The sequence below is a fragment of the Pelophylax lessonae genome (genome assembly GCF_965119305.1).
Source record: "Pelophylax lessonae genome assembly, chromosome: 12".
NCBI lineage: Eukaryota > Metazoa > Chordata > Amphibia > Anura > Ranidae > Pelophylax > Pelophylax lessonae.
The window spans coordinates 92,156,897-92,286,963 of record NC_138779.1 but is presented as its reverse complement, the minus strand read 5'-3'; the positions used below and the strand labels follow the sequence as shown (position 1 = coordinate 92,286,963).

Genomic DNA, 130,067 nt, shown 5'->3' with positions numbered 1-130,067 from the left:
GTTCGGCCGCAGCCCCTCCAACTTGTGACACATATACGTCATGTATTCGATCACATTTTCAAAAAGATTACTTACATGAATACAAAAATAAATTCATATACATTGGCATACAGGCCGAGGCATATGTGGGCGCTCCCAGTTGTGAGACTGATGGATCAAAGCATCCGGAGTACAGGTGCTGGATGCCAACTAACGTCCCCCTGGCGGGCATGGACGACCACAAGGCAGAGAGGGTATGGCCTAGATGGTAGAGGTTCATGTTGTATAATTTGCACCACGTCCCTTTGTCTACACGGATGGATCCTCCCTCATTACTGCTGTCTTCATCTACAGCCTTGCTGCTGTCTTCCGGCGTCATGTAGGTTGCCTAGCAACCGCAAGAAGGGTGGTCCCCTGTGTCATCGACAGCTGCGCATCGCGTCTACCGACGCGCATGTGCAGTTGTACATCGGACTCCGTGACGTCACCGTGGCGTGCGTCGATGACAACGGAGTTGATGACACATAAAGGCAGGTACAGCACGCCACTGTTGTGCAGACGATGGAGGCTTGACACATGAACCGGTGAAGGTAATAGCACTATAAACGCTGAGCATTTGTTTTTCCTTGACCCTTTGCACCAGGATATATTCTACGGATTCCCCCTATGCTTATGAGCCTATGGGTAGCAATGCGATACTTGCACTGCTGCCAAGGGGATGAAGCTGAGTCCAATATACATATATATATATGTTTGCATATCAACATAGTGGTCCATATCCAACAGGGGCTTATTGGGCCCCTCCCTCTTGCTCATATTGTCCTTTTTCATATACATACCTTACAGAGACTTACAAGTCGACCCGGAGATCTGAATCTGGATTCTCACTCCTCCGGTGGTATCATTTTTTACCCCCATGTTCTACTCGTCTTTTTCCATTGTCTGACCAATATGCAAGCTCTGGCATACACTTTGGTAGGTAACTATTCCTATATAACCCTTAATAATTACACTACAGCTAGGAATAGCGGTTTGAAAACACAGATAAATATCTATAGATAGAACCAAACAATGTCTGATATAAGTATAAGTGTTTAACAATATAGATAACGATGTGCCACACATGGTCTGTGGAACATTCCACAGCATTTGGAAAAGTTGAGTACATTTTTTACCAGTACCATATATATCCTCTACCATCTAGGCCATACCCTCTCTGCCTTGTGGTCGTCCATGCCCGCCAGGGGGACGTTAGTTGGCATCCAGCACCTGTACTCTGGATGCTTTGATCCATCAGTCTCACAACTGGGAGCGCCCACATATGCCTCGGCCTGTATGCCAATGTAAATGAATTTATTTTTGTATTCATGATAAGTTCACCATGTAACATGTTCCTGCAGCAGCTCGGGGATTCGCTGCCTCTGTGTGACAGCAGTATGGGGGGGAGTTCCCTGTACTAGCTGTCACTTTTTTTAAAAACAGTGCAGCCATGCAGGACAGCTCTGTGTGTGAATGAACTACAAGCCAATAGCCGCATGGCACTGTGGAGCTCCGTGGTGGTTCATTGATTCTTCTTGTCAGTCAGTATCTGCTTACCCGTACGGGATGTACAGACACATAGATACACTGACAGATCTGCAGGAGAGTTGCATAGCACCAGCGTAATGCTTTACAGACTCCAAAACATGATAATAATAATAATAATAATAATAAATGCACATTTTGCTACCTGCAAAAAAATAATAAATGCACATTTTGCTACCTTCAAAAAAAATGTGCATTTATTTTTATTTTTTAAAAGTAAACTTATCCTTGAAGGTATGTAAAAAAAAAAATACCATATTATGACCACAATACCAGTTTGCAAAGGTGGAGGAATAAATCACCTTTAATGCTTGGTGGCCCGTGTGTGGATTCTGCTGCAATACAGAATGAAAAAATATTAATTTTGTTTTTTAAATTTTAGAATCAGGTGCTTCAAGATTGTGCATGATTTTAAAGGGTGCCTTGTTTTGCATTCATTATACTTTAATAGTTAATCATGCCAATATATTTGCACTGAAAACCCCTGTCCTGGTTAACACATGGGTTATACAGTGAGGGAAAAAAGTATTTGTTCCCCTGCTGATTTTGTACGTTTGCCCACTGACAAAGAAATGATCATTCTATAATTTTAATGTTAGTTTTGTTTTAACAGTGAGAAACAGAAAAACAACAAAAAAATCCAGAAAAACGCATTTTAAAAAAGTTATAAATTGATTTGCATATTAAGTATTTAACCCCTTTGCAAAACATGACTTAGTACTTGGTGGCAAAACCCTTGTTGGTAATTACAGAGGTCAGATGTTTCTTGTAATTGGCCATCAGGTTTGCACACATCTCAGGAGGGATTTTGTCTCACTCCTCTTTGCATATACTCTCCAAGTCATTAAGGTTTCTAGGCTGACGTTTGGAAACTCAAACCTTCAGCTTCCACATATTTTCTATGGGATTAAGGTCTGGAGACTTGCTATGCCAGTCCAGGACCTTAATGTGCTTCTTCTTGAGTCACTCCTTTGTTGCCTTGTGCTATGTGTTTTGGGCCATTGTCATGCTGGAATACCCATCCACGAACCAATTTCCAATGCCCTGGCTGAGGAAAGGAGGTTCTCACCCAAGATTTTACGGTACATGGCTCAGTCCATCGTCCCTTCGATGTGGTGAAGTTGTCTTGTCCCCTTAGCATAAAAATAACCCCAATGCATAATATTTCCACCTCAATGTTTGACAGTTGGGGTGGTGTTCTTGGGGTCATAGGCAACATTCCTCCTCCTCCAAACAAGGCGAGTTGAGTTTGGGTTTTTTACATTTTAGAAAGGGGTGCTTCAATATTGTGCATTATTTTAGAGGGTGCCTTGTTTAGCAATCATTATACTTTAATTGTTATTCATGCCAAGATGTTTGCACTGAAAACCCCTGTCCTGGTTAACACATTTTAAGCCTAGTGCTGGTAACTCTTTCTTACATGCACGTAGCCATCGCCACCCCAGATGGATCAAGAATGTCCCCTTCAGCCAGTTTTGCAGACTGAGGCTGACATGTACACGGTGAACGGATTATGAAGAGCAAGGTGCAATATTGAGGAAAAAGTTCGAGGAGAAGGGATATGAGAATAATCCTATAAAAGAGGCAAATGATAAATACTGGTCCCTTTATGACACGTCCCCTTCTGACATAAACCTAGGGAAGGAAAGGAAAGATCCCGGAGCAGAGAGAGAAGTGCAGATTAGATTTTGCACTAGGTTTAACAACAAAGCTCCTATGATACAGAAGGTCCTTAAAAGGAATTGGAAAATCCTAAAACAGGACCCAGTCCTGAAGGACCATCTACCCTCGAACCCGAACCTAATCTTCAGAAAACCTAGGGACCTCAGAAGTATGGTGGCTCCTAGTAGAGTGAGAAAGAATAAGAAAAATTGACTTAATGGCACCTGGGGCTCTCTTTTTGACCAGAAGGGGAGCTACAGATGCGGTGTCAACAATTGTGGAACGTGTGCTTTCTTGTGTCACAGGAAAAAAGAAGTCTCGGCCGTTGATGGCAAGGTACATAAAATCAATCAATTTATCAACTGTGGCACCACCTATGTGGTATATGGGATCCTGTGCCCTTGTGGCCTCTTATATGTAGGCCGTACCACTAGACCCTTGAGGGTTAGGATAAGTGAACATAAGAGTGGCATAACCCTCCGCAAGGACAAATATTCTGTCCCCCGACATTTCCTGGATGCACACACCAGCAGCATTGAGGGCCTAAGGATCTTTGGCATTGAGGCCATCAATAAGGACTTTAATAGCGGCCTCAAATACCAAAGGCTCTGTACCAGGGAGGCATATTGGATCTTCACCTTGGGTTCTCTTGCCCCGAAGGGCCTCAATGAGGAAATTGAACTTCACACAGTTATGTGAATTTTTAGCATCCCATTGTGGAGCGTTTCCTCTGTGCTTGTCACCCTTCTTTATGTCCTCTCTGTTGTTGATCCTTTGGTATTTTTTGCCCCTTGGGATGCCGTACGGTTATGTGCCTTACATCATCGTACACGGACATCACCCATTATGGTCAGCTTAGGGTGGGGCTTCCTTAGGGTCCAAGGACGATCATGGACCAGTTGATACATGTCTGCGGTCATATATGTCTACACCAGAGTCCCTGATGTACAGTATGTTCCTCCTATAGCCCTTGGTCTTCAGCTTCAGTTTTTGTGTATGTGTATACTTTTTTTTCCCTTGTTGTGGGTTCTGCAAGGGGTCAGCCCGTGCTCATTTTGTTGCATGTGACTCTCCGGTATAGCACATCTTCCTAGTGTCTATGTGCTATGCACAAATATGTAAAGACACATAGGATGTGATCACGCGTATTCCCTCTGAATGGTCCCTTCGAGGTCTTCAATTACGCCTGGCCATCTACAATTAACGGCTATATAATGGCCATTGACATTCTCATTTTAATTGTACACCTTTTATTATTATTTTATTATCAGCATTTTGCTATAATTGCCAGCAGTCATTTGTGCTCCTCAAGAGTCCCCCACCCCTTTTTTGGATCGCATTGGGGGGTGTGTGTTTTTTGGCCCTCCATTGTACTTCTCTCCTTCCCTCCCCCCTTCCCCTCCCTTTTCCTTTCTGTGGGTCTCTGGGGTCCCAGTGCAGCGGAATGGATGCCTGCCTGCTGGGCGGCCGGATGCTCTTCTGGTTTGCACATGCATGGGTGTGCAGTCCGGGGAGGTGGGTGGACTCGAGCAGCTGCCTGCGCCGGTGTCCGCACAAACGGTGTTCCGTGAAAAAACCATACCCGTGAGAAAACCATACCCTCATCACTTCCGGTGCACCTACGGAGGGTATGGATTTCTCACAGTACTGTATGTAATGTTATACTTGCCGCCGTTACATTAAAACACCTCCTCTGCAACATCAGTCTTCTCCTCTCCTTTCCCTGTCACTTCCCTCATCTCGGCTAATAAATATAAAAGCGGATCACGGAGCCGAGATCGCCGTCACTTACATTTCATACACCTGCCGCCGCTTTTATATTTACTATTCGAGATGAGGGAAGTGTCAGGGATAGGAGAGGAGATGCCCCATGTTGCCGCCGAACTGTTTTAATGTCACCGCCGCAAGTATAACATTACACACACTCCGTAATAATTTAATTCCCTCGGAGCATGCGTACTTGTGAACTTCTCTGCTGTGCAATGACGTATCCGGGGCTCTGAGAATGCGCACTGCTGCGCCGCTCAGCTGTTTCAGACCGGAAGCGACGAGGGTATGAAATTCTAAGGAGGTATGGTTTTTTAACGTTACACCGTTTCACAGTGTCAACTGCCCGAGAGGTTTTTGGGCTGTGTGGAGACCTGTAGTGGCTGTGGGCGGAAGTGACGTCGGATGCGGTGGAACGCATCCACTTGCACTTCCGGCCTGCGGCTTCCGGGTACGGATCGGCGTGCGTCCCAAGGGACAGCACAGCCATTTTTAGCAATCACTATCTGCATCCCCTCCAGCATCCATACCACCCCCACTCTCCGGAGCTTATTTTAGATTTTATACAAATAGTGTCATGAGATCTAATGGGTCCCACACGTTGTTCTTGTTACATGAGACACCTGCCTGAACCAATAAGACTCAAAGTATGGATGCCAAGCATTCTTTAATCGCGGACAAGGTGCACAGTCCAGTGATCAAGGTCAGCGTTTACTTTACATTGGCATGCTTACACCAGTAAATGCCTATGGTCTATAAGAATGTCTATGTATTTGTATTTGTGTTACCATTCTCTGGTTTCAAATTAAGTGTTTCAAAAGCTGCTTTTACTATGTGACTGCTAACACTGTCTGGTCTGGCCTTGGGAAATGGGTGTCTGACTCTGGTTCAGGTGGACATATTATCCATCTTTTTGCCATCTGAACCTTCCTCCCCTTCCTCTCCTCCCCCCTCCCCCTGGGTGGAACAGGAATAGGTGTGGTCAGCCCCCATTCAATCTCTGGCCTCTCCAGAGTTTGGTTCAGCAGCAACTCTTTTTTGGCTCTGAGGAAGGGTTTTCGCCCCGGAAACACGTCAGCCTAGACACAGCAGCCCCATGCGGCACACTGCATACCATTCAGCACAGTGTGGTTCCTTGGCTACCTTGGAGACTATATGTGTATTATGTTGTTGTGTGGTTGTACACACCTGCTTTGTGAGTATAATATATACTTTTTAACATTTTTAATACATTTTTAGTGGTAATGCACTAGGTCGGTGCGCCCTTTCTCTTTTTTGTTGTCTCCTAATGGGTTATATGTCTAGAGGGGGAGGAAGTTGTCTTTCTGGTTCAACCCTGTAATGCCTATGGGCTGTTTGCCTGCTATGCTTGTGCAGGACATTATTGTAAGGAATACCCGTTGGTAACTGTCACCAGTCATCCCAGGCCAACTAACTAGCTTCCAACAGGCATCAACTGAAGCGTGTGATATAAGGGGGTGTAGCAGGCCAAGAGGCTTCTGCATAGAAGGGGCAGTACTCATTTCTGTCTAAAAGGGGCACTCCTGTTCATAGTTTTGTAGCAGCCAGAAAAAAAATTGGGCAACTTTGTTAATCCTCTACAAGAAGGTTGCTAAATGCCAATTGCACACATATATAAGAACCAACTAGTTGGGTTCCAGATATAAACTGGTACTGTAGGTAATTTTCCAAGCAGAATTAGTCAAGGCAAGAATTGGATGTAGCGAAGAGGCCTGAGGGCTACACAACAAGATGCTTTCTTTTTGGGCAGTGACCCTGGTGGAGTTGAAGTCAAGTCAATATGAATGCCCACACAAAGTTTATTTTGTAAAATTGTGAAACTGCTTATTACTATAAAGCTGTACACAGTAATTGCCCAAGTGGCTGGATGAATCCTCTTGCAGCAAACACAGTTTTGACACAGAGAATCTTATGAAGGCAATTTATTGAAATACATATGGTCTATATAGATATATATATATATATATACTACTGTGTGTGTATATATATATATATATATACACACACACACATACAGTATACCATAGTCTATAGTTTGAAAAAATACTATAATCATAAAGTTGAAACATTTTGTTTATAAACGTAGTTTACAGTATCTCTTCATCCCATAAAAAATAAAATAAAAAGTCCTTGTTGGATTTATGCTAAAAATCAGAAACTTTTGCCTTAAATTAGTATAACTGCACAGGCTTAGATATGAAGAATTATATTTGCCCCTTATTTAGCTTAATTTACTTTTGCATGTACCCAACTCTTCGGCTTGTCTTAGAAGTCAGAGTATATAGTGTGTGAGGTGACACTTGATAAAGCAGTCATGGTCAGAATTTGGGTGACCTCTGTCCTGAATCAAGCTGCTAGACACAAACAAGTAAGTGACATTTAATAAGGGGGGAGCATATATAAATGAATGATGGATATACCTGCACAAGTATTAAAATTTAAGACCAAGGGGTCTATTTATAAAAAACAATTACTAAACAAATTTCACAAGCATTCGCCTAGCCGTCACCAATTCTCACCATATTTTTCCTAACACATTTATTATCTGTGGTTGGCAGCTCCCTCTAGTGGCCTTAATTATTTTCCTGATTAAAGGATAAGTTCACCTTTGGTAACATGTTACATGTTCCACCCGTTTTTAGGATGGAACGTTTAACATATTTCCATTCCTGCAGCCGCTCAGGGATCCCCTGCCTCTGTGTGACAGCATTATGGGGTAGAGTTCCATTTACTAGCTGTTACTTTTTGAAAACAGCGCAGCCCACACGGCCGCTCCATTCACTCACACAGCTCTGTGTGCGAATGAACCTACCATCCTTTGAAGCTGTCAGCTTGTAGTTCTCAATGAACTAACACGGCACTGTGGAGCAGTGTAGTTCATTGATTCTTCCTGTCAGTGTATCTTCTTGCCCGAGATGTACAAGCACACCGATACATTGAGAGATCTGCATGAGACCTGCATGGCAACAGCGATCTGCTGATCGCTGGGGCAATGCTTTACAGGCTCCAAAAAATAAATAAATAATACATGCATCCTATTATACCTGCAAAAAAAATTGTGCATTTATTTTTATTTTTTTAAAGTGAACTTACCCTTTAAGGTATGGCAGGAAAATACTGCATTATGACCACTAGATGGAACTAACGATGGTAGTAAATAAATATATTAGGCAAAATACTTTGAGAGCATGTGATGGCTGGCCAAATGCTTTTCATATTTATTCAGCAAATTATTTTAATAATAGACTTCTAAAGGTTGTGATTCTAACATAAGTAGAGTCATGACTAGTTCTCTTGAAGATAGCTTTTTTGAAAACGCCCTAGTGCATTTGGCCTAAATGAATATACATATGTCTAGGCATATAGAATGGTAAAACTATTAAACTGTCACCAAAATCATTTTTTATTTTTCATTTTTAAATGCTTGACATAGAATGTATATTTCCAGAACCAAGAAATATTGATATTCATACACGTATGCAATTAAAATTATTTGTGGAAAAATGAATTGGCATCTCTGTGAACAGCTCTTGCTGCCTTCAGGCCACTTTTAATAGCTGTGTCAATCCAGCCATGGGGAGCTGAAGTGTGTTCTCCAGCAAAATATATTCTGCCTTCAGGTTGAGACAGGGACTCAAACAAGTTACTATACTGATACGGTATGAAATGGGCAAATGCACCCATGGAATATGGATCCAGGGTCCACCTCTTCACCACAGTCTTAGGACAAAGGCGTCGGAGCTCATTCTCTGGTCTCAAGTGGATGGCAGCCAAGTCTTCAAAAACAATGTCAATGCACTCTTCATTACTGAGGGATAGGAAAAATGATGACTCATCCGACAAAGTGTATGATGCAAGGAGGACCCCTCTTCCTCCGGTGAAGTTGTGACTTGGGTAATAGATATAACGCGATGGGCGATCGGTGATACTTCTTCCACCAACTATACCATCCTTTTCCCAGAAACTCTCAGTGCAGCCCAGTAAGATTTTTGTAGCACTTGCATAGTGGATGTTACCTAATGCGAAATCCTTCTCATTGGTCAAAGGAGGACTGAACTTAATACGTTTGGTTGCCTTTGCGGTGGATGTTATGATAACATAGTCTGCAATTATGCTGGTGGGAGGGGTGGTTCTATCTTTCCGGTAGTAGACGATTACTGATTTTTCATTCCTTATGACTTTAACTACAGTGGATTTCAATTTGATCACATTTCCCAACTGTTTGGCCAAGGCCAAGGGCAATTGATCGAAACCTCCAGTGATTTCATCTAACCTGGTGAAATAGAATATTTTTTGAATTAGGTCATACTTATATCTATTAATTTCTATAAGTCTATAATATATTAATTTAGCCATCTAACCTTTCACCACCCACATATCGTGAATGCTGGCACCAAAAAGAGTGGTCTTTAACGCCCACAAGCTGCACATTTGCATCAATTGGCGTCCAAGGTTTCTGTACTAAAATTCCACTCTCTGAGCACACCGAGTATGATGACTGAGCTGACAAAGACAGGTCCTGGTCTTTAGTAATAATGGAACTAGAGGGACAGGCTCCCCTTCATGTGACCACTGTTATTTTTCTTCTTTTTTTTTCTTATGAAATAACTTGTCAAAAAATTGTGTCTTTGTTTTTATTCACACTTTTTTTTGTAATAGCGATTATGTACCCTTTACTCATTCATGGGGGGGGGGGGGGGCTGATATAGATGATAATTGACCCCAACACAAAATACAATTGGGTAAGGTTTAGCTGTGTCCAAAACCTTTTTGAAAAATGTAAGGAAGGGTTAGAACTTCTGTCATTTTTTATTGTAAGAAAGTAATGGAAATCTCCTCTCACTTTCTGTAGCATTCCAATGTTATAAAATTAAGGGAAATCTCCCTAATGAAAAACAGACAGCAATGAATTAAATTGCGCGATCGTACTTGTTGAGGACCGGTGGCACTAATACAGTGATCAATGCTAAAAATGCACTGTCACTGTATAAATGACACTGGCAGGGAAGAGGTTAACATTAGGGGCAATCAAAGGGTTAACTGTGTGCTTTCTTGCCGTAGGGAATGGACTGACTGGAAAAAGAGAGACATCTGTGTTCCTGATTAGTAGGAACACAAGATCTCGTTCTCCCTCTGTGACAGAACGGCTGTCTGCCTTGTTTACATAGTCAGACTGCCGTTCTGTCTCTCCTACGAATGCCAAAGCGACTGCCAGACCCACTGATTGTTTTCCACTGTGTCCAATCACAGCGGGAGTGCGGTTCCAGCAGCATGCACGCACCCCAGAGCCGACGACGGAAATCCCGTACAGGTACATGATTTTGCGCTTAAGGACTGCCCTGCCGCAGTAAATGTACACGGAGCGGTCCTTAAGTGGTTAAGTATATTAAAATTCCCATTCTAATCCTCTGGAAAAATATGTATGTTGCCAGATGGAAATAGACTCTGTTGCTTTTTAGATTTTTACATGTATATGCACAGTAAATCATATCCCTGTGTTCATCCCTAGGACCCCGGGATCCCATGATATCATTGACCAATATGGTCGAATATGTCCATATATAGTCAATGACATAATTGGGAAGTCATTTGGTGGTAGGCAAACAAACAGTCTCTAGATGTATCCTGGCAGGCGCCTTTTTTTTTTGTTCCTTGTTGATTTGGCAAGCACCTAATTGACATGGATATATATATATATATAGATATATATATCTATATAGATATATATATATATATATATATATATATATATATATAGATATATATATATATCTCACTGGACAATGTGACTGACGGGTGGATGTACATTGTGAGACATTTTTTGTTAAATAAACAACTTGTCAAGTTCTGTTCGTTTTTCTTTTTTACTGTTTAAATTTTTTTGTAAATTGAAATTCTTCATTATTCCAAAATTCGGATGTATCTGAATTTCCGAATTACAATAGTAACCAATTGAAACAAATCCAAAATAAGGCAACAACATTTTCGAACAAATTTGAATAGTTTTCAATTCGAATTCTAACAGTTTTCGAATTTGAATGGTTTCAAATTCTAATCGTTTTAATAAATAATTTTAATTTGAAATAGTTAGTTTTAAATAGTTAATTTAAATCATTTTTGAATTTTAATAGTTTTTGAATTCAAAACGTTTTTAAATCGAAATCGACATTCCGAAGAGAATAAAATAGAATAGAAAAGAATATAATAAAATATAAGAAACGAATAGAATAGAAAATCAGAGAATAGGGAATAATAGAGTAAAACAAAACAGAATGCAAAATAAAAGAACTGAAAAATTGAATAAAAAATAAAGAGATATAATAGAAAATAAAATAATGAATATTATAGAGTAAAACAGAACTACATATAATAAAAAATATAAAATAAAAGAACAAAATAAAGAAGAATAGAAAATAAAGGAATAGAATCGAATAAAAAATAGAATTAAATAGAATATAACCATCTTCTGAAATTAGAATTTCAAATAGAATACATTTAAAAAAATTTATTTGAATACAATAGAAAAGAATAGAATAGGAAAAAAATAAAAAAGAATAGACTAGAATAAAATAGAAAGAATATAACCTTCTTCCAAAATTCGAATTTCAAATAGAATAAATTTAAATTCGAATGGAATTAAAAAGAATAGAAAATAAAATAAAATAATAAAATGGAAAGAATTATATAAATATTACTGATTCCTGAAATTGAAAAGAAAAGAACAGAACAGAAACGGAAAAGAACAGAACAGAAAATAAAATAATGGAATATAACAGAAAAAAAAAAAAACAATAGCATAGAATGGAATAAAAGCAATATAACCATCTTCCAAAATTCGAATTTTGAAAAATTTGAGTTTGAATGAAATTGAATTCAAATGCATGCAATGAATTGAAAGAATTTAACTAAACTAATTAATGTAAATACGGAATCTAAAGTATACTCAATGAATTTTTTCATTCTGCACATGTCTACTATGAAGTTTGCTGAACCCTGTTCGAACCAAACCCAGGGCAGTTCAACTGACCACTCTTTAAGCTTTTGGTTTATATACATTTGTATAAAGGGAAATACAGGGAATATGACAAATGTATGCATTTACTTTTTTACTGTACCTTGGGGTTTGAAAAATATACGTATCCAGAGCTGCTTCCATATATGAGACGTAGGGCTGACTGTTAGTGTTCATGAAGTTTCCAAGCATCTTAATAGCACCAGCACTTAAACGTCCTTCATCCGCCAGGACAGACTATTTCAGAAAAAAATAAAACACGGTATCAGGGTTTAGCAAGGGTGGGAACTTACTAAACTTTAAAGTTCATGTACAGGGGTACATGTGGTGAGTTGCAGCTATTTCACAATTTTTACATTGTAACACACTGCATTGTTACTGATTGCAGGTTGTTAAATGGCCATTAATTGGCAGTGCACTGCAGTTTAGTTGACTCAGGAACTAGTATGGTAATGCTCAGAATGTCAGAACTTATATGCTGCAAGCAGGACTTCTTTATTCAGTTAAGCTGGAATAGAACTACAGATCCTAATGAGTGAGCAAAGGGACGGGAGCTTATAAAAAGAAAAGCCTGGAAACCTTCGAGGAGAGAGGAGAAAAGCAAGAGAGAGTCAGGACCAGTGAGAGAAGGGAGCGCTGATTGAGAAGACCACAGGCCGGATTGGATTGGGCCAGAGAGCAGAGAAGGGGATTTCCAGATCGCGGAGCATGCTGAGAGAATAGTCGACCCTGCAGGCATACAGTTCGGGTCATTACCATCAGCACCACAACAGCCGCAGCAGGACAGCGAGAAATAGCCCCCCACAGCAGCAAGGTAATCACTTTGCACTGCTACATTAAAGCAGTGGTCCTCAACTCCGGTCCTTGGAGCCCACTAACAGGCCAGGCTTGCAAGATAACTAAATTACATCATAGGTGATCTCATTTGCTGCTCAGTGATTGCAGTATTCTAGCCTGCATCTCCCCATTGTAATACTTAAAATCTGGCCTGTTAGTGGGCCCTGCAGACTGGAGTTGAGGACCACTGCATTAAAGGACTGAGTGAGAGGGTTCCTAACCTATACTACACTACCACATGCTACAAGTTACATTTTTGCCAGGTACTTAAGTCCAGGATTTCTTACAACACAGACTGCCACATAGAGACTCTGTGACCCAATCCGTGCTGCGCCTTTCTACACTTGCTGCCGATTAGTGTACAGAAAGGTCTAAAGCAAGGAAAAAAAAATAGGCAAAGGGCAGGCCTGATTGGACTAGCAGGGTAGTCCAGCAGTCAGAGGTTTAAATAAATAACATGCTCAGGAGTTATTCAAAAGGGCATATGCATTGATTGGTGGAAGTAAGGCTAGGTAGGGACAACAACTATGTGAAGGTGAAGTCTGAGGGGCACTTTGAGGCAACAGATGACAAAAACGCTTCCCACCCTCCTGTCCTGTGGATATTAACTTGTTGGTGATTGTAGTGGTATGGTAGTTGGGGTCCTTGGAGGTGTACAAATGTTTCTGTGTAATATCAGAGTAAGGACCCGTCTATGGTATGGCATCCTCTAGTTAATCCCAGTCAATGGTGGGTTAATGGGAATTTGTTGAAATAGAAGTGTCAATGGGAAATTTTGTATTGTCCTCAAGCTGGTGTTCTGCAGCTGAGGACCTTTAAGTGGTTCCGCAGATGCAAATTTTGTGTCGGTTCGGTAGTGCCTCCAAGGATTGGCAACCTGGGTCATTATTGTTATGGTTATTATATTTCTGTTCTAAGGAATGTTGATATGTTGTTTATTGTTAATAAATGGCCGCTAAGGCCATTTTTCCCTCCAAAAGTGTGGCAGTCATATTATTTTAGGTATAAGTAGCAAGTTAGGTTCTCGGGGTTGTAGCAGTCTACTACAGTAGCAGTTTTGGCACTACCTCTGGTATTCCTTAGTCATGCACACAGGATACTTCCTGCTTGCCTGCTAGGCAGGAACTGTAAATGCATATTACCTCAGGCCTACTCTATCCAAAGAAGCAACTAATTCCACAAGCCATGTTTTGTACTTAAAGGAACACACTTCTGTTAAATTCAGCTCCAGTCCCTCCTCAGCCTAATTAACCTTTAAAACCCTCTGACATATTTAAAGTGACTTACCAGCTTGTGAAATTTATTAAAGGGGAACACCAACGTAGAGAGCTCCATCAAGCCGGCAGAACAGTTTTTTCCACATTTTGCGATAGGTTCTATATGGGGCATTTTTTTACCAAAACCTCAGAGAGCTAAACTTTGCCTTTGGTGCTGGGAGCCCACAAGCGAGTTAGCCTAACATTACTTGCTCTCCCTCTCCCTTTTTGATCGTATAGGGAAAAATCCTCTCAGTAGGAGGGCTACAACTCTGAGTCCTGCAAAATTGGGTCTATTTAAAGGGCCACTGTTCAGTGTTTTGTTGCTTGTTTAGGTATATGCGATTCTCCTTTATGTACATCAGATGTTGATTTTGTGCCTAAATTACTGCTCATCTGAATCTTATATAAACTTAATATTATTGATTTCCTAAGCAAAAGTTGTGTGTTTGTCCTTTGTGTGATTACCAAGGTGACATCAGTTACAGGTTTATGATGGTGCCAGCAGGGGTTGTGCCTCACTTAGAGCTCAGAAGTGAACAGGGGTCCCATTATACTCCTGAGGGGGAAGCGCTACAACTTTAATAAGCATTATTCAAACATTTAACAGGTCCACAAGTGCTGGTGTCCCACACATGTTCTAAAAATGGGAACTTACCTTGTTTAGAACTGGACATCACAAACAGCTAAACGCAGCCCTTGTGTAAGTGTAGCAGATACCTGCCCAATTGTTATCCCAGCTGATTTTGTGCATGCAAATGTGGAAAGCAAAATACACATCTAGTCAGGCTCCATGCACACTGGGCTTAAAAAACACCATTTACCCTGGCAGAAAAAAACGCTCATATTGAGCATTTTTTGTACAGAGTTCAGGCTAGTTTAGGAGAGTTTTGCATTTTTTCTGCCAGAAACACAAACCAGAAGAGGTTTTTTTTTTCCTGCCTCTAATCGTCCTAATACGCATGGACACATTGGATAACACTAAGCTACTTATACAGGCAGAACACAAAACTCCTGTAGCAAACCTCCCAACTGTCCCTGATTTCAAGGGACTGTTCCTGAATTGGAATAAAATCCCTCTGTCCGTCTTTCCTCCTCATTCGTCCCTCATTTTGGTCTGATCTATATAGTTGTATATAAAATGCACTTTTTATCTTTTAAAAAGTGTTTCCCAGTGCTAAACCTTTCATCCAATTTGTAAATTGCTGCATTTGTACATTTCAAAAGCCAATATAAAGGAATAGTAGTGGTAAAAAAAAGCAATGGGTAGAACTAATCTTTTTATTGTATAATTCCCCTTTAAGGGGATATGGCAAGGGGTGTGTCCTATGCCTACATATTTTTGCTAATAGGTGTCCCTCGTTCCCATCTCAAAAAGTTGGGAGGTGTGCTGGTTGGGAGGTAAGCCAGTGTGCATGGAGCCCCAATGGATATGTGTGCTCTCAGTGCTATTGTCTTGGCCAAATAATTTTACCTGAAGGGAAACTTTGTCAAACATGTCCAGGATTCCAGAGCAGTTTTCTCCCGCAACTTGTCTTACAAACTAAAGAAAGAAAACGTGAGAAGTTACAATGAAGACTAGATTTCTTTGAAGGCCAGGTTATATCATGCTTAGGGCTTCCGATCTTGTTTGCATTGGCTTTGTCTCCTGTTCCTATGCTGTTGCTCCTAGTCATGACTCCATCTGCTCTTCTCTGCCTGCTTTGCAATCTGTTTGTCCCTGTTTCTGTCTCTTCATTGGTCTTTCTAGGCATATACTTTTAGCTTTATACAGAAATACCCAGCACTATAGTACCACCACAATCCCCATACAATCCCCACATGCATATAACGATCAAACAGCAATGAAATATAATACATTTGCAAAAATCATATTCAAAACTCAAAAGTGCAAAATATGTATAACAAACTGCACAATAACAGAGTAAATCAATATATATGCATATAGCACTTCCTTATGCAGTCCACTTAAAGTGAAGAACAGTCCTTTAAAATTGATTTCCACCATAAAGAATCCACAACAGTGATCCGCTCAATGTACTGTAAGTGTATGGAGAGTCAAGAGGATCACCTTGGTGTATTCTTTATGGTGGAAAACAAATTTACAGTTTATGTGAACCCTCACGTTTAAAAACATCACTTTCAGTTTAAAAAAGGAAGGCAAAGGTTTGCTTTATATACACTATAAAAAAACATTATAAATACCGTTCTTTTTCTATTTTTATGTGATCACATAATCTCTGTTATCGGTTGCAAAAGGGCTTAGAGAGCTAGATAGACAGCTGTTCCCAGTGAATGGCTGTGCAGGTTGTAGGGGGGTTAGAATAAGTCTGCCCATCGGAGGAGGACAGGCAAACTGTGCTTCCAGCACAGCCAGAAAACTGACAACGCTGAGATGGATATGTTCTCATGTTTACTGTGGTCAGCTTGAAATAGGATTTCTGGCAGGAACACCAGGTATTTCACACAAAGGCCCCTTTCACACCTGTCCGCTCCGTCGGCAGACTCCGCTTTTCTCAGCGGGGATCGATCCGCCGATCGCCGCTGAGCAGGCGGATGACAGCTCCTTCTCCGCTCTGTGTGCGGAGATGGAGGTGTCAGATCCCGCTATCATCTTCGGGGGAATTGGATGAGAACAGACCGCCAGATGGATGGAAAATAGTTTCCATCCGTCTGGATTTGACAGACAGGATCGGATCGTATGTCAGCGAACATGTCTCCGCTGACATCTGCTGCCCCATAGAGATGCATAGGGCATCCGTTCAGATCCACCTGAAAAAATGACAGGCGGATCTGAACGGTCCGTATGTGTGAAAGGGGCCAAAGAAAGCAAAAAAGAGAATAGGATACTCTTTAACTCAAGTACATGGTATAACTATGACAGACACATATCAGAAATATGAAATGCTGGGATAATATATTCTTTAAAGAACCTTTCGTCGCTTTTTTTTAGGTGGACTGTATGAAAAAGTGTTATATACTGTACATTTACTATATATATATATATATACAGTGCCTTGCAAAAGTATTCGGCCCCCTTGAACTTTGCAACCTCTTGCCACATTTCAGGCTTCAAACATAAAGATATAAAACTGTAATTTTTGGTGAACAATCAACAACAAGTGGGACACAATCATGAAGTGGAACAAAATTTATTGGATATTTCAAACTTTGTTAACAAATAAAAAACTGAAAAATTGGGCGTGCAAAATTATTCAGCCCCTTTACTTTCAGTGCAGCAAACTCTCTCCAGAAGTTCAGTGAGGATCTCTGAATGATCCAATGTTGACCTAAATGACTAATGATGATAAATAGAATCCACCTGTGTGTAATCAAGTCTCCGTATAAATGCACCTGCACTGTGATAGTCTCAGAGGTCCGTTTAAAGCCCAGAGAGCATCATGAAGAACAAGGAACACACCAGGCAGGTCTGAGATACTGTTGTGGAGAAGTTTAAAGCCGGATTTGGATACAAAAAGATTTAACAAGCTTTAAACATCCAAAGGAGCACTGTGCAAGCGATAATATTGAAATGGAAGGAGTATCAGACCACTGCAAATCTACGAAGACCTGGCTGTCCCTCTAAACTTTCAGCTGATCAGAGATGCAGCCAAGAGGCCCATGATCACTCTGGATTAACATGGTGGTGGGAGTGTCATGGTCTGGGGCTGCATAGGTTGCTACAGTTCATTGAGGGAACCATGAATGCCAACATGTACTGTGACACACTGAAGCAGAGCATGATCCCCTCCCTTCGGAGACTGGGCCGCAGGGCAGTATTCCAACATAATGACCCCAAACACACCTCCAAGACCACCACTGCCTGACCTAAATGACTAATGATGATAAATAGAATCCACCTGTGTGTAATCAAGTCTCCGTATAAATGCACCTGCACTGTGATAGTCTCAGAGGTCCGTTTAAAGCCCAGAGAGCATCATGAAGAACAAGGAACACACCAGGCAGGTCTGAGATACTGTTGTGGAGAAGTTTAAAGCCGGATTTGGATACAAAAAGATTTAACAAGCTTTAAACATCCAAAGGAGCACTGTGCAAGCGATAATATTGAAATGGAAGGAGTATCAGACCACTGCAAATCTACGAAGACCTGGCTGTCCCTCTAAACTTTCAGCTGATCAGAGATGCAGCCAAGAGGCCCATGATCACTCTGGATGAACATGGTGGTGGGAGTGTCATGGTCTGGGGCTGCATAGGTTGCTACAGTTCATTGAGGGAACCATGAATGCCAACATGTACTGTGACACACTGAAGCAGAGCATGATCCCCTCCCTTCGGAGACTGGGCCGCAGGGCAGTATTCCAACATAATGACCCCAAACACACCTCCAAGACCACCACTGCCTTGCTAAAGAAGCTGAGGGTAAAGGTTATGGACTTCCAAGCATGTCCCCAGACCTAAACCCTATTGAGCATCTGTGGGGCATCCTTAACCGGAAGGTGGAGGAGTGGAAGGTCTCCAACATCCACTAGCTCTGTGATGTCATCATGGAGGAGTGGAAGAGGACACCAGCGCCAACCTGTGAAGCTCTGGTGAACTCCATGCCCAAGAAGGTTAAGGCAGTGTTGGAAAATAATGGTGGCCACACAAAATATTGACACTTTGAGCCCAATTTGGACATTTTCTCTTTTGTTGCCAGCGGTTTAGATATTAATGGCTGTGTTTTGAGTTATTTTGAGGGGAGAGCAAAATTACACTGTTATATAAGCTGAAATCTCACTACTTTACATTGTAGCAAAGTGTCATTTCTTCAGTGTTGTCACATGAAAGGGTATCTCACTTTTGTTAGATACTTTATATATATATATATTTTAAACATAAAAAATGAAAAAATAAATATATATATATATATATATATATATATATATATATATATATATACATATACACTGTCTGTTGCTCCCTGCTATCCATGACAAGTAACAATACTAAGACTTAGTATTATCTGAGACACAGTGTTTACCTTATATGCCACTTTTGAATATAGGTCATCAACTGATACTTCTTCTTCCTCAGGGGTCAATGCAAACCCAAACAGGTTTGGCATTTTATTGATATCCTTTTGCAGTTGTCTTATGTTATTGAACAAGTATACATTGTTGTCATTAGATATGATAAAAGGGTTCATCTGCAATTGAAACTGGCGAATGAATTCCCGTATAAGCCTGTAAAAATGAACAGATGCACGTCTTACAAATTTCACAACTAAGGTTAATTACACTTTCTGGGAAAGAGCTGGATTCTCTGCACTTAATGATAGAGTGGAACATTATATAGTGTGAGTGATAATGTGAAATGGGAATCCTCTAGGAATTGGCAGCCGTAGTTTTTAATTATCAGAACTTACAAAAATGAACTTTATATTTCAAATATTTTTTTTTTTTTCATCAATATAAAAGAGCTTTTTATGGATACCTGTGAGATGGAGGAATACGCATGGGTCCGAGTTCTCCATACCAGCCCTCTGGATCTCTATAGGTCAGTACACGACCTCCTACACGGTTACTGGCCTCCAGCACTGTCACCTGAAATATAAAAGATGGAGTGAATATTTTCCTGTAATGTTTCCACTAACACCAATCTTACCTACCATCAATTAAACTGGAATTCCAGGCCAAACATTTTTGATAAGAGTAAGAAAGGGTTAAATATCTATTGGATTTTTATTGCTACTGGTGTCTACTTTGAAGAGACTTACATCTGCCAACTCAACAAGAAGTGCCAAACAGAGACACCAACAGTAATAAAAATCTGCCAGATGTTCTTCAAAACTTTTCCTGCTCTATCTAAAACTAGGGGAGCGAAGGGAAATTTTTGAATGGAATTCTCTGTTAATGAATCCCTGTAATTCTGGATATGGTGCAGAAAGGTTAAAATGTGTCTTTTTTTATTGCTATGTTATGTTGCAGAGATCGTCCTTTAGTTCTTCTCCTAGAGACACGACAGGAAGTGATGGTAAATCTCCTCCTTAGATAGATGCCAATGGAACAGGTGTCCCCTTTGATAGATCATCTCCCGTAACAAGTACAAGTTTAGATTTCTTTTCTCTTTCTGGCCAATAGCGATTCCCCTCCAGAGTGGAACACAGACAGCAATAACACAGGGCAAGGGTGCTGACCTCCGCTACCTTATCCAAAACTAGAAGAAATGCTTTTAACTTTCCAAACAAGCATGTGCATTCCAAGCAAGCAGTAAATACACTTTAAAACAAGTCCCCATTCATCTAAGTATCTATAAGCATTGTGGAGAAATTCATTTTCAACATTCACAACAGATTTTTGGATGGAGTGGAGAAGTTTCTATTAGTCCCTGTTAGGTAGATTTACCCTGTCTATTTGTCCTGTTTACTGTTATCACCAAGAGAATAAAAAGAAATAAAATAATTTCCCAAATTTTGGTTGACACCAGAACAGGAATAGAGGGGAAATCTTTCAATGGGGAAATTAATGGGGAAATTAGTTCTGATGACCCTAGAACAAAATCAAGCATTTCGTTCATTTTGGAGGGATTTCTTCTCACATCCTGTTGTGGCTATAGGAAAGGAAGTGAAGGGAAGTCTCCCCAAACAAATGCCAATAAAAACTGACAGAATTTATACCTCTTTTTAACTCTATCCAAAATAAAACAAAAAATGAAATGGCTTAAAACTTTAAAGCTTGTTTACTGCTTGATGGAAAATTTAAATAGTTTAACATTTATAGTCTGGGCACTGGTGTACCTTAATCTCCCTTTAGTTGGCAAAGACCATTTATGACTGAAAATGTATCAGATGCGACACCGTACTTTCTTTAACTACTGTATGTCCTGGAGTTGAGATTTACACCTTGAAAAGTGTAGACGTGTTTGGCTCCTCTTGTCTCCCACTTATATTGTCCCAACGCAACCATATTTTGGCCAGCTGAGCGTAAGACCACATCCATTCAGAGTTCAAAATAGGGAAAGGTTTGCCAAAGCAGGGACATCTGCTAGCTAGTTCCTCTACCATAAGGCTTATGACTTGACATTTCTATAGATGTACCTTTAGCCACCTGTTCTAAAAAAAGTTGTTCCATTCTTGTTAAAGTTGCTTTCTTTTGAAAGTATATCTAAAGCAATAAAGACCGAAGTCCATCCCTCTCCAAAGAAGGAGGGGAAGGGGCTAAGAGAGACGTAATGTTTGTACTAAAGGTTTAAAATTTGTGCACACATTTGGGGCTTACAATTGCAAAGGAAATAAGTCCCTGTGTCTGTGGTTTCACTGAAAGTTAAAAATGTCTCTGAGTCAGTGGTGTCACTTGAATGAAAAATGCCCCTGTGTCACTGGTATTCGTCTGAGGAGGACTGACTACCATCTGTGTCAGAGGGTTGAAAGATGAGAAGGGACCTGGGCTCTGTGGGGTGCATGAAACTAAATGGATCTAAGAGGGCTTTAAGGGAGAAAGGGGGACTAAATGACTTTTTCAGACATGTGGCCAGTGTTTGGCAAGCAGTGAGGGAGTAACTAGAAAAGGGTTTGTAAAGGGCATTAACACCTTAACTATGCCCAGGAGCAAAAAAAAAGGGGGGCACTGGTGCAACTGACAACATAAAACAAACAAAAATGGGCAAGAAGTGATAAACGAATGAAGGGAGTCTTTTTAGTTCTTAAGAAAAGTCCAAAAAGTCACTGTAGCATGAAGTTCACATTATGGCCGTGTCAGCAGCTTCTCTTCCAAGCTGGAATGATGCTATTGGAATTAGAGGCTGTGTGCCCCTGTGATTGCTAGAATGTGGACAGAGGTATGTATGAGAACAGATGGGCTGCACTCAGAGGGTTGGGGGCATGAACAAAGGTATAATTGTCCTCTGATGTATTTTTTTTTAATGCAAGCATTGCAAGTATTTAAGCAGGTATCAGCCACTTAGATAATAGTTAGATAGCATACTTACCTTTCCCTGACTCCCTTCTGCAGCACCTTTGTAACATCCTCCTTCCAAGCAAATCAGGAGAATACCGAGTCACCGAAATCTCAGGAGTGGATAATCCTGCACTGTGCTGTAGCTTTGGACTACTCAGAATTTATGATGTCACCCCCTGCACTACAGCAATCAGGGAAAGGCAAGTATAATATCTAACTATTTTTCTCTTAATATTAATATTATTAGTAGTAGTATTATTATTATTAGTAGTAGTAGTATTATTATTATTATTAGTAGTATTATTATTTGACATACAAATGCTGTGGCAGGTAAAATAGCTCCCATGTAGTTCATCTGTGTATTTAGTTGTTTGTCTGGAATTCATTTTGATTACAGCATATTGGCATCTTATCTTACCTTTAAACACTGATACGGCTACCCTTTTTTATATGCTAATTACTCATCTAGTTAATGTCTAATTTGGCTACAGCTATTAAACCACACCTAGTTACTGTCTGTCATTTGACTGCATTTATTAATTTTACTGGTAAGGATTCCGAGCATTAGTTAGTCAACAATTAATCTTTTTAGAATATTTCCTCGAAGGCGGCTTTGGGCAAGCCTAAATATTGCATTGTTTAACCTGTCTTTATAATTGATTATGTTTCTTTCCTTATTGTTTGCATAATAAAAATAGATTGCAGCTACATGTCCTTTTGTTAGCTGAGATTTCAAGTAGTAATAATCCCAAAAGCAAACATTTATTATATTGCACCTTACCAATTCTTAGATGTGATTGCTGTATTAGTTTTCTTTTTTAGGCTTTTTTTCTTCTATTTTCATTGGTTAAACCAGCCAGTAAGTCTGTTGTTTTAACCACTTCCCGCCCGCCCTATTACAGAATGACGGCGGGAATGTGGTCGTGTTATCCTGACCGGACGTCATATGACGGCGGCAGGATAACACAGCTCTGGGCGCCCCCCGGGGGGCGCGCAGAGCGGCGATCGGTGATGCGAGGTGTCAGTCTGACACCCTGCATCTCCGATCTCGGTAAAGAGCCTCTGACAGAGGCTCTTTACCATGTGATCAGCCGTGTCCAATCACGGCTGGTCACATAGTAAATAGGAACAGCCGTTGATCGGCTTTCCTTAGTTCGTGCCTGACAGGCATGAGTAAAGGAGCGCCGATCGGCGGCTCCCCTGACAGGGGGGGTCGGCACTGGTAATCAGATCATTGATTACCAGTGCAGACCCTCGGGGGGGGGGGGGTGCCACTAGATCCACCAGGGATGCCCACTATGACCCCAGGGATGCCCACTATGACCCCAGGGATGCCCACTATGGCCACCAGGGATGGCAATCAGGGCTCAGGGAGCCCCCATTGCCCTCCCCATCAGTGCTGCCCACCAGTGCCCTCCCTATCAGTGCTGCCCACAAGTGCCCATCATTGCCATCCTTTAGTGTCGCCCACCAGTGCCCATTATTGCCCACCGGTGCCGCCTATCAGTGCCCATTAGTGCCCATCAGTGACGCCCGTCAGTGCCAATCAGTGCCGCCCATCAGTGCCCATCAGTGCCCACCAGTGCCGCCTATCAGTGCCCATTAGTGCCCGTCAGTGCCACCTATCAGTGCCCGTCAGTGCCACCTATCAGTGTCCATCAATGCCGCCTATCAGTGCCCAGCAGTGCCGCCTATCAGTGCCCACCAATGCTGCATATCAGTGCTACCTATCAGTGCCACATATCAGTGCCTATCAGTGCCGCATATCAGTGCCACCTATCAGTGCCGCCTATCAGTGCCACCCCATCAGTGCCTCCTCATCAGTGCCTGTCAGTGCAGTCTCATCAGTGCTCATCAGTGCAGGAAAAAACTTATTTATTTACAAAGTTGTATAACATAAACAAAAAAACTTTTTTTTTTTTCAAACTTTTCGGTCTTTTTTTATTTGTTTAGCAAAAAGGAAAAAACCCAGAGGTGATCAAATACTACCAAAAGAAAGCTCTATTTGTGGGGGGAAAATGACATAAATTTGGTGTAGGTACAGTGTTGCATGACCGCGCAATTGTCATTCAAAATGCAACAGCGCTAAAAGGGGAAAATTGGCCTGGGCGGGAAGGGAGGGAAGTGCCCTGTATTAAAGTGGTTAATTGTCTTGCAGATGTATCAGTTACAGGGATGATACAAACAATTTAACACTGACAGGGGTGCTTACAATGGTCAGCTTTCACTTATCTATGTAAAACCTTCATCCCAAAAAGAAAGAAATGTTTGCTATAACTGTTTATGAAGTATTAGCTAGAGTTTGGCTTCAATTTTTAGTGCATCTAGATCTGCTAGTAGATCTAAAGCAGCCCATAGGTTAGTCAGTTTTATTCATTTGAGCAGCGGGTTGAACAAAAAAAACAGACTCGATTCCCCCATCGACACGCTTAAAGTATATGGGGGAATCCTCCCCGCTGAGCTTATGAGACTTCCCGGCCCTTAGAATACTCTGATTAGTGCTGATCGAGCGACAAAAACCCACCAGGTTGGTTGTACAGTGTCAGAAGCCTTTCTTAATCTAATATCTAATATTTGCTTATTAACATACTAAAATATGTATGAATGTGTTAGATCTTTTTTTTTCCAGTAAAAATATTTATTGAAAAGTAAGAAGTTTAACAAATTAGGAAAAACCACATTTTCATGAACAATAAAGAGAAAGTATTCATGACAAATACATGTAAAAGCTCAGTCCAATACAAGCATTATGCATAATACAGCATATCACTAAGTCGAGAGCAATGCATGTTAATCATGTTCCCGATTCTAAAACATGGAAAGAAAGTAGAAAGTAGTTTTGAAATCAGAGAAATGGGAGGGTAAAGAATAAATTGTCATCTGGTCAAGCATAAAGCAAATAAAAAAAAGTGACATTAAATTACTGTATATTTTTTTTTTTGTTTGTTTAAAAATAACTATCATAGAGCAGTCCTGATCCTCCTCTTCACGGGTACCTCGCTGGCGCTCCCAGGGCCTCCCTCCTGCCGAATGTCCCCATAGCAAGCAGCTTGCTGTGTGTGTCTATTCAGACACGGAGCCACGGCTCATCTCCGTCTCATCTCTCTCCTCATTGGCTCGCTGACTTTGATTTACAGCAGCCAACGGCGCCCACTGCTGTGTCTCAGCCAATCAGGAGAGAGAGTTCTGGACAGCCGAGGCTCTCATGCAACATCATTGGATCAAGATGGGGCTCAGGTAAGGATTAGGGGGGCTGCTGCAGAAGGATTTTCAATCTTAATGCATAAAATGCATTAGGATAAAAAAAACCTTCTGACTTCAGATTTAAAATGAAACTACTATTAATATCCTACAGGGGAGATGGCATCCTGTATATACACATACCATTCTGCAAGTACGTAAATGATCATAAGAATTTAAATATTTTAATAGGAACCAAGGTCTCTATAGTTTATATTTTTCTGTGCGTTCCCTAGCAATAGCTACTGTTCCTTTCATCTCTCTAATATTGTCTACTGAATGCAGCCATTCTAAAACCGTAGTATGTGTGGAGATCTCCAATATCTAGGGATAATGGATTTGGCTGCATTCAGTAGATGTTGCACTAGTGATCTTTTGTATTTACTCAAGGAATAATTAGAAATATGCATTAAACTGCATTCCGGGGAGAGTTTCAATTTCCTCTCCGTGATGTGGTATATCAAATTGCAGACTGCTTTCCAAAAGTTTCCCAAAAGGGAACAATCCCACCAAATGTGTAACATAGTGTCCCTGTCCCAACCACACACCAACATGGATCTAAGGTAGCTGGATACTGTGTGTGCAATTTAGCTGGACACCTGTATTCTAGTGCCAATAGAACATTTATGGGCTAGGATACATGCATTAAGCCATTGTTCATCACTAAAAGTAACTTTAAGGGCCGATTCCCACTCCCTTTGATGTCTAGTGGGTGCATCTGCAACAAAAGATTGCAGTCAGTCATACATCAGGGAAGTCGTCTTCTCTATTTCTGTGCCCTTAAGGCACATGGCTTCAAAATGATTCAGTGCTCTAAAGAAATGTCTACCCCTAGTAAAAGAATGAACATAGCTATGAAGCTGTAAGTTTTGCCAGTAGGAAATATTTTAAGCAGGCATTTCTTCTTGCAACTGCTTATATAATTTGAGTCTGCCTCGTGCAATGCAATAAGAGATCACCAGAGAGACTAAATCCTCCATATGTGGTAGTGCTGCCCAGGAAGAAATCAGGATTGCATACTAGTAGAGTTAAGGGCAGAGATGTATAGTAACTAAGTAGAACTACTTCACTACTGTACTTAAGTACCGAAAGGCGGTATCTGTACTTTCCTAGAGTAGAATTTTTTTCTCCTACTTCCACTTTTACTTCACTACATTTTTTCGATGATTTCAATACTTCTACTACGATATTTTTTTTTTTTGTGCTGCATAGTTACTCGTTACTATTATAAAAATTACCACTGCCAGAACAGTAGATGGCAGGTTTCATGAAGCTCAAAACATGTGTATTATCAGTGCATACGAAAATAAAAGCTACTGTATGTATAAATAAAAGATGCATTTGAAATAATAAAAAACAATATGATGTTCAAACTTTTGACTTCTTTCTTTAATAACTACATAACACAGTACTTGTACTTTTACTTTCAGTACTTGAGTAGCAATTTTTTTTTCAAAACTACTGGTACTTTTACTTTCAGTACTTGAGTAGCAAAATTTAAAAAAAAACTACTTGCAATACTTAAGTACAAAAATGTTGAATACTTTAGTACTTCTACTCAAGTCACTTTTTGATCGAGCACTTCCACTTCTACTCAAGTCACTTTTTGATCAAGCACTTGTACTTTTACTCAAGTATGGGTTTCGAGTACTTTATACAACTCTGGTTAAGGGACCTGGAGAAGAAGAGAGATTGTGTTTTATATGGAATACAGCTAGCGTTGCCCCTATCAAATGGTGTGTTTTAAGAGTTAGAGAACCCATAGCAAGACCTGTTATGGGGTAATGGAATGGAGTCCCTCAAGATTGACCCAATCCTTATGACTTGCATGGCAATTCCAATCAATGATCCTTGCCAAATGTGTGGTATATTAATAGTTTAAGAAGTTAGGAAGACTAATGCCTCCAGCAGTCTTTGGTTTGGCAAATGTTTGCAAGCTAATGCGTGGTCTGTTATCCGATTAGAGTTCAACAAGACCTTAGGTTATTTGAGTATTCAAAAGACATTGGTTGATTTGCCGTTGAATGTATCCTGGAGTGGATCTAACAGAATATCAAAGTCATCTTCCAAGAGAAGGCTTCCAGAGACAAACCAAGCCAGTTCACTAATTATTTTGCAACAAAAACAGATATGGGCTGTTCTGGGAAAGTACACATTTGCCAAATTGATTGGGAGGTTCCCAAACTCCCTTTTAAGATAGAGATACTGGCCTTCTGCATCAACCAGTTGTTGCGTAAGTTCAAAGCCTGAATCTCTTCCTACTAGAATAGAAACGCCCTTTGTCTTAGCAGCAGGGTTGCTATCATGGTAAACTCAAGGGAAGTAATTGTTTGTCAATTTTGGAATAGAGTGTATCGCATAATGAGTTTCCTGGAGGAATACAAAGAAGAGTTTCTCTTTCTTAAGTGCACGTAAGATTTGTATCCTCTTTATAGGCATGTTTAGCACCTTAACATTATGAGATATTATTGTAGGGCATTTGTCTAAGGAAGAGTATGCCATGATTAAAAAACAAATGTATATCCAACTGGAGTAGACAAATCAGAAAGTAAATAGAAAACAGCCCACTGGCTGATATTAGAATACAAAATAAGAAACAGAAACCAAACCATCAGCTGAGGGAATAGTAGGTAAGTAGTAATCTATCACCTATGATGAGCAATCTGGGTCTGTATGTACTTAGACAGGAATATAGTGAGTCTAGAAGCAAAAAAAAAAACCACAACAGAAACAGTGATGGGAAAAAATGGAGGAATAAGCGAGGTTCTGCTGATACTTAAACTTAAAGGGGTACTTAACATCAGTACCGACAGAAGAGCTTCATAAATCGAAACAGTCTATTGTTGTTTAAAAGCGACAATCATTGAGGAAATGATGTCTCGAATGTAATACCTTACAATTCGAGGACCAACCAAATAGTTGTCCATGTGGAGTAAGTGGGGCGAGGCCTACAAGTGCCAAAACCAACTGCCCATATCTTCACATAACCAAAATGAAACAAATCACCGATCTGAAAGCAATCAGCTGAGCCGGATGGATCCCGAGCAGCTGTGGCAGTCCTGTAGGAATGGGTGCTCACCAAGGTCCGTGACCTGAGAAATCCATATGAATGAAGAAGAAAGTGGCACTTCCAGACCCAGGAACTTGGAAACTTGAGTTTTATTCTTCAAATCAAAGGTACAACATCAGACAAGACTACAAGACAAACTGGACAGCAGACGCATTTCACACCTTGTGCTTATTCATGAATAAGCACAAGGTGTGAAACGCGTCTGCTGTCCAGTTTGTCTTGTGGTCTTGTCTGATGTTGTACCTTTGATTTGAAGAATAAAACTCAAGTTTCCAAGTTCCTGGGTCTGGAAGTGCCACTTTCTTCTTCATTCATATGCATATCTTCACATAGTCCACCAATAAACCACCACGATAGGTGGCACCACAGACAAAAAGATTTAAATTGGAAGATGTATTACCTATAACCTGCAACCAATAAAAACAAAATATTTCTATAAATAAAAATAGCTACAGCAAAAGAATAAAGATACCACAAGAGAATTCTATGTACAACCTCAGACATGTCATGTCCTGGCTCTGTGAGAGAGTATGTCTATGTAGAGTATGAGCTCTAACTCTCTTATAAACAGTTCAAAGAGTTTAAACAGTTTAAATCCATTTTGGGTTTTTGCACAAGAACTTTCTAGTTTGAACTTTTCTCACCAATATAAGTCTACAGAAGATCATAACAATAATTCAAATTCTTCATACAAAGATTGATCAGTAGATTGACTTTTAAACACCTACCCTGCCCGTACATGGATCAAAATTTGGTCTGTCCCCGATGAAACAGACAAATTCTAATCCATGTATGACCAACTTAATACCCTCCTCCCCCCAGACTGACAATGTTGCTGTCTAAATGCGCTCCCTGTGCTCCTTCATCCAGAGTTGGATTACTATTGGAGAGTCGGTGTATTACTGGTCAGATCATTAGGTGAAAACAGGGAAAAAAAAAACGAAAACAGTCACTACCTCTAATGATTGGTATGCGGCAATATATAAAATTTTGGGTTTTGAGTTTAATATTGTTTCAAATCAAGTTTGTTATGTAATGCTTTTTAACAAAAACAATAAAATGTAATCTGTGCATGCCATGATTATATATGCATTGCTCAAGATTCAGACTGGAAGTTTGTCAATGGTGGTTGCGCAGATTGCGGGGCTAGAGCACAATAATCGGTACATACCGTATAATAAAGTTTATGAAGCTCATAATGCACAAATTTCACGCAGTAAGCTTAGCTATTCTAAGATACACTGACACATGTTCTTTAATGTGAAGGCTTGGTTCTTCTTTAACCTTTCCTCTGTCTATTAGAAAAAAAAAAAAAACGTTTTGACTATGCCTGCACTTTGACATGGAGGCCTTAACAGCACTTAGTACAATGACATGCCGGGGTCACCAAACCTTATTATACATTACCAAGGTGCAGTATATTGCAACTGGGTGGAAAGGAGTTACTACCAATGTCTACGAGTACCTTCTGACAAATTCATCAACTTACTCTGTGACCAGCATCCTGTAATGCTTTGGCCGCTGATAATCCGGACATCCCGGCGCCAACAATTACGATGTGTTTCCGATTCGATTTTGGGACAGAAGGCAATCCCTGTATGGCAATATCCATAATCTCTTCATACTCCGGATCCTTAAGACACTCTTCCAGCAAGTTTGAACCTTTGCTGCTTTGACCATATGCTCCAGCCCAGACCAGTAGGCTGAGAAATACTGAGGAAACAAAGCAATTACAAAATACTTTAGATAATATTTTTACTAACCAACCATAAAAATATGAATATATGTAATGGAGACCCCCACTGGGGACTTTTTTTGTTTCCCAGGCTAGGCTAATAAATGCCTATTGTGTGGGAAATAAACTCATAGCTAAGCGGCCACGCTCAACAATATGAAATTTCTCTGGCAACTGCCTCTAATACCTGTGTGCATCAAAACTGTAAGAGTTAGGGACCATTTACATGTGTGCATTGTGGCAACGAGTGCAAAAATGCTTGTGTCAATGTACGTTACCACAATGCATGGCAATGCAGCTGCTCTAAGTGTGATGTATTGAGGTGCCATTTATTGTGAACACATTGTACAGGAGAGCCCATTACGCGATGCATGACAGCACATAACCCATATATGCTATGCGTTGTGGTGTGCTATGTTTTTACAAAAGGGTCATTCTGTTGTGATTCATTGGAAGCCCATGAACAATTATAGACTGTTTAACCAACGCACATAATGCGTGTTAATGCACATGTATAATGCACCACAACAGAAGTTCATGGAGACATGTAAACTTACTGAAAGGTCATTTTTAGGGTTGAAAGAACTAAGGACAGCCAACCAACTGCCTGTCAAACATGTATGAATGTCACTCCCTTGACTGCTCACACTATTTTCTTGCGTGCCATGAATGAAGAGAGTATGACTTCCTACTGAATAATCTTTCCCACATTATTAAAACCTATATTATTGGTAGAAATATTGATGGATAATTCTGCTAGAAGTCTCTTTTATTAGGTTTCTAGTAATCTTCTGGTCAGTTCCCCCTGTATGACCCATCAGAAGAATGATTTACCTGAGAAAAGTGAAAACGTTTTCATTGGGGTAATCTTAGTGCTGTTATTTATTTATTTGATATTTTTTATTATTTTAACAAGGTCCATATCAATGTAGCGCTACCCCCGCAGGGGCCGCTGGATTTCTGGTCCCGCTATTTCTGCACAGCCAGGCAACACAAATTTTTGACTCTCATGCAAAGATAATGAAACATTCCAAGTTTTTTTTTTGTTGTTTTCTTAGGGAAAACAAATTAGATAGGGTATAGGGATTTATGGGATGCCCATTCTGAATTGAAGAACAACGATAGAGGCAACTTCCTTCTATGTAATCCAGAAAATGAGCATACACTTGACTGTATTTCCTCCGGAACAGCAACAGTCTTTATAACCTTGGCAAAGAAATCCCCCTTTATGGGAGCTCTGTTTCCCAGAGTAGAAATTTAGCAAATCTCAACTTGCAGGAGCCCTCTGTCCCCTTTCTTGAAAATACCTGCCCACCTGGCTGCCTAGTGAAATGTCCCAAGACAAGGGATTGGGTCACAGCTTGCTAGCACTGTCCGAGAAAAGCTTGCTTGATATTACATACGGCAGCTTTAACCCTTTTCGACCTTGGGAAATGTAGAAGTACTCACACTGTCCCTGGAACTCATGTTGCCCTAAAGAGATGACTGTTCAGGCCTCCTACTGTACAGGTCCTTCTCCACAAGCCATGGTGTCTACCAACTGAGACTATGGGATAGTGGAAATCCCTCAATACTTCTTCCTCACTTAGCTCCCAGTCTGGAGGCAGAGCCCCTCTTAGCCTGGGGTCCCCTTACAGGCAACACAACACAGTTTTCTCACTCTATCTTCCACCTGACTCCCCTGCTGCTGCTACTATCATTGAAAATGAAAGTAAAAGAAAATTCCAAATTTTGGGTTGTCCCCAGAAAATTAAATCTTCCAATGGGGACACTAGTTTTGGGGGCCTGGGGGTCCCCAAGGAATTCCATTCATTTGTAGGGATTTCCTCTCACTTCCTGTTTGGCTATGGGACAGGAAGTGAAGCAAAATCTCTGAAATGGCACACTTTTACTTTAAACCCATTGATCCCAAAAACTAAGATCAAATTTAGATGGTGTATTTTTTCAATATGCTCATCAAACTATCATTGACCATGATCCAGTAAAGTTTATTTTTGACAAGGTCTACATGAATTGAGGATTTATGATGTAAATAAACATGTGGTAATCTCAATTCTGGCAGTTACTGGACCCCTGGGGACATTGGTAAATTTACTTCAAAGCAATGCATCCTCTTTGGACTTTTGAGATTGACTACGGTCAGTGCGCAGTTGAGCACATACACTATAATCCAAAAGCCCTGAACATTTGAGCATTATTATTTATTTTTACTTCTGATCCAGTTTTTTAGATGCAAATGGCCAACACAAAACAACAATACAAACCTTGCAATTAAAAGTGATTAGAAAATAATTTTTACTAGGCAAAAACAGCAGAGGAACATCCATTTATGAGCTTTGACATACAAGTAAACAACATGCCATTATTTATAGTCTAGGTGTGTGCTAGCTTGTTCTTAAAATAGAACTTCAACAAAACGTCTCTTGAAGATTTGGATAGAGTTAGAAAGAGAACCCTTTTTGTCATTCAACCACTTGCCGACCGCCCCATGCAGATTTACTGCAGCAGGACGGCTTGGCTGCGCGTAATCTCATGTGCACGTGGTCTCAGCGGCGCACATGCACCACTGGAGGCGCGATCCTGCTGTGATTAGACACAGCGGGAGCCAGACCACGGGAGGAGCGGGCTCCATCGCCGACGGCCTCCCACGATCTTTGGGGAAACTGACAGGAGAGCCTCCTGACCATGTAAACGAAGCAGACGGCTCTCCTGTCAGACAGGCACAGTGAGATTGTGTGTCTCAGCTAAGCTGAAACACCATTCTCTGTGTCCCTTTCACAGAGCTCCCCCAGTTTGTAAGCACATTTAAGCTCAAACGTAACCCCTTGATCACCCCAAGTATTAACCCCTTCCCTGCAAGTGTCATTTATACAGTAACAGTGCATATTATTTAGCACTGATCACTGTATTGGTGTCACTGGTCCCCCAAAAGTGTCACTTAATGTCAGATTTGTCCGCGGCAATGTCGCAGTCCCGCTAAAAGTTGCTAATCGCCATTACTAAAAAAAAAAAAAGTCCAAAAATCGATCCCATAATTTGTAAACACTATAACTTTTGCGCAAACCAATTAAAAAAAGCTTTTGGGGATTTTTTTTTACCAAAAATATGTCGCAGAATACAAATTGGTCTAAACTGATAACAAAAATTTTATTTTTTACATTTTTTTATCGGGAATGGTTTATAGCAGAAAGTAAAAAATATTGTGTTTTTTTTCAAAATTGTCACTTATTTTTTATTGTTTATAGAGCAAAATTTAAAAACAACAGAGGTGATCAAATACCACCAAAAGAAAGCTCTATTTGTGGGAAAAAAAAGGGACATTAATTGTATTTGGGTATGGCGCTGCACGACTGCGCAATTGTTAGTTAAGGTAACGCAGTGCTGAATCGCAAAAAAAGGCAGGCCTTTAAGGGGGTAAAACCTTCTGGAGCTGAAGTGGTTAAGGTTGTCTGTATCCCTTAAAGATAAATCCACTTTACTTCCTAAGAATGTGTCCTAAGCCTAGTACACATGATCAGAAAATCAAAAGAAAAATTCAGCTTTCGAATCGATTATATTATAATCTGATTGTTAGTACACAGCTTTAGAGAGCCGATCATGGCAGTTCATCTGACAAACATTTTTTTCTTGTACGAAAGCAATACACAACATTACATCATTTTTGAATTTTTATTCTGTTGTATGAGAATTTTTGGAACTTTAGTAACCTCTTCATTTTCAATATGGAGACTAGCATGCAAAAAAAAAAAAAAAATCGGACGATCATTTATCCGATAATCTCATTGTGTGTACCAGGCTTTAGACAGCATTCAGTTCATTAGGAGACTGTGGATGGCTTCGGCCATCTGTCAGGATTGTATTAATGTCTGAATCCCTGTCAGTAAAGCTGGCCATAGATTAATCAATATTTGGTCGGTTAACCACTTAAGCCCCCCGGAAGATTTTACCCCCTTCCTGACCAGGCCCTATTTTGCGATTCGGCACTGCGTGACTGTAACGGACAATTGCGCGGTTGTGCAACGCTGTACTCAAATGAAATTGACGTCCTTTTTGTCCCACAAACAGAGCTTTCTTTTGGTGGTATTTGATCACCTGTGCCTTTTTTTACTTTTTGCGCTATAAACAAAAAAAGAGCGACAATTTTGAAAAAATAACAATATTTTTCACATTTGTTTATATTAAATTCCCCCAAAAAAAATGTAAAAATCAAAATTTTTTAACATTTTACGCCAATTTGTTTCTGCTACATATGTTTGGTAAAAAAAATTGCAATAAGCATATTTTGATTGGTTTGCGCAAAAGTTATTGGGAAAGATTTTTGTCATTTTTATTGTTTTTTTTTTTTTAACGAGTAATGGCGGCGATCTGTGATTTTCTTTTGCGGGACTGCGACATTGCGGCGGACAGATCGGACCCTTGACTGACATTTTTGACACTTTTGGGGGTACCGGTGACATTACTACAGTAATCAGTGCTATACATATGCACTGTTACTGTAAAAATGACACTGGCAGGGAAGGGGTTAACTTTATTGGAGAGGCAGGGGTTAAATGTGTCCCTAGGGGCGTGTTTCTAACTGTAAATGGGCGTGGCTTTTCATGTAACCACAGAGATATACGATCCTACATAGCAGGACTGTATGATCGCTGCAATTACACAAGGGAGAATGACAGGCGGCTTTGTTTACATCAGCCGCCTGCCTTTTTCCCTTTTGCAGCGGACGATCGCAGATGGCCGGCGGACGATCGCAGATGGCCGGCAGACATCCGAGCCGCCGGTCACTCGCGCGGGGAACACAGTGAACGAGCGGGGGCGGGAGCGCGCCTCCGGCGGCGCACGCTCGCCCCCTATTGGCTCGCGGGCGAGTGACGTACCCCTACGTCACTTTGCCCAGGAGGGGCTGACCGCCGCTGCAAATAGTCGTGCGGCGGTCGGCAAGTGGTTAAGAATAGTCAAATGTCAATCCATGTGTGGCCGTCCCTGTTTGACAGAAGTCAAATGTTAGATCGACTTTTGTCAAACGGTGATGTTGGAAAAGTTGCAGTGGCTGCAGTCGCTGATCAGTGTATTCTGACAGTGGAGAGTCCCTCTTTCAGAATACAATGTTTTGGCAGGAAGAATTCCTCCATCTCCCTCGATTGTGTGGCTGGAGGAAACATCTGTGGCCAGCTTAAAACCTAGTACACACCATATCCTACACAGCACAATCTGATGTTAGTACAGCGATCTCCCCCACTGAGCTGTTGTGTTCTGACATCCCCCCCCCCCCCCGAGCACTCCGGTCAGCACTCATCAGGAGCCCGTCGGCTGCTGGTTTTCCAGCATGCTCGTCTGACAGAAGCAGACTGGCTGGCATACACACGGGCCGAATGCCCGATTGTTTTTATTGAATTAGTGTGTACTAAGCTTTAGATTTCTTTAATGACTGGGATCTGGACAGGAAGTTGTAAAATATCTCTCCAAAGGGGACATCAACAAATACCTAATGCGGTTCTAACCCTTCCCCACTCTATACAAAACTAAAAAGAACATTATTTGCTGGTATTCAACTTTAGGAAGAAGTGACTAGGCTCACTTGGCTTACACTGACAAAATGTTTTAGGAATCATATTCTCCAGTGTAAGTTTAGCAATGTGACTGTTACAGCCCAACCCTGGGCTCTGCCCCCCAGTCGGCTCCCCTCCATCGCAGAGCCCCCCCCCCCCCCCCATTATGTTATGCTTGATTTTCAATAATACTTACCGTTTGCAGATGTCTTCAAGGTAGCCACATGATGAACAGGATCCTCTTTCTCCTCGTATCCTATCTAGCGATAGACAGTCCTTGATGATGCATCCTTACATTGTGAGTGCAGGGTACTGTGTTAGCGCCCCATCAGGGGATTGGTCCATGACACCCTGCACTCGCCATATGTCCTCAGTCTTCTGGGTTGAATGACAATTTGTGACAAAAAAATACAGTGGGGTACAATACAATTTGGATGTGCTTATTGCAGCCTGCACTGTTTTTTTTTTTCCAAACATATTGGACAGCTTTAAAAAATTTACCCAAACTGAGCTTTAGGGTAATCAAATGTGCCGTCTCTCCCTGTTGCAGCACCACATGGGGTCCAATTCTCTACCTCCTGTGACTGGCTCCAAACGCATTCTTATATGGATTGGCCTCTGCTGGCATGTGATTGTAGCATATTTACACAGGCTCTATAGAATGCTATAGAATGCTTACCCAGCCTGATGTTTAATGTTACTATGACCCATTATTTTCTCTTGATCCACTGTGAGCCTGGCATTGGTGCTTTCTTTTTTCAATGCATTTGACATGATAAAATGTGGTGTTCATTTTCTACTCAATAAATTGGTATGTTGTGTCTCTGTATGCTACACCTAAGGCCCCTTTCACACAGGGAGTCAGTCAGGCGGACTACGTGTTTCTCAGCGGGGAATAGATCCGCGGATCCCCTGCTGAGCAGGCGGATGGCAGCTCTGTCTCCGCTCTGTGTGCAGAGACAGAGCTGTCAGGTCCCCACTGTCCTCTATGGGGGAATCGGATGAGAACGGACCGTCCAGATTTGACGGATCGGATTGGATCGGATGCCCCCATAGAGATGCATATAGATGCATGGGGCATCCATTCAGATCCGCCTGAAAAACGGACAGGCGGATCTGAACGGTCTGCCTGTGTGAAAAGGGCCTAATAGAGAAAACTGTCTGTTCTCAAAGTTAATGCTTGTTGAACATTCTGCTACTTGATAAAGTCCTTAGATGAGCTCATTTCGCTCAATTTGCCTCATTGCTTCTTTCTGAACATTCTACATCACATGTGTCAAACACAAGGCCCGGGGGCCGAATGCAGCCCTCCAGGCCATTTCACCTCTCCTGAAGCTCCACCCCCAGCTTCTTCCCAGAAGCAGCACATGGTAAGAGGTTGCACTGTAATGTAAGGGAGGGTGGAGGATTCTTGACTTCTGATGGTGGAGGGCTCTTGACATTAGATGTAAAGGGGGGTGGGGTGCTCTGGACATCTGCTTAAAAACATTGTGAAAATACTATGATTCTATGAGTTGAAAAGTAGGGTCGCACAGAACACCATGGCAGAACCATGTTCTCTGAGCAGTCTCCAGTAAAGTTACTTGTGGATTATACCAGCAGGGGGCAACCCTCCTTTTCAGACTTGCTGTAGATACGTTTTATATAGTCAGATACAACCAGCCCTTTGAGGGCAACTATAATGCTGATGCAGCCCGCGATTAAATTGAGTTTGACATCCATGTTCTACATGATTGACCCATAAAATGGCACACAGCTAAAGATCTGTCTGTCACAACCAGGAGAGGAGGTATATACTTATTTCATAATTATCCTGCAAGTTCAACTATATGAGAAAAAAAAAAATTGGGTAAAAATAGAATAGAACATGTGTCAAACACAAGGCCTGCAGGGCGAATGCGGCCCCCTCGAAGCTGTGGCGAACCCCCTTATCTTGGCTAAGCATTTAGCAGCAAAGAGGAGGACAGAACTCCTCATACAAATTCTGTGGAGTTTTAGCACCCCCTCATCTCTGTCTCCCCTGGTATCAGCGTTCAGCACACTCCAGCCCTCCTCTGGTCCTCCTCCAGACCCTGCACTTTCAGCTTCCCAGCCTTATTCGCAGCTTCTTCCAGGCAGCGGCACAAGGTAAAGGGGGTGTACTTTGATGTAAGGGAGGGTGGGGGTCTTTTGACCTCTAATAGCAAGGGGGGCGGGCTCTTGACATCTGATGTAAGGGGGAGTAGGGTGCTCTGGACATCTAGTCTTACAGATAAAACTGGCCCTTTTGAGAGCAACCATAATGCTGATGCGGCCCATGATCAAATAGAATTTGACACCCCTAGAATAGAAGATATTGCAACATCAAGATCTTTAAAGTGACCCTGACAGCCCAGCATAGTTTAGAGCATACCTGTATAAGCAGAGGCAGTATACTTACCCTTCAGGCAGCCTTTTGGTTAAAACTCCACCTCCTCACTGCACCCCATACAAGCACTCCACATTGCAGATTGTGTGGAATATTTGCTCCCCTACTGCAAGCTGTGGTTTCTTCCACTAGCTCAAACTTTACTACAGATTGTACAAGGCAGTGAGAGGAACCACAGTGTACAGAGGGGAAACAGGTATTTGATCCTTCCAGTTAGCCAAACAGTGATGGGTTAGAACCCTGTCAGGTTTTAAATTCTTTCAGTTTTGGATGTAAATTAAGGTGTGAGGTAATAAGGCTGGATTCACACATTTGTATTTTACCTCTGATACATTTTCTTTTTCAATAATTTTATTGTTTTGAAAAAAAAGATTCACATACAAAATATGACAAATATACTTTTGCATGTTACATGTCGTAAATAAACATTGCACAAAGCTTCTCTGAACAGGAGCATACCACCCATTTCTGAGTTCATTTTAATATTGTGAGTAGACCTTTACGCGGTGGAAAATTCTGTTTTGTTTCGTTTCCATTCCTAAAATACATCATTTTGTTTTTTTAATTTCGTTATGTTACGTTAATTCATTTTCGGATGATTCGTTATCTCTTTAGAGTAGAGATATTCGTTATAACGAATCTACTTGCTTTATTGCTTAATTGTTTCGTTTTCGGATAATTTGTTATTTATGTATATATATTTGGGATAACTAATTGTAATTTTGAAAGTCGTTTGTTTATTGTATCCATTAACACACACAATGACAATGTCTCTTCTGCTGATTCTCAAAACTCGTCTCCTCTGCTCAAATGCAATACAACACCCGTCTCAGGAATGCACTTTGCCAGTCGTTGTGCTGTGCACTTCTGCTGGTACCAGGAGAAACCTGATGTTTAGAGCTTGAAATGCCACACACACACACACACACACACACACACACACAATATTTGTTATTTCTATAGAGTATAGATATTCGTTATAACAAATCAATTTTTTAATTGTTTTATTTTTGGATAATTTGTTATTTATGTATATATATTTGTGATAACGAATCGTAATTCTGAAAGTCGTTTGTTTATTGAATCCATTAACACACACACACACACACACAATGACAATGACAATGTCTCCTCTGCTGCTTCTCAAAGCTAGTCTCCTCTGCTCAAATACAACACCCTTCTCACTCAGTTCTCAGGAATGCACTTTGTCAGCATTAGTAATCCAACCTCCTGCATAAAATCAGTCAGTTGATTGGGCTGTTGGATTTACTCTGAGTCAACCTGCTGTTTCATTAGACCTTTAAAGAATAAAAGTGTTTGTAACCTTGGGGCTGCATTACACCGCCAACCCCTCCCTTGTATTCAGCTATAACATGCTATGTAAGTGTATGTGGAAAACGAAGCCTCTAAATACCATTTTTTCAGATATCTTCAGGCCGGGCATGTGACTCCCAGCCGTTCCTCTATTCCTATCCAGGGCTACAGCAGGAGGAGCCCAGATCTCCCACTGACATTGGCCGGGAGGTCACATGACCGCTGTGCTGGCCACTTGGCTCCTCCAGCTGTAGCCCTGTAGGCCTGAAGATATCTGTGAAAATGGTATTTAGAAGCTTTGTTTTTCCCATACACTTACACTGCGTGTTATAGCTTAATACAAGAGAGGGGCTGGCAGTAAATGTTTTTAATGTTTAAATTAATAATAATAGCGGCAGGAGGGGAGGGGCAGGTCACACACGCACACGCACACACACATGCACACACACACGCCCACACACACACACACTGAGCTGACCGGCAGGGAGGGGAGGGGGGAGGAGGACACAGGAGAGCAGAGAGGACGGGGGAGAGGTCAGAGGAGAGAGAGGATGATGGAGACACGTATCCTTACCACGATTTCATAGCTCAGCAGCCATGATAAACTTGGTCAGGACCAGGCAGGATCAAACAGGTATTGTAGGAGATACAAAGGGGTAATTAGAAAAACAAAAGCACTATGCTACAGCTTGCACATTACAAGGGACATGAGCATCTTTTTGGGGGGTAATAACCACTTTAACGAATCATGCCAAACTAATTCATGATTTTTGTTATAATTTGTTATCATTTCTTTCGCATTAGTCGTATTAGTTAGCTGAATTTCAAATAGTTATGAAACAAATTGCACATGTCTAATAGTGAGACCATTACTTATTTTCATGTAGAAATGTAATCTTTGCAATAGAGAAACCTTTGTTCAATTTGAACAAAATTTACCAAAACGTTGGTATGTATAAATTAATACAATGTATAAAATTGTTAAAAAAATAAGAGAAAACAAGAAAGGAAGGAAGTGCCGTGACTCCGCAGTTGAGGGTTGCCCAGTGCGGATTTTGCCAGGCTCCAGAGCGGAACACATTGTGACCTGACTTGTACTTGCAGAGTGGCAGTGGGGTGCCAAGTGCTGGAGTGCTCCTGCACCTGGCACTAAAAGTTATCATATCACACATCTCTGTCAGGTTGAGTGATCTCTGCCTGAAAGATGACTGATAGTCCCGGGCCTCTGAAGTGAAATTATTCAGAGGCCAGTACAGGAAGAAAAAGCAGTGCTGTGAGGGAGGAAACCTGGCACCAATGCATAGGATCAGATATAGGTAGGTGAGCAATTTGTAAAGTCAATTTTTTTAAATATGTTTTTGAAACATCAAACTTTTCATACTTACCTGCTCTGTGCAATGGTATGGCACAAAGCAGACCCGATCCTTCTTTTCTGCCACCCCCCCCCCCCCCCTCCCGTTCCTGTTTTCTTCTCTTCCTTCATAGGAATTTGCTTCTTATTGTGGCACACCTGCAGGCTCAATCCCATCTATAGACACAGACAGCAAGGCTCGGCATGCCCCCCTCTCTCTTGTCATTTGATTAACAGCACCGAAAAGAAGAGGAAAAAGCCACTACAGACAAGCATAGTGCTGATTCAAGATCTGGGGGTTGGGGGTAAGGGAGTGATACACATACTGAAACATTTTTTACCTTGATGCAGGGAATGCATTAGTGTAAAAACTTCTTGGGCTTTATAACCACTTTAGCAAAAGTTGATGGCAGAAGGGAGAGGGAGACAAAGATTGCTATCACACGTTACCTGTGAACTGGTAACTCATATGGGAAGGGGGAGTTGTGATTAATGGGTGGTGGTGGGGAGGGTGGAATTTAACATTTTCACCCTGAGCACCCAATGACCTTGTCCCAGCACTGGGTGCTCCCCACCTCTTCATTCATCCCGTAAGTCCAGCATACAGCGTTAAGACCCATACACACTTGACGGAAATTGGACGAAATATCCTCCGATTTTTCTCTCTCTTGCTCAGCATTCATAACCGTTTTTAGTAGACAGTGCATAAATGTTCACGAAATTTCTCGTCCGTTTTTTTTTTTTTTTTGGGACATTTGTTCCTAGACTTCCGGGTCTTCAGCAACCTCAGATCATGCGCGGTCTTTCGTATCCGATTTTTCACGGACGTACTGCATACACATTGAATGAAAATTGGTCGTCTGGGGATGGACGATAAAACTTTTGGTGTTTGTCCCTCCGTTTTTTTTAGTTGAAAATGTCGTCATCGGCTGCTGAAAGTTGTGTACACACTAGCCGAAAATCGTACGATTTTACCTCGGACGGGAATTTTCGGCAGATTTTCTACTAGTGTGTACCCCACTTTACATCAGATGTGAATAAGATAGATGAAAGCGATCTGCTGATTGCTCGCCTAGCAGTTGGGAATATAAAAGAGATTCTTTTTTTTTTGTTTGTCTCAGTACCTCCTCTTTTGGTCGACCTAATAAGGCCTGCCAGACAGATTTATTGAGGTTAGTTTCAATTAGAGACTATATAAAATGATATACTCTAATTCAAAATCACTCAACTTTCAGGCGTGTCCACCATATGTGATTTACCCTGCCATCCTATCCACATCTCCTGAAATACTTAGGGGAGGCACCTTGGACATAACAAGCTATTTTTGTAGGTACCATGTACCATCTCCACTGATACATTTTCAATGTAAATATATTGAATGCATCTCAATGCATGTGTCAACACTTATTGAAAATGCCCAAGTCTTAATGCATGTGTTGAGATGTGTTTTTCTACTAATTTATATAGAAAATGCATCAGTGGGAAAATACATGGGTGTGAATTTAGCCTCAATGTGTATGCAGAATTAATACATTTCTAAACAAGTACACATAAAAAAAAAAGAAATGTTTTAAAAAATAGTAAATACATGTGTTAAGATGTGTTTTAATATGTTTACATTTATTTAAATAGAAAACAGTTCGGGGAGAGAGGCACGTGTTTGAATCCAGACTCAATGTGTACCTGAAAATACATATTTTGTATAAAAGTACAACAACAAAAAAAGAAAACTAAAAAAAATAGTAAAGTACGTCATATAAAAAGGGGAGAAAATGTAAAATATGCTCATCAGGAGCAATTTAAAGACTATTGCACCTCTAAAAACAACCAAATAATACTTTCAACCACCTTAATTTCTTCTTCCGCATTGAAAAAGCACTTCACCAAAATGAAATAATGAAATAAAATGTCAAAAATCATTGCAGAAATATTTGAAAAGCTAAAACTGTAAATTTCTTTCCTAACAACAAAACAATATAACATTAACGGAAATAGCAAACAACACTTACCAAACTTCTCCATGTCCTACTTCTGTTTGTGCCGAACTAATGCTGTAGATTTGCACTGTGTTTTTATTACTAAATTAATAGGAGGAGCAACTCTTGCATTTTGTAGTGATAAATCACCAACATGCTAATTTGATCTCAGCATACTGATGTTACAACATAAGGTTTATGTGTAATCTCAGTTGACAGATGAAAATAATGATGGTATTGGAAGTGATTGACATTGTCTACTATTATCTGTCTAGGTATTCATTATTTACTATTGTTTATTAAGCGTGTAGGCCTCCTTTGGGGGGGGGGGGGGTATGAGATTATGAAGAATGGCCATCCTCAAACAAGATATTGCGCTAAATAATTGAACCAGAACCGTCACTAAGTGGAAGTGTGGCTTTGATAATAAAGTTGGCAGTGCCCCCACACAGGACAGGTCCTGTGTGAGCAGAGGATTCCCTTTCTGTGAAATGAACCAGTAATCTATTCAGAGTAATTGTGAGCAGAGGAACTGTTGCAACCAGAACATAACATTACCCGTAAGTACATAGAAGCACACTAGTATGAAAATTTTACAAACGTTATATAAGAAACGACTAATTATAGTACTTACATCCAATATACAAGTGCTATTATCAGCAAAGGGCCCAACAACAGACCTAGTGGGATTGTGCACACAGTATACTGTATACTTGAGTGTATATAGTTATGAATAAATGAATGAATAAAGATACCTCTAGATAAACATTGCAGCAAAGTTTAGTTCCAGAGGCCCCTGGGGATGATCGTGATGCAGTGTCTGTGTCCGAGTAGGGCACATTAAGACAAGATCAGCGGTGATGGGGAGATCCTCCAACCATTATCTAATAAGCCTGGAATGCAGCTTTCAACCAGCAGAAATGGAGGTGGGGTAATGGATTTCAGAATCAGACTATCTACTCTGCATCCTAGCCCCTAGTAGTTTCCTTTTTGCCATGCAACTGGACCTCTAAATACCAAGTAGCTATCGAAAGCCTAAGTTGGCTCTAGCTTATACTGGGTTTTGAACGCAGAGCTAAAACTAGCTATTGAATCCCAGACCAGAAGGGTCAGGATTAAGTAAAATAACAGAAGCTGCATATAAACTCTAATGCATAGGTCTACAGACTTTCTAAGCAAGGGGCCTGTTTAATGTCCTTCAGGCTTTAGGGGGTCTGGACTGTGGCCATTGGGAGAAGAAAATGCCCCACCATTGGTTTTATGGGAAGAATAATGCCCCATTGATGGCGTCCGTAGGGTGAATGAATACACGTGTTTAGGCGATTCCACCTTCTTACATCCCAGTAGGGGAATGGTGCCCCATCACTGGTGTCATTTCGTGGAATAGTGCCCCATGGGCCATCTGGCAATGCAAAGGCCATGCGAAGGGCCACATCTTGCCCCCGGGCCGCAGTTTGGAGACAACTGCTTTAATGTAATAAACAGGTTTACCTACTAACATACTGCAAGGTGACCACTACACAAATACAGTGGACAAGACCTAGCTACTCTGCTGCATGGGAAATAATAACAATTGGACAGAAATACACTATATTGTCAAATGTTTTGAGACACCCGCCTTTACACGCACATGAATTTTAATGGTATCCCAGTCTTAGTCCGTAGGGTTTAATATTGAGTTGGCCCACCCTATGCTGCTGTAACAGCTTCAACTCTTCTGGGAAGGCTGTCCACAAGTTTTAAAGTATAACTAAAGTCAAAGAATTTCTTTAGTTCTGGATAGAGTGGAGAGGGAATTGAAAACCAGTGCGTTTTTATTGCTGTTTGTTCCCCCGATAAGGAGATTCACCCTCTCTATCTGTCCTGTTTACCATTGTCATTGAAAGTGAAAGTAAAAGAAATTACAAAAATTTTGGGTTGTCCCCAGAAAAATAATAGAGGAGAAATCTTCCAATGAGGACACTTGTTCGGGTGGCCTGGGTGTCCCCAAGTGAAGGGAAATTTCTGCAATGAACACAGATGGCGAAAACAAATCTTACAGGGGTTATAACCCTCCCTTGCTCTATCCAAAATTAAAAAAAAAAAAGAAAAACCTTTTGCCTATAGTTCTACTTTAAAAGTGTATCTATGGGTAGAAATGGTTAAATACTTAGGTTTGTATCCTCACAGGGTGGTACTGTGGATACAAAGACAGGTAGTAAATTGCCACGTCCTAATGCTACTATGGACAAAATTGGAAACCAACTCTATGAACTTTATAGGCACCAGAGTACACTACTTTTAGTATGAAAACTATACATTTTAATACAAAAAAGTAAAAAAAAAAAATTTTACTCATTAAAAACATGCACTTGCTATCTGAGTTGCAGTTAATATCAACTATCACACTATGACTGTTCCCATTGAATTGATTGAGATGGGCGGAACAACCCCCTATTCGGTTCGTGCCAGAACTTTTGAACATTGCAAAAGTGACCATTTTTAAGGCTTATATGCAAGTTATTTGGCATACAAATGGTATAGGGGTCCGGGTCCTGCCCTGTGGGACATATAGCAATGCAAAATTTTGTTTTCAAAAAAGATCATTTTTAAATGAGCAGTGATTTAATGATGCTTAAAGAGACTATGAAAATTAAAAATTCCTTTAAATATATAGTGCCTGGGGTGTCCCCTTAGTCTTCCAGTATAGTGACACATCTGTACTGTGTATAAAACCTGCTGCAGCAATGATGACATTTATCAAGAAAAAAAATTACATTTTCTCTGCAAGCTTTCTTTATTTTGTAAACAATGGCTTGAGAGGCCAGTCTTCATGATGAGGCCACAATTTAGTGTACTCGGAACAAGATTGGAGATTTTTGGGATAACTTCTGGTGTCTGTTTCTCAGACTTTGGATAGAAGTAACAGGTGTGGAAAAATTGGGCTTTGGGTGTTGGTGGTGCCTTCACACTGTAACCCTATAGAAGTGCTCTTGATGAAAGCAAGAATTGGCCTTGCTGTAAAAAATTGAAATTATATGCACAAACAGGTGCAGAAAAAATTAGTCCTTGGGTGTTAATTGTGCCCACAGAAGCCTACACCAAAATTTTCTTCCAGATAAAATCAACACCCACAAAGCTAGGCAGCCAGTCTTGCAGAAATTCCACATCCTAAAAACACTTAATCGGCGACATCGGTATCAGGGGCTTGATAGCTGATGGTCAACGGAGTCTGTGGACAGATACGCTCTCTTATCTGTCACAAAACCTCCAGCTGCACTGAATGCCTGTTCGGAAAGCACGCTGGATGCAGGGCAACCCAATTGCATGCTGGGCAGGTTCTGGCCAGTGGTCTATTCTCGTGACCCAGTAACCCAGTGGATCATCATTTGGAAAGCTCTCCGTGTCTGTTTTTGCCCCTAGATAATCTCCCACCATATGATGCAGACACTACTGATGGGATGTAAAAGCTGACAGCCCAGGGTGCTGAGGACTAAAAAAAATTTGAAATGCATCACTGAGGTGGCCCCTTCTCTACCGCTCCTCCTTTGACAATTGTTTTTTCAGGAGCAGTGATTTTAATTATGCCTAAAGTACAGCAATAAAAATGAAAAATTCCTTTAAATTTAGTGCCTGGGGGGTCCTCTTAATGTGCCTGTAAAGTGGTGCATCTGTACCATGCATAAAACATGCTACATCAAAAATGAAATTTCTAAAGAAAAACGAATGAGTCAAAAAATTACTTGTGGTTACAATTCCCGGAACCTGGCTATTGAAAAAATAAAGAAGAAAACAGCGTTGGTCCCCCCCCCCCCAAAATTCATACCAGACCCTTATCCAAGCAGGCAGCCTGGCAGTTCAAGAAGGGGGGGGCAAGCAACATCCCCCTCCTTAACCATACCAAGGCCACATGCCCTCAACATGGCGGTGGGTGCTTTGGGACAGGATGGCCCTGCCCCCCCCCCCCTCCTCAAAGCACCTTGTCCCCATGTTGATGGGGAAAAGGGCCTCTTCCTGACACCCCTGGGCTGTGGTTGTCGGGTTCTGCGGGCTGGGGACTTATTGGAATCTGGAAGCCCCCCATATCTTGCCCCCGCATGTGAATGGGTATTGGGTACATCGTACCCCTACCCATTCACCAAGAAAGTGTACAAAAGTAATAACCACACGAGACAGTTTTTGACAAATCCTTTAATAAAATAATTGTGTTCCTCAATGTAAATCCATCGTCAATTACGCTGCTCGCTGCCCTGGAAAAATAAAAAATAAAAACTCTCTTGCCTCTTGGGAGGCCTTCTCTGAATGCCCGCTCCGCTCTTCAAAATTTCTTACATAGGCAAGGGGCATGGCCATCTGGCTACATCATCTGGTGGCGCTGCCCCCTTCTGAAAAATCACTTGACATCGGGTGTACCCAATACCCATTCACATGGGGGGGGGGCAGGATCAGGGGGCCACCACCCAAAGATCTTGACAATCACAGCCCAGGATTGTCAGGAAGAGGCCTTTGTCACCATAGGGACAAGGTGCTTAAGGGAATGGGGCAGAGCCCCTGCCCAAAGTACCCATCCCCTATGTTGAGGGCATGTGGCCTGGTGTGGTTAGGGGGGGGGTACTCGCTCCCCCCTCCCCCCTTTCCTGACCTGCCAGGCTGCATGCCTGGACAGGGGTCTGATATAGATTTTGGGAAAGATCCCAGGCAGTTTTTTTTAAAACATTTTGGTGTGGGGATCCCCTCCAAATCCATAACAGACTTGAAGGGTCCGGTATGGATTGGGGGAGGGACCACGCACTGTTTTTGTCTTTATTTTTTTTTTTACCGGCACTTTCTTTTTTTTTTTTTTTATTCAGCTGTCGGGGGGGGGGGGGGGGGGGGAAACCCATTGACAGCTGATGACTCCCAGCTTCCCGGCCCCGCTACTTAACGACCAGCTTACAAGTGCAGTATGCCGAGCTCAATGTATTGCAGGAAGTTCGTCGGGATGAACATCTGGTGAACACCCTGCAAGTTCGACCCGAACTCATGCCCGGGCGGATCCATTCGCTCATTCCTAGACAGAATCTAGATAAGTTCAGGGGCTGGTTAACTACTGCTGAGTCCCGTAATTCTCACATAGAGGACACCACTGTCACCACTAACCATAATGTAGAAGAATTGCAGCACACAGTAAAGCTTACGATGGCGCATTCTGAAGACGCAAAAAACAGGCTGTGCTGGAATAATGTGCGGGATGTGGGTCTCTCAGGGGGCTTGGAAGGGTCAAACCCCACTAGCTTTGAGGAAGCCTTCTCCAAAGATGTCCAAAGATGAAAATGCCACCCTCCACTTTTTCTCAGATTTTCTTTCCTGAGCTTGAGAGATGTTGGAGCACCTTTATGAAGTGAGAAAGCGGCTGCGTGAAAAAGGGCTCACCTACAGCATGCTATACCCCAGCAAGTTGCATTTGAAGTATCGGGGCTCGGTGAAGTTCTTTGAATCGCCACCAGATGTTTCAGAGTGGCTGAATACCCTGGCTTAATTTTCTCATTGACAAGTTAATGTTCCTGTTGTAGACTTTCTTTACACATTAATACCAACCTGAACTGAGGGGTGCCTGTTTCTCTCAATGATCCAACAAGCCTGGTCGGCCTACTGCAAACTAAGGTTAATTTTCATTGTCTTTCCATTTTTTTTTTTTTTTTTCTATTTCATTGTTTTGAACTCACCTTATCACTTTTATTGCATAGCAAACTTTCATATCATATCCTGACTCGGTATGTGGGATCCGGAGTTCTCCCTAGAACTTTTTGTTCCCAAAAGTTTTTAAGACCTGAATTTTCCCCCCTTTTCCTCTGCAGAGTTCATGGAGTAACCCTTCAGTGAAATGTATCCAAGTTTTTGCTTTTTTCGGGGATTCAAGTCCTCCAGCCCAGTTTTTTTTATTTGAGTTCGCTATGCTGGCGAGACAGGTACAGACAGATTTTCTGTTGGGATTTTTTGAATTACGCAGAGTTTTTGCACTTTTTTATGATTTTTTGTTTTTTTTTTACATCATGCGAGTGAGTTTTTTGCACTACCATAGTTCCCTTTATGTCTATGGGAATGGTTGGCTCAGGAAACATGGGCAATTTACATGTTATATGTGTTTTTGTTATTTGTCTATGTTTCAGCACTGTAAGTGGCTATGTATGGTGCTGATACTGGGTTCCCATCTAGTGGTCATATTTGGAATAACAGTCATGTCATCAAATATTAAAGAGGAACTGCAGTCTGCTCACATTATTTGTAATAAAAATATCTTTGCCATTGTGAGGCCTCATGCACACTGGACATTATAAAAATGCCAGTAGCTTTGTAGTGGATTTTTTAGCGTTTTTCAGCTTTTTTGCATTGGCGTTTTTCTGTGTTTTTGTAGCGTTTTTTAACGTTAGCATTTTTTGGAGTTTTTAGCTTAAAACCACCTCTCTGCTATTTTAGTAACTCCCACTTTCCCACAATGCATCTCTGCATAGCCTTTGTAATTGTTTAGTAGCCATTTTCAGAGCAGAGAGAGTTTAGAGGAGAGAGGAGCACTGCATTGTTCAGGAGCGATTAGGTGTGGGGGAAAAAAGGGTCCTACAACATTTTGGTGCTAATGTGATACAATTTGAGCCATACAAATATATGGCTCAAGTTGCATCACTTGCGGTGTTCAGCATGCACCAGTGTGAACCCAGGCTATGTTCCATGAACGACACCTCGAAACAGAACCCAGGCTTAAAAAAAGCAATGAAATCAAAAACTTCAAAAAACCCCAGTTAGAAGCGTTTTTTAGCGTTTATCAGCGTTTGTCGGCGTTTATTGACATTAGATCGTGTTTACAGCTGAAAAATGCCACTCAAAACCCACTAGTTTTCTTTTTTTTTTTTTTACAGCCAGAAAACACCCCTGCCAAAAACTGCTAAAAACAGCCTACTATATGTGTGCATTAATACATAAGATAACACGCTGGGGCGTTTATTGGCTGTAGAAAAAAACATCTAACAACAAAAACTGCAGCTATAAAAACATCCAGTGTGCATGAGGCCTGAAGCTTCCCTCCAACCACTTTGCATATTTCTTTATAGATGTAGCACCCTACAGGTAGGTGCTAGGTAAAAGTATAGTGGGTCTTGGCTGCCTAACAGCAGGGCCATGATTTCAGCTGGGCTATCATGTTTCCTAGGTGTGGTTACTGAGAGGGGGAGTCTCCCCACTGGCTCTGTGAGAGGATTCTCATTGGGCAGTGGAGGAAACCCAATCAGTGGCCCATTCAGGCCTGTATCTACCCCAGAAGGCCGATTCTGCCGCAGAAGATTCTGGGAGGGGGTATAAGTTTGAAGGGAATGCATGACGCAGCGTCTTTGGTGGGAAGCAGAGTCCCAGGAGGGAGAGTATGGCTGTCTCTCCTCCAGTCAGAAGGATCGGGAGTCTCGGGTGGCTGCCTGAGAGTTGCAGAGTGAGCTGAGCTGCAGAGGGGATCCGGTGTGCCGAGGACCAGTGGAGGAAGAGCGGTCAGTTCCAGGAAAGCCTGCTGAGGTTGTGAGTACTGTGAACTGCCCCAAGGGGTCTGTCTATTGTAGAGGGGACCACTCCAGTGATGGTCCCAGGGATCCAGGAGTCAGCTAGCAGTAAAGGGGGTGCCTAGTTCGAGGACCCTGAAGTGTTAGAGGGGGTACCTAGTCAGGGGACCCTGAGGAGTTATAGGGGGTACCTAGTCAGAGGACCCTGAAGTGTTAAAAGGGGCGCCGGCAGTTGGGCCCTGAAGAGTCAGTGTGCAGTGCACAGAGTTAAGAGTTGCAGCAGCACGGGCAGTGACAGGGAGCTACCTCAGTCAGTGAAGGGAGCTGTTCAGTGACTTTTGAGCTAAATCGAGTGTCAAAAGTCAAGTGTTCTACAGTCCTGGATCTTCTGAGTTAACAAACAAGTTAAAGTCGAGTGTTCAGCACAAGTTCAGTATCACGGTATCTTTAAGCGCCAGGAAGTGTTGGTCAACATTCAGCTGGCGTCAAGACAGCGCCAACGGGCAATTTTCTGCATAGTGTCCCAGTCAAACCTAGTTGAGCCAGAGGAGTATCCCACTCATTCCCTTCTCCCATCCCCTAAATACAATAAACAAAACAAACCAAAGATGACGGAATGCAGGGGCGTTGCTAGGTGGGAAAAAGACCAGGGGCTTCAGCCCGAAGGTAAATTTGATAACCCCTCCCACATTTTAAAATCCCACCCAAGCTCCTCCCACATTTAAAAGTACGGCCCAAGCTCCACCTCAGTCAAGGGTCAGACATGGGGTGCTATGGAGAGGAGTGCAGGGGGTCAGGAGAGGAGAGAACTGAGGAGAGGAGCACAGGGGGTCAGGAGGAGATGAGAGGAGCACAGGGGGTCAGGAGGAGAGAAGAGGAGGACAGGGGGTCAGAAGGAAAGGAGAGGAGCACAGGGAGTTAGGAGGAGAGAAGAGGAGAGGAAAACAGGGGGTCAGGAGGAGAGTATAGGACAGGAAAACAGGGCGTCAGGAGGAGAGTAGAACAGGGGGTCAGGAGGAGAGAAGAGGAGAATAGAGGGTCAGGAGGAGAGGAGAACAGGGCGTCAGGAGGAGAGAAGAGGAGAATAGAGGGTCAGGAGGAGAGGAGAACAGGGGGTCAGAAACAGAGGAGAGGAAAGAACAGAGGAGAGGAGAGAACAGGGGGTCAGGAGGTCAGGAGGAGAGGAGAACAGGGGGTCAGGAGAGGAGAACAAAACAGGGGGTCAGGAGAGGAGAACAGAACAGGGGGTCAGGAGAGGAGAACAGAACATGGGGTCAGGAGAGGAGAACAGAGGATCAGGAGGAATGGAGAGGAGAACAGGGGGTCAGGAGGAGATCAGAACAGAGGGTCAGGAGGAAAGGAGAGGAGAACAGGGGGTGAGGAGGAGAGGAGTGGAGAACAGGGGGTGAGGAGGAGAGGAGTGGAGAACAGGGGGTTAGGAGGAGAGGAGTGGAGCACAGGGGGTGAGGAGGAGAGGAGCACAGGGGGTCAGAAGGAGAGGAGAGGAGCACAGGGGGTCAGGAGGAGAGGAGCACAGGGGGTCAGGAGGAGAGAAGAGGAGCACAGGGGGTCAGGAGGAGAGAAGAGGAGAGGAGAACAGGGGGTCAGGAGGAGAGGAGACGAGAACAGGGGGTCAGGAGGAGAGGAGATGAGAACAGGGGTCAGGAGGAGAGGAGATGAGAACAGGGGGTCAGGAGGAGAGGAGATGAGAACAGGGGGTCAGGAGGAAAGAAGAGAAGAGGAGAACGGGGGTCAGGAGGAGAGGAGAACAGAACAGAGGAGAGGAGAGAACAGAGGAGAGGAGAGAACAGAGGAGGGGAGAGAACAAAGGAGGGGAGAGGAGAACAGGAGGTCAGGAGGAGAGGAGAACAGAGGAGAGGAGAACAGGGGGTCAGGAGAGGAGAACAGGGGGTCAGGAGGAGAGGAGAACAGGGGGTCCCAAACAGAGGAGAGGGGTCCGAAACAGAGGAGAGAACAGAGGAGAACAGGGGGTCAGAAGAGGAGAGGAGAACAGGGGGTCAGGAGAGGAGAGGAGAACAGGGGGTCAGGAGAGGAGAGGAGAACAGAGGGTCAGGAGGAGAGGAGAACAAGGGGTCAGGAGGAGAGAAGAGGAGAGGAGAACAGGGGGTCAGGAGGAGAGGAGAACAGGGGGTCAGGAGGAGAGAAGACAAGAGGAGAACAGGGGGTCAGGAGGAGAGGAGATGAGAACAGGGGGTCAGGAGGAGAGGAGATGAGAACAGGGGGTCAGGAGGAGAGGAGATGAGAACAGGGGGTCAGGAGGAGAGGAGATGAGAACAGTGGGTCAGGAGGAGAGGAGAGAAGAGGAGAACAGGGGGTCAGGAGGAGAGAAGAGGAGAACAGGGGGTCAGGAGGAGAGAATAGAGGAGAGGAGAGGAGAGGAGAGGAGAGAGCAGAGGAGATGAGAACAGGGGGTCAGATACAGAGGAGGGGATAGAACAGAGGAGGGGAGAGAACAGAGGAGGGGAGAGAACAGAGGAGAGGAGAGAACAGAGGAGGGGAGAGAACAGAGGAGGGGAGAGAATAGAGGAGGGGGAGATAACAGAGTAGGGGGAGATAACAGAGTAGGGGGAGATAACAGAGGAGGGGGAGAGAACAGAGGAGAACAAGGGGTCAGGAGAGGAGAACAGGGGGTCAGGAGGAGAGGAGAGGAGAACAGGGGGTCAGGAGAGGAGAACAGGGGGTCAGGAGAGGAGAGGAGAACAGGGGGTCAGGAGAGGAGAACAGGGGGTCAGGAGGAGAGGAGAACAGAGGAGAGGAGAACAGGGGGTCAGGAGGAGAGGAGAACAGGGGGTCAGGAGGAGAGGAGAACAGGGGGTCAGGAGGAGAGAACAGAGGAGAATAGGGGGTCAGAAACAGAGGAGAGGAGAGAACAGAGGAGAGGAGAGAACAGAGGAGAGAGGAGAGGAGAGAACAGAGGAGAACAGGGGGTCGGGTCAGGAGAGGAGAGGAGAACAGAGGAGAGAGGAGAGGAGAACAGGGGGTCAGGAGGAGAGGAGGTGGGGGTACAGGGTCAGAGCCCCCCTGGCACCATAGCAGCTGCATGGACTGCCGTGGCAATTGTTACTTCACTGCATAAAAAATCCATGAGACCCTCTCTTTTGCAATCAACGTGTGTCCTCATTTCTGAGCATACATCCCCTCCCCCACCACTATTAGTGTTGCATAAAACATATTTTTTAAGTCATTTTATTATTGGCTATTTTTAATTACAATGTATTTTTACTCATGTATTTTCATAAATATACACTAAAAAGTATTGTATAAGCCAACATTTATTGTTTTGGCTAAAGTGGTGAAGGGTTCGCCCAGAGGGGGGCTTTAGCAGAGAAATGCTTTATAAATGCAAGAAAGTCATGGAAATAAAAAAAATAAGAAAGTCAAAATAAGAGGAGATGGGGGTCTGAGGAGGAGATTGGGGACCTGAGGAGGAGATGGGGTAGGTGAGGAGATGGGGGGTCTGAGGAGGAGATGGGGGGGTAGGTGAGGAGATGGGGGTCTGAGGAGGAGATGGGGGGTTTGAAGAGGAGATGGGGGTCTGAGGAGGAGATGGGGGTCTGAGGAGGCGATGGGGGGTCTGAGGAGGCGATGGGGGGTCTGAGGAGGCGATGGGGAGTCTGAGGAGGAGATTGGGGGGGTAGGTGAGGAGATGGGGGTCTGAGGAGGAGATGGGGGGTCTGAGGAGGCGATGGGGGTCTGAGGAGGAGATGGGGGGTCTGAGGAGGCGATGGGGGGTCTGAGGAGGAGATGGGGGGTCTGAGGAGGAGATTGGGGGGTAGGTGAGGAGATGGGGGTCTGAGGAGGAGATGGGGGGTCTGAGGAGGAGATGGGGGGTCTGAGGAGGCAATGGGGGGTCTGAGGAGGAGATGGGGGTCTGAGGAGGAGATTGGGGGGGTAGGTGAGGAGATGGGGGTCTGAGGAGGAGATGGGGGTCTGAGCATGAGATGGGGGAAGGTGAGGAGATGGGGGTCTGAGGAGGAGATGGGGGGTCTGAGGAGGAGATGGGGGGTAGGTGAGGAGATGGGGGTCTGAGGAGGAGATGGGGGGTCTGAGGAGGAGATGGGGAGGTAGGTGAGGAGATGGGGGTCTGAGGAGGAGATGGGGGTCTGAGGAGGAGATGGGGGTCTGAGGAGGCGATGGGGGGTCTGAGGAGGAGATGGGCGTCTGAGGAGGAGATTGGGGGGGTAGGTGAGGAGATGGGGGTCTGAGGAGGAGATGGGGGATCTGAGCATGAGATGGGGGTAGGTGAGGAGATGGGGGTCTGAGGAGGAGATGGGGGACCTGAGGAGGAGATGGGGTAGGTGAGGAGATGGGGGTCTGAGGAGGAGATGGGGGGTTTGAAGAGGAGATGGGGGTCTGAGGAGGAGATGGGGGTCTGAGGAGGCGATGCGGGGTCTGAGGAGGCGATGGGGGTTCTGAGGAGGAGATGGGGAGTCTGAGGAGGAGATTGGGGGGGTAGGTGAGGAGATGGGGGTCTGAGGAGGAGATGGGGGTCTGAGGAGGCGATGGGGGGTCTGAGGAGGAGATGGGGGTCTGAGGAGGAGATTGGGGGGGTAGGTGAGGAGATGGGGGTCTGAGGAGGAGATGGGGGTCTGAGGAGGAGATGGGGGGTCTGAGGAGGCAATGGGGGGTCTGAGGAGGAGATGGGGGTCTGAGCATGAGATTGGGGAAGGTGAGGAGATGGGGGTCTGAGGAGGAGATGGGGGGTCTGAGGAGGAGATGGGGGGTAGGTGAGGAGATGGGGGTCTGAGGAGGAGATGGGGGGTCTGAGGAGGAGATGGGGGGGTAGGTGAGGAGATGGGGGTCTGAGGAGGAGATGGGGGGTCTGAGGAGGAGATGGGGGTCTGAGGAGGAGATGGGGGGTCTGAGGAGGGGATGGGGGGTTTGAGGAGGAGATGGGGGTCTGAGGAGGAGATTGGGGGGTAGGTGAGGAGATGGGGGTCTGAGGAGGAGATGGGGGGTCTGAGGAGGAGATGGGGGATCTGAGCATGAGATGGGGGTAGGTGAGGAGATGGGGGTCTGAGGAGGAGATGGGGGGTCTGAGGAGGAGATGGGGGGTAGGTGAGGAGATGGGGGTCTGAGGAGGAGATGGGGGTCTGAGGAGGCGATGGGGGGTCTGAGGAGGCAATGGGGGGTCTGAGGAGGAGATGGGGGTCTGAGGAGGAGATTGGGGGGTAGGTGAGGAGATGGGGGTCTGGGGAGTAGATGGGGGGTCTGAGGAGGAGATGGGGGGGTAGGTGAGGAGATGGGGGTCTGAGGAGGAGATGGGGGTCTGAGGAGGCGATGGAGGGTCTGAGGAGGAGATGGGGGGTCTGAGGAGGAGATTGGGGGGGTAGGTGAGGAGATGGGGGTCTGAGGAGGAGATGGGGGTAGGTGAGGAAATGGGGGTCTGAGGAGGAGATGGGGGGTAGGTGAGGAGATGGGGGTCTGAGGAGGAGTTGGGGGGTAGGTGAGGAGATGGGGGGTCTGAGGAGGAGATGGGGGGTCTGAGGAGGAGATGGGGTAGGTGAGGAGATGGGGGGTAGGTGAAGAGATGGGGGGTAGGTGAGGAGATGGGGGTCTGAGGAGGAGATGGGGGTCTGAGGAGGAGATGAGGGGGTAGGTGAGGAGATGGGGGTAGGTGAGGAGATGGGGGTCTGAGGAGGAGATGGGGGGTCTGAGGAGGAGATGGGGGGTAGGTGAGGAGATGGGGGTCTGAGGAGGAGATGGGGGTCTGAGGAGGAGATGGGGGGGTAGGTGAGGAGATGGGGGTAGGTGAGGAGATGGGGGTCTGAGGAGGAGATGGGGGATCTGAGGAGGAAATGGGGGGTAGGTGAGGAGATGGGGGTCTGAGGAGGAGATGGGGGGTCTGAGGAGGAGATGGGGGATCTGAGCATGAGATGGGGGTAGGTGAGGAGATGGGGGTCTGAGGAGGAGATGGGGGGTCTGAGGAGGAGATGGGGGGTCTGAGGAGGAGATGGGGGGTAGGTGAGGAGATGGGGGTCTGAGGAGGAGATGGGGGTCTGAGGAGGCGATGGGGGGTCTGAGGAGGCAATGGGGGGTCTGAGGAGGAGATGGGGGTCTGAGGAGGAGATTGGGGGGTAGGTGAGGAGATAGGGGTCTGGGGAGTAGATGGGGGGTCTGAGGAGGAGATGGGGGGGTAGGTGAGGAGATGGGGGTCTGAGGAGGAGATGGGGGTCTGAGGAGGCGATGGAGGGTCTGAGGAGGAGATGGGGGGTCTGAGGAGGAGATTGGGGGGGTAGGTGAGGAGATGGGGGTCTGAGGAGGAGATGGGGGTAGGTGAGGAAATGGGGGTCTGAGGAGAAGATGGGGGGTAGGTGAGGAGATGGGGGTCTGAGGAGGAGTTGGGGGGTAGGTGAGGAGATGGGGGGTCTGAGGAGGAGATGGGGGGTCTGAGGAGGAGATGGGGTAGGTGAGGAGATGGGGGGTAGGTGAAGAGATGGGGGGTAGGTGAGGAGATGGGGGTCTGAGGAGGAGATGGGGGTCTGAGGAGGAGATGAGGGGGTAGGTGAGGAGATGGGGGTAGGTGAGGAGATGGGGGTCTGAGGAGGAGATGGGGGGTCTGAGGAGGAGATGGGGTAGGTGAGGAGATGGGGGGTAGGTGAAGAGATGGGGGGTAGGTGAGGAGATGGGGGTCTGAGGAGGAGATGGGGGTCTGAGGAGGAGATGAGGGGGTAGGTGAGGAGATGGGGGTAGGTGAGGAGATGGGGGTCTGAGGAGGAGATGGGGGGTCTGAGGAGGAGATGGGGGGTCTGAGGAGGAGATGGGGGGTAGGTGAGGAGATGGGGGTCTGAGGAGGAGATGGGGGTCTGAGGAGGAGATGGGGGGGTAGGTGAGGAGATGGGGGTAGGTGAGGAGATGGGGGTCTGAGGAGGAGATGGGGGATCTGAGGAGGAAATGGGGGGTAGGTGAGGAGATGGGGGTCTGAGGAGGAGATGGGGGGTCTGAGGAGGAGATGGGGGATCTGAGCATGAGATGGGGGTAGGTGAGGAGATGGGGGTCTGAGGAGGAGATGGGGGGTCTGAGGAGGAGATGGGGGGTCTGAGGAGGAGATGGGGGGTAGGTGAGGAGATGGGGGTCTGAGGAGGAGATGGGGGTCTGAGGAGGCGATGGGGGGTCTGAGGAGGCAATGGGGGGTCTGAGGAGGAGATGGGGGTCTGAGGAGGAGATTGGGGGGTAGGTGAGGAGATGGGGGTCTGGGGAGTAGATGGGGGGTCTGAGGAGGAGATGGGGGGGTAGGTGAGGAGATGGGGGTCTGAGGAGGAGATGGGGGTCTGAGGAGGCGATGGAGGGTCTGAGGAGGAGATGGGGGGTCTGAGGAGGAGATTGGGGGGGTAGGTGAGGAGATGGGGGTCTGAGGAGGAGATGGGGGTAGGTGAGGAAATGGGGGTCTGAGGAGGAGATGGGGGGTAGGTGAGGAGATGGGGGTCTGAGGAGGAGTTGGGGGGTAGGTGAGGAGATGGGGGGTCTGAGGAGGAGATGGGGGGTCTGAGGAGGAGATGGGGTAGGTGAGGAGATGGGGGGTAGGTGAAGAGATGGGGGGTAGGTGAGGAGATGGGGGTCTGAGGAGGAGATGGGGGTCTGAGGAGGAGATGAGGGGGTAGGTGAGGAGATGGGGGTAGGTGAGGAGATGGGGGTCTGAGGAGGAGATGGGGGGTCTGAGGAGGAGATGGGGGGTAGGTGAGGAGATGGGGGTCTGAGGAGGAGATGGGGGTCTGAGGAGGAGATGGGGGGGTAGGTGAGGAGATGGGGGTAGGTGAGGAGATGGGGGTCTGAGGAGGAGATGGGGGATCTGAGGAGGAAATGGGGGGTAGGTGAGGAGATGGGGGTGTGAGGGGGGGTAGGTGAGGAGATGGGGATCTGAGGAGATGGGGGGGGGGGTTATGTGAGGAGATGGGGCTCTAGGGAAGAGAGGGGATGGGTAGGTGAGAGGGCTCTAAGGATAAGGATGAGGATGAGGAGGAGAGAGAGAAGGTCTTGGGCTGAGTTCTCCCCTTTGTACTTACACACCACACCACACCGGGAAGCATCGTTTTCCTCCCTCCAGCCATGTGACAAGGGGATAGAGGGTGGACGGCAGCCTTCTCTCACTGCACAGCGGCGCTCTCTATTGCCACCTGCAGGCTGGAGGGAGGAGAACGTCTAATCCTGCCTGACATCACTGGTTGCTAGACGCCAAGCGGCAGGCTAACTAGCAACCAGTGTGTCCGCAGCGAGCAGCAGGCTAGAAGTACAGCCAGGGGAGGGTCGCCCAGCCAGCACAGAGGGGAGGAGGCTCGGGGCTAATAGTTATTTAAAATGAACAGGAGACTCTGGGCTTTTCAGGGAAACACTCGGGGCAATAGCCCTGGTAAGCCCCCCCCCCTGCTGACGCCACTGCCGGAATGGTCATTGTCTCAGTTCCCACACCTGGGTTCACAACTTAAATGTGTTGGGAGTGTTACCGGTAACAGTGGCAGACCCATCTCAGGCCCAATGTCTGGAAATAATGCTACATATATATTGTCATTCTGTACTTGCCAAATATGCTGCAGAAATCTTCCTCCACTAAGTCTGACTCACCCCTCCTACCTTGCTGACAAACTCTCACAAGAGTGAGCGAGAGAGAGAGCATAATGTCATTAGCCTAGGTTAACCACTTCAGTACAGGGAACTTTCACCCCCTTCCTGCCCAGGCCAATTTTCCCCTTTTAGCGCTGTTGCATTTTGAATGACAATTGCGCGGTCATGCAACACTGTACCTACACCAAATTTATGTAATTTTCCCCCCACAAATAGAGCTTTCTTTTGGTGGTATTTGATCACCTCTGGGTTTTTTCCTTTTTGCTAAACAAATAAAAAAAGACCGAAAAGTTTTGAAAAAAAAAAGTTTTTTTGTTTATGTTATACAATTTTGTAAATAAATAAGTTTTTTCCTGCACTGATGAGCACTGATGAGACTGCACTGACATGCACTGATGAGGAGGCACTGATGGAGTGGCACTGATGGGGTGGCACTGATAGGCGGCACTGATAGGCACTGATATGTGGCACTGATAGGTAGCACAGATATTCAGCATTGGTGGGCACTGATAGGCGGCACTGCTGGCCACTGATAGGCGGCACTGATGGGCACTAATGGGCACTGATAGGCGGCACTGGTGGGCACTGATGGGCACCGATAGGTGGCACTGACAGGCGGCACTGATGGGCACTGATATGCGGCACTGGTGGGCAATAATGGGCACTGGTGGGCGACACTGAAAGATGGCAATGATGGGCACTGGTGGGCAGCACTGATAGGGAGGGCACTGGTGGGCAGCACTGATGGGCAGGGCAATGGGGGACTCCCTGAGCCCTGATTGCCATCCCTGGTGGCCATAGTGGGCATCCCTGGGGTCATAGGTGGGCATCCCTGGGGTCATGGGTGGGCATTCCTGGTGGTTCTAGTGGTACCCCCCCCCCCCGAGGGTCTGCACTGGTAATCAATGATCTGATTACCAGTGCCGACCCCCCCCCCCCTGTCAGGCACGAACTAAGGAAAGCCGATCAACGGCTGTTCCTGTTTACTATGTGACCAGCCGTGATTGGACACGGCTGGTCACATGGTAAAGAGCCTACGTCAGAGGCTCTTTACCGAGATCGGAGATGCAGGGTGTCAGGCTGACACCTCGCATCACCGATCGCCGCTCTGCGCGCGCAAAGCTGTATTATCCTGCCGCCGTCATATGACGACCGGTCAGGATAATACAACCACATTCCCGCCGTCAATCTGCAATAAGGCGGGCGGGAAGTGGTTAATGAGGGATCAGAAAACAGAATGTTTTTTTTCCTATTTATTTTATCTTTTATTTTTTATTTTTACACTGTCCTTTTAAAAAAAAAAATTTGATCCTATTACAAGGAATGTAAACATCCCTTGTAATAGAAATAAGCATGACAGGACCTCTTTAATGTGAGATCTTGGGTCAAAAAGACCTCAGATCTCACATCTACACTAAAAATTAAAAAAATTAAAATAAATAAATAAATAAGTCATTTTTTTCATGATGAAAAAAATGGGCTCTTTAAAACCGTTGCTAGGAAGTGACATATGACGTCACTCCGGTCCTCCAAGGCCATAGAGTCGAGTGAGGGCCATCTTGCTCTCACTCAACTTCCTGCCTGAGAGGACAGCGGACCAGATAGTTTTCCCCGCTACCAACGGGTCCCATAAGGGATGAAAATGACCAGGAAGCGGCGGGAGGGGCACCTCCTCCACCACCCATAAAGGTGATCCCGCGGGTAATCCGCCACTGGGACCACCCTTATGTTAAAGCGGACGGCCATTTTAAAAAATACCGGGGTTATGGCAGCTATCTGCTGCCATAACCCCGGTATTTAGCGTCAAAATACTAAAGTAAATACACTGTGGGTGGTCCGTAAGTGGTTAAAGCCACTACAAGAGGGATGTAAATATCAGCCAATAAAGCTGTTAGGATGGAGCGTAAACACACAGTGACAAGTTTTCAGGATAGGGAGAAGGAATGTGCGTTGGCTCATGCTGATGCACCCTCCTCAGATACCTTGGCAAATCTACAATTTGCTAGGAGGGCCTTGTATCTCCATTATCAGGACATTGCCTCCTACACTGTACAACAGAGGAGAGAACATATTGTTGAGAAAGGGGACAAAAATGGTAAGCTTTTAGCTTTATTAACTAACAAGGACAAATGCCTGACCCTAGTCCCGTGTATCTCTTCTCCATCAGGAGAATTGCTGACTGCCAGGGATGAAGTTTTACAGACGTTGTTTCATTATATAGGACTTTATTTTTGCCTATAGCACCTTACAATGTAGATGACCTTCTCGCTACTCTGGATCCCTCACATTTACCTACTTTACCAGAATAGACTAGAGAGCTTTTGGATGCCACCAAGGAGAAGGAGGTAACCTCTGTGATCAGGTCCTTTCCTACTGGTAAGGCGCCCAGTCTGTATACCAAGAGTAGTATAAACATTATTCAGACATTCTTGCACCAGGATTACTCCAATTCTATTTGGATTGCTTCTGGATTGGTTCCCTTCCCCCCTCCTTTTATGAGGCACACACAGTATTATTGGTCAAACCAAATAAAGATCCCCTTCAGTGCTCTTCATATAGACCTATCTCTTTGCTCAATATGGACTTCAATATACTTACCAAATTACTAGCTAACAGACCTTTGCCTGTCTTGCAACATCTTATTTCCCCTGATCAGAAGCCACAGACATTAATTTGCAAAGGGTTTTTACTCATACCCAGTTAGGCCCGGATATTTCCAGCGGAAGGATATTACTTTTCTTAACTTGAAGAAGGCCTTTGACTCCGTCGACTGGCAATATATGACAACATTGTTGGAAGCATATCATTTTGGCCCTCAGTTTCAGTGGATCAGCATTCTCTACCATAGCCCAACTGCAGTTATTAAATGAAATGGTCTGCTTTTGGACTTATTTTTAGTGGGCGGGGGTACTCTCCAAGGCTGCCCTATGTCTACTGGTCTTTTTTGCATTACTGATTGAACCCCTGGCTGCAGCATTGAGAGCCTGTGCAGAAATACAGGGGATACAGGTCGGCAGTCTGACAGAAAATACAGCACTCTATGTTGACAACATGGTCCTATTTTTATGTAACTCGCACTCATCCTTATCGGCAGCTCTAGCTATTTAAAATCCTGCTCAGGACACCATCTCAAAATTGTAGGGACCCCATAAATTGCCCCTTACAACAGGTGAAAAGGGTCAAATACCTGGGCCTTCATATTTCCAGCTTAGTATCTGATTTTAGCACTTTGAATATCACTCCGCTGTTGCTGCAGTTATGTCATAGGTTACAAGCCTGGCAGAATCTTCCCCATACCCTCATAGGTAAAGTTAATTTACTGAAGATTAAATTTTTGCCTCTCTTCCTGTATAGATTTTGAAATTTGCCTATTTGGATACCGAAATATATATTCAAGAACATAGAATGGTTAGTTACAACCTTCCTGTGGCAGGGGCGAAATCCCAGGATCAAACTTCACGTGCTGCAACACCCATGGAAACTATTTTTTGGCGGGTCAGCTAATCTTCGCCCCATAGGTGGCTTACTGTAATGCAGTTCGATGTCCTGAAAGCTAAATTTTATCTGCCTAATACTCATTTGTTTCATTACTTGCAACTTAGGCATGCATGAAACACTTAATTTGGTACTGCAATTCTCCAGATTCAAGGGAGTGGAGTCTCTGCTTAGGGACGGCTCTTTAGTTAAGGCCCTGTCCACTATATATAAGCAATTGTTTATTGATGTTAGTAAGCTTCTCGGGCAGAGCAGCCTGGGAGGCAGTGTTCCCTCAGTTGGACGGGGATGACTGGAATGATCTTTGGGAGATTAACTCCTCCAGACTGGTATCGGTTAGGGATCAATACAAATTTTTCCATCACATTTAACTTACTCCGGCCAGATTGGCCAAGATCTTTCCCACCCAGATGCCCTGTTGCTGGTGTTGGTGCTGCACTTTAACCTTTGCAGACTTTTTATACATTTTCTGGGACTGTGCGGCTATTCAAATTTTCTGGCTGGGGGTCACTGAGTGTGTGGAGGGGGTCACTACACTTTGTGTACGGCCAGCTGTTGAGGTGTGTCTCTTGGGACTGTTGATGCCCTAGCCCCTGAGAAAGTGACACATACTCTTTTGACTTTATAGTTTTTAATATGCTAGGAACTTAATAGTGCTTTTCTGGAAAAAGTCTACCCCTCCGACTGTTCCGGCATGGAAGGCATTAATTAACAAAGCCCTCCCCTTATGTAAAGCCACATATACTAGGAGGGGAATACTTAATAAGTTTGATAAAGTGTGGGGTGGATGGATAAATACTGCTGTGAAGGTATTCACCATCACTGGAGGTGAGGAGCAAATACTTAATGGTTTGAATTACTTCAGATGAGACATTAATATTTCTCAACCATATCTTCATATAGAAATATGAAGATTTAATACCGCTTTACACAGTGTATTCCATGTGCTTGTCTGTGAGAGAGACACTCAGACTGTCATTGGCAGACTTCCCTATTGTTTGTGTGTTGGGAGGGAATGTGGATTGTGCCTGTCTCATTGTTAAATGTTAATGACCTCACGTTGTTCTGTCTGCTTAAGATAAGCTTATTATGGGATGTATATGTGTATGTGGATTGGCTGCTAAGGAGGAGGGGGGTTGTCCCACAGTGTATATCTTTGTGTACACTGTATGCGAATGTAAAACTCTGTTTTCATTGGATTGTGAATGTCAGGGCCTGTTTTCAACAAGGTCCACCTGGGCAGTAATCTTGTGGGGAAAAACTGTATAAAAGTCTGTTTCTTGTTCAATAAAGTTGAGTTATACTTCACCCTCAATCTAGAGTCCTGTCTCTCATTGGGGGAAAATGCTACAAGGGATTGCTATGTCCTTCATACTCCCTTGGATAATCACTAACCTCTTGTAAGAGCTTGTGTAAGAACTTGTTCCTGTTCCTGCTGCACTCTCTGGAGAAAGAGAGGTTCACCCACTGGAACTTGGAGCCTTGCGTAGGTCCAGGGTGGGTAGGAGACGCGAGACCCCAACCAAGCTGCGGTGGTTTGTGGGGTCTGAGGCGGTTATGGTGTCTGGTGAAGTGCTTGGAGCCCTCGGGAAGCGCTAGGAGCATCCGTCAACGGAGGTACCCGGTCGGGGTGCCGGTTGATCTGTTACATTGGTGGCAGCGGTGACGGACGGAGCGTTGCACCCAGCGTAGGTGAGGCTGTCGGGCAGACCAAGGAGGACGGTCGCAAGCCGAGGCGGCTCCCTATTTATCCGAAAGGCATCCTGGAACGGTTAAAGCGATTCATACGTGCATACATGCACCTGGAAATGTGAGAGTACAACTTTTCACTTGACATTTAATAAAAAGTATAAAACGATATAAGCACTATCTGGAGCTATCTCTTTCACATGGTATCATCCCCTATGGAGTGTTGGAGTTACATGTAGGAGGATACTGCCAGCGATCTTTCGGTATCTCAGTGGAAGGGAGGAGAAGTGCCCCAGAGGAGTTAATATTGTATACGATTAGAGGCATATCTATATCGGTTTTAAGGTGAGCGCCCAATCACGAGGGGGTGCATGGAGTTTGGTGATATATCGGTCAAGCATACCGGTTGGGAACACACCCACATGTCCACAGACTTGGTGGATTGAGCACCTGCAGCTGATTATTCCACAAGCACCTGGCACTTTTTCTTTATATTAAGGACTCACAGATTATAACACTTATAAGCACTTTATGGACTATTTATATATATTAGAATCTTTTATATATATTGGTTTTAGTTTGCATGAGAGAACATAGCAAATATTGATTGCAAGGTTTTTTTAAACACAACGGTATCAGCACACAGCACTTTATATTTGGTAACACTGTATGATTATTGAAGCAGGTTACACATTTATTTATATACTCAGCATTGGAATCACATCAAAACATTGACTTTTCACGAAACAATTTATATCACACAGGTTTATTTTATTTTATTTTACATTTTTGGATAACACACCATACCCAGTACAATCTGGATTGGTCACCAATATCGTTGAAATAGCAACTAGGCAGATTTTTACTCTTGCGCAACACTATTTATTGTATTTAGAGCACAGAGCACTTTCTGAGGAGTGAGGTGTTTGCGGCAGTTGTAAAATCTAGATTAGGGGAGTAGCTCGCAGGATTCCAATCTGAGCGGTGAGATGGTGTCCTAGTACAAGGAGAAGCAGCTCAGAGACACCGGTAACATTATTGAGCAAGCTAACACCTGTGCAGCGTCGCCATGGAAGAGGAATTCGTAAGGAGGTTACGAGAGATGCAGATACAGCACAGGGGACCAGTGTCTTACCAGGTCCTGCTAGGATGGCATGATTCTGTGCGCTTGGATCTCTGGAACGAATCGCTAGCCAATGAGCAGCGCCACCAGGGAAAAATCCTATCCTCCATCCAGAAAAGTTACTGGTCGCAGTATGGATTGCGGGAGCTATTTTTGGGAGATACACCGCACAAGGAGCAGACAGCTGAGTTAAGCAGGCTGGTCTGGGCAGAGATGCGGTTGAAAGAGAGCTATAGAGCCCTCCGGTGGCATGTATCCCAAACATGCCCTTGGATAGCGGATGACAGCCCAACGGAAGGCTTTGGCTACAGCGGCAGGGGACTGTTGTACAAGAAGCTGTCAGGGGACCCTAACTTTGGGAGTGATTTGGAGTGGCGGTTGGAGGAAATTATGGATTACAGAGAAAGGATTCTGAACGTCTCGGAAGTGCTCTGGGCACTGGAAAATGTGGAGTTTCTGGCCATTCAGGAATGGGAGCTGGAGGTCGCCTACCGACGGCTGCTGAACTCTGCTCAGTGCCAGGGCTGGGCTTCCCTTGCCTGGAAATATCCAGAAAAACCAGCTGACAGTCCAGAAATCCTGAATGAAGAATCGACAATATGGCATAGTAGTAGTGTGCTTTGCTCACCTGCACCCACTGTCTTGGATGCGGATGTCTTATGGCAGATGCAGCAAGTGCTGACTCACCTGGACAAACCTGTTTCTGCACAGGACAAGCTTAGATGGAGGAATGCATCTGTCCAGCCTCTGGATAAAGGTATGGGAGAAGAGGAAGCCATCTTCATTCCCCAACCACAGGGATACAGCAGCCCTGACCCCAATGGTGGAGATGGGACCGCGGTCTCTGCACAAGATCTACAGGGATTCCGGCCGGCCAGTCAAGATCTCCAACCTACCCCGCAGGAATACCAGGAGGAGAAGGTAGGCGATCCCTCCTCTCTACAGCAGACCCACAAACAGGTCCTGGGGGTAGTATTCCCCAACCCCAACCCAGCAGAAGAGCTGGCAACAGAGTGCTACCAAGCTCTGCCTAGCACCCACAAAAGCTACAGAGTTCCAGGAAGCTGGGGAAATCTGCCCCTTGCTCCAGCAACAAGCTGATGAAGTGAAGCTTCTACACCCAGCTGAAGCGCTGGCAGCCGGACAGAGAGTCAACAACCTCTGCCCCTCACCTGTGGCAGTTCTGGAGGCCCAGGGTTAGTAGGGAGATGAGGTTGCTGTCCTCTCTCCCCAAAAGTCAGTCAGAACAGAGGAAACTGTCTTCCCTCTCCAGCCAGGATCTGTCCATCTGGGAGACAGTACCGGAGAAAGGTTGTCCCAACCACCAGATGGGGGTAAGGAAGATGGAACAGCTGACTCCCCTTCCCAGCAGCAGTTTTTGCCCCAGAATGATAACACCAACCCAGCAGAAGCGCTGGCAACAGAACAGAGTGCGGTTGGCCTCTGCCCTCAACATACAAAAGATGGAGTTCCTGTGGTAGTGGATGGGACTGCAGTCTTCACGTTTATATCCCAGGGATGCTGGACAGTCGGCCCAGATCCCCAACAGCCTGAGAAAGTGAGCCCCACCACCCTGTCTTCTCTCCAGCGGCTTAAAGGACTTCCCGGAGAAGGGCCAGTCCAAGCTTATCCACAGTGGCGGGTATCTTCTACGAGAGAGGCAGAGGTTGGCTGGGTGAGTAACGCTGTTTTCTGGACAATTTGTTTGGGGTACTGGGTGGGTGCAGACATTGGGAGGGCCCGTGGAACACAGCCTACCTTAGAGAAGTTGGAAAGTTCCTCTCTCAGCCTGCTAGGCTCCTCTTATGTCTAAGTCACCCATAGAAAGAAAAACTGTCTCAGCCATCCTTAATGCTAGCTGGGCCAAATTGCTAGCATTACAATTGCTGCCTTTTCACCTGGTACAAAATAGAAAGGACATTGTGGTACGTCCGGCGGATAAAGGTGGAGGTATTGTCGTGTTGGATGTTGGGGCCTACAAAGTAGAAATGGACAACATCCTATCCGACCGCAACACCTACCTTCCACTTCCAAAGGACCCCACATTGGGATACAAGAAGGATCTGAAGATGATAGTGGACAAGGGTTATAGGGACAATATTCTCACTAAAAAAGAAAGAGCTTATTTGATACCATCAGTCCCTAGAGTACCGGTCATTTACTACCTGCCCATGGTACATAAGAATCCCCTCCATCTGCCTGGTTGGCCTATCATTAGTGGGATCGACTCTGTTACCGCTAGGGCAGGTAAGTATGTGGACCATATTTTGCAACCCCTTGTGAGTAGGATTCCATCCTTCTTGAAAGACTCTACTCAGGTCTTGAATGAGCTGAGTGAGTTAGACTGGAAGGATGGTTATTTATGGGTGACGGCCGATGTGTCGTCACTCTATACTATCATTTCACATCAACAAGGATTGGAAGCTGTTTCTCATTACCCGAGACTTCCTTGGGAGGAAGATTTCATCAATGGTTGCCCCAGACCCCAGTTGATCTTCTGGAGGAGGTATATCGATGACATCCTCCTCCTATGGGAGGGTGATGTTCCATCTTTAGGGCTCTTTATGCAAGAGTTAAATTGCAACAATTGTATTTCCCTACAATATGAATGTAGCTCATCTGAGATTCACTTTTTGGATCTCATGATTAAGGTAGTGGCAGGGGTCGGCAAGGTGTCCACACACGGACACTGATGTCCGTGAGCAGTCCTTGCCGGGTCCGTCACGCCGCCACTGACTTTTTTCACTGGAGTCTCACTGCAGGCTCTGCGGCTCCCTGAAATGTCAGTTACAGAATTCTTTCACTGAAAAAATCCAGAGTCTATAGCTGCTCCACCTCTCCACTGCCTCCTCAGCCAATGGGAACACAGTGTACACGCCCCCTTCCCCAGCGCACCTTGTTTAACATCAGAGCAGGAGATGTGGACAGCTGGAGAAGAGAGGAGAGGAATGTACACAGCCTGCAGCCTCATAGAAGAAGGTGAGCTGGGGCAGATAAACTATACGTATTCCTGCTGAGGAGGGGGAAGGGGAGAGGCTGTGTTTTCTCTAGCAGGACTCTTTCTGTCTCTGAGGCTGTTAGATGAATTTCCTGTGTGAGGAGCAGTGCACTGCTTCTGGAGGGAGGATATCCTCTAAACTTCTCCCCCAATCTCTGCTACACCTCCCTATTCATTACCTGCCCACCTCCTCCTCTTCTGTATTACCACTCCCAATGTCTGTGAGCTGCTGGAGCACTACAAGTGCCAGCATGCCAGGAAATTGGGGCAGCAGCAGTGTGTTCAATCAGGCTGATATTTAGATGGAAAGTGCTGGTGTGTCTATGTATGTATGTATGTATGTATGTGTGTATACTGTGTGTATGTATGTATGTATGTATGTATGTGTGTGTGTGTGCGTGTGTGTATGTATGTATTTATGTATGTGTGTGTGTATATACTGTGTGTGTGTGTGTGTGTGTGTGTATGTATATTGTGTGTTTGTATATACTTTGTGTGTGTGTATATACTGTGTGCGTGTGTATGTATGTATATTGTGTGTGTATATACTGTGTATGTGTGCATGTGTATGTATGTATACCGTGTGTGTGTGTGTGTGTGTGTGTGTCTGGCAAACTCTAGGGGGGATCTATAATGGGAGGGGAACCCTGGCCTGCTCTAAGTGGGATCTATAATAGGAGGGGGACCCTGGCCTGCTCTAAGGGGGATCTATATGGGAGGGGGACCCTGCCTGGCCTGGCCTGCTCTAAGGGGGATCTATATGGGGACTGTCACCCTGGCCTACTCTAAGGATGATCTATGAGGGACCTGCCTGCCCTTGCCTGCGCTAAAGGGGGATCTATGGGGGACGGTGGACCTGCCTGCTCTAAAGGGGATGTATACATATGGGGGACCCTCACCCTGGTCTGGCCTGCTCTAAAGGGGATCTATGGGGGACCTGCCTGTGCTAAAGGGAGATCTATGGGGGACCTATCTGCCCTTTCTTGCTATAAAGGGGGATCTATATGGGGGACCCTCACTATGGCCTTGCCTGCTCTAAAGGGGACATATGGGGATGGGGGATCTATGGGGGACCTGCCTGCCCTTGACCGGCTCTAAAGGGGAATCTATATGGGGAAACCCTCACCCTGGCTTTGCCTGCTCTAAAGAGGGATACATGAGGGACCTGCCTGCGTTAAAGGGGGATCTATGGGGGACCTGCCTGCTTTAAAGGGGGATCTATATGGGGAACCCTCACCCTGGTTTAGCCTGCTCAAAAGAGGTATCTATGGGGGATCTGCCTGCGCTAAAGGGGGATCTATGGGGGACCTGCCCTGGCCAAAAAATATAAAGTAAGAATTTTGAAAATCTTTTAAACCGTTTATAACAGTATATATAAGTAGTCTTTATATAATTGTTATTTTAAATGTATTTGTACTTGTAGAACTAGGCCATAGAGTAGACAGAATGTTTTTTTGATGGTTTTAATTTGAAATGTACCTCGGTGTCCTTCACTAAGTACTGTATTTCGGAAAATGTCCGCCACAGCCTTGGTCCGTGCCTACCCCTGGGTAGTGGATGGTAATATTATTACGTCCACGTTCTTTAAAGAAACTGACAGAAATGGCTTCATTGACATCAGAAGCTGTCATCACTCTACTTGGTTACATTCTGTCCCCTTTAGCCAATTTCTAAGATTAAAGAGAAATTGTAGTAAACATGACCAATTTTTTACAGGAGGCTGAGATTCTCAAAAAGCGTTTTTTGGAGAAGGGGTATCCTATTGCAGATTTAAATTCTGCTTTATTACGCACGGACCAAAAAACTAGAGAGGATCTATTAAGACCTAAGTTGAGAGTATCGGATGATTCTTTTAAATGTGCCTTTTTTTCCTCTTTTTCAACTCGGCACTTCTCAGTAAAACATATTCTACAGAAACATTGGCATGTATTGAAAGAGGACATGGTGTTGGGCCCAGTATTGCCGCCCAAACTTCAAGTTGTTTATAGAGGACTTCCCCCATTAAGGTTATACGTTGCTCCAAATTTCATTAATCCCCCCAAAAATGTCTATTTTTTCCATGATAGAGAGGGTTTTTATCAGTGTAAAAAATGTTCTATTTGTAAAATCAACGCTGACACAAGGAGGAAAATAGATTCATTTGAATTGAATGGCACAGATCAGCGGTTTGACATCAAACCCTTCATCACATGCACCACTAAGCACGTTGTGTACCTTTTACGGTGCCCTTGTGGGCTTGACTATATTGGCTGTACCATACGGATGCTCCATGTGAGGCTGAAAGAGCATGTGGCGATTATCCTTAAGGGATTTCCAAAACACAGTGTCTCTCGCCATTATGATCAGTGCCACAATAGAGATCCTACTGGTACCATTTTCATGGGCATAGACAGGTACTCTAGTAGTTGGAGGGGTAGCAACCGTACACGGGGGGTGTCCCAGTTGGAAACTCAATGGATCTATAAAGTTAAATCCTATAGTCCCCATGGTATGAACATAGATTGGGACATCAACTCTTTTATTAACAATGCCTAGTTGATGTCCTATTATCGTCCATAGGTTATTTTTATTCTTATTTTTATATTGTTAATATTTTCGTGCTTTTTGCATTGCATTTTATTGTTTATTTTATTGTATGAAGTATTTTATTACATTAATTTTATATGATACATGTTCTAATGTTCTATGTTTTCTAACCATTGTTTTTCCGATTTTGGTTAACCATTGTTATGTCATTATAAACATGGGTAGTTTTCATAATCTGGATAACCGTCACATATATATACTTCTCATTTTTTTAAACATGTGGGATATTCTGTGTGTTTATGTTAAGAAGGATTATTTGTGTTGAATCAAATTCTCCTTTCTTTTTATTCCTTCTGGTAGTCTCACTTATACCGCTGCATTCAGCTGTTGACCGTTTCTCTGGTTTTTAGTTTTCCTGATGATCAGTTGACTCTGTCTGCAGCAGGGTTTGATCCAGGAATGTACTTCTGTTTGTAGATTAGCTCCTTGAATGGCTCTAATTAGCTTTCTAAGACATTCCCTGAATTATGTTATTGCTTGGATAGTAAATCCGGGTGAGGCGGAGCTGGCTGGAACGCATGCCGCCCCTCCTCTTCCGCATCCTTTAGCCATTAATAGCGAGAGATGGCGGTGGTTAGCCACGCCCCCTGAAGACGTCAACATCTGACGAAACCGGTAGGGGAACCGGCACCGTACGTATTCCGTACATCTCCCCGAGTCTCTTTGCTTTGTTTGGAGTTTTCTGGCTATCCACTTCCACACTTCCCCTAAGGGAACACCTCTGCAGGATTTAACCTATATGCATCTTGTCTGTGAAAAATGAGAGTGCAATATCTTTTAAGCTATTAAATTCATGTGTTGCTACTTACTTCACCATGAGGAGTTTTCTTTTTTGTTCCATCTTTACCCACCCCATGTTACATCTGCCTTGATGACATTACCTATGAGGGTGTACTATAATCAGTCCAGTCATTATCCCTGGATTATACACGGTTTTGATATCAGGATCCAATACCCATTCAGCTGTCAACTGTGTCTAAGACAACGATTATTGGAGCGAATGTGGATCTCTGTAATGGGGATCTACATAGTCTGGTAAGAGGCCACACTCATTGGTGTTTGGTGGAGGTTTCGTTGTCACTATCAGCATATGGTGAATGGGATTGTTCCTGAGGGGTCTTTTCCTATGGACGTTTTTGATCATCACTTTTATCATTATATTGTTTTAATGGTGTTCATTACATTTGGTGTCCATTTGATCCTTATTATTTCTTGGTCTTATTGACCCAGTACATGTTTATCTTGCCATATTAAACACTGCACACCTTGTTTACAAGGTGCTTCAATATTGTGCATGATTTTAAAGGGTGCCTCGTTTTGAATTCATTATACTTTAATAGTTAATCATGCCAAGATATTTTCACTGAAAACATCTGTCCTGGTTAACACATGAGTTATACAGTGAGGGAAAAAGTATTTGATCCCCTGCTGATTTTGTACGTTTGCCCCCTGACAAAGAAATGATCAATCTATAATTGTAATGGTAGGTTTATTTTAACAGTGAAAGACAGACTAACAACAAAAAAATCCAGAAAAACGCATTTCAAAAAAGTTATAACTTGATTTGCATTTTAATGAGTAAAATAAGTATTTGACCCCTTTGCAAAACGTGATTTAGTACTTGGTGGCAAAACCCTTGTTGGCAATCACAGAGGTCGGATGTTTCTTGTGGTTGGCCACCAGGTTTGCACACGTCAGGAGGGATTTTGTCTCACTCCTCTTTGCAGATCCTCTCTAAGTCATTAAGGTTTCTAGGCTGACATTTGGTAACTTGAACCTTCAGTTTCCTCCACATATTTTTGTGGGATTAAGGTCTGGAGACTGGCTATGCCAGTCCAGGACCTTAATGTAAGCACCTTCTTGAGTCACTCCTTTGTTGCCTTGTGCCGTGTGTTTTGGGTCATTGTCATGCTGGAATACCCATCCACTAGCCAATTTTTAATGCCCTGGCTGAGGGAAGGAGGTTCTCACCCAAGATTTGACGGTACATGACCTCGTCCATCGTCCCTTTGATGCAGGGAAGTTATCCTGTCCCCTTAGCATAAATACAACTCCAATGCATAATGTTTCCACCTCCATGTTTGACAGTGGGGATGGTGTTCTTGGGGTCATAGGCAACATTCCTCCTCCTCCAAACACGGCGAGTTGAGTTTAATTTCTTTACATTTTAGAAAGGGGTGCTTCAATATCGTGCATTATTTTAAAGGGTGCCTTGTTTTGCATTCATTATACTTTAATAGTTAATCGTACCAAGATGTTTGCACTGAAAAAAACCCCTGTCCTGGTTAGCACATGGGTTATATGTCTAGAGGGGGATGAAGTTGTCATTCTGGTTCAACTCTGTAATGCCTATGGGCTTTTTGCCTGCTATGCTTGTGCAGGACATTATTGTAAGGAATACTCACTGGTAACCATCACCCATCATCCCAGGCCAACTAACTAGCTTTGCAACAGGCATCAATTGAAAGGATGATGTAAGGGGGTGTAGCAGGCCAAGAGGCTTCCGTATGGAAAGGGTAGTACTCTTTCTAAACTGTTGTTTAAAAGGGGCACTCCTGTTCATAGTTTTGTAGCAGACAAAAAAAATGCGGCCTCCCCAGGCCGTTTCATGTGGCCCTCACACCTCTCCTGCAGCTGCGGCACCCCCCTTTTCTCTACCCCACCTTGTCTCAGTAGTCGACAGCTGAGAGGACAGAACTCTTTTGCTAGGTCCTGTGCTTCTCTGTGCTGCTGCAGAAAGGCTCGTCTTTGCCCCCCTTCTCAGCAGTCTGCAGCAGAGTGGAGGGCAGAACTCTTCCTACAGATCCTCCACCTCTCTGGGCAGCCACAACACCACCTTGTCTCTGCCTCCCCTGGTCTCAGCATTCAGCAGACTCTGTAAGCTGACTCCAGCCCTCCTCTGGTCCTCCTCCAGAAATTGCACTTTCTTCCCAGATCCACCTGCATCTTCTTCATGGCAGTAGCACAAGGTAAGGGGTGCATTGTGATGTAAGTAAGGGTGGGTGACTCTTGACTTATGATGGGGGGGGGGGGGGCTCTAGACATCTCATGTAAGGGTGTAAGAGGGCGTGGGATGCTCTGGACATATAATCTTACAGATATAACTGACCCTTTGAGGGCAACCATAATGCTGATGTGGCCCGCAATGAAGTTGAGTTTGACACCCCTAATCTACAAGCAGGTAAATGCCAATTGCACAGATATATAAGAACCAATTAGTTGGGTTCCAGATATAAACTGGTACTGTATGTAATTTCCCAAGCAGAATTAGTTAAGGCAAGAATTGGATGTAGCGAGGAGGCCTGAGGGCTACAAAACAAGATGCTATATTGACACAACAACGCCCAAAGTCAAGTCAATATGAATGCCTACACAACATATATTTTGTAAAACGGTGAAACTGCTTATTACTAAGGATGATTGAACTTTTGAAAAGTTCGGTTCGACCAGAACACCCGAATTTTCCAAAAGTTCGGTTCGGATTTCAGAACCCCATTGAAATCAATGGGACCCAAACTTCGGTAATCAAAAAACACCATTTTGAAGCCCTAAAACCCAATAAATGCCCCTAAAAAGTGCCTAAGGTTCTGGGTCATGCCCCATTAACTAACAATCACACAAAAAAAGTTCTTAAAAATTGTCATTTTTGATAAAAAAGCCAATTATTGAAAAAAGTAAAAAAAAAAAAGAGAGATTTTTTTTTATTTTTACTTTGGATTTAGTATCTGGGGGGTTTAAAAGGTGTGCATGTGAAGTTTCAGCTCTGTAGCATGTCCAGAACCATGAAAAAAAAAAAAGATAATTTTTCAGTAGAACAGGGATGTGGGTCGGGACCCTCCTTTAACTTTAACACCTATATGATCTTTTTTTCTGGTTCTGTGCATGCTACAGAGCTGAAACTTCACAGGTACACCTTTTAGACCCCCCAGACACAAAATCACACAAAAAAGTTCTTAAAAATTGTCATTTTTGATAAAAAAAGCCAATTATTGAGAAAATTTAAAAAAAAAAAAGAGATTTTTTGATTTTTACTTTGGATTTCAGATCTGGGGGGTCTAAAAAGTGTACATGTGAAGTTTCAGCTCTGTAGCATGTCCAGAACCAGAAAAAAAAAGATCGTTTGTATTAGAAAACTTTCTGACAGGGGGTTTGCTTCGCTCCTGTAACACCTTGCCGGTTTAATAGAAGGCATTTTTTTGGGATCTTTGCAGTCAGGAAAAACATCTGAACTTGTGTATAGTGGTACTGTGCACAAGTTCAGATGTTTTGCCTGCCTCCAAAACCCCCCAAAAAATGCCAGCAAAAACACACCTGGGCATATTTTTTTTTGAAGGTAGCGTTTTTTTGGCATTTTTTGGGGTTCTTTTGAGGCAGGCAAAACATCTGAACATGTGTATAGGGGGTATATATACACATATGAGTCTGAATATATACCCATAGACATATATAGGTGTGATAGTAGCAGAAATATATTACTGTAAATGATTTCATTAGCGCAAGCATTTATTTCTGCTACTATCACACCTATATATGTCTAGGGGTATATATTCAGACATATATGTCTATATATACCCCCTATACACATGTTCAGATGTCATGTCTGACATCAAACATGTCCTCAAAAAAGCACTGGCAGTGGCAGCCCCTGCAGCATAAAAAATGCTTGGCTGGTGAGAAGCCATATTCCAGTTATGAAGCTATTCAGAGAAATGATCATTTCTCTATAGCGGTCACCCTGCTATGGAAGGGTTTTGTCACCCTGCCATAGCAGTCACTGCCAGTTAACCCTACACTACACTACGGTCCCCTTACACTTAACACTTTCCCTACAGAAACTCAATTTTTGAAGCTAACTTAAGTGTAAAGGAGCACTCTAACTACACTAGATATCCCTTTCCTCACACTAAAAATAGCTAATGACACTTTTAAAGTAAAATTAACAGAACTGCTTCCATTCTCTTCCATGTCCAGTATAACAATGCTAGGAATATGGCGGGGGCGATCTTATATACTGGGGGGCGTATTCACTAATGATTGGTCTAGGGACCCCCTAGTCACTCCAATCACATTCCTAGCATTCTCCTGCCCCCTTAATTGGCTTTTGCTAATGGTTCTGGTCCAATCACGGGCTTTTAAAGCCCATTTCCTGAAGCATTGCATTTTGGGCGGTTCTGGTTGCCGAATTCCGAACTTTTTGGGCAAAAAGTTCTAAATTCGGCCGAACCTCGAACACCCAATGTTCGGGTCGAACCGATGGTGGACCCGAACCGTTCGATCATCCCTACTTATTACTATAAAGCTGTACACAGTAATTGCCCAAGTGGCTGGATGAATCCTCTTGCAGCGAACACAGTTTTGACACGGAGAATCTTATTGATAGCACTTTATTGAAATACATATGGTCTATTTAAATATATATATACAGTATACCATAGTCTATAGTTTGAAAGAAAAAAAATCATAAAGTTGAAACATTTAGTTTATAAACGTAGTTTACAGTATCTCTTCATCCCATAGAAAAAAAAAAAAAAATAAAAAGTCCTTGTTGGATTTATGCTAAAAATCAGAAACTTTTGCCTTAAATTAGTATAACTGTGCAGGCTTAGATATGAAGAATTATATTTGCCCCTTATTTAGCTTTATTTACTTTTGCATGTACCCAACTCTTCGGCTTCTCTCAGAAGTCAGAGTGTATAGTGTGTGAGGTGACACTTGACAAAGCAGTCATGGTCAGAATTTGGGTGACCTCTGTCCTGAATCAAGCTGCTAGACACAAACAAGGAAGTGACATTTAATAAGGGGGGAGCATATATAAATGAATGATGGATACACCTGCACAGGTATAACAATTTAGGACCAAGGGCTCTATATATAAAAAACAATTACTAAACAAATTTCACAAGCATTTGCCTAGCCGTCACCAATTCTCACCATATTTTTCCTAACACATTTATTTTCTGTGGTTGTCAGCTCCTTCTAGTGGTCTTAATTATTTTCCTGATTAAAGGATAAGTTCACCTTTGGTAACATGTTACATGTTCCACCCATTTTTAGGATGGAACATTTAACATATTCCAATTCCTGCAGCCGCTCAGGGATCCCCTGCCTTTGTGTGACAGCAGTATGGGGAGAAGTTCCCTTTACTAGCTGTTACTTTGTGAAAACAGCGCAGCCCACACGGCCGCACCATTCACTCACACAGCTCTGTGTGCGAATGAACCTACCATCCTTTGAAGCTGTCAGCTTGTAGTTCTCAATGAAATAACATGGCACTGTGGAGCACCGTGCTAGTTTATTGATTGTTCCTGTCAGTGTATCTGCTTGCCGAGATGTACAGGCTCACAGATACATTGAGAGATCTGCAGGAGACCTGCATGGCACCAGTGATCTGCTAATCGCTGGGGCAATACTTTACAGGCTCCAAAAAATAAATAAATAATAAATGCATCCTTTTATACCTGTGTGCATTTATTTTTATTTTTTTAAAGTGAACTTATCCTTTAAGGTATGTCAGAAAAATATTGCATTATGACCACTAGATGGATCTAATGATCGTAGGAAATAAACATATTAGGCAAAATACTTTGAGAGCATGTGATGGCTCGCCAAGTGCTTTTAAGATTTATTCAGCAAATTATTTTAAAAATAGACTTCTAAAGGTTATGATTCTAACATAGGTAGAGTCATGACTAGTTCTCTTGAAGATAACTTTTTTGAAAACACCCTAGTGCATTTGGCCTACATGAATATACATATGTCTAGGCATATAGAATGGTAAAACTATTAAACTGTCACCAAAATCATTTTTCATTTTTAAATGCTTGATATAGAATGTATATTTCCAGAACCAAGAAATATTGATTTTCATACATGTATGCAAATAAAATAATTTGTGGAAAAATTAATTGGCATCTCTGTGAACAGCTCTTGCAGCCTTCAGGCCACTTTTAATAGCTGTGTCAATCCAACCATGGGGAGCTGAAGTGTATTCTCCGGCAAAATATATTCTGCCTTCAGGTTGAGATAGATACTCAAACAAGTTACTATACTGATACGGTATGAAATGAGCAAATGCACCCATGGAGTATGGATCCAGGCTCCACTTCTTCACCACAGCCTTAGGACAAAGGCGTCGGAGCTCCTTCTCTGGTCTCAAGTGGATGGCAGCCAAGTCTTCAAAAACAATGTCAATGCACTCTTCATCACTGAGGGATAGGAAGAACGATGACTCGTCCGACAAAGTATATGATGCAAGGAGGACCCCTCTTCCTCCGGTAAAGTTGTGACTTGGGTAATAGATATAACGCGATGGGCGATCGGTGATACTTCTTCCACCAACTATACCATTCTTTTCCCAGAAACTCTCAGTGCAGCCCAGTAAGATTTTTGTGGCACTTGCATAGTGGATGTTACCTAATGCAAAATCCTTCTCATTGGTCAAAGGAGGACTGAACTTAATACGTTTGGTTGCCTTTGCGGTGGATGTTATGATAGCATAGTCTGCAATTATGCTGGTGGGAGGGGTGGTTCTATCATTCCGGTAGTAGACGATTACTGATTTTTCATTCCTCGTGACATTAACTACAGTGGATTTCAATTTGATCACATTTCCCAACCGTTTGGCCAAGGCCAAGGGCAATTGATCGAAACCTCCAGTGATCTCATCTAACCTGTAGAAATAAAATATTTTTTGAATTAGGTCATACTTATATGTATTCATTTCTATAAGTCTATAATATATTAAATTCGTCATCTAACCTTTCAACACCCACATATCGTGAATGGTGGCGCCAAAAAGAGTGGTCTTTAAAGCCCACAAGCTGCACATTTGCATCAATGGGCGGCCAAAGTTTCTGTACTGAAAATCCACTCTCTGAGCCCACCGAGTATGATGACTGAGCTGACAAAGACAGGTCCCGGTCTCTAGCAATAATAGAACTAGAGGGACTGGCCCCCTTTCATGTGACCACTGTTATTTTTCTTCTTTTTCTTTTTATTGTCCTTAAGTGGTTAAGTACATTAAAATTGCCATTCTAATCCTCTGGAAAAATATGTATGTTGCCAGATGGAAATAGACTCTTAGCTTTTGAGATTTTTACATGTATATGCACAGTAAACATTATCCATGTGTTCACCCCTAGGACCCTGGGATCCCATGATATCATTGACCAATATGGTCGTGTCCATATATGGTCAATGACATCATTGGGAAGTCATTTGGTGGGAGGCAAGCAAACAGTCTCTAGATGTATCCTGGCAGGCGCCTTTTTTTTTTTTTTTTTGTTCCTTGACGAGTTGACAGGTACCTAATTGACATGGATATACATCACTGGACAATGTGACTGACGGTGGATTTACATTTTGAAACATTTGTTTGTTAAACAAACAACTTGTCAAATTCTGTTTGTTTTCTTTTTTACTGTTTTACAGTTTTTTTTGTAAATTGAAATTGAAATTCTTCATTATTCCGAAATTCGAATGTATCTGAATTTCCAAATTAAAATAGTAACCAATTGAAACAAATCCAAAATAACGCAACTAAATTTTCTAATGAAATTTGAATCGTTTTCAATTCGATTTCTAACAGTTTTCAAATTTGAATGGTTTCAAATTCAAATAGTTTTAATAAATAATTTTAAATAGATAGTTTTAAAAACTGTTTTAAATAGTTTATTTTTTAACAAGATTTTATTGAGACTTTGTCAATTTATACAGCAAATAGACAGTGCAGCAACCAAATCATTCAATACAACGAACAATTGAATAGAACGAGCACATAGCAATAGAACCATGGTAATCGACAGGCCTCAAGTTTCATTTTATGAAGGAGACTATATAGTACTAGTAATTCGTCCCCGGAGGGACCTGCTGACCTTCTAGTAATTGAGGGCGGGGGGGGGGGGGGGGGAGGTGGGAAAGAAGAGAGGAGAGAAGGGTAAATAAGGGTGAGGGTCTGTGGAAGGGGGGGGGGGAGGAGCACAAATGCAAACGTCAACTTATCCTATGTTAGAGGAATATCACGGTGTATCGTATGGAGTCATGGATTAAAGAGATTAATACAGTTAAAAGAACAACAAGCGGTATCAAATAAGTAGTAGTTAGTAACCAGTCAGAAGTCACCATCATTTAAATGGAATGATATCGGGCAATTCAGTGACCATGATGGGGGCCGATGATCAACCCAGGTCGGCAGGGGTGACAGGGGTGAAATTCAGGCGGTATATGGACGAGGGGTGGGGACCGATTTTAATTCCTAGATAAGTAATGTGGGCCTTGGCCAGCGGCAACGGGGATGAAGAGGCCCACTGGGGTGTCCGCGGGGCATTAAGGGGGAGTACCTCACTTTTGGAAAAATTTATACGTATGCCCGAGCAGAGGAGAAAGGACTCAAATAATGATTGAATTACCGGGAGGTCGTGAGGGGGGTCCGAGGTGAAGACCAGAACGTCATCCGCAAAAAGTGCGGATCGGATTTCCACGCCTCCCACTCGTATCCCACGCAGCTGAGGGTGAGAAGTGAGTGTCCTGGAAAGGGGTTCAACCGCCAAATTAAAAAGGAGAGGGGAAAGGGGGCAGCCCTGCCTAGTGCCTTTGAACAGACGAAAGGGTCGAGAGGAGAGACCTGCCGCCATAACCTGTGCTGAAGGGGTGGCATACATGGCTTGGATCAGATGAAGAAAGGGGCCAGAAAAGCCAAATTTCTTCAGGACCATTTCCAACCATTGGAAGCTGACATTATCGAATGCCTTTTCAGCATCGAGGGTGATTATGGCACAGTTCTTGGCGGGGTCGTTGCGGGCAGCCTCCAACGCCACCAGAACCTTTCGAATGTTCGAAGTGGCTGATCGCCCCTGGGTGAAACCTGCTTGGGCGGGATGGATGATGGTGGGGAGAAAGGAGGCCAAACGATTGGCCATAATCTTTGAAAGCAGTTTGGAGTCCAGGTTGAGAAGGGAAATGGGACGAAATGTACCAGGATCCAGGGGGTCCTTGCCTTTCTTCGGGATAAGCTTAATGAGGGCTTGGAAGCCCGTGGGGAGATAGGGGTCTCCTTGGAGGATATAATTGAAGACATCACAAAGGGTAGGTGCTAAGTCAGGGGCCATAGGTTTGTAAAAATCAGATGTATAGCCATCCGGGCCTGGGGCCTTGTTAGGGGGGAGTTGCTTAATGGTGGATAGTATTTCATCTACCGTGATGGGAGCGTTTAGGAGAGCAAGATGCTCCTCTGCCACTGAGGGTAGGTGCGCTGTCTCTATAAGTTCCGATGCCGTTGCCTCGTCAATAGGGTCTGGGCCGTAGAGCGAGCTGTAGTATCGCTCGAGGACCTCAACTATTTCGGAGGGGGACCACAGAGCCCTGCTTGTCTCTGAGAGCCGTTATATTCGTTGGAGTGAAAGGAGGCTTGCAGAGGGAGGCCAGAAGTTTACCGGGCTTGTTCCCAAACCTGTAGAATTGCCAATTCCGAAAAGAGGAGTGCAGACTCTCCTGCGCCTCCGCCCACTGTTCAAAGTGCAGTTTTGCCAGTTTCCAATTCTCCCTGTGGAGGGGGGTATTGGAGCGATTAAGTGCCGCCTGAGCCTCTCTAAGGCTCTGGCTAGCGGTCTGGTATGCAGCATTTACTTTTTTCTTGTAGGCCGAGGCATAGGACAGAACGCGACCCCTCAAGACAGCTTTGCCTGCCTCCCAGAGGAGGGTCGGGGAGCAGTCCGGGGAAGAATTGTGTGCTAGGAAGTCCTTCCAGGTGTCATGAAGGACAGAGCGGATGTCTTTGTCTTTGGAAAGATATGAGGGGAACCTCCAAATTTTTTCCCCAGGAGTGTGGGAAGTAAAGGAAATGTCCACTGAAACAGGGGCGTGGTCCGAGATCACAATGTCATGGATGGATGTGCGTGATGTAAAGGGGAGCATGAGGTCGTTTGCAAATACATAATCTATGCGGGATAGGGAGTTGTGAGGGTGCGAGAAAAATGTAAATTCCCTATCGAGTGGGTGAGACAGTCTCCACGTGTCAGTGAGGAGAAAACTGGAGGCAAAGGAGGCTAGACAAGTGGAGTGGGGTGCAGTGAGTGGCTGAGATGAAGTGAGGGTCCCTGCCCTATCCTCTGAGGGGGGACATGCATTGGTTGAAATCTCCCACCACCATCAAAGGTAGATGGAGGTAGGGAGCTAGCAGCGGTGTGAGGGAGTGGAAAAAGGATTTAGGGGGGGAATTGGGAGCATAGATTCCCACAAGGGTCCATTTTTGCTGCAAAGTTTGGTGTAGAAGCGCTATGCGGCCTTGGTCGTCAAAGTGTGAGGAGGGGAGGACACTGGAAAACCGTTTGTGGAGCAGTATCAATACTCCTCCCTTGCCCTGGATTGCAGGGGAACCGTGTACCTGACCCACCCATAACTTCTTCATGCGATGGAAATCATCAGCATGTAAATGAGATTCTTGTAAGATCGCCACGTCTGCCTTCAGGCGTCTAAGATGCCGAAGAACAGCCATGCGTTTGTGAGGGGACCTGAGGCCCTTTACATTCCAAGTTACCACTGTCATATGAGCAGCCAAGACTGGATAGGACTAAAGAGCAGGTTCAAATACCTGTAATAAAACCTGGCAACAGTTGAATGACTCCATACACCATAAAACAAGTAACAAGGTAAATCATGAGGGGGTAGGTCATGATAGGGTTGACTAGGGAAGAGGGTTAGGGTGGCCCTATCTAGGCCTGAGAGCAAAAGTCCCAAAGGACACATAGTAGGAAGCCTGCGCTTCCCTTTTTTCCGCATGTAACAGAAACCATCGCAAGGAACAGTGTTACCGGAGACGTTGCTCATTGCCCTGAAGAGGCTGGGATAAGTACTGTCTCTCGATCCTCGGTAAAGCAGGAGAGGAGGGAGGAGGGGACTTGAGTCCCGCGAAGCAGTGTCCGGTGAAACTGTGTCTCAAGATAAAAGCCGGGGAGACTATCAGGCAGCACTCCGAGAGAGCACCTGGGAGTACCCACGGCCACAGCATATTTAAACAAGTAAATCAGTACAGATAAGAATAACAAAACGTTACCAGCAATAGTACCCAACCAGGGAGACAGAGGAGAAACTCAGTACTCCTAAACCAAGGGTAATCGCTCAGACTCGCGTGCCCGGAGCTGCAAAGAAAAAAAAGAAACACTCAGAGCTCCAAAAACTGGGAGTCCTCAGCGGGTATGTGATCTGGATCTATGGCCCAATAGCCGTTGTTTCTTAGCTGATCCCCTCCGAGGATTGCTTTGATCCCGAGATCCTGGAGAGCGTTGGGGGGGGGGTGACCTGCGGAAGAATCCAGAGTGATGTGAAAAGCAGACTGTAGGTAATGGCCGGCTTCCTCCGGGTGGGTGAAGGATTTAGCATCACCTGAAGCGTCCGTTATGCGAAGCGTGGCCGGGTAGGCCAATGTGAATTTGATCGATTTGTTGTAAAGCACTTGGCATATCGGCTGGAACGCTTTCCTGCGTTTGGAGACTTCCTGGGAATAATCCGCAAATATCAGGAGTTTGTGGCCATCCATTTGCAGTCCTTTTGAGTTCCTGAAAGATCTGAGGATATTCTGCCTGTCAGCGTAGTTGAGATATCTGACGATGATGGGACGGGGGGATCTCCTTTCATTTGAGGGGGGGGCAATCCTGTGCGCCCTTTCCACGGAGCAAGGAGAGTTTATCCCCAAGGCTGCAGGGACACGGGTCATGCAAATGTCAGTCAGTGAATCCAGTTGATAGGTTTCAGGCAGACCAATTATTCTGAGATTATTACGCCGAGAGCGGTTCTCAAGATCATCCAGCTTCTCCAGTATATAGCGCTGGGTCTGTCTAGCGTGTTGGTCATGTGTAAAAGAGCTTTGCACTTCTTCCTCAATGTCTGATACACGGTGCTCGAGCTCTTGCAGCCTGTGGGTGTGTTCCCCCAGTTCCCGCCGGAGCTGTGCCATCCCTGAGGCGATCGCATTGTCCACCGCCGCTGTAATAGTCGGGGACAGCAGGGCGGCCACCCCTTGTGCCAGAGATGCCACCTGTGCTTCAGGGAGAGGAGATGCGACAGTCTGAGGTGCTGTGAGGACAGGAGGCGAGGCCGTGTCTGCCACGTCCATGGCGCCTGAGGCCTGTTCCGGAGCGGGAGCCCTGTTCGGGGGGGCGGACGAGTGGGGGCCGTGCAGGACAAACTTATCCATGCCTACCGGGTCCGTGGTGTAATGGGAGGCTGTCCCGAGGATCGGAGGGCTCAGATGGGCGAGAGAAGCCGGGTTATGGGCAGGTGAGTCCTGAGCCGCTGTTCCGCGCTGCCTGTTACATGGGAATCGATTTGAATTTGAATTAGAATAAATGAAACGAATTCTGAAAACGAATTGAACGAATTTAACTAAACTAATTAATGTAAATACGGAATCTAAACTAAACTCAATTAATTGTTTTCATTCTGCACATGTCTACTATGAAGTTTGCTGAACCCTGTTCGAACCAAACCCAGGGGAGTTCAACTCACCACTCTATAAGCTTTTGGTTTATATATATTTGTATAAAGGGAAATACAGGGAATATGACAAATGTATGCATTTACTTTTGTTACTGTACCTTGGGGTTTGAAAAATATACGTATCCAGAGCTGCTTCCATATATGAGACGTAGGGCTGACTATTAGTGTTCATGAAGTTTCCAAGCATCTTAATAGCACCAGCACTTAAATGTCCTTCATCCGCCAGGACAGACTATTTCAGAAAAAAATAAAAACATGGTATCAGGGTTTAGCAAGGATGGGAACTTACTAAACTTCATGTACAAGGGTACATGTGGTGAGTTGCAGCGGTGTCACAATTTTTACTTTGTAACACACTGCACTGCAGTTGGCACAGGAACTAGTATAGTAATGCTCAGAATGTCGGAACTTATATGCTGCAAGCAGGACTTCTTTATTCAGTTAAGCTGGAATAGGACTGTGAGAGAAGGGAGTGCTGATTGAGGAGACCACAGGCTGGATCGGATTGGGCCAGAGAGCAGAGGAGGAGATTTCCAGATCGCTGAGCATACTGAGCGAATAGTCGATCCTGCAGGCAGGTAGTTCGGGTCATTGCCATAAGCACCACAACAGACGCAGGAGGACAACGAGAAAGAGCCCCCTCAGCAGCAAGGCAATTGCTTCACACTGCTACATTAACCACTTTGCGACTGTCCACTGCAGATATACTGCGGCAGGCAGCCGCTCCTGGGCAAAGTGACGTAGGTATACGTCGCTCACTCTCAAAAGGCTAGGGGACGAGCGCGCATAAACACAGCTGACCGTTCTTCTCCCTGAATGATCATAGAGCCCATGTGATCCTTCTATAAAGGAACACATGTCTCTATGGTCATTTCAGAAGCCCTGCCCCCCACAGTTAGAATCACTTCCCTAGGCTCACATTTAACCCCTTGATCACCCATAATGTTAACCCCTTCCCTGCCAGTGTCATTATTACAGTAACAGTGCATATTTTTAGCACTGATTACTGTAGTAACGTCACTGGTCCCACCAAAAGTGTCAAAAATATCAGTCAGGGGTCCGATCTGTCTGCCGCTATGTCACAGTCCCACAAAAAATATGTAGCAAAAAACAAATTGGCCTAAAATGTTAAAAAGTAACATCATACCATACTTTTTTGAAAGTGTGTGTTATAATATTGATTATTGATTATTTATAGGGGAATAAGCACACCACTTAATCTAATAGCACCTCATCACTTTAGTTTTTTCAGCTACACTTCGGATCCATATGGGATCACATTTTGGTCACTTTAATACTTTTGGGTATATGTGACACTATTACTTGAGCTATTTATATTCACTCTGCCACTTTGTCACTTTTTGCACATTATATTTATTTAATGTTTTAAGAAATTGTGCAATTTTAGTATATTATATATGTATTATCGGATCCGATCCCCCTCGTTGTGGTATCATTTATTTAACATTTTTTATGTGATAACATTTTTTATGTGATGACACTTTTGATCTGAGGAACTCTTATTATTGTAGTTTAATCCACTATGACCTATTATTGTTAAATTTAGCTGATCCGATTCCCCCATACCGCCATTCAACTACCAAGTTTCCAACGTATTTATTTATTCATTTAGATTTCACTCAAAAGATTTCAATTTTATTGGGCACTCCATTTCTATATGATCACAAGACACTTTCCTTTGAGTTTATTCCAATTTTGTTAGACATTCTACATTTTTGCAATTTAGATTTTAATTTTTGTCACCTTGCTCACAGCATCATTCATTGGACACTTCTAGGCAGCGCCATTTGCCTCCCCCTTTCCCCCTGACTTCCCAGCTTGTCGCATTTATTAATGGGGAACACTGTGCACCAACGGAGAGAGCTCCATTAAGCTGACAGAAGAGTTTTTTCCACATTGTGTGATAGGTTCTATATGGGACATTTTTTTTACCAAAACCTCAGAGAGTTAAACTTTGCCTCTGGTGCCGGGAGCCCACAAGCGAACTAGCCTAACATTCCTTTCTCTCTCTTTTCCTTTTTGATCGTATAGGGAAAATTTCTCTCAGTAGGAGGGCTACAACTCTGTCCTGCAAGACAATTGGGTCTATTTAAAGGGCCACCGTTCAGTGTTTTGTTGCTTGTTTAGGTATATGCGATTCTCCCTTATGTACATCAGATGTTAATTTTGTGCCTAAATTACTGCTCATCCGAATCTTATATAAACTAAATATTACTGATTTCTTAATCAACAGTTGTGTGTTTATCCTTTGTGTGATAACCAAGGGGACATCAGTTACAGCTTTATGATGGTGCCAGCAGGGGTTGTGCCTCACTTAGGGCTCAGAAGTGAACAGGGGTCCCATTATACTCCTGAGGGGGAAGCGCTACAACTTTAATAAGCATTATTCAAACATTTAACAGGTCCACAAGTGCTGATGTCCCACACATGTTCTAAAAATGGGAACTTACCTTGTTTAGAACTGGACATCACAACCAGCTAAACGCATCCCTTGTGTAAGTGTAGCAGATACCTGCCCAATTGTTATCCCAGCTGATTTTGTGCATGCAAATGTGGAAAGCAAAATACACATCTAGTCAGGCTCCATGCACACTGGGCTTAAAAAACACCATTTACCCTGGCAGAAAAAAACGCTCATATAGAGCATTTTTTTATACAGAGTTTATGCGAGTTTAGGAGAGTTTTTTTCTGCCTCTAATTGTCCTAACACACATGGACACATTGGATAACACTGAGCTACTTCTACAGGCAGAACACAAAACTCCTGTAGCAAACCTCCCAACTGTTCCTGATTTCAAGTGACTGTTCCTGAATTGGAATAAAATCCCTCTGTCCCTCTTTCCTCCTCATTTGTCCCTCATTTTGGTCTGATCTATTTGTAGTTGTATATAAAATGCACTTTTTATCTTTCAAAAGTGTTTCCCAGCGCTAAACCTTTCATCCAATTTGTAAATTGCTGCATTTGTACATTTCAAAAGCCAATATAAAAGGAAACATAGTGGTAAAAAAAAAAAAAAGTAGTGGGTAGAACTAATCTTTTTATTGTATATAATTCCCCTTTAAGGCTCCATGTACACGGGACGCTGGAAATGGCCGTTTAGGAGCAGTTGGGCGTTTTTTTCAGAAGCCCCTGAACCCATCTACATTTTATCTTATCTGTCCATGTACACCAGGTCGTTTACAGTCATTTGCAGGCAGTTGCGTTCAGGGACTGTTTTAAGAAAGCAATCATTTGCGTTCGAACGTGTGTTTCCCGGCGTTTCAAACGCACAAACGCGTCCGAACGCGTCTGAACGCGATGACCCGCGTTTAGCGTTCGTGTTTTTCCATTTTAAAGGGGAATAATTTTTTTGACCTCTAGGAACGCTTCTAAACGCAAACGCTGCTAAACGCGGGTACAAACGCGACCGAACGGACGTTTCAAACGTCCTAAAAATTCCAGCATTCAAAGGGACTTTTAACAACGTCCCGTGTACATGGAGCCTAAGGGGACGTGGCAAGGAGTGTGTCCTATGCCTACATACTTTTGCTAATAGGTGTCCCTCCTTCCCATCTCAAAAAGTTGGGAGGTGTGCTGTAGTAGCAACGATTTTTAAGCCAGTGTGCATGGAGCCTCAGTGCTATTGTCTTGGCCAAATAATTTTACCTGAAGAGAAACTTTGTCAAACATGTCCAGGATTCCAGAGCAGTTTTTTCCAGCAACTTTTCTTACAAACTAAAGAAAGAAAATGTGAGAAGTTACAATGAAGATTAGATTTCTTTGAAGGCCAGGTTATATCATGCTTAGGGCTTCTGATCCTGTTTGCCTGTTTGCATCAGCTTTGTCTCCTGTTCCTGTCTGTATTTTTAGGCTGTTGCTCCTAGTCATGACTCCCTCTGCTCTTCTCTGCCTGCTTTATACAGGCAATCTGTTTGTCCCTGTTTCTGTCTCTTCATTGGTCTTGCTAGGCATATACTTTTAGCTTTATACAGAAATACCCAGCACTATAGTACCACCACAATCCCCATACAATCCCTACATGCATATAATGATCAAACAAGAATGAAATATAATAAATACGCAACAATCATAATCAAAACTCAAAAGTGCAAAATATGTGTAACAAACTGCACAATAAAGAGTAAATCAATATATATGCATATAGCACTTCCTTATGCAGTCCACTTAAAGTGAAGAACGGTCCTTTAAAATTGATTTCCATCATACAGATTCCACAACAATGATCCGCACAATGTAAGTGTATGGAGTGTAAAGACGATCACCTTGGTGTATTCTTTATGGTGGAAAACAAATTTACAGCATATGTGAACCCTCACCTTTAAAAACATGACATGCGTTTAAAATAGGAAGGAAAGGCAAATTATTGCTTTATATACAGTATAAAAAAACATTATAAATACCTTTCTTTTTCTATTTTAATAAGTGATCACATAATCTCTGTTCTCAGCTGCAAAAGGGCTTAGAGAGCTAGATAGACAGCTATTCCCAGTGCAGGTTGTAGGGGGGTTAGAATAAGTCTGTCTATTGGAAGACAGGCAAACTGTGCTTCCAGCACAGCCAGAAAACTGACCACGCTGAGATGGATGTGTTCTCATGTTTACCATGGTCAGCTTGAAATAGCATTTCTGGCAGGAACACCAGGTATTTCACACAAAGAAAGCAAAAAAGAGAATAGGATACTCTTTTACACAAGTACATGTTACAACCATGACGGACACATATTAGCATATGATGGGGTAATATATTCTTTAAATAACTTTTTGTCGCTTTTTTTTTTGGGTGGACTGTATGAAAAAGTGTTATATACTGTACATATACTGTATATATATATATATATATATATATATATATATATATATATGGAGATAGATAGATTTACACAGATTGTTATTGTGCACTGTTTGAGTATGACTTTTGCAAATGTTTATATTTCATTGCTGTTTACCGTATATACTCGAGTATAAGCCGACACGAGTATAAGCCGAGGCCCCTACTTTTACCACAAAAAGATGGGAAAAATCATTGACTCGAGTATAAGCCTAGGGTGAGAATGCAGGGCGGCGGGCATGGTACAGGAGAATGCAGGGTACTGGCATGGTGCAGGAGAATGCAGGGTACTGGCATGGTACAGGAGAATGCAGGGTACTGGCATGGTGAAGGAGAATGCAGGGTACTGGCATGGTACAGGAGAATGCAGGGTACTAGCATGGTGCAGGAGAATGCAGGGTACTGGCATGGTACAGGAGAATGCAGGGTACTGGCATGGTGCAGGAGAATGCAGGGTACTGGCATGGTGCAGGAGAATGCAGGGTACTGGCATGGTGCAGGAGAATGCAGGGTACTGGCATGGTACAAGAGGATCCGGGGTTGTGGGCATACTACAGGAGATGCAGTGCTGTGGGCATGGTACAGGTGGACCATGCCCACAGCACTGCATCCCTTGTAGTATGCCCGCAGTCCTGCATAATGGCAGGTAGTGCAGCTGTTTCACTTACCTGTTCCAGAGGCGCCTTAATTTTAAAAATGGCGCCGCCGGCGCCGACACGTCATTGCGCACGCGCCGCCGCGGCGTGTCGGCGTGTGCGCGGTGACATGTATGCGACGGGCGGCACCATTTTTAAAGCTTAAGCCCGTCAGAGCGGCCAGGGACTTTTTTTTTTTCCTTGACTCGAGTATAAGCCGTTGGGGATGTTTTCAGCACAAAAAAATGTGCTGAAAAACTCGGCTTATACTCGAGTATATACGGTAATTGATTTTTCATGCTTGTAGGAATTGTTTGGGGATTGTAGTGGTACTATAGTTCTGGGTATACCTCTATCTAATTTATGGTTATCCAGGAGGATTAGTTAACTTAGAGTTACATAACCAGGGGTTAGTGTGGGTAGCACAAGGTTATTCTGTATATACAGTATATATATATATATATATAGTGACGGTATGCGAGGTGAGGTAGTAGATAAATCGCTATATTTCACCTCGCATAGTTCTGTAGTGAGAGACTGAACCGTAACCTGGCCCGGGTGTTTCCAGCCTCTGTGACAGGCTAGGTTCAGGTCCAGAGATTGTGGTTCACCTGAGTCCATGCTCAGGTGGACTTTAAATGAACAGGAAGAGAGCACAGGAAGGCTCTGGCCTGAGACTCAGAAGGGAATCTGAGAGAGGAGCTCTTTTTGGACATTAAAAGAAAAGGTTTGCTTTACCATATGTTTTGTGGGTGATGGGTAGAGATGATCGAACGGTTCGGGTCGACCATCGGTTCGACCCGAACATTGACTGTTTGAAATTCGGCCGAATTCCGAACTTTTTGCGGAAAAAGTTCGGAATTCGGCAACCAGAACGGACCAAAATGCAATGGGACAGGAACTGGGCTTTAAAAGCCCGTGATTGGACCAGAAACATTAGTAAAAGCCAATTGAGGGGGCAGGAGGATGCTAGGAATGTGATTGGAGTGACTAAGGGGTCCAGAGGCCAATCAGTAGTGAATACGCCCCCCAGTATATAACATAGCCCCGCCAAATCTCTAGCACTGTAATATAGGGGCTGTGGAAGAGAGTGGAAGCAGTTCTGTTACTCCTGCTTCAAAAGTGTCATTTAGCAATTATTTGTGTGAGGAAAAGGATATCTAGTGTAGTTAGGGTACTATTTTCCACTATAGTTAGATTCAATAATCTAGTTTCTGTAGGGAAAGTGTTAAGTGTCAGGGTGACCGTAGTGTAGTGTAGGGTGGATTGACTCTGACTGCTATGGCAGGGTGACCAAACTCTCCCATGTCAGGGTGACCGCCATAGAAAAAAGATTGTTTGTCTTAGAATTGCAGTAGAGCAGGCATAGGGCTCCGCTACTTTCACACCCGGCTGTTTTTGTTGCAGGCGTTTATTGGGCTTTTTTGTGGACGTCTGTGTGTGTGTGTATATATACCCCTATACAGAAGTTCAGATGTTATGCCTGCCTCCAAAGACGCACAAAAAATGCCCAAAAAAACGCCTGCAACAAAAACGCCCAGGTGTGTTGTTGCAGGTGTTTTTTTGGGCATTTTTTGGGCGTCTATGGAGGCAGGCATAACATCTGAACATCTGTATAGGGGTATATATACACACACACATATATGTATATATACACATACACACATATAGGTGTGATAGGAGCGAAGCCACATCCCTGCAAATAATTTCATTAGCGCAGGCATAGGGTTCCGTTACTTTCACACCTATATGTGTGTATGTGTATATATACCCCTACACAGAAGTTCAGATGTCATGCCTGCCTCCAAAGACGTCCACAAAAAAGCCCAATAAACGCCTGCAACAAAAATGGCCAGGTGTGAAAGTAGCGGAGCCCTATCCCTGCTCTACTGCAATTCTAAGACAAACGATCTTTTTTTTTTTTTTTCTGGTTCTGGACATGCTACAGAGCTGAAACTTCACAGGTACACTTTTTAGACCCCCCAGACACTAAATCCAAAGAAATCTCATTTTTTTTTTTTTCAATAATTTTTTCAATAATTGGCTCTCTATCAAAAATCACTTTTTTTGTGTGTGATTAATAGTCCCTGGGGCATGACCCAGAACCCTAGGCACTTTTAGGGGCATTTATTGTGTTTTAGGGCTTCAGAATGGTGTTTTTTGATTACTGAAGTTCGGGTCCCATTGATTTCAATGGGGTTCTGGAATCCGGACCCGAACTTTCGGGAAGTTCGGGTGTTCTGGTCGAACCAAACTTTTCAAAAGTTCGATTATCCCTAGTGATGGGGACCGACCAGCCCCACATCATATAGTGAGGAAAATTCCTGTATAGTTTAGCGCTGGACGGCAAGAATTTATTTTACTATTTTGTTTTATTTGCAAACCTCTGCTGAATAAAGCTGGCAACCCACCAGACTTTATATTAATTTATATATTCTATATATATATATATATATATATATACATCAACTAAGAAAGGATTGCTGCACTTAAAATGTAATATAGAAACAAGACATACAAGTGAAAATTCCTGTACAGTGTTAAATATTGCAGGAATTTTCTATTTTTGTAATTTTTCTATAATAAATTTTAAGCGCAGCAATCCTTTCTTCATTTTTTCTATATATGGCCTGTGGGAAGACCTGATTGCCTGGCACTGAGACTTATCACTGTTGCGCACTATGTTTTATATATATAGATATACTGTATATATATATACATATATATATATATATATATTGCCAGTTGCTCCCCTCTATCCAACAATACTAAGACATAGTATGTTCTGAGAGACACATTGTTTACCTTATCTGCCACTTTTGAATATAGGTCATCAACGGACATTTTTTCTTCCTCAGGGGTCAATGCAAACCCAAACGGGTTTGGCCTTTTATCAATATCCTTTTGCAGTTGTCTTATGTTATTGAACATTTTTACATTGTTGTCATTAGATATGATAAAAGGGTTCATCTGCAAATTAGACTGGCGAATGAATTCCCGTGTAATCCTGTAAAAATTAACAGATGCACGTTTTATGAATTTCACAACTAAGGTCAATTGCACTTTCTGGGAAAGAGCTGGATTCTCTGCACTTACTGTAGATGATAGAGTGGAACATTATATAGTGTGAGTGATAATGTGAAAATTTGAATCCTCTAGGAATTGGCAGCCGTAGTTTTTAACTATCAGAACTTACAAAGATGAACTTTATATTTAATTTTTTTTTTATTAATATAAAAGCTTTTTATGGATACCTGTGAGATGGAGGAATACTCATGGGTCCAAGTTCTCCATACCAGCCCTCTGGATCTCTATGGGTCAGTACACGACCTCCTACACGGTTACTGGCCTCCAGCATTGTCACCTGAAATTTAAAAGATGGAATGAATATTTTCCTGTAATGTTTCCACTAACACCAATCTTACCCACCTTCAATTAAACTGGAATTCCAGGCGAAACTTTTTTGATAGAGTAAGAAAGGGTTAAATATCTATTGGGTTTTTATTGTTACCGGTGTCCACCTTGAAGAGACTTACATCTGCCAACTCAACAAGAAGTGCCCAAGAGACACCAACAGTAATAAAAATCTGGCAGATTGTAGCACACTTCCCAGCTGTTTTGCTGGATATGGGTCCCCCTGGGTCACCGGAGCAACAAAAGTACCTTTGTGCATGTTTCTCCAAGTGTGAGCACTGAGACAATGACCAGTCCAGTAACTTTGGGTTTTTGTATTTTTTTTGTAACTTGGATTGGAGAAGGGATGAGTGGGATACTCCTTTGGCTCAACTATGTACAACTTGGCAGAGACACTTGAAAAATGCTGATTGGCGCTGACTTGACTCTGGCAGGATGCCGGTTAACGCTGGTTAACGCTGACCTGATGCCTGTTAACGCTGAACTGACTTGTGACTGCTTTTCTGCATAAAGAAGTCCTCTTTAAGCTCCCTTAAGCACTCCTTGCCGAGGTAGCTATCTGTATACACTGCTGCGCTGCTGAACACTGGTGTCCCCTTTTTCTCACTTCTCTTCAGGGTTTAGACACCGGCACCCCCTTTCTCTAAACCTCTCTACTGGTTAGCTGGCTCCCGGAACCCTTTGACCTTCTGGAGTGATCTCCTATCCTAGGCAGACCCCTGGGCACTTTCGAGTACTCACAACACTGTTTTTCCTGGAAACTTCTGCCCAACAGCTCCACTCGGTCCACAGCACTCTGGATCCCTTTCTGCAGCCCAGCTCAGTCTGCGGTCCTCTAGGCCGACCACCCAGGACACACTTGCTTCCTCTGACAGAACGAGTGACAGCCGTCAGCCTCCTCCTGGGACTCTGCTTCCCATCAAAGATGCTCCGTCATGTGCTCCCCTCAGACTTATACCCCGTCCCTGGGTGCATTGCGGCAGACTCCGCCCTCTGGGGTAGATACAAGTCCTGGTGCGCTATTGGCTAGGTTTCCTCCACTGTCCAATAACAGCCCTCATTGGACACAGTGGGGAGACTCCCCAGACTCAACAGACACACCTGGCCCCCTTGATAAGCAGACAGGGCCACAATATACATTTCCTAGCACCTACCTAGGAGGGTGCTACAAGATGTTCACAACAACAACCCATACACATATCAGGTAAAATAATATATATATGGACACTTCACCAGACATAGGCGCTGATCCTAGGTACAATCCCTACTTGTTACGATTTGTATGTATAAGATCCATCCAGGTCGCTGCAGCTCCTCTTGTACTCCACTGGGTGGCAGATACGATGCAAATACTAGACTGTAGGGAAGAGAGCGCACGCAGACCTCGGGTAATAACGCTTTATTAATGGACAATACGATACAAGTAAAAGTTGCACTCACACGCCCTGCTTCCTGTACTGCCTCCCTATTATATACCCGTATCCTCTGGCCCTAATTGTGGACATTTACATTTAAAGGGTCAGACCAGGGACTAGTGTCACCCATAATAGAGGGGAGGAGCAAGGGGCTATCGGGCTGCCATACAACCTAATTGATACAATATAGTATAATGTATGGACAATAAATTAAAATTAATATAAATATGAAATCTTAAGACATTATAAGAATAAAGCATATGGAAATACATAAGATGTATAACAGTACTAAGCAACTATCCTTATATGTCGATAACATACTAGGTGCTAAAAATAAAAAAATAAATAAAAAAATAAATAAAAAACACACAACCCTTGGAAAATTAGACTACACATGAATATATATATATATATATATATATATATATATATATATATATATATATGTATCCATAATAATACCATAAATATGCTGTGAACTTTAAACTTACTAAAAAGTATTAAAAAATAAAAGATATATATTAAAATATATTTATATATACGTATATATATATATTCACCAATATTTGGTGTATATATATATATCCACTCCACCAGTATACGGTCAGATAATGGTGTTTACTTCCAGTTCCTCGTTAAGTCCCCCTGGCAACATGGACCCAAGCGAGAATATCCAGAAGGTTTCTTGTCTAAACACTCTGTAGAACCTTTCCCCTTCTGGGATAGCCATAAATATGGCTTCAATGCCAAATAATTCCAGGCCTGTAGTGCTACCTCCATGCACTTTACAAAAGTGCCTGGGCATGCTATGCTTATCTTTTTTCTGCTCTGCGATGTTCTCCAAATCTTGTACGCATAGCCCTGACTGTCCTCCCTATGTAGAGCAGACCACAGGGGTACCTCAGACCATAGACCATGAATTGTGTACCACAACTAATGAACTGTTGGATGTTGTAAGAGCGACCTTCTGTGGACAGAAAACTACTTTTACCATGTTGCATAAAGGAGCAGGCCTTAACCTGCTCTGTTTACACCTATATGAGCCTACCATGTTAAAGAGCACGGGAATGCTGGTAACTCTGTCTATACGCCTTTTAGTTTTAATTTTACTAGGTGCCACCATGCTCTTAATATTATTGGCCCATCTGAATACAACCTTGGGTTTATTTGGGAGCACTCTACTGAGGGCTAAATCTTGCCTCAGGATAGGCCAGTGTTTCTGTAATGCCCTCTTAATGGCCCAGTGTTGGTCATTATATTTGGTAATGAATATTATAACCCGAGGTGCCCCATTCTTCCCTGTAGGTTCCATATTTTCACAACCCTCTAGGTAGCGGTCTCTGGCTCTATGTATATGTTCCAAAAAGAAAATTGCGATGCTGAGCATCTTGCTTCTGCGCTCAGAACCAGGTTCTCAGGCTGCCTCTATCCCGGAACTCTCACTTGGCATCCACTATGGCTAAGCTTTGCTGCCCTCTACGACTGGGGTGTTCGACAAAACACTTAAAAATTTAAACAAAGAAAAGGGCGCACCAGCCTAGCGCATTATCCTTTTATTGAAAAAGTGATAAAAGTAAACTACTCACAAACATATGACATATTCCAGCATATCAGTTCCATAGAGCAACGTCCATGATGAGTCCAATGTCTCGTGAAGAACAAAGGCTGATTCGTTTTGAGGCAGTGCCTCTTCCTCAGATGTATATGTTGCAAGGCATACCCCTTCTCAACAAATTTTCTCTCCAGTATTTCAGCTTGCGACAAATATTCTACAGTATCTGTACAATTTCTGTGCAACCTGCAGAATTGACTATAGGGGATGTTTTCTTTCCATTTTGGCAGGTGGCAGCTTCTCCAATGCAGGTAAGAGTTGCCAGCCGTTTCCTTAAAATGTGTCCTTGATGTAATGACCCCCCTCTTGATTCCAAGATAATTCTAAATCTAGGAACACAAGGGACTTGGCATCTACTACGTACATGAATTTAATCCCAAAGGGGTTAGCATTACAATATTTGACAAAATCCACCACCTTATCGACAGTGCCATCCCAGATGATGAGCACATCATCGATATAGCGCCCGTAGTATACCAGGTGCTCTGCGAATGGGTTCTGGGTCCAAATATTAAATTTCTCCCAGAAACCCATAAATAAATTGGCATAACACGGTGCGAAACGTGCACCCATCGCTGTGCCTGCTGTTTGTCTGTAATGTACTCCCTGGAACTCAAAGTATTTTCTATCTAATGCGAACTGAGTGCATGCACAGATAAATTCTGATTGATCCGAATGCATGAACTCTGCTCCTAACAAAAAGTGTTCCACTGCCTTTAGTCCACCTTCATGGGGGATAGAGGTATACAGGGAGCTCATCCAGGGATAGCCATAGGTAGCCTGGCTCCCACCTTTACTTCTGGAGTATATCAAGTACTTGTGTTGAGTCTCTAATGTAAGCTGGGAGGGACGTACCCAGTGGCTGTAGATGGAGATCCACATATTGGGAAAGCCTACTGGTGATGCTATCCATGGCTGCAACAATCTGTCTTCCAGGGGGACACACTGGGTCTTTATGAATCTTTGTAATATGGTAAAAGTATGGGGGTTTTGAAGTAGTTATTTAGGAAGAACAACTTCTCAGGTTTGTTAATAACTTTGTTCGTAAACGCCCGGTTAATTAACTTCTGTAATTCTACCTTATATTCCGGTAAGGGGTTGTGGTTTAGGACCTCATAGGTTTTGCGGTCAGAGAGTAACCTAACCGCTTCCTTCATATAGTCCTCCCTGTTTTGGACCACTATTCCTCCCCCTTTGTCTGCTACCCGAATAATTATGTCATTATTCTTTTTAAGGCAGCTAAGTGCCGTTCTTTCATCCTGGGATAGATTGTTAGTATTTAATTTCCCCTTGGGACGGGCACAGATTCTGCTAAAGTCCGCATATCCCATAGAATAGTACGTCTTGATGTATTCATTTTTAACATGATGGGGGTAGAAGCTAGACTTAGGCCTAAACTGACTATGAATGATATCATTGTAATAGGGGTTAGACATAACATCTCCTGGTGGGATTCCCCCCTCCAAGAGTAATTCCTCCAGTATGTTAAGTACTTCTATATCTAGATCTGACATGCCTAGATCCTCACTACCTCCTAGGGGCCTTGTCCCTCCCTCAGCTACTACTATCTCTCCTGGGTCTTCTACAAGATGTTCAAAACTTTTCCTGCTCTATATAAAACTAGGGGAGTGAAGGGAAAATTTTGAATGGAATCCTCTTTCGATGAATCCTTTTAACTCTGGATATGGTGCAGAAAGGTTAAAACATGTATCATTTTTTTTATTGCTATGTTATGTTGCAGAGATTGTCCTTTAGTTCTTCTTCTAGAGACACAAAAGGAGGTGATGATAAATCTCCTCCTTAGATAGATGCCAATGGAACAGGCGTCCCCTTTGATAGATCACCTCCCGTAACAACTACAAGTTTAGATTTCTTATCTCTTTGTGGCCAATAGCGATCTCCCCCCCCCTTCCCCCCAGTGTGGAACACAGACAGCAATGACACATGGCAAGGGTTCTGACCTACGCTACTTTATCCAAAACAAGCATTTGCATTCCAAACAAGCAGTAAATACACTTTAAAACAAGTCCCCATTCACCATTCTGACTTTACAACGACCCTTATCCAAGCCTCCCAACAATTATCCTCTACTGAGCAGTATTGTGTAGCACACCCTTCGCCCCCTAAAGCTGCACAACTTAAATTGATGACTAGAATGGTTACCCAGTTGCAATACGGGAAAGCCCGGAGGAAACTTTTCTTCCGAAAACAACAACTTTTGAGCATGGGGAATGAGCGGGTAAACTCCTGGCCTATCTGGTACACAGCAAGGACAGACCCCCAGTGGTAATTAGCTTACACCTCCCCGGTGGTGTACCTGTATTCGAGCCCAGATTGGTAGCAGGGAAATATAAGGAATTTTTCCACCATTTGTACACTTCTACTGCCCCTAGAGACACCTCTCCGATGTTATCCTTCCTAGACTCTATTGACTTTCCTCAATTGACCGCTGAACAGAAAGAGCAATTGGACGCTCCGCTCACATCTGACGAAATCATTGACGCCATAGCCAAATTCCCTAGGTCTAAGTCCCCGGGTTTAGACGGCTTGCCCGTGGAGTTTTATTCCCTGTACTCTGAAACATTGGTACTCCAACTGCTTTCGCTAATCAACCACGTCTTTGAAACCTCCACCTTGCCCCCTTCCATGTGGGAAACTTTAATTGTCCTAATTCCCAAACCAGGCAAGGACCCCCACCAACCCGAATCTTACCGACCTATCTCTTTGCTGCAGGTGGACATCAAAATTCTTGCCAAAATACTATCTGTCAGGCTAAATCGAATAATTCAGGCTAAATGGATCCTTGATCCACGTGAACCAATCGGGATTCATGCCGGGTAGAAACGCCTCATTCAACTTGAGACGTCTGTTTATGAATTTGCAGGCCCAGCATGACAACACTGGTGCTAGGGTGATTGTGGCTCAGATTTGACTCTGTTAAATGGGTATTTCTTTGGAAATGCCTGGAGTGTTACGGGTTTGGCCCCAACTTCGTTCGCTGGATACAGATCTTATATCAGGCCCCAGTAGCTAGGATCTGGAAAAAGGGAAGGTGTAGACTCCTGTAGGTATTGCCACTGGAAAAGGGTTCCTGAAAAATGGCAGGGAAAAGTGTGTCCCTCAAAATTACACCTGATTTGGTGGCCATTGACAAACAGCAGAAAACACTACAAAAAGCAGGACACACAGGGGTTCTCCTAGAAAAATCAACTAAGGGCACCAAATAATAGGTGAAAAAAGAATAAACTTTATTATTACAGAAAAATCACACATGGAGGACTCAAGGTGTAGCACATCTCACTGGTAAAAAAACACGAATAATAAAAACATATCAGGCACAATGGGACATTAATGACAACCCGGGTTGTGGAGCAGGTACAAGCTGGAGGGATTGTGGTAGAAAGTTGCGGGGAGGGCAAGGTAATCTTGCTCAAAACATGAAGAAACACAGTCCCAGCAGCAGGAGTGGTACTCAAAGCAGCAGTGCATAGACAGGTGGTAAAATCATTGAGGGAACATGTCCAGTCATATTAGAAACAGCGATAGCTAGACAAAGTTGGTCAATGCTCAGAGTGTTTTTGGCTGGCCAAGGTGTATGCCTGTAACTGTAGTCCTGGAAAAGTGGCGGTGCTATAGGGAAGAAGCCAGTCAGGGCTTGCTGGTAAATTGGCTACGTTTACAAAGGCAGGGTAGACATTACCAGACTATGTTGGCTCAGGCAGCGGACACAGTACCTCATATAGCGGTGGCCACCTGGCGGTTGTGCATGTCAGTTGGTGAGGATCCTGGGAGATGACAGCAAACTTGCGATGGGTGCAGCCCAGCCTAGCGTTTCTGCCGATCCTCCTTCGCTCATCCAAGCTTGCTTGGGAGTAGACGGGCTTGCAGTTTGCGGCCCAACGTCACGCCGGATGTGGGTGGCGGCTAACGCTGAATACGGCCGTAGGGCGCACGGTCATCAATGTTCCATTGGAGAAGTCCGAATGACGCGGTGCCTATCGCCGGTTTCCTCAGAGCTGGAGGTGGGTGTCCTGCGGGGTCCCTTATAAAGGCAAATAATTTGTGGCATCTGTTAAAAATTCAAGACATATATCTCGTAGTGTTGCATTTTGGCAACTAGATGACCTCGCATGGAAGATAAAAATCACCCCCATTAGGGTCATTCAGTTTTTCCCGGGGAAGACATAACTAATAAGTAATATATCTGTCCTCCACGGGAATGCATCATACTGGTGAAATATTTAAAGATTAAAAAATACAGGATACTGTGAGCAGGGATCAATATTGATAATTGATCCGAGAAACAAATAGACATTATGACAGTAGATTTGGAAAATAAATCAATATTAATAATAAAGTTACAAACTGTGACCACAAAACACATTTGGCCAGACCAATTACTTCTATAAAGGTGGATGTCAACTATTCTAGATATCATCATAGGCCGCATCATATTTAGTCCATCAGAAGAGTAAATCGACTTGGCAGTTTATTGTAGGCCTCGAAGGATGTAAATACGTGCTGCTAGATAGAAATTGAGGAAGAAATAAAAGTAGGAAGAAACATTTAAAAAATAATAGTAGAAGAAAGAGGAGTAGGTAAGTCGGCGGAGGAGGCCACAGGTAAGTAGCTATAGACCAAGGCTGCAGACACAAATTACCACAGTATGGGGTATTAGGTTAGCGTTCAAGGAAGGGTTGAAGGCTAAGTTCCATATTGAGGCCTCTGGGGGCGAGTGATCCCATTTTAAAAATCCAATATTTTTCTTTCTGCGGCAGAATGGTATGGAAGTCCCCCCTTCTCAGGGGGAGTTTAAGTGCATATATGCCTCTTACTTTAAGGCCCTCAGGATTCGAGTTATGATGTTCCAAAAAGTGAAGTGGTATTGTTTTATTATCATCTTTTTTCTTTATGTCTGCTAGATGTTCCCCGATTCTGACTTTCAGCTGTCTTTTAGTTCAATATAGGTTTTGTTACAGGGGCAAATAAGTTGGTATATGACCCATGTTGTCTGACAGTTGATAAAGCTGTCTATTTGAAAAGATTCAGAACCATCGCAGCTGGTAAATGAGTCAGACTTGAGGACAAATTTGCAGATAGAGCATTTCCTGCAGGCAAACATGCCTTTTAGTGGAGGTAAAGAAGATAGCCAGTCGCCACCTGTTCGTGGCCTCACAAATTCAGAGTGGGTTAGGCTATCTTTTAAATTTTTACCTTTTCTCGCCGAAACCAATGGTCTTGGACCAACAATTTGACTTATTAGTGGAGACACAGTCAATGCTCTCCAATGTTTGACCAGGATACCCTTAACCTGGTCCCACTGGGTCCCAAATTTGGTGATTATCCGTGGGTATGACACTTTAGAGTTTGGGGGTACAGATAATTGATCCCTCCTAGTCGTGAGGAGGTCAGCTCTATCTCTAAGAGCTGCCTTTTTACGGGCTCTTTTAATTATTCTGTTGGAGTATCCCCTTTCTCTAAACCTTTTATGGAGTTCCCTAGCCTCAGTCTGGTAATCAGAAGGATCAGAACAGTTCCTTTTTATGCGTAGGAACTGACCTACCGGGATACCCTCCACCAAAGATCTAGGGTGATGGCTGTCGGCCGCCAGTAGGGTGTTTGCCGCTGTCTTTTTTCGAAAGGTTTTGGTCTTTAATTTATGATTCTCCTGAGAAAGGAGGAGATCCAGAAACAGGAGATCATTTTTGGTGGCCGTGTACGTCAACCTTATATTTCTGTCGTTCTCATTTAGTTCGTCGATGAAAGTTTCCAATTGGGAGAAGGTACCTTTCCAGAGGAGCAGGACATTGTCGATGTACCTCAGCCACATGTGGCAGTGGCTGAGGTATATCGGGGATGGATAGACCACCTGCTCCTCCCAGAGGCCCAGATGGAGGCAAGCATATGCCGGCGCCCCCATAGAGGTCCCTCTCACCTGTTGGTAATAGATGTTAAGAAACTGGAAGAAATTATTATTGAGCATAAATTCCAAAAGCTCAACAATAAATTTGTTGTGTGCTCCTAGTCTAGGGAACTCAAGGTGTAGGAAATGTGCCACTGCTTTTAGACCCCACTCGTGTGGGATGGACGTATAGAGTGTCTCTACGTCGATACCCACAAGGATGAGATTTTCATCTATTGATAAGTTGGCGATTTGCTGCAGCACGTCCCTGGTATCTTGTACAAAAGAAGGAAGGCCAGTAATCATTCCTTTAATAAGGGAGTCCACATATTTGCAGATCTTCTCTAGGGGACCCTTAATCGCAGAGACTATGGGTCTCCCTGGTGGATTAACCAACGATTTGTGCAGGAATCATATAGAAGGTCGACAAATTGTAAGTGTCTACCCTAAGGCGGTCCGCCTCTTTTTTTTTTAAATTAGTTCAACCTCCCTGGCAAGGCCAATTTTGTAGTTCAGGGCAGCGACAAGGGAGGGAAAGGATTAGAAGATAATTTTTTATATGTTGTTGCATCATTTAATTGTCTCAGAGTCTCTTTTTCATAGAGCTCTTTGCTGAGCAATACCACATTCCCTCCCTTGTCGCTGCCCCTGATAACCAGGCCAGGGGCCTCCTCAAGCTCTCTTAGGGCCAGATGTTCCTCCCTAGACAAATTGTCAAATTTTCTCCCAATTGCTCTTTTTAAGATCCTCTTGTACAAGGTCAAGAAAGATTTTGATATTTTTATGCTTAGATAATGGTGGCTTTTTTTGGGATTTAATCTGGAGTTTGGCATCTCTCCGGACCGGATTGCCCATCTCAGCCTCTACCTCGGGGGGGGGGGGGGGGGGTCACCCTCCAAAAGCAAGGACGTCAGTATTTCAATGGCTTCTTTATCAATGTCTGAGATGCTGTTTTCTTGGACAGGATTAGTACTCTTATCCTGATGCCAGATTTGGAATATGACCCTCCTCAGGAAAAGGCTGATGTCTTTGAACACCTCGAATTCCGACATCGAGGATGCTGGTGAAAAGGATAATCCCCTATTCAGCAATTTCAGTTTAAATTCAGACACGTTAACCACTTTAAGATCTCCGTCTTTATTGTCTATTTGTATGATTTTTGACTCCGAGATCTTGTTGATCTCGTTGGTCTCGTTTTGTACTGGTTCTCCCTTCCTTTTATTATTGGCTCTTGTTTTTCTTTCTGAATGCCCTTCAATAATTCCTGATTTGGCTGGTTGCCTCCAGACGTCTCTGGGTTTGCACTCAGCCCTAAAAAAGTTACAGACTTTTCTACTGAGTCAGAGTCACTCCCTGATGAATGACCTGGTTTGGGGTTCTATTGGTTCTGTAGGGACTCCTTGATCTACTCCTGCTTCTTACTTTTGTGGGATCAAAAAAATCCTCCCTCTCGCTATCCAATATATTCTGTTTAAATTTATTTTGTTTGCTAATTTTTAGGGTTTTTTGGGTCCAGTAGCTAGGATACTGACGAACGGGTGGACGTCTGAAAGTTTCCCCCTTGCCAGGGGTACCCGTCAGGGCTGCCGGCTGTCTCCCCTGCTCTATGCCCTGGCTGCGGAGCCGCTCGCCATCACTATACGCGCACATCCTGGAATAGCAGGCCTTAGGGTGGGACCCCTGGAGGAAAAAATTTGAATGTATGCAGACGATCCTTTGCTTTACTTAGCTGACCCAGACACCTCCTTGCACACTGCCCTGGACCTCATCAAACATTTTTGCCATTTTTTAGGCCTTACAATTAACTGGGACAAATCCCAAATACTACCTATAGATGACGTTTCCACCCTACCTGTCTGTGCTGACCTTCCCTTACAAAGGGTGGGCCGCATCAAATACCTGGGTATTCAGGTTACCAACTCACCGGCGGACTATATCCCTGACAATCTTCAACCCCTGCTTACCCTGGTTAAGGCCAAGAGGCAAACCTGGGCCTGTCTACCCTTAGGGGTGATGGGCCACGTTAACCTCATAAAAATGGTGCTCTTACCTAAGATACTTTATATACTTTGGCATTCACCGGTGTACCTCCCCCTTAAATATTTCATGCAGATAGAATCCATCCCCAAAACGTTTGTTTGGGGGTCTAACAGACACAAGGTATCCTGGCGAAAACTTAAGAATCCCACGGACTTGTGCGGGGTTGCACTCCCCGATTTTAACCTGTACTACCTGGCATCGCAACTTTCCCAACTCTTTCACATAAACAATACTGACAGGACGCATTTCCTGGCCCTCTCGTGCCCCTCCTTGGTGCACTCATCCACTGACCCAATGTCGGTTGTAGTAAGCGGACCCGAGGAGCCAAGGTGCGGGGAGACAGTAAGTCCTTACTCTACCATTACAGGCGAGTCTGAGATGTAGTCTCAGACAGGCTGGCCCTTCCCCAATTTCACAACCTCACACTTTTGTGGCATAACACCCTACTTCCTGAATTTTGTTCCATACCTGACGCACACATTTTGGCTCATTTCGGGATCTGTTACCTCTGTCATATACTTGCAAATGGTGCACTCAAACCCTTTGACACTCTATAGGGAGAATACGGATTGCCAAACCAAATGTTTTTCCGATACCTACAGGTCCGCCACTCTTTTCTGACGCAATTCCCACAGTCTACCCTTAGCTTTGAGCCTGTCCCGATACTGGAGATTGTCAGGGGCCCTGACCCTAAACACCTCATCTCCATATTTTATAATATGCTCCATCTCCCTACATCCACGGTGAGGGTGTATGTCCCCAAAGTGAAGTGGGAGGGTGACGTGGGCATGTTGGAGGATGAGGAGTGGAGTGATGCTCTGGAGGCCTGTAAAATGGTCTCTCCTAAATTGTCCGATCACCTTACTCAATTATATATTCTCCATCGTTCTTACATCACATCTCTCATGCTTGCCACTCACCAGTTATGGGAGGAATGTTTGTAATTTATGCCCTATGTGTAAGTTAGACCAGGGTACCATCTACCACTTGCTCTGGAACTGCCCGGAGATACAGGGATTCTGGACGCAAATTGTCAGATTCCTGCACGACACTATGGGATCCCCTTAACACTGCTCCCTGTCTGTTGGGGATATTCCCTGACATGAGTATGGATACATTTACCACAGCTTGAAAACAGATAGCAAGACAATGGATGCGTGAAAAACCCCCCGCATTCAGTGATTGAGGGAGGTAAATAACACTATTCCGTATAAAAGACTCATCTCATCTACACTCACAGGGGTTGCCCCTCCAAGTTCCATAAAATCTGGGACAGATGGCTGCAGACCCCAGAGACATGTGCTTAAAACGTTTATTCACATCTATGTCTGGTTATCCGGGTTGTACTCATTTTGGGCATCTCCCCGAGGGTCCCTATTACATGTTACCTCTCCATTTATGCATTTCCTTCCTTAATGCATATTGCATCTCCCATACGGTACCCACACAGGGTTTATGTTGAAGTTCTTTGTATGTGATGATCCTACCACAGTTTACCTGACCTCTGTACTTTATTGTATTCCCATTATGTTTGTTTTTCAATAAAGAAACTGTTTAATTAAAAAAAAAAAAAAAAAAAAAACAGGAATTTAGTGAGTCTAGAAGCAAAAAAAAAAAAAAAAAAAAAGCACAACAGTACCCACTGTTGGGGAAATAGGAGGAATAAGCGAGGTTCTGCTGATACTTAAACTTAAAGGGGTACTTAACATCGATACTGACAGAAAAGTAGAGCTGCACGATTAATTGTATGAAAATCGCGATCTCGATTCACCCCCCCCCCCCTGACAATCTAAACCTGACATATGCTTGATTCTTTGCATAGCTGCATAGCTGTGAGGAAGAACAGCTGTGGAAAAAAAAAAAAAGCCTCCCGGCAAACGCCTATCAGCATTAAGTCTCCCAGTAACTATAAACAAAATGATTACATTGTATCTTTTCCTTCCCTCTGCCAGGGAGAAAGGAAGTTTAACCTCTTAAAGACTAGACCTTTTTCTGACACTTGTTGCTTGCAAGTTAAAATCATTTTTTTTTGCAAGAAAAGTACTTAGAACCCCCAAACATTTTATATATTTTTTTTAGCAGAGACCCTACAGAATAAAATGGCAATTGTTGTAATATTTTATGTCACACTGTATTTGCGCAGCAGTCTTTCAAACGCAATTAATAGACTTTAATGAATTAAAAAAAAAAATCGTAACAGTAAAGTTATCCCAAATTTTTTTTTGTTACACAGAGAATCGTGAGAGAAACGTGATCTTTATTCCAAGCTAAAAAATCGTGAATCTCATTTTGGCCAGAATCGTGCAGCTCTACAGAAAAGCTTCACCACGTTCCCCCAGCTCTATCATAAATCGAAACAGTCTATTGTTATATAAAAGCGACAATCGTTGAGGAAACAATAAAGGACGTCCACCTCGAATGTAATATCTTACACTTCAAGGGCCAACCAAATAAGCACTTTGAGGGCCAAACCAATGTATGCGGGGCGAGGCCTACAAGAGCCAAAACCAACTGCCCATATTTTCAAATAGTCCACCAATAAACCACCACAATATGTGGCACCACAGGTAAAATGTTTTAAAATGGGAGATGTATTACCTATAACCTGCAACCAACAAAAACAAAATATCTCTATAAAAAAAAAATAGCTACAGCAAAACAATAAAGATAACAGGAGAATTATATACTGTATACAGCCTTAGACATGTCATGTCCTTGCACTGTGAGAGAGTATGTCTATGTAGAGTGTGAGCTCTAACTCTCTTATAAACAGTTCAAAGAGTTTAAACAGTTTAAATCCATTTTGGGTTTTTGCACAAGAACTTTCTAGTTTGAAATTTTCTCACCAATATAAGTTTACAGAATATCATAACAATATTTCATATTCTTTATACAAAAATTGATCAGTAGATTGACTTTTAAACAACTACCCTGTCCATACATGGATCGAACAGACAATCTCTAATCCATGTATGGCTGGCTTAATACCATCCTCCCCCCAGACAGACAATGCTGCTGTCTAAAGGCGCTCCCTGTGCTCCTTCATCTAGAGTTTAAATATTATTTGAGAGTTGGTGTAACACTGGCCAGATCATTTGGTAAAAACAAAGAGGAAAAAGACTCAAAAACGAAAACAGTCACCTCCTCTATTGGTATGCTGCATTATATTACATTTTTGGTTTCTAGTTTAATATCGCTTCACATCAATTATGTTATGTAATGCTTTTTAACAAAAACAATAAAATGTAATCTGTGCATGCCATGATTATATATGCATTGCTGAAAGTTCAGACCAGAAATTTGGCAAGTGTGGTTGAGCCGATTGCTGGGCCAGAGCGCAAAAACCGGTGCATACTGTATAATAAAGTTTATGAAGCTCATCATGCACAAATTTTCATGCAGTAAGCTTTGCTATTCTAAGATACACTGACATATGTTCTTTAATGTGAAGGTTTAGTTTTTCTTTACCCTTTCTTATGTCTATGAAAAAAAAAAAAATGTCAGCTTTGCCTGCACTTTTACGTAACGACACTTAGTACATTGACGTGCCAGGGTTGCCAAACCTTATTATACATTACCAAGGTGCAGTATATTGCAACTGGGTAAAAATGAGTTACTACCAATGTCTGAGTACCTTCTGACAAATTCATCAACTTACTCTGTGACCAGCATCCTGTAAAACTTTGGCTGCTGATAATCCGGACATCCCGGCGCCAACAATTACAATGTTTTTCTGATTAGATTTTGGGACAGAAGGCAATCCTTGTACGGCAATATCCATCATCTCTTCATACTGGGGACCCTTAAGACAGTCTTCCAATAAGTTTGAACCTTGGCTGCTTTGACCATATGCTCCAGCCCAGACCAGCAGGCTGAGAAATACTGAGGGAACAAAGCAAATACAAAGTACTTTAGATAATATGTTTACTAACCAACCATATAAATATAAATATATGTAATGGAGACCCCCACTGGGGACTTTTTTTGTTTTTATTTTTAGGCTAGGCTAATAAATGCCTTTTGTGTGAGAAATAAACTCATAGCTAAGCGGCCACGCTCAACAATATGAAGTTTCTCTGGCAACTGCCTCTAATACCTGTGTTCAGCACAACTGTAAGAGTTAGGGACCATTTACATGTGTGCATTGTGACAACGAGTGCTAAAATGCTTGTGTCAATGTACGTTCCCACAATGCATGACAATGCAGCTGCACTAAGTGTGATGTATTGAGGTGCCATTTATTGTGAACACATTGTACAGGAGAGCCCATTACGCGATGCATAACAGCACATAAATACCCATATATGCTATGCGTTGTGGTGTGCTATGTTTTTACAAAAGGGTCATTCTGTTGTGATTCATTGGAAGCCCATGAACAATTATAGGCTGTTTAACCAACGCACATAATGCGTGTTAATGCACATGTATAATGCACCACAACAGAAGTTCATGGAGACATGTAAACTTACTGAAAGGTCATTTTTAGGGTTGAAAGAACTAAGGACAGCCAACCAACTGCCTGTCAAACATTAAAAAAGAGAGGTAAGGGGCTATAGAACAGCCCCCTGGAACGGCTGCAATGAGGGATGCTCAGACCGACTTTATGGAAATTTCAAAAAACTTTATTGAAGAGCATTTGACACTTTGTCTAAAAATACCCCTAATCGGGGGAACAATTACAAGTGATTACAGGGTGCAATAGTTAATAACCAACAACAAGCAAGACAAATGACATAAAACAGTGACTCACATTCACAAGGCCGGCCACCCATTCACACCGGAAGATCTGACCAACAGATACCTGAGCAAGCTGCAAACATTCCTAACCGGAATATATGAATGCTGCTATCTCATGGGTCTGCTGGTCGGCATGCCACAGTATATTGGATTAGCTAATAAATGTGTATGGCCACAGACTTCACCAATAATTCATCAAATTCAAAGACATCAAGATGTATGTTCCCATCTAGTCAGCCTAATACTTCTAAGCCAAAAAATAGGATGGTTTTCCAGTTCTAAGGTCTGCATAGCAGGAATACAAATAATTAGAAGTACTGGTTCATAATTCAGACTTAGACCGAAACATTTTACTCCTATTCTAAAATGGATAAGGGTCGTTTTTGCTCTTTAACTTCCAAAGCAGTCCCAGTGTGGGGGAGTGTAGCTAGAGGAGTGTCTGCATGCCGACACCGACGGGCTGTATATGATGCCAGTCCTTCAAAATGGACAATAATGGATGTCCTGGAAAAGGTGAAATATGGGCCCTCTGTTATTTATAAGTAGCGTTGTCAGACCGACATAGTCATCCTGCCACAGAGGAATCTCTCTTGGTATGTAGATATAGGTGCGGGAGCTGGGGAGAGACGCAGTATTACTTTGTGACTGTGCGGGCTCACACCATTATTAAGCTGTATTTAGTATAGGTAGTTTGCCATTGGCCCATGGATGGCCTTTCACTGAATTGCATAGGCTTGGCTGTGTGCCCAATACAGCCAGTGTTCACTGCCTTTACTCTATCCCCTATTTCCAAGATGGCTTTAGCTCACCGTTCTCATGTTACTCCTGGAGGAAAGGCTACTGTGGTCCCTCAGCGGGTGTAGTGGAAATGAAGGCCCGATCAACAGATTCTGCTCCGGCGTGCCACGAGGAGGCAGTGTGTACCGTATGTCGCAGTATTACCACGCCATCAGTGGGAGCTGGAACGCATCGGTGGCTCTTCCGGGTGACATGCGGCCGGCGTGTGACGTCAACGCGTTTCGCGTGCATGATGCACGCTTCGTCAGGACGTCATTGGATAGTGCGGAAAATCAATATAAAGGGGAATAGCCAGATTGATAAGTGCTGACAGCGTCTCTCCCCAGCTCCCGCACCTATATCTACATACCAAGAGAGACTCCTCTGTGGCAGGGTGACTATGTCGGTCTGACAACGCTAATTATAAATAACAGAGGGCCCATATTTCACCTTTTCCAGGACATCCATTATTGTCCATTTTGAAGGACTGGCATTATATACAGCCCGTCGGTGTCGGCATGCAGACATTCCTCTAGCTACACTCCCCCACACTGGGACTGCTTTGGAAGTTAAAGAGCAAAAACGACCCTTATCCATTTTAGAATAGGAGTAAAATGTTTCGGTCTAAGTCTGAATTATGAACCAGTACTTCTAATTATTTGTATTCCTGCTATGCGGCCCTTAGAACTGGAAAACCATCCTATTTTTTGGCTTAGAAGTATTAGGCTGACTAGATGGGAACATACATCTTGATGTCTTTGAATTTGATGAATTATTGGTGAAGTCTGTGGCCATACACATTTATTAGCTAATCCAATATACTGTGGCATGCCGACCAGCAGACCCATGAGATAGCAGCATTCATATATTCCGGTTAGGAATGTTTGCAGCTTGCTCAGGTATCTGTTGGTCAGATCTTCCGGTGTGAATGGGTGGCCGGCCTTGTGAATGTGAGTCATTGTTTTATGTCATTTGTCTTGCTTGTTGTTGGTTATTAACTATTGCACCCTGTAATCACTTGTAATTGTTCCCCCGATTAGGGGTATTTTTAGACAAAGTGTCAAATGCTCTTCAATAAAGTTTTTTGAAATTTCCATAAAGTCGGTCTGAGCATCCCTCATTGCAGCCGTTCCAGGGGGCTGTTCTATAGCCCCTTACCTCTCTTTTTTAGTGCTATTTTTGGCTGCGGTGGCTCCCCACTTATCCTGGGAGACTATCTGGAATTCCAGTTAAGTCTCCTGACGGGCTGTGTCCAGTCACTATACTGGACACAATAGTCTCAAGTCAGGGTGCCCCTTCCCTTTTGCCTGTCAAACATGTATGAATGTTGCTCCCTTGACTGCTCACACTATTTTCTTGCATGCCATGAATGCAGAGAGTATGACTTCCTACTGAATAATCTTTCCCACGTTATTAAAACCTATATTATTGGTAGGAATATTGATGAATAATTCTGCTAGAAGTCTGTTTTATTAGATTTCTAGTCATCTTCTGGTCAGTTCCCCCTGTATGACCCATCAGAAGAATGATATACCTGGGAAAAGTGAAAACTTTTTCATTGGGGTATTCTTAGTGCTGTTATTTGTTTATTTAATATTTTTATTAATTTTAACAAGGTCCATATCACTGTAGCACTACCCTCGCAGGGGTCGCTGGATTTCTGGTCCCCCTATTCCTGCACACCCAGGAAACACACATTTTGACTCTCATTCAAAGACAAGGAAACAGTCTAAGTTGTTTTTGTGGTTTTATTGGGGAAAAAAACGTTGATAGGGTATAGGGATTAATGGGATGGCCATTCTGAATTGAAAAACAACGATGAAGGCAACTTCCTTCTATGTAATCCAGAAAATGAGCATACACTTGACTGTATTTCCTCTGGAACAGCAACAGTCTCTATAACCTTGGCAAAGAAATCCCCCTTTATGGGAGCTCTGTTACCCAGACTACATTTTTAGAAAATCTCAACTTGCAGGAGTCCTTTTCTTGAAAATACCTGCCCACCTGGCTGCCTAGTGAAATGTCCCAGGACAAGGGATTGGGTCACAGCTTATTAGCACAGTCCCAGAAAAGCTTGCTTGATATTACATATGGCACCTTCAACCCTTTCTGACCTTGGGAAATGTAGAAGTACTTATACTGTCCCTGGAACTCATGTTGCCCTGAAGAGACGACTGTTCAGGCCTCCTATTGTACAGGTCCTTCTCCGCAAGCCATGGTGTCTCCCAACTGAGACTATGGGATAGTGGAAATCCCTCAGTACTTCTTCCTCTCTTAGCTCCCAGCCTGGAGGTAGAGGCCCCCTTAGCCCCGGGGTCCCCTCACAAGCAACACAACACAGCTTTCTCACTCCATCTTCCACCTGACTCCCTTGCTTGCCAGGCTAATGATATTTAAGGCCTGAGCCAGCCACCCTGCTAGGGCTTCCTGCATGGGGATTTGCCACTGTCCTCAAGTATGCATATTAGTACCTCCTGGCCTCCACCCACTAGTTTCCAAAAGCTTCTCCAAGCTTCCAGAGCCAGGGGGAGGTATCAGAGGCCAGACCTGCAGAGCCCTCCAGCCCTGCCTACAGTAACCCGACCTAATTGCAGACTCACACAACTACCATAAGTAACAAAATAAATGTACCTATGCTAGTTGCACACTCGAGGGTGCTACATCAAAAATATTCTCATTTTAGTCAACTCTAAACATATCTATACCTAGAAAAATAGACACATGTCACTGTCTAGTTCTACATTATGCTCTAACCACAGCAACAATCCTTAAACACAAAAGGCAATATGAACTTCAAATGTGTATATTCTCCTCAGCTGAATCATATATTTGCTCTTTCTGTGTCAATGGTACCCAGACTGGGGACTAGAGCTACTGTATATCATATTATATAAAATCAAACAAGTCGCGCTAAGTGACAGTGAACTAATGGTAAAAAAGTCCAAGGAGAGACCAATATTATTAACACTGTGTAAAATGAGTAAATCAATAGCTCAACATCAGTTCCAATAATAAAGTAAACAGTCCAAATTGTGATATAGGCTGTTAGCACACAAGGAATCCAATCCCTTTGGTAATGCGCTTACCAGATGTGGACAAAATAAGTGCAGAGTGAAAATATCCAAGGCCAACTTGATTGGTGGATCCAAAATCAGCTCGCAGGATATGGTGATATAATCGGAAAAAAGAAAGAACGCAATAGCATAATATCCTCAATACAGGTATGTTAAACACCCAAGTGTATGGAAAAGGAAAAAAAAAATTTTTTTGTGTATATCCGCCACCAGTTGTGAGGCTGCTTACCAGATATCAGCATGCATAGAACCAAAAAGCACTTATATTGAGCAACGAGGCAAAGAGTGCCCTTCGTGGATAGATTGAGCCACCACCGATATAAAAGCCTCTTACCGGACAGATGTGGGGTAAATAAGTGCAGGATAAATGTCCAAAAGACAACTTGATTGCAGAAAAACTTTAAAATGGATTCCCGAGATGTATTATTCATAAAAAGAAAAACCGCAATAGCATATTATCCTAACGACAATAGGTGTATTAAAACACCCTGTGAATACACCAAAAAATTAGTGTGTCCGTCACCAGTTTATTGCACATGTGGTAGTTAATATGGGAAACCACTGTGAATGGATAAACCACCACCAATATAAAGCCCCTTACTAGGGATGATCGAACGGATCGGGTCGACCATCGGTTCGACCCGAACATTGGCTGTTCGAGGTTCGGCCGAATTTAGAACTTTTTGCCCAAAAAGTTCGGAATTCGGCAAATAGAACCGACCAAAATGCAAAGGGACAGGAAATGGGATTTAAAAGCCCATGATTGGACCAGAACCATTAGCAAAAGCCAATTGAGGGTGGCAGGAGAATGCTAGGAATGTGATTGGAGTGACTAGGGGGTCCATAGACCAATCATTAGTGAATACGCCCCCCAGTATATAAGATAGCCCCCGCCAAATTCCTATTGTTATACAGGGACATGGAAGAGAGTGGAAGCAGTTTGTGGACTTCTGCTACAAAGTGTCATTTAGCATTTATTAGTGTGAGGAAAGGGATATCTAGTGTAGTTAGGGTGCTCTTTTACACTTTAGTTAGCTTTAATAATTTCATTTCTGTAGGGAAAGTGTTAAGTGCCAGGGTGGCCGTAGTGTAGTGTAGGGTGAACTGACAGTGACTGCTATGGCAGGGTGACCAAACCCTTCCATATCAGGGTGACCACTATAGAGAAAAGCTAGTTTCTCTGAAGTCCCTTTCGCTGCAGTAATATGGCTTCGCCCCTGTCAGCTTGCTTTTTGGCTGCAGGTGTCTATAGGGATTTTTTGAGCACATGTTTGGAGTCAGGCATGACATCTGAACATGTGTATAGGGGGTATATATACACACCCATGTATGTATATATACACCTGCACATATATAGGTGTGAAAGGAGCAGAAAACACTACTTGCGCTAATGAAATAATTAACACCAATATAGTTACGCTCCTATCACACCTATATATGTCTAAGTGTAAAATACATATAAGTATGTGTGTATATATACCACTATACACAAGTTCAGATGTTTTGCCTGCCTCCAAAGAACCCAAAAAAAGGCCCAAAAAAACGCTAGCGCCAAAAAAAAAAAAAACGCCCAGGTGTGTTGTTGCAGGCATTTTTTTGGGGTTTTTGGAGGCAGGCAAAACATCTGAACTTGTGAATAGTGGTATATATACACACATACTTATATGTATTTTACACTTAGACATATATAGGTGTGATAGGAGCGTAACTATATTGGTGTTAATTATTTAATTAGCGCAAGCATATATTTCTGCTACTATCACACCTATAGTGAGGTGATATACTGAAGGGATAGGCTTGAGTAGTGATAGCAAATAATAATAAGCACTCAGGTAGTAATGTTGCAGGAGTGATAGCAGATGGTGATAGATAGTATGCAGGAGAGATAGCAATCATGTACAGGTAATAGGTGATAGGTGATAACAGATGAAGTGTACAGGATATGCTAAGCAAACACAAGGATATAGGTTACAGGTGGTAGTAGGTTCAAGAGCTAACACTCTAGGTAGCGATGCAGGTGATAGATGGTGAGAGCATGTATCTTAGAGCTTAGTAACAGTTCTTATTATGCAGAAAGATATAGCAAGTGGTTTGGTAGGAAGGGATCCCCTGCGGGGTACTTATCACAGGCTGGTGAGCGAGGGTAAGGATCAGGTAGCGAGGTAAAGAATCAGGTAGCGAGGTAAAGGATCAAGTAGCGAGGCTCTGGTCAGTCCAGGTATAGGGAAGATAGCTGGAGGATACGGCAGCGTCAGTCAGGCTTGTATTATGAGCGGTTGCACAAACACCTTGTGAGTGCAGACCGTCGGTTGAAATAGCCGCTCAGAGCGGCGCCTAGTGATGACGTCATCAGTTGTTAAAGAGACATGCAGCTATATGCATTCCATCTACCTGAATGGTGGAACGCAACCCGTAAGTAAGAGGCTAGAAGGTACTGAAAGTACCAGGATCTTACAGTACCCCCCCCCCCCCTAAGGCCGGCTCCAGAAGGCCTATAGCACTGGTCTCTCAGGGTATTTGGAGTGAAATCTTCGTATAAGCCTGGATGCGTGAACGTCAGAAGCATCCAACCAGGTGTCGTCTTGGGGTCCATAGTTTTTCCATCTGATGAGATATTGGAGTTTTCCTCTGTGGATACGAGAATCCAAAATCTTCCTAATCTCAAATTCTTCTCCACCTTCAACTTGTACTGGAGGTGGAGGTAAGATGGTAGGTCTAATCCCTTGGTTGGGTATATGTGGCTTTAATAGCGATACGTGAAAAATGGGGTGTATTTTAAGATCCGCCGGTAATGTGAGTCGAACCGCAGACGTTCCTATGAGTTTCTCGATTGGGAAAGGTCCCAAAAACAGAGGTCCAAGCTTTTTACTGGGGATTTTCAACCTCAAGTTTTTTGTAGATAGTCAGACAAGATCCCCAATAGTGTATTGAGGGGAAGGTCTTCTACGAAGGTCGTAGTACCTTTTTTGTTGGCTATGAGCATGTGATATGGTGGTGTTAAGTAAATCCAGAGAGTCTTTTATTTGGGTGAGATAGTCAGAGGCTACTGGATTACTTGATGGTAGGATGCGTGGTGGAAGAAGTGTGGGATGAAACCCATAGTTTAGGTAGAACGGACTTTGCTTAGTAGTACTGTGGATTGCATTATTATAAGCAAATTCTGACAAAGGGAGGAGGTCCACCCAATCATCCTGTAGGTATGAGGTGTAGCAACGTAAATATTGTTCAATACACTGGTTGACTCTTTCAGTTTGCCCATTAGTCTGTGGGTGATAAGGGGAAGTAAGCTTCCGCTCAATACGCAATATGCGACATAGAGCTTGCCAAAACTTAGAGATGAACTGTGATCCCCGGTCAGATAGGAGAGTCTTTGGAATTCCATGTAGTTTGAACACATGTTTCACCAGTAATTCCGCTGTTTCCTTAGATGAAGGTAGTCTGCGAATAGGAATGAAATGTGCCATCTTTGTCAGATGGTCCACTGACACTAAGATGGTAGTAAATCCTTTGGAAGGTGGTAACTCTACTATGAAGTCTAGAGACACAACTTCCCATGGAACTTTGGGTATTGGTAGACTGCAAAGTAGACCAAATGGTTTTTTAGTGTCAATTTTGGACCTTGCACAGATGTCACATGAGGAAACAAATTTCTGTACAGACGTCTTCATTCCAGGCCACCAAAATTGCCTGGTGAGTAAATTAAATGTCTTAGTCATACCCATATGTCCTGCCATAGGTACGTCATGTGATAGTTCTAAAATTTTAGTACGCATACCAGGAGGTATGTAGAGTTTGTTGTCAAAATAGAGGAAGCCTTCTGCATCAGCACTTAGTTGTGGTGGTGGTGAATCCAGTCCTAGGCTGTGCAGAATCTCTTCCTTTAAGGAACGAACAACACCAATAATACGATCATGGGGTATTATAGGAAGTGAAGGGATTTCAGCACAGTTATCTTCGGTTAACCGTGATAACGCATCCGCCTTCTTGTTTTTATCTGCAGGAGTGTAGGTCACTAAGAAATTGAATCTTAGGAAGAATAATGACCACCGTACCTGCCGATGGGAAAGGGTCTTGTTGATCTGAAGGTATTGGAGATTCTTATGATCTGTATATATGAGTATTGGCAACCGGGTACCTTCGAGTAAATGTCGCCAATTTTCAAGTGCCAGTTTCATGGCAAGCAGCTCCTTTTCACCCACTGGGTAGTTCACCTCTGGGCTACTTAGTGATTTAGAGAAAAAAACAACTGGGTGAAGTGGAGAAGCGTTTGTTGGTCGTTGGGAAAGAACTGCTCCTACAGCCATATTTGACGCATCCACCTCTAGGATGTATTGGAGGGATGGGTCTGGATGGCGTAGTATGGGAGCAGAAGTGAAGCTTGATTTTAACAAGCGGAAAGCTTTATTTGCTTCTTCAGACCATTTGTATGTTTTTTTCACACTTGTGAGTTGTGTGAGCGGTCTTACGATAGAAGAGAAGTTCTTGATGAACTTCCTATAGAAGTTTGAGAATCCGAGGAATCGTTGTAATGCCTTAGGAGTTGTTGGTACAGGCCAATCCAGAATACACGATATCTTGCTCATATCCATCTTAATGCCATTCTTTGATATGATGTATCCTAGGAATAATACTTCTTCCTTATGGAATAGGCATTTCTTCAGCTTTACATATAAATTGTGTGCGAGTAATCTGGACAACACAAGTCGTACATGTCTTACATGTTCAGGCAAGGATTGAGAGTAAATGAGTATATCATCCAGATATACCACAACACAAACATCGAGTAGGTCTCTGAAGATGTCATTTATGAAGCGTTGGAATGCTGCGGGAGCATTACACAATCCAAAGGGCATCACTAGATATTCAAATAGTCCGTATCTAGTTCTGAATGCCGTCTTCCACTCATCCCCATCACGGATGCGGATGAGATTGTAAGCCCCTTTTAGGTCCAACTTTGAAAAGTAAGTGGCTCCACGCACTTGTTCAATGAGTTCCGGAATGAGAGGTAGAGGATAGCGATCCTTTATAGTAATAGTATTTAACTGCCTATAGTCAATGATAGGCCTAAGACTTAGATCCTTATTGCGGACAAAGAAAAGTCCTGCAGCTGTGGAAGAAGTAGAGGGTCTAATAAACCCTTTCGCTAAATTCTCATCTAAGTATTCCTTAAGATGAGAAAGTTCATCCTGAGATAGAGGATAAACATGTCCGAAAGGTAGTTTACTGTTAGGGAGTAGATCGATACAACAATCATAGTCCCTATGGGGAGGCAATACTTGAGCATTTTTCTCAAGGAAGACTTCAGACAAGTCCTGATAGCATGGTGGTGGTGTGAATTCATCCGACACCATGGACAGGATTTTTTTATAAGATTGGAGGTTACACGTGGTCTCGCAATAGTGAGAGGGGAAAGTTAGGGTCCATGTTTTCCAATCAATGTTTGGTTGATGTATATGCAACCAGGGAAGCCCAAAAATAATTGGAAAATGTGGTGAAGGTAATACATCAAAGGTGGTGGTCTCAACGTGAGACTTGTTAGTAGTAACAAGAAGTGCTTGTGTTTGATTGGTAATTGGACCAGAAGATAACGGAATACCGTTAATTAAACTGACAGAGACAGGGATAGGTTTTGAAATAATAGGTATTTTATTCAAAGCAACAAAACTAGTGTCAATGTAGTTCCCACAAGATCCTGTGTCGATCATAGCCTTAGTAGTGATTCTATTTTGGTCCCACTGTAAGATCAAATGAATGAAAAGATAAGGATTAGAAAAAGAAGTCGTTAATCCCCCCAGTAATACATGTGAACACTTACCCTCTTTTTTGAGGACAAGGGGACAGACGCTTATCAGATGATCAGCGGATGCACAATACATGCAGAGATTTTGAGATTTTCTCCTGGCTCGTTCAACAGACGACAATGGTGGACGTATAATTCCTACCTCCATAGGAGTAGGGTCGGAGGACGAAAATCAAGAAGGATTGGTTAATGGTACTCCCATTTTCTCAGCCTTCCTTTCCCGTAACCGTCTGTCGATATTGATGCTAAGTTGTATTAAGGCATCCAAAGTGCCAGGTAAATCCGCTCGGGCGAGCTCGTCTTTTACAGCTTCGGATAACCCGAGCCTGAACTGGGTTCGTAGAGATGCGTCATTCCACCCTGAATCTAGGGTCCATCTCTTGAACTCTGCTACAAAGTCTTCAACAGGTCTCCTTCCCTGTTTTAAAGCCCTCAATTGGGTGTCAGCAGTACTCTGCCTGTTTGGGTCTTCATACAGGCTAGAAAGTTCTGCTAAGAACGCATGATAGGAGTTGAGAAGAGGGTCGTTTTTCTCAAAGAAGGAGTCTGCCCAGGCCCGTGGATCACCTGACATATATGATATAGTGGTACAGACTTTAATTTGGTCTGTATTGTAAGTACGAGGTTTTAAATTAAAAAGCAATTGACATGCGTTTTTAAATTCACGAAATTTTTTCCGATCACCTGTAAACACTTGTGGAGGGTTTATTTTGGGCTCACGGGGTTGAACAGCAGTGAGCTGTGATACACGGGCTACCTGCTGTCTCAAAGTCTGATTTTCTTTTTGCACTTCGGTAAGAGAAACAATTAATGCATCTACCTTTTGTGTTAGGTGCATCACATGAGTGGCTAAATCTGCTGAATCCATTTTTTCGGGTTCGTGCAATCTGTAACGCTCTGGGGTTTGATTTTGTGAACTGGATTTGCAGCTGCAGAATTTCCACTCAGTAGTCGTGTAGAGATGTGTTGAATCACCCTATCCAACTCTCTTGACTCATCATGGTGGTTCAGCCTGCTTCAGTATGCACACACACAAACACTCAGAGATGATGTTGTTGGAGTGATAGAGGTCTATGCAATAGTAGTGAGGTGATATACTGAAGGGATAGGCTTGAGTAGTGATAGCAAATAATAATAAGCACTCAGGTAGTAATGTTGCAGGAGTGATAGCAGATGGTGATAGATAGTATGCAGGAGAGATAGCAATCATGTACAGGTAATAGGTGATAGGTGATAACAGATGAAGTGTACAGGATATGCTAAGCAAACACAAGGATATAGGTTACAGGTGGTAGTAGGTTCAAGAGCTAACACTCTAGGTAGCGATGCAGGTGATAGATGGTGAGAGCATGTATCTTAGAGCTTAGTAACAGTTCTTATTATGCAGAAAGATATAGCAAGTGGTTTGGTAGGAAGGGATCCCCTGCGGGGTACTTATCACAGGCTGGTGAGCGAGGGTAAGGATCAGGTAGCGAGGTAAAGGATCAGGTAGCGAGGTAAAGGATCAAGTAGCGAGGCTCTGGTCAGTCCAGGTATAGGGAAGATAGCTGGAGGATACGGCAGCGTCAGTCAGGCTTGTATTATGAGCGGTTGCACGAACACCTTGTGAGTGCAGACCGTCGGTTGAAATAGCCGCTCAGAGCGGCGCCTAGTGATGACGTCATCAGTTGTTAAAGAGACATGCAGCTATATGCGTTCCATCTACCTGAATGGTGGAACGCAACCCGGAAGTAAGAGGCTAGAAGGTACTGAAAGTACCAGGATCTTACAGTATACGGGTATATATACACACATATATGTATATATACACCTAGACATATATAGGTGTGATAGTAGCAGAAATATATGCTTGCGCTAATTAAATAATTAACACCAATATAGTTACGCTCCTATCACACCTATATATGTCTAAGTGTAAAATAAATATAAGTATGTGTGTATATATACCACTATACACAAGTTCAGATGTTTTGCCTGCCTCCAAAAACCCCAAAAAAATGCCTGCAACAACACACCTGGGCATTTTTTTTTTTTGGCGCTAGCGTTTTTTTGGGCATTTTTTTGGGTTCTTTGGAGGCAGGCAAAACATCTGAACTTGTGTATAGTGGTATATATACACACATACTTATATGTATTTTACACTTAGACATATATAGGTGTTATAGGAGCGGAGCCATATTCGTGTAAATGATTTCATTAGCGCAAGCATATATTTCTGCTACTATCACACCTATATGTCTAGGTGTATATATACATATAAGTATGTGTGTATATATACCCGTATACACAATTTCAGATGTTTTGCCTGCCTGAAACGACTCAAAAAAATGCCCAAAAAAACGCTTGCTACTAAACCGGCAAGGTGTGAAAAGAGAGAAGCCACTAACCTGTTCTATAAGTGACAAAATACAAACAATCTTTTTTTTTATGGTTCTGGACATGCTACAGAGCTGAAACTTCACAGGTACACTTTTTAGACCCCCCAGATACTACATTTTTTTTTTTTTTAATTTTTTTAATAATTGGCTCTCTATCAAAAATGACAATTTTTAAGAACTTTTTTTTTTTTTTGTGTGATTAATAGTCCCTGGGGTATGACCCAGAACCCTAGGCACTTTTTAGGGGCATTTATTGGGTTTTAGGGCTTCAAAATGGTGTTTTTTGATTACCGAAGTTCGGGTCCCATTGATTTCAATGGGGTTCTGAAATCCGGGCCGAACTTTTGGGAGGTTCGGGTGTTCTGGTCTAACCAAACTTTTCAAAAGTTCGATCATCCCTATTTGCCACAAGCCACCTGGGAGACACACCAAACATGTGGCTGAAGGTGCTCTGGTCAGATGAAACCAAAATCTAACTTTTTGGCAACAATGCAAAACGTTATGGCGTAAAAGCAACACAGCTCATCACCCTGAACACACCATCCCCACTGTCAAACACGGTGGTGGCAGCATCATGGTTTGGGCCTGCTTTTCTTCAGCAGGAACAGGGAAGATGGTTAAAATTGATGGATGGAGCCAAATATAGGACCATTCTGGAAGAAAACCTGATGGAGTCTGCAAAAGACCTGAGACTGGGACAATGATCCAAAACATAAAGCAAAATCTACAATGGAATGGTTCACAAATAAACATATCCAGGTGTTAGAATGGCCAAGTCAAAGTCCAGACCTGAATCCAATCGAGAATCTGTGGAAAGAACTGAAAACTGCTGTTCACAAACGCTCTCCATCCAACCTCACTGAGCTTGAGCTGTTTTGCAAGGAGGAATGGGCAAAAATGTCAGTCTCTCGATGTGCAAAACTGATCGAGACATACCCCAAGTGACTTACAGCTGTAATCGCAGCAAAAGGTGGTGCTACAAAGTATTAACTTAGGGGGCTGAATAATTTTGCACGCCCAATTTTTCAGTTTTTTATTTGTTAAAAAAGTATATATATATCCAATAAATTTCGTTCCACTTCATGATTGTGTCCCACTTGTTGTTGATTCTTCAAAAAAAATTACAGTTTTATATCTTTATGTTTGAAGCCTGAAATGTGGCAAAAGGTTGCAAAGTTCAAGGGGGCCGAATACTTTCGCAAGGCACTGTAGCTTCCTCAAAACCTACTGTTCAATTACCTAAAATTGGTAAACAATACAGGTATCATGAAAACAGAAAGTTGGAAAAAACAAATAAGGAGAAAGACCTCCACGCTATGGCTCAAAAGGGAGAGATGCAGTATATTAATGTATAACTAAAGGCAAAAGATTTTTTTTTAGTTGTGGATGGAGGGGAGAGGGATTAGAACACCTGTCAGTTCCTATTGCTATCTGTGCCCCAGTTAAGGAGATTCACCCTCTCTATTGGTCCTGTTTACTACTATCATTGAAAGTGAAAGTAAAAGAAAATCCCAAATTTTGGGTTGTCCCCAGAAAAGTAAATCTTCCAATGTGGTCACTAGTTCTGGTGGCCTGGGGGTCCCCAAGAAATTCCCTTCATTTGTAGAGATTTCCTCTCACTTTCTGTTTGGCTATGGGACAGGAAGTGAAGCAAAATCTCTGCAATGGCACACGCATAGCGAAAATAAATTTACCAGGGGTTATAACCCTCATTTGCTCTATCAAATATTAAAAAAATAAAAAAAAATAATTTTCCCTCTAGTTTTACTCTAAACCCATTGATCCCAAAAACCAGGATCAAATTTAGATGGTGTATTTTTCAATATGCTCATCAAACTATCATTGACCATGATCCAGTAAAGTTTATTTTTGACAAGGTCTACATGAATTGAGGAATTTCAATTCTGGCAGTTACTGGACCCCTGGGGATTTCGGAAAAGTTGCTTCAAAGCAACACATCCTATTTGGACTTTTGAGATTGACTACGGTTACTGTGCAGTTGAGCACATATACTATAATCCAAAAGCCCTGAACATTTGAGCATTATTAATTATGTAGCACTAATCCCTTGGGAGCTACTGGTTACGGATTCCCCTGGGTTACCCATAGCAACAACTTGACAGTATAGCATATTCAAAGTGCTTGGCTGAGTCAGAAAACAGTCTAGGGGTTTTGATTTTGTTGTTTTATTTGAGAACTTGGATAGGAGAAGGGATGAGTGGGATACTCAAACTGAACAACTATGCACAATTGCTGGGACTTCTAAATATTGCTGAATGCGGCAAGGCCGCTGCTTCACCTTGTCACTGCAATGAAGAAGAATCTTATGAACTTTTTTTGCTCTGTATATCGCTCTTCAGGGCCCTACTTGGAACCCCTTTTGTCCCTAATCTTCAGGGTTCTATATGACACCCCCTTTACTATGACACTCTGTGTGAGCTAAAGTGAGCCTTGATCCTCTGACTTCATTGGAGTGGTCCCCCTTCCCGGGCAGATCCTTTGGCAAGTCCCCTGGTACTCACAGACCCTTTTTTCCCCGGAAAAACTCTGCCAGCAGCTCCACTGGATCCTCTGCAGCTCAGCTCCACACCTGGTACACTAGGCCAACTGCCTAAGACCACCTTCCTCATACAGCAGGAGGAGAGACAGCCGTCAGCCTCCTCCTGGGACTCTGCTTCCCGCCAAAGACGCCCTGTCACATGTTCCCTCAGCTTTTATGAGCAATCCCAGGATGCACTGTGAAAGTACCCGCCCACTGGGACTCCCACAAAAGCCAATGTGTCTCTGGCTTGGTTTCCTCCACTGTCCAACCAGCTCCCTCATTGGATACAGTGGGGACACTCCCTCAACATGTAACAGGCAACGTAACAGATCAGGCTCCCCTGATAAGCAGAAGGAGCAATAGATGCTTTTACCTAGCACCTACCTAGGAGGGTGCTACATCCACTCCCCACCAAAATAAGCCAAGTCCCATTGGCTATGGGGCAGCCGCCCCCTACAAAAATCCTACAAAGATTTAGGAGTTTCCCACAAACCTGGAAAGGGGGAAAAGGGAATGAACACATGTACAATCAATAAGTTAGGTGAAAAAATATATATATCTCTATGAGGGCTCTTATTGGACAGTGGAAGAAACCTAGCCAATAGCACACCAGGTCTTATGGCTATCTCAGTGGGCAGAGTTTGCCGCAATGCACCCTGGGATGGGCTATAAATCTGAGGGGAACATGTGACAGGGCATCTTTGGAGGGAAGCAGAGTCCCAGGAGGAGGGAGACGGCTCTCTCTCCCCCTGTCAGCATGAGTGAGGGTGTCCTGGGCAGTAGGCCTAGAGGACAAAGGTTGAGCTGAGCTGCAGAGAGGGATCCAGTGTGCTGTGGACCGAGTTGTGAGAGTTGCGAGAAGTGAGGGAAAGAGGGTGCCGGTGTGGGGCCTGAAGTGTTTAGCAGCACAGCAGTACAAGTAGCTACCTCAGCAAGGAGTGCTTAAGGGAGCTCAAAGAGCACTTCTTTATGTAAGAAAGCAGTCCAAAGTCAGTTTGGAGTTAACAGGCAGCAAGCCAGCGTTAACCAGCATCAACCGGCATTGATCGGCATCTAACCAGCGTCAAATCAGCGCCAATCGGAATTTTCAGTTGTCCCTAGCAAATTGTGCATAGTAGAGCCATGCATAGTAGAGCCAAAAGAGTATCCCACTCATTCCCTTCTCCCATCCAAGTTCTCAATAAATACAAAAAAAAAACAAAGATACTGGACTGGTCATTGTCTCAGTGCTCACACTTGGAGAAACATGCACAAAGGTATTTTTGTTGCACCCGGTGACCCAGGGGGACCCATATCCAGCAAAATGGCTGGGGATCCTGCTACATTTGGGGGCTCGTCCGGGATTTCACCCTGGGTTACCTGGCTGGTTGCTAATGGCAACGGCTGCAACAGAAAGTCAAAATCTCCATTTTTGTGCCCAGACTTTACTCCAAAACCTAAGACAAGTGTGAGGTCAGCTCTGCAGGAGACAGGGAGAGTGTCATGAAGATTGATGTGCACAAGGAAGGTTGCCGTGGCAACGGAAATGTTCCATTCAATACTGCAAAATGGCGGGAACCTTGCACTTCTGTTATGAGATGTACTCTGCTATCAAGTATTGGAGAGCAGGGAAGAGATGTATGTCAGTGAATAAAAGCTGCAGCTGCTTAACAGAGAAAGGTCCAGGAGTGGACGAAGCAAATGGCGGCCAGGGGCACAAGGAGCAAGGTGCCAGGGGCCAGGTGTGTGTGCAGGATATATGGACTGATGTTGACCGTGCTTATGGCAACGGGACATTTGTTCTATACAGCAATTGCAATGATACTGTGAAGATTGCAGTCCGCCATGCCAGGAGGGGCAGTGGGATGATCTTCGGAGACAGTATGATGGGCCTTACTTGCACATGTGTCGAGGAGAGGACTGTTGACCGTGCATGTGACAGCGGGACAATTCTCATGCCTGGCAAAAAGGGACAGCTGGCTTCAGGAGAGGGAGGCACAGCTGCAGCCCTGTTGCAAGTAAGAAGAGTGGGTGCATGTCTGGCGAGGGACATGGTCTGCTTTGCAGCATCTTCCCTGTGGGCTAGAGAGAGAGAGCATGGCATGGGAGGAGTTGCTGCACCACCCGGGAAAGCGTGATCCAGAAGACACTGCCTAGCAGGTGGAGCCATAGATGGAGACGTTGGTCACGCCCAGCCAATCAGGAGTGACTAGGGGAGCCCATATAATACTCCCCCTTTCGGATGTGGCTGAGAGGGAGACATGTGAGAGGAGAAGCACCATGGAGTTGTTTGGAGAAGAAAAGTGCGCAGCCATGATCGCTTCACCCACTGGCGGAGAACCTGCTGGGAGGAGCAAACCGGGAAGCGGAGCCCCACTTTCATATGGGACACAGGCATACGGATGGTGCCTGAAGGAAGACTGGCGCTGTGCACAGGAGGAGGTCGGGAGTCCCTTGGCACGGTATGTCCTCAGTGTGAGAGAATCACTATGAAGGTGCAAGCGTGGAGTCAGTGTGGGCATTGCGGCTACCTGCTGCTGCGGGCGGAGAAGAGTGAAGGCCGGTCCAGGCAGATGTGTGTGACTTGGGAGTCGGAGCTCACTTGGGAAGTAACAGACACGGAGTGCAGGTTCCTCCGTGGAGGCGGGAGGGGCATGATCAGAGTGCTGATGAAGTTGGAGACCATGCAGACTGACAGTGGTTCAGCTTTGTCAGTACAGGGGATTCAGTCACTGGGAAGAGGGTGCATGCTAGCTCAGCAGGCCGGGAGGTGGCCAGAGGATGCACCGGAATCCCCCGCAGCAGAAAGAAGGTCTGCCCCTTTTACCTTTATCTAAGATAAAATGGCCCGCGGCCATCAAGGTCTCACCGACTAGTCGGAGTAGTGAGGATGAAGCTGGGGTCATTAATGTGGGGTCTCCCTCCTTTCGGCATAAGTACGGATCCGTCAAGGAAGGGATTGATTATTGGAGACCCGAGGATGAAACGGAATGGGATTGGGGTTTTGAAGCTGGGAGCAACTCACCAGGCCCTGTAGCCAGTAATGTGCCTGATAAAGAGACTTAGGAGTCCATCAAAAGAGAGGAGACTCCCTTTTCATTGCCTGGGAGAGGAACAGGAAGACCCTCCCCAGGCTCTCAAGAATGCAGCGATGGATGCAACGCAAGGTAGCTATGGAGTATGGCTATGATTTACCATACGCTCCTAGGGAGGTCATGTTGAACATAGAGGCCAAGAGAGACTTCTGGTGTGATGAGACCATTTGGAATTTTCTCTTTGTCCCTAAACTTTTTTGGGATTCACCCAGGACTGATCTCAAAGAGAAATTTGATGCAGTAAAGACTCAGTGGCTGTATGGACAGTACATATACTGTACATTGACCGGGTGGAAGTTCATCGCCGGATGGGTTAGGGCCAGGATTGGTCCATCCGAGTGCGGGACAGCCAGGGAGCCCTTGTCAGGGTCCCTCACCCAGAATATTTTATTTGAAAAGCATTTTTAAAAAAAGTTGTACACCTGCAAGACTGAGCAAAGTAAGGCTGGCTAGCCATCATTTCAAAGAAAGTATAATACTGAAGTTCACAGTTATGGTTGCTGTTCAAGCTATGGTTGGAAAAATTGTTGTTCTACATACCCCTTGGGCCATCGGGCCAGGGTCCTAAAGAGTAACTCCAACTTCACAAGATCCCTTGCGCCAACAGGCCAGGATCTCAGGATTACAATTGTTGCTTAAGAAAGAACTGAATTAAAACGGGTGACTGTCGCAGTGATGGGCGGTGCATCCAGGAAGTTTGGTGGGGGGTTGCTCTGAAAGACCCCTTACATTTCCCTGACTCAGCAGGACTGCAGGCCACTCAGGCTCCAGTGGTTTGCCATGTTTCCATCAGGAGAAGTATTTTGAGAGACGGCAGGAAGATGCTGTAATTGTCTTCTCCAAAGGACTCTGCAACTAGGTAGTCAGTAATAGGACACAGATTCCACCAGGAGGGGGGGGGGGGGGAGATTGGACCCAGCGTGTCAAGCACTGAATAGCAGAGGAGTCAGGGAATGGATTAAGAAGGTCGCCCTTGCGAGGAGGGTCTTCTTACTCAACGGTTTAGGCAGATAGTCATGTGATGATAGTTTTGTGACATGTGACTAACTTTAATGTTTTTCTTTACAGGTGGGCTCACATTAGAGATACAGTCAGGATGTGTATATATGTTCCATCCTCACCAACGAAGTTTGTTGGTGGGGGATGCATCTTTTCATGCACCTAGTATATTGTGTATATTGTACAAACAGAGATGTCCTTATATTTTTACACTTTATTTATTTGTACATTCGTTCTTCCCTTTTCCCCCTTTCCAAGTTTGTGGGATACTCCTAATTTTTTTTTGGCAGATTTTTGTAGGAAGTGGCTGCCTCGGAGCCAATGGGGACATGGCTCATTTTTGGTGGGGGGTGGATGTAGCACCCTCCTAGGTAGGTGCTAGGAAAAAGCATATGGGTGGCCCTGTTTGCATATCAGGGGGCCTGATCATTTAATTAGGCTGGAGGAAACCTAGCCAATAGCACACCAGGGCTTATGGCTATCTCAGTGGGCAGTTTGCCGCAATTCACCCTGGGATGGGCTATAAGTCTGAGGGGAGTATATGACAGTGCGTCTTTGGTGGGAAGCAGAGTCCCAGGAGAAGAAAGACAGCTGTCTCTCCTTCTGTCAGCGTGAGTGAGGGTGTCCTGGGCAGTCGGCCTAGAGGACAAAGGTTGAGCTGAGGCGGCAGGGAGAGATCCAGTGTGCTGTGGACCGAGTGGAGCTGCTGGGCAGAAGTTTCCAGGAAAACAGTGTCATGAGTTCTCGAAACTGCCCAGGGGTCTGCTTGGAGAGGGGACCACTCCAGAAGGTCAGAGGGATCTGGGAGCCAGCTAACCTGTAGAGAAGGCTTAGAAAGTGGGTGCCAATGTCTAAGGCCCGAAGATAAGTGAGAGAAAGAGGGTGCCGGTATGGGCCCTGAAGTGTTTAGCAATGCAGCAGTAGTACTAGTAACTACCTCAGCAAGGAGTGCTTAAGGGAGCTCAAAGACCACTACTTTATGTAAGAAAGCAGTCCAAAGTCAGTTTGGATTTAACAGGCAGCAAGCCAGCGTTAACGAACATCAACCGGGTCGTTGATCGGCATCTAACCAGCGTCAAGTCAGCGCCAATCAGAATTTTCAGTTGTCCCTAGAAAATTGTGCATAGTAGAGCCATGCATAGTAGAGCCAAAGGAGTATCCCACTCATTCCCTTCTCCCATTCAAGTTCTCAATAAATACAAAAAAAACAAAGATACTGGACTGGTCATTGTCTCAGTGCTTACACTTGGAGAAACATGCACAAAGGTACTTTTGTTGCACCCGGTGACCCAGGGGGATCCATATCCAGCAAAATGGCTGGGAATCCTGCTACATTTGGGGGCTCATCTGGGATTTCACCCTGGGTTACCCGGCTGGTTGCTAATGGCAACAGCTGCAACAGAGTCAAAATCTCAATTTTTGTGCCCGGGACTTTACTCCAAAACCCAAGACAAGTGTGGGGTCAGCTCAGGGAGCTCAAAATGGACTTCTTTATGTAAGAAAGCAGTCCAAAGTCAGTTTGGAGTTAACAGGCAGCAAGCCAGCGTTAACCAGCATCAACCGGCATTGACCGGCATCTAGCCAGCGCCAAGTCAGTGCCAATCGGCATTTTCAGTTGTCCCTAGCAAATTGTGCATAGTTGAGCCAAAGGAGTATCCCACTCATTCCCCTCTCCCATCCAAGACCTCAATAAATACAAAAAAAACAAAGATACTGCACTAGTCATTGTCTCAGTGCTCACACTTAGAGAAACATGCACAAAGGTACTTTGTTGTACCCGGTGACCCAGGGGGACCCATATCCAGCAAAACGGCTGGGAATCCTGCTACATACACAATAAGTGCATTTGTAGCAATGCATCCCCCACCAAGTAGGAGCCTGCTCTGGTGAGTGAATATAACAAACCTGGCTGACTATCACTGAATTCTGTACCACCTGAAAGAGAAAGAAAAAGGTTAGGCACTTCGTAAGTATACAGTTACCATTGCTATCTGAGCTCAGGGTGATGAGGAGACCCTCCCCACAGGGGCAACCTTCTCATCCTACATCCCTAACTAACACGGTCAGCTTCTTCCATAGTCTTGACATGCCAGTCAGTCCACTCCTCCAAGGTGGTCCTGAGCCCTGTCACTGACTACCTATAATAGTCCATTTCAGTTCTCCCCACAGCTGGTCAGTTGCTGGAGCCTAAGCAACCCAACAGTCCCATGGGGGAGAAAAAGAGTCTCTTCAGGGGCCCCTTGCGACACCAGGGCACCCCCCCCCCCCCCACCAAACTCTTGGTATGCTGCCCACTTCTTCCTGAGCAGCTGCTTCCAAAGTTCCAGTCCTGACCCAATCGCCTAAGTAGTCCATCTGGAACTCGAGGTAGAATCTCAAAAAAATTTCACTTTTGTTTGTAATCCACGACCCTGGCCCGATAGCCAAAAAGGGTTTCCCCGGAACAACAATATGGAGTTTCTCCAAAAAGTTCTCTGAAGAGGGATGGCCCTCTAATTTGAGTCCATTTGATGGTGTCTCTTTGTTTCCCAACCCCTTCTGCGAGGATAGAAGGGGAAGGGGTAGGGGAAAGGGGACCCCAACAGTATCAGAACTTTCAGAACTTGCTTTGTTCAGTTCCTAACATAGGCTAGCCAGACATTTTTTTTTACCGTTCTCCTCAGATATAGAAGTCAGGATGGGGAATCCTCATTAACTTCCTGTTGT

General features: G+C 43.8%; 1 protein-coding gene across 1 annotated transcript; it reads right to left on the bottom strand.

Moving 5' to 3' along the window:
• Positions 1-8,423: 8,423 nt before the first annotated feature.
• LOC309568883 (L-amino-acid oxidase-like) lies at positions 8,424-107,857 on the bottom strand. Its single transcript, XM_082274666.1, is given in 13 exon segments — positions 8,424-9,286; positions 12,129-12,262; positions 15,593-15,661; positions 19,100-19,301; positions 19,552-19,661; positions 29,813-30,036; positions 77,493-77,523; positions 77,527-78,292; positions 84,212-84,345; positions 87,781-87,849; positions 92,403-92,604; positions 92,852-92,961; positions 107,639-107,857. Coding segments are annotated over 13 exon segments (2,961 nt in total). The 5' UTR covers positions 107,765-107,857; the 3' UTR covers positions 8,424-8,502.
• Positions 107,858-130,067: the final 22,210 nt, after the last annotated feature.